The sequence below is a fragment of the Amblyraja radiata genome, chromosome 20 (assembly GCF_010909765.2).
Source record: "Amblyraja radiata isolate CabotCenter1 chromosome 20, sAmbRad1.1.pri, whole genome shotgun sequence".
NCBI classification, from domain to species: domain Eukaryota; kingdom Metazoa; phylum Chordata; class Chondrichthyes; order Rajiformes; family Rajidae; genus Amblyraja; species Amblyraja radiata.
Genome location: NC_045975.1, coordinates 46300772 through 46407716, shown reverse-complemented (window position 1 = coordinate 46407716; position 106945 = coordinate 46300772). Strand labels below are relative to the sequence as shown.

Here is a 106945-nt window from a genome sequence, read left to right as displayed (position 1 = left end):
CGTGCCCCACTCTCCCCCCTCTTTCTCCCCCTCTCTCCTTCCCTCTCTCTCTCCGTCTCTCTCCTTCCCTCTCTCTCCGCGTCTCTCCCCCCCCCCCTCTCTCTCTCCCAGGTAGATGGTTTGTTTCTCATGTTACAGACATCGTTTGGCTGCCTGCGGAACTCCACATGATCCCAGGAATGTCTGAGAGACAGAGAGTTCAAGATTCAAGTGAGTTTATTGTCATGTGTCCCTGTATAGGTCAATGAAATTCTTGCTTTGCTTCAGCACACAGAACATAGGAGGCATTTACTACAAAACAGATAAATGTGTCCATATACCATGATATAAATATATACACGCATGAATAAATAAACTGGTAAAGTGCAAATAGCAGAAAGTGGTTATTAATTGTAAAGACGAGTGGAAACGCACTAAGTCTTCACTACTGTTTTATTACTAATCACACAGATTACTATTCATACACATTCCTGCCCTAGCTGTCCTTGGTCTGTCACCAGAGCTAGAGAGCGATCTGGAGGTGGGGAGGTTACAATTATACTGGTGATATGGGGAGTGGTTAGTAGTGGTGAGGTCACTGTGTTAAAGGAACATGCACCAGTCTACATCCTTCCCCTTGGAAACAAAGCAGTACAGCAGTGACAGGGTGACCACGACTCATACGCTACAAGCAGTTAAACACACACACAGTCAGGCAACAGTTAAACAAATTCCCCGTAACGTACAGGCCACCGCCCCCGTGTCGACCTTTGCTGGGAAGGTCAACCCATTCACAGTAACACGCACTGAAGGATCCGTTATCAGCGCAGGTGCACTCAACAGTGAAAAAATGCTTGAATCATCATGAGAAGAACTGGAATCAGAATCAGGGAGTTCATCCGACTGGTACTGTGAACCGAGCGCGCTATCAGCCTCCCCAAGGTTGTTTAGCATTCTCCTGGGAGCAGGAACAGGTTTCCCACGGGAGCGGCAAGCGGCAGAGAAATGATTTAGCTTTTTGCAGAAATTACAAGTCTTCCCCAGCGCGGGGCAAACATTAAACTGATGTGACGCAAAGTTGCAGTTGGGGCAACGACGCGGGCTGCCACCCGAGGGGGCGGGGGAACCACGCTGGCGCTGCGGGCCATCTACCCGCCGGCGTCCAGAAACAACGGCAACGTTAACGTCCTGAGCTGCAGGCTGCACGGAGGTGACAGCCGCAGCCATGCGAGAGGCGTGCAGAGCCTCGTTCAAAGTCAGATCTGGTTTCCTTAGAAGTTCAGCCCGCAGTTTCTCGTCCTGTAGACCAAACACCAAGACATCCCGGTTCATATGATCGGGGGTCAGCACGTCCAGGCGGCAACGCTGTGCTAGATGCCGCAGCGCGGCAATGTAGGTGTCAATGTGCTCACCGGGTGCCTGACGCCGATTGAAAAATTTAAACCGCTCTAGAATGCAGTTGGTGGGAATGTCGCACAGACCGGTGAACTTAGCCAAAAGACATACCGGGTCCTGAGCATCCTCACCAGCACCGTATTCAAATGACTCCGATCGCTCCAGGGCTTCCGGGCCAGCCAGGTTGAGGAGCAGGTGTGACTGTGTCGCGGGGGTGGCAGCAGGATGGGCAATCGCAATGTAGTGCTCAAAGTCGCGTCGGAAGGCAGCCCACCGATGGGCAATGTCAGTGTCAAAAACTAACATATCAGGCTTGCGACAAGAGTTGGCCACGGTAAAGACACGGTGGAGAAACAATGATGGGTAGGGAACTGGGCGAAAAGTAAATAAAATCCGACAAACAGGAGGCGCAAGGTACTACTATGACACCATGTAAAGACTAGTGGAAACGCACTAAGTCTTCACTACTGTTTTATTACTAATCACACACATTACTATTCATACACATTCCTGCCCTAGCTGTCCGTGGTCTGTCACCGGAGCTAGAGAGCGATCTGGAGGTGGGGAGGTTACATTTATACTGGTGATATGGGGAGTGGTTAGTAGTGGTGAGGTCACTGTGTTAAAGGAACATGCACCAGTCAACATTAATAATCAGAGTTTTGTCCGAGCCAGGTTTAATAGCCTGATGGCTGTGGGGAAGTAGCTATTCCTGAACCTGGTCGTTACAGTCTTCAGGCTCCTGTACCTTCCACCTGAAGGTAGCAGGGAGATGAGTGTGTGGCCAGGATGGTGTGGGTCTTTGATGATACTGCCAGCCTTTTTGAGGCAGCGACTGTGATAAATCCCCTCGATGGAAGGAAGGTCAGAGCCGATGATGGACTGGGCAGTGTTTACTACTTTTTGTAGTCTTTTCCTCTCCAGGGCGCTCAAATTGCCGAACCAAGCCACGATGCAACCGGTCAGTATGCTCTCTACTGTGCACCTGTAGACAGTTGCTCGATCTCTCTTCTATACTCTGACTCATCCCCATCAGTGATACGCCCCACAACAGTAGTGTCGTCAGCGAACTTGATGATGGAGTTCGCACTGTGATTGGCTATGCAGTCATGGGTATAGAGTGAGTACAGCAGGGGGCTGAGCATGCAGCCTTGAGGTGCTCCCGTGCTGATTGTTGTCGAGGCTGACACATTTCCACCAATAGGAACAGACTGTGGTCTGTGAATGAGGAAGTCGAGGATCCAATTGCAGAGGGATGCGCAGAGACCCAGTTCTGCGAGTTTGGTAACCACCTTGGAGGGACAGAGACAGACAGACAGAGTAGGGGAGAGAGACGGGGAGAGAGACGGAGAGAGAGAGAGAGGGAGACAGAGAGAGAGGGAGACAGAGAGAGAGACACAGAGAGAGACAGAGAGAGAGAGAGGGGGAGAGAGAGAGACAGAGAGAGGGAGACAAGATTGTGTTTACACTCAATACACTTGAAAATTTTAAGATTGGTCCAAAATGTATCTCTTGGATCAAACTGATATATCATATACCTCTGGCTTCTGTACTTACCAATAATCAGAGATCCTCTGTCTTTAGGCTCTTCCGAGGTACTAGACAGGGCTGTCCCTTAAGCCCTTTATGGTTTGATATTTGGAACCTTTGGCCACTGCTCTGGGGGAACCCCCCAATATTTTTGTATTGTCTGTGGGAATAAGACATATAAGCTATCACTCTATGCAGATGATCTGTTATTAACCCAGAGAAATCTATTCCTGCAATATTAGCTTTACTTAACCAATTTAGTCGTTTTTCTGGTTATAAATTAAATCTTAGTAAGAGTGAGCTTTTTCCATTAAACAATCAAATTGTGAATTATGGGCAGTTTCCATTTAGATTGACTACCGACTGTTTTACTTATTTAGGTATTAAGATGACCAAGAAACACAAAGACCTATTTAAAGCCAATTTTACGCCCTTAATTGACCATGTCAGACAACAGTTTATTAAATGGTCACCAATGTCCTTATCCCTAATCGGCCGAATCAGTGCATTTAAAATGTTTATTCTACCTAAATGTTTGTATTTATTTCAGATACCTATTTTTATTTCTAAATCTTTTATTGATATTATTGATATTTTTTTAATTGAATTTTTTATTAGAAGTAAAGTACTTCTTTAAAGTACTATTTAGATAAAATACAATACATGAATAACATATTACATTTCAGGTACAACTTCTTATTTTAAATTTAATAGTAAAAAAGAAAGTGAGAAAAGCCAGAAATAGAGAGAGCGAGAATATCATATAAAGTAGTGATATTGTTAATTCGTGAAATAGTGAAAAAAGAAAGAACCATTACTGTATAGCCCGAAAGAGGAAACAAGAAAGCAAGAAGGTGAGATGAAGTAAGAAAAGAAAAGAATAAAGAAAAAAGAAGAGAAGGAAAAAGAAAACAAAAGAAAAGAGATTGAAAGGGACATGCCTGCTTCGTATCTTTACCCACCCTTCACCGGTTCTCAAACAGTTAATTTCTAAGTTTACGTTGCACCATCTGCTTGTAATAAGTCGATAAACGGAGACCAAATCCTCAAGAATTGGTCTGATTTGCCTGTAACATTTCCGACATATTTGAGATCCACATTTTGAGCGTAACATTTCTTCATGTATATGGCAGAATAAAAATGCCAGACTAAGTAAAAAATACTTACAGAAATTTTAAAAAGACGGTGGTTTGGCATTGCCGAACCTTAGATTTTATTATTGGGCAGTTAATGCTCGTTATTTAACGTTTTGGACAAAAGATTTAGAAGATACCCAATGCCCAGGATGGATAAATCTTGAACGTGATTCCTTACAAGGGCTATTATTGTCTTCTATTCTAGGGGCCTCGTTGCCTTTTACAATTACGAGATTGAATAAATATACGACTAACCCAATAATAAGACACACATTGCAAATATGGTTTCAATTTCGTAAGTTTTTTGGATTGAATGATTTTATTTTATCGAATCCTATCATATCTAATTTTTTCTTCCAACCTTCTAGCACTGATCAAACCTTTCTGTTATGGAAGAGGAAGGGATTAGCAGCTTTTCGTGATTTGTTTTTGGACAGTTTTATGTCTTTTGAACAACTCTCCAATAAATATAATCTACCTAACTCAAATTTATTTAGATATTTACAAATTAGACAATTTTTGAAGGTTACTTTACCCTCTTTTCCATTATTACATCAAACTAAAATCTCAGGGAAAAAAATACATTTGAACCTTTATCAGAAAGTTATAATAACGACTATTTATGTTGATTTTGAAATTACATCTGATAAAATTAAGAATGATTGGGAAAGATAACTTCAAATTTCTTTATTTTGAGGCCCAGGAGCGGTTGGAGCGGCGTCTGGGCGGTGAGTTTAAAAACAGAGCGCGGGGCTTTGTTCCACAGAGGCCCAGGAGCCGTTGGAGCGGGTGGAGCGGTGTCAAAAACAGAGCGCGGGGCTTTGTTCCACAGAGGCCCAGGAGCCGTTGGAGCGGGTGGAGCGGTGTCAAAAACAGAGCGCGGGGCTTTGTTCCAGAGGCCCAGGAGCCGTTGGAGCGGGTGGAACCCAACTCTGTAACGTTCCATCACATTTCAAAACAGCACCGACTTAGTCCCCCTACATATCAACGGCGAGTGTGTGGAGAGGGTCAACACCTTCCGGTTTCTCGACGCCCTTATCTCTGCTGACATCTCCTGGACAGACAACACGACAGCGGTCATCAAGAAGGCTCAGCAGCGGCTGCACTTCCTGAGGGTTCTCAGGAAGCACAACCTGGACTCTAACCTGCTGCTGACCTTCTACCACTCGTCCATCGAGAGCCTGCTGACATACTGCATTACAGCATGGTACGGCAGCTGCACCATGGCAGACAGGGAGAGGCTTCAGGGGGTAACTAGGACATCACAGAAGATCATTGGTTGCGCTCTCCCCTCCCTGATGGATATTTACACATCCCGTTGCCTTAGCAGGGCAAAGCATATCATCAAGGACAGCTCCCATCCTGCGTTTGGACTGTTCGACCTGCTGCCCTCTGGAAAGCGCTATAGGTGCATCAAAACTAGGACAAATAGACTCAGGAACAGTTGTTTTACGAAAGTCATAACTACTCTTAACTCACACGTGCACTGACTTCACAGCCCAACACCCGGACTTCCAACTATTCTATCCACGTACTGAAATTTGGAATTGTAATGTGTATTGTAACTGTAATTTTTAATATTTTTAAATAATTTTTAATAATTGAATATAACTTTTAAACATCTGCCTAAGAATACTACCTATTCATCCTTCACCTTTTTGCCTTTATAGATATGTATATAGCGCCGCAGAATTGTGCACCTATCCCCCCCCCCCTTGTTTTGTTTCCTGTTTTCTGTTTTTTGTACTAAATTATATGTATGCACTGAGTACGAGATGCTTTTAATCTCATTGTACATGTATAGTGACAATAAATGGCATATCTATCTATATCTATATCTAAAATAAGTGGGCTTGAAGAAGCCGCTGATTGGTGGAAGCGGACTAGAGGAAGGAGCTGAATGGAAGTCAGATCCCTGCTGATTTCTTCCAGCAGTTTGTTTGTATCCAGGGTAAGGCGGGAGAATGAGGGCCAGGGCAGATTACTGTTCTGGATGTCAGATGTGGGAGGTCATGGAGTCTGATAGCCTTCCAGACGTCCACATCTGCACCAGTTGCGTCGAGATGGGGCTCCTAAGGGACCGTATTAGGGACCTGGAGCAGCAGCTCGATGACCTCCGTCTGGTCAGGGAGAGTGAGGAGGTCATAGAGAGGAGTTATAGAGAGGTGGTCACTCCAAAACCACGGGAGACAGACAAGTGGGTCACGGTTAGGAAGGGCAAGGGGCAGAGGCAGGGACGAGTGAGTGCTCCAGTGTCTGTACTCCTTGAAAATAAGTACTCCTGTTTGAGTACGGTTGGGGGGGGACAGCCTGCCCGGGGGTAGCGACAGCGGCCGGGCCTCCGGCACAGAGACCGGCCCTGTTGCTCAGAATGGTAGGGAAAAGAAGAGGAGGGCAATAGTAATAGGGGACTCTATACTTAGGGGGTCGGATAGGCGATTCTGTGGACGCAGTCGGGAGACCAGGATGGTGGTCTGCCTCCCTAGTGCCAGGGTCTCGGATGTGTCTCAACGCGTCCAAGATATCCTGAAATCAGAGGGAGAGGAGCCTGAGGTCGTGGTACATATAGGTACCAATGACATAGGTAAAAAAAGAGAAGAGGTCCTGAAAGGAGAATTTAGGGAGTTAGGAGGAGAATTAAGGAGAAGGACCGCAAAAGTAACAATCTCAGGATTACTGCCTGTGCCACGCGACAGTGAGAGTAGGAATGGAGCGAGGTGGAGGATAAATGCGTGGCTGAAAGACTGTGTGATAGAATTGGAGGGGCAAGAGGTGGAGGTGTTGCATTGCTTATCAGGGAAGATATTACAGGAGTGCTTTGGCAGGATAGATTAGAGGGCTCGTCTAGGGAGGCTATTTGGGTGGAACTGAGAAATGGGAAAGGGGCAGCAACACTTATAGGGGTGTATTATAGACCGCCAAATGGGGAGCGAGAATTGGAAGAGCAAATATGTAAGGAGATAGCAGATATTAGTAGTAAGCACAAGGTAGTGATTGTGGGAGATTTTCAATTTTCCACACATAGACTGGGAAACACATTCTGTAAAAGGGCTGGATGGTTTGGAGTTTGTAAAATGTGTGCAGGATAGTTTTTTGCAGCAATACATAGAGGTACCTACTAGAGAAGGGGCGGTGCTGGACCTCCTGTTAGGTAATGAGACAGGTCAGATGGCAGAGGTATGTGTTGGGGAGCACTTCGGGTCCAGTGATCACAATACCATTAGTTTCAATATAATTATGGAGAGGGTCAGACTGGACCTAGGGGTGAGATTTTTGATTGGAGAAATCTAACTGAGGAGATGCGAAAGGATTTAAAAGGATGAATTGGGACATTTTGTTTTATGGGAAGGATGTAGAAGAGAAATGGAGGACATTTAAAGGTGAAATTTTAAGAGTTCAGAATCTTTATGTCCCTGCTCGGTTGAAAGGAAAGAGTAACAATTGGAAAGAGCCATGGTTTTCAAGGGAAATTGGACACTTGGTTCGGAAAAAGAGAGATCTACAATAATTATAGGCAGCATGGAGTAAATGATGTGCTTGAGGAGTATAAAGAATGTAAAAAGAATCTTAAGAAAGAAATTAGAAAAGCTAAAAGAAGATATGAGGTTGCTTTGGCAAGTAAGGTGAAAGTAAATCCAAAGGGTTTCTACAGCTATATTAATAGCAAAAGGATAACGAGGGATAAAATAGGTCCATTAGAGAGTCAGTGGACAGCTATCTGCAGAGCCAAAAGAGATGGGGGAGATATTGAACAATTTATTTTCTTCTGTATTCACCAAGGAGAATGATATTGAATTATGTCAGGTAAGGGAAACAAGTAGAGTAGCTATGGAAACTATGAGATTCAAAGAAAAAGAAGTACTGACGCTTTGGAAAAATATAAAAGTGGATAAGTCTCCAGGTCCTGACAGGATATTCCCTAGGACATTGAGGGAAGTTAGTGCAGCATCGGGATAAACAGGGTCTGATTAGGAACAGTCAACATGGATTTGTGCCTGGAAGGTCATGTTTGACTAATCTTCTTGAATTTTTTGAAGAGGTTACTAGGGAAATTGATGAGAGTAAAGCAGTGGATGTTGTCTATATGGACTTCAGTAAGGCCTTTGACAAGGTTCCACATGGAAGGTTGGTTAAGAAGGTTCAATTGTTGGGTATTAATAGTGGAGTAGCAAGATGGATTCAACAGTGGCTGAATGGGAGATACCAGAGAGTAATGGTGGATAACTGTTTGTCAGGTTGGAGGCCAGTGACTGGTGGGGTGCCACAAGGATCTGTGTTGGGTCCACTGTTGTTTGTCATATACATCAATGATTTGGATGATGGTGTGTTAAATTGGATTAGTAAGTATGCAGATGATACTAAGATAGGTGGCGTTGTGGATAATGAAGTAGATTTTCAAAGTCTACAGAGAGATTTAGGCCATTTGGAAGAGTGGGCTGAAAGATGGCAGATGGAGTTTAATGCTGATAAGTGTGAGGTGCTACATCTTGGCAGGACAAATCAAAATAGGACGTACATGGTAAATGGTAGGGAATTGAGGAATGCAGTTGAACAGAGGGATCTAGGAATAACTGTGCATAGTTCCACGAAGGTGGAATCTCATGTAGATAGGGTGGTAAAGAAAGCTTTTGGTGTGCTGGCCTTTATAAATCAGAGCATTGACTATAGAAATTGGGATGTAATGTTAAAATTGTACAAGGCATTGGTGAGGCCAATTCTGGAGTATGGTGTACAATTTTGGTCGCCAAATTATAGGAAAGATGTCAACAAAATAGAGAGAGTACAGAGGAGATTTACTAGAATGTTGCCGGTTTCAGCAACTAAGTTACAGAGAAAGGTTGAACAAGATAGGTCTTTATTCTTTGGAGCACAGAAGGTTAAGGGGGGACTTGATAGAGGTCTTTAAAATGATGAGAGGGATAGACAGAGTTGACGTGGATAAGCTTTTCCCATTGAGAGTAGGGAAGATTCAAACAAGAGGGCATGATTTGAGAATTAAGGAACAAATGTTTAGGGGCAACATGAGGGGGAACTTCTTTACTCAGGGAGTGGTAGCTGTGTGGAATGAGCTTCCAGTGGAAGTGGTGAAGGCAGGTACACAAAATTGCTGGAGGAACTCAGCGGGTGCAGCAGCATCTATGGAGCGAAGGAAATAGGCGACGTTTCGGGCCGAAACCCTTCTTCAGACTGATGGGGGGTGGGGAAAGAAAGAAGGAAAAAGGGAGGAGGAGGAGCCCGAGGGCGGGCGGATGGGAGGGTGGGAGGAGACAGCTAGAGGGTGAAAGAAAGGGGGGGGGACAGCACAGGCTAGCCAAATTGGGGGAATTCAATGTTGATGCCATAAGGGCGCAAGGACCCCAGACGGAATATGAGGTGCTGTTCCTCCAATTTCCGCTGTTGCTCACTCTGGCAATGGAGGAGACCCAGGACAGAGAGGTCGGATTGGGAAAGGGAGGGGGAGTTGAAGTGCTGAGCCACCGGGAGGTCAGGTAGGTTAAGGCGGGTTCGTTTTTATCATTTAAAAATACATTGGATAGGTATATGGACGGGAAAGGAATGGAGGAATGGTCTGAGCGCAGGTAGATGGGACTCGGTGAGAGTAAGTGTTCGGCACGGACTAGAAGGGCCGAGATGGCCTGTTTCCGTGCTGTAATTGTTATATAGTTATATGGTGACGTTTCACAACGTGCTGGAGTAACTCGGCAGGTCAGGCAGCATCTGTGGAGAACATGGACATGTGACAGTTCGGGCTGGGACCCTTCTTCAGACTGATACTATGTTAACAGATGAGGGGGTGATCGGCAGATGAGTGGAGTAAGTGACAGAGGCGAGAGAAAATGAGATAAAAAGGGTGTGAGATGAGGAGAGAGGAATGTATATGTGAAGCTTTAAGGAACATTGGTCAGAAACATAGGAACATAGAAAATAGGTGCAGGAGTAGGCCATTCGGCCCTTCGAGCCTGCACAGCCATTCAATATGATCACGGCTGATCATCCAACTCAGTATCCTGTACCTGCCTTCTCTCCATACCCCCTGATACCTTTAGCCACAAGGGTCACATCTCACTCCCTCTTAAATATAGCCAATGAACTGGCCTCAACTACCTTCCGTGGCAGAGAGTTCCAGAGGTTCACCACTCTCTGTGTGAAAAAAGATTTCCTCATCTCGGTCCTAAAAGATTTCCCCCTTATCCTTAAACTGTGACCCCTTGTTCTGGACTTCCCCAACATCGGGAATAATCTTCCTGCATCTAGCCTGTCCAACCCCTTAAGAATTTTGTAAGTTTCTATAAGATCCGCCCTCAATCTTCTAAATTCTAGCGAGTACAAACCGAGTCTATCCAGTCTTTCTTCATATGAAAGTCCTGACATCCCAGGAATCAGTGTGGTGAACCTTCTCTGTACTCCCTCTATGGCAAGAATGTCTTTCCTCAGATTAGGAGACCAAAACTGTACACAACACTCCAGGTGTGGTCTCACCAAGACCCTGTACAACTGCAGTAGAACCTCCCTGCTCCTATACTCAAATCCAGGATGGAGGAGCGGGCAAATGCCTTGCCACAGAGCGGGCAGGTGAAGGGGCGCTGGCCAGTGTGGACTCGCCGGTGCTCCAGCAGGTGGTCAAGGCGGGTGAAGCCCTTACCACAGGATGGGCAGGGGAAGGGACGCTCACCGTTGTGGGTACGCCGGTGCTGCCACAGGCTGGACATGCGGATGAAACACTTGCCACACTCAGCGCACACAAAGGGTCTCTCTCTGGTGTGTATCCGCTGGTGCACCCGCAGCCCCCGTGCTCTCTTGTCACAGTGGAAGCAGCTGCTCACCGGCGTGGGCCCGCCGGTGTTGCCGCAACCCCCGCGAGCTGTCAAATGCCTCACCACAGTACGGGCAGTCGTAGGGCTGGCCATTGGTGTGCACGTGCTGGTGAGACAGGACGTGGGAGGCCGTGGCAAAGCGCTCTCCACACACTGGGCTGGGGACGGGATGGTCGCCGGCGTGCGCCCGCTGGTGTTCCAGCAGCCTGGAGGAGCAGGTGAAGCCCTTGCCGCACTGGGTACAGGTGAAGGGGTGCTCGACGGTGTGGGTGCGCTGGTGCTTCAGCAGGTTGCTAGATCTGGTGAAGCCCTTACCGCACTGGGCACAGGTGTAGGGGCGCTCGCCGGTGTGGGTGCGCTGGTGCTCCAGGAGGTTGTCGGAGCGGGTGAAGCTCTTGCCACACTGGGCGCAGGTGTAGGGACGCTTGCCATTGTGGGTGCGCTGGTGCTTCAGCAGGCTGTCGCTGCGGGTGAAGCTCTTGCCGCACTGGGTGCAGGTGTAGGGACGCTCGCCGTTGTGGGTGCGCTGGTGCTTCAGCAGGCTGCTGGAGTGGGTGAAGCACTTGCCACAGTCGCTGCAGGTGAAGAGCCGCACCCCGGTGTGGGTGTGCTGGTGCACCAGCAGGTTGCAGGATTGGGTGAAGCCTTTGCCGCAGTCGCTGCAGGTGTAGGGCCGTTCCCCTGTGTGCAGGCACCTGTGCACCTTCAGCTCCTTGGACGATTTGAAGCCTTTGCCGCAGTCGGAGCAGGTGAAGGGCCGCTCATTGCTGTGAACCCGCTGGTGCTCCCTCAGACCCGACAAACTGGTAAAGCTCTTGCCGCATGTGGAGCAGCCATAGGGTTTCTCGCCCGTGTGCACTCGTCGGTGGGCCTCCAGGACATTGGCCGTCTTGAAACACTTGCTGCACTCAGAGCAGTCGAAGGGGCGTTCTCCCGTGTGCACCCGCCGGTGGATCTCCAGCTTGCTTGGGCTCAGGCAGGCCTTGCCACACACATCGCACTCATAATGCTTCTCCTCGTTGTGCCCCACCATGTGGTCCTCCACCGAAGCTCAGCCCTTCGAAGCGCAGCCCGCACACCGAACAGATAGGGAGGCTCACCAGCACCCTAGCCGTCCTCAATGGCCGCTCACGTCCCCATCTCTCCGTCCACATCAACGACTCCTAAACCCTGCAGGAGGGGAACAGAGGGGGTCAACAAGCTGGCAAACAGGACATTACTAACACATATTGGGTGCGTTTATGGTGGGGGAAACCGTTATATAATTCTGTGCGGCACACTGGCACAGCGGTACAGTTGCTGCCTCACCGCCAGAGACCTAGGCTCGATCCTGACTACGGGTGCTGCCTGGGCGGAGTTTGTATGTTCTCCCCTTGACCTGCGTGGGTTCTTCGTCCGGGTGCTCAGGTTTCCTCCAACATTTCAAAGGGTTGTAGATGAATTGGCCTCCGCAAAATTGCTAAATTGGCCCTAATATGCGTAGGTAGTGCTAGTGTACAGGGTGATTGCTGGTCGGCGCAGACTACGTGGGCCGAAAGACCTGTTGTTTCTGCGCTGCATCTCTAAATTAAACTAAACCAAAGAAGGGTGTTGACCCAAAATGTCACCCATTCCTTCTCTCCACAGATGCTGCCTGACCCGCTGAGTTACTTTCGCACTTTTCGTGTCTATCTTTTCCACAGATGCTGCCTGACCCGCTGAGTTACTCCAGCACTTTTTGTGCCCAACTTCTCCACAGATGCTGCCTGACCCGCTGAGTTACTCCAACACTCTGTCATAGTGTCAAAGAATGATGCAGCCTTGGAAAGAGGCCCTTCGGCCCAACACATACCCGCACTCCTAGATCCCCCGGCTCCACACATTCCCCCAGCGCCCGGCCATTCACAGTGAAGATCCTGCCCTGGTTTGACTTCCTAAACTGCAACACCCTCCCCACCCCCAAACAATGTGACATCCTCCCTGTGGCTCCCTGCTCCTTACCCCTGCCGCCTCCTGCTCCCTCCCTCCTCCTCCCCACCCCCAAACAATGTGAACCCCCACCAGGCTCTCTAACACCTTCCTTGACTCACTTGACCCCTCTCTCTCCCCACAGTTCCCTGCCCCCCCCCATTCATCCCCCTCGGCATCAATCCTACTCCCCCTTGAATCCCTCCCCCCTCCCTTTGCTCCATGCTTACCCCCGCAACACACTTCACCCCAGCCTCTAGCCCCCTCCCAACTCTCTCCTCTATCTCTGACCTTCTCCCCTTATTCCTGCCCCTCTCAGCCTCCACCCCCCCTCAGATATCTCTCTCTAGGTATGTTGCAAAGCGTACCTGTGGCGTCGCTGAAAATCTGTCGCTGCAGGTGTGCGCGATTTTGGCGCCGTTTAAAGGAGGGTGGGTTTAAAACGTGATTTTCCCTAGGCTGTTCAAATCGAGAATGTTCAGCCTAGTTAATTATTAACGAAAAATCGCTGGAAGATTCCGTCGCTCGAGCTATTATTATTTTTAAGGGCTTTATCTAATTGTTATAGTAGTTTAAAAATTAACCTCTAAACCCGCGACCACCGGCAACCGACCGGATCTCATACAGGGGACAACAGAAGGTAGGCTGTTTATTTTTACATTAAAAAGGGCTTCTTAAGATCCCTTTATACAAAGTTTAATGTTGCGAGTAGCTAATTTGGGCCCCATTATATCCCGCAGTATTTGTCTGGGCATTTGAGGGCACAAATCTACCGCAATGTGAACGTTCTAAACCAGCGCGTTCACAGGATCCCACTAGAAAGCTGATTTAAATGGACTTTAATTTACAGCAATTGAACACTAAATTCCTTCCATTTGACCTATAAATTAATGTAAATGAGATTTAAAAATCATGTTTTATTGTGAATTATTTGTGAATATTATTTGGACACTTAGGCTATTTAAAAATGTTAATCATTTATTAAGAAATAGATAGATGTTTAGATCTAGTAATTGAAATTTGAAATTAGCTACAATTGGGTAACTAACTAATTATATGCTTTAATTTCAGGTCATCCAAGTAAGATTATTTTATATTTGTTTCAGAATGCTTCAATCTATGATAACTGAAAATTTCATTCAGTTCTCTTAATTTTTAAGAAGATTATGGGCTTTTGACTGTCCACGATCACAGCTTTCTTGTTATAACCATATAACCATATAACAATTACAGCACGGAAACAGGCCATCTCGGCCCTTCTAGTCCGTGCCGAACACGTATTCTCCCCTAGTCCCATATACCTGCGCTCAGACCATAACCCTCCATTCCTTTCCCATCCATATAACTATCCAATTTATTTTTAAATGATAAAAACGATCCTGCCTCCACCACCTTCACTGGAAGCTCATTCCACACAGCCACCACTCTGTGAGTAAAGAAGTTCCCCCTCATGTTACCCCTAAACTTCTGTCCCTTAATTCAATGTGCATAGAAAATCAATAGGGAACAAGATGCTAATTTCCTAGTATGTAAATGGCCATAACTTTTTAAATACTTGAGATATGAAAGTGAATTAGGTGTCAAATTAAACTTCTTTTTATGATTTATCTGATGGGATAAATTGCAGACTTGATTTTTAAAATCTCAAAATGTTGTAACATTGCTACGCTCTCCCTCCCTCTTCCTCTGTCTCTACTCTATCCCTCTTTCTCTCCCCCTCCCCGCAATCTCTCTCTCTCTCTCTCTGTCCCTCTCTCTCTGTGTCTCTCTCTATCTCTCTCCCCCTCCCTCCCTCCCTCTCTCACCGTCCAGTGCGGGTCGGCTCCATCTTTGTCATGGCGTCACTTCCGGGCTGAGGCCCCTGCGCGCGCGGTCTCTCTCTCTCTCTCTCTGTCTCCGGGGCAACGGGCAGCGGCCGGGCCGGGCGGGCCGATGAGTGGGGTGAGTGGGACCGGGCCGGGCCGGGGGGGGGGGGGGAGGGGGGGGGAAGGGCCGGGGGGGAAGGGGGGGAGTGGGGGTGGGGACCCGGGGGGGGGGCGGGGGGACCCCGGGCGGGCCGGGCGGTGGGTGGGGTGAGTGGGGACCCGGGCCGGGCCGGGCGGGCGCGGTGAGAGGCTCCGGTGGATCAGGGCGGGGGGGGGGGGGTTCACACCGCGGCCTCGCACCCGGGAGACAGTGACCGGGCCTGGGGGTTGGCGGAGCGCGGGGAGCCGGGCCGCAACACGACCATCAATCTCCGGTGGGGCTGATGGGTGGGTGAGAGACACAGTCTCTCTGTCTCCCAATCTATCTCTCTCTCCCAGAAAAAAGAAGGAGAAAAGAAGAGAGAGAAAAGAAAGAAAGAGAGAGAAAGAGAGAGAAAGAGGGAGAAAGAAAGAGAGAAAGAGAAAGAGAGAGAAAGAAAGAGAAAGAAAGTGAGAAAGAGAGAAAGAAAGAGAAAGAAAGAAAGAGAGAGAGAAAAAGCCAGAAGAGAGAGCCGCAACAAAGAAGAGAGCGAACATAGAACGAACTACACCGTACAGCACAACACCAGAGTCGAGCCAACCACCTATAGCTCTCAGCATACGCTCTCCCTCTCCTCTTCTTTCTCCCGCTCCCTCAGCTCTCTCTCCATCTCCCTCCCTCCCTCTCTCTCTCTCTCTCTCCCTCTCTATCTCCATCTCCCTCCCTCTCTCTCTCTCTATCTCAATTCAATTTCAATTTTCAATTAAAAAACTTTATTGGAATGATAGAAAAATACATTGTTATATTGCTAAAGTATAAAACATGACATACATATTTAAGATGCATAAGTATAAATACAAGTATACAGTGCATGGATAGATATGTCCCTGTACATAAACTTGCAATAGGCCTATAGGGGGGTTGCACGTAAGGTCACTGGGTCATAGGGCTTGACGCACGGAGCCGCTAAATCCATCTGGAGGACATCCGTCACGTATATGTTATTAATGCAAGAAACGAGTACTTTCCTACCTGTAAAAACGCCAAAATGTTGAATATTTGCGCTGAAAAAAATTGTGGAAGTCGGGGTAAGTGTGAGAGACATGTACCCAACTTTAGAATTCCAAAAGTGAAGCGAAATGAAGGTAAAGAGAAGTGCGAGCTGAAGGGACAACAACAGCTAAAGTGTTTGGTAAACATTGGCCGTGCAGATATCGGAATTGAAAATATTGGGAATTATCGCGTTTGCTCACTGCATTTCATCAACTGAGGCATTATTTATGTTTTTTCTTGATTCCTTTGATATCTAAAAATTCTCAGAAGTGATAAATCTGGCTGTAAATTTTTCTTCAGATGCGTTTTCATTTTGTATGTAAAAACCCACTTTGGAACCATGGGCGATTTAAAAAAAATTACAGCCAGATTTATCACTTCTGAAACTTTTTAGATGCCAAAGGAATCAAGAAAAAACACAAATAATGCCTTACTGTTGATGAAATGCAGTGAGCAAACGGCCAATGTTCGCTAAGCACTCTGTCTGTTGTTGTCCCTTCAGCTCTCGCTTCTATCTACCGTAATTTCTCCTCACTTTTGGAATTCTGAAGTAGGCTAAATGTCTCACACGCTTATCGCAATTTCCATAATTATTTACAACGTAAAAATTGACAATTTTAGCGGGTTTTAACGGGTCCGCTACGCTGGAAACAATGGTAAGTGCTTACCTGCAGTTCATCGCGTGTAATCCATTTGGAGTAGCGTAGCAACAGTACGGGTCATGGGTCGTGACCCGACTGCCGTGAAACCTCCCTATAGCCCTTTATTGCTTGCTACACGTTCTTGCAGCTGTAAGCAGTACAACACAATAGCAAGTTTAGCAATTCAATATTAATTTCTTAGTGTCAGTTAATGTCAATTAATGTGTGCGTACATATGTGCATGTTGGTCATTCACCGTCTCTCAGCTTGCGGCATGCTGTAACGTATTGTGCATCAAGTATTTCCTTCGCCAAGGATTATGCTTAGTTTTGATGTATCATCTAGTTCTTTAAAATCAGGGGTTGCCACACTGAGTTTGTCAAAGTATGCTTTCCTTGTTTTGTCAAAATGCTTGCATTTTAGGAGGAAGTGCACCTCTGTTTGAACCTCATCTGGCAAACAGTGGCCACATATTCTGTTTTCTCTTGGTTGCCAGAATCTCTTTTGTCTTCCTTTTTCAACTGCCAAATAGTGGTCACTTAATCTGTATTTGGCGAGGGTCTATCTCGCTCTCTTTCTCTCATCTCTATCTCTCCCTCTCTCTCCCCGCCGCAACACGACCATCGATCTCGGGTGGGGCTGATGGGTGAGCGCGCCGTGCGGCCGGGGTGGTGGTGAACTTCCGAGTTCTCTGAAGTCACGCTGTAGAATGACTTTCCTCTCTCTCTCTCCATCTCTTTCTCACTATCTCTCTATCTCTCACTATCTCCTCTCTCTATCTCTCTTTCTCTCTCTCTCTCTCGCTCTCTATCTCTCTCTCCCCCCTCTCTCTCTCTCCCTCTCTTTCACTCTTTCTACTGACAAATAGTAAACAACGAATGTGGGATAATGTACACAGACATCTCTATCTCTCTCTCCATCTCTCTATCTCGCTCTCCTTCTCTCATCTCTATCTCTCCCTCTCTCTTCTCGCCGCAACACGACCATCGATCTCGGGTGGGGCTGATGGGTGGGCGCGCCGTGCGGCCGGGGTGGTGGTGAACTTCCAAGTTCTCTGAAGTCACGCTGTAGAATGACTTTCCACTTCTTCCCTTTCTTACACTGTCCCTGACTGCCCTTGTCAGCCACGGTCACCCCTTACTAACCTTAGAATCTTACTTCCTCTTTGGAATGAACTGATCCTGCAACTTCTGTATTAATCCCAGAAATACCTGCCATTGTTGTTCCCCCGCCTGTTAAGCAGCAACCCATCCTTTTTGTACAATTCGCCCTTCCCCCAAAGCAGATCCCAGTGGTCTAAGAATCTAAATCCCTGCTCCCTGCACCAGCTCCTCAGCTACACATTGAGATCCTCTATCTCCCTGTTCCTGCCCTCACCAGCACGAGGAACTGGAAGCAAACCGGAGATAATCACCCTGGAGGTCCTGCTTTTCAGCCGCCTTCCGAGTTCTCTGAAGTCATGCTGTAGAATGTCTTTCCTCTTCTTCTCGACGTCATTTGTGCCGACGTGCTGCTCACCTTCGCCCTTGAGGATGCTCTGCAATCGGTCCATGGCGTCCTGGATCCTGACACCAGGGAGGCACCACACCATCCTTGACTTCCACCTGTTGGCGCAGAAACCCCTGTCTGTCCCCGACTACCACGGCTCTCTCTGCCTGACGTCTGTCTCTTCGGTTATGCCTCAGCGTCACCTTTTGACTCGCAAACCTGTCCCTTCTCTCTTCAGGTATCTTCGGTGTAACGATCTTACTGTAGGTCCTGTCCAGGATTTTCCCGGATGATCCTGAGGTCATCCAGCTGCTTCTCCAGTGCCCCAACATGGCCCTTCAGGAGCTGAACCGGGACACACTTTGCTAGAGGCAGGAAACATGTTCCCGATGTTGGGGGAGTTCAAAACCAGGGGTCATAGTTTATGAATAAGGAGTAAGCCATTAGAACGGAGACGAGGAAACACTTTTTCACACAGGCAGCTGTTTGTCTGAGGAATTCTCTACCTCAGAGGGCGGAGGAGGACGGTTCTCTGGATACTTTCAAGAGAGAGCTAGATAGAGCTCTTAAAGATAGCGGAGTCAGGGGATATGGGGAGAAGGCAGGAATGGGGTACTGATTGTAGATGATCAGCCGTGATCATATTGGATGACGGTGCTGGCTTGAAGGGCTGAAACATAGAAAATAGGTGCAGGAGTAGGCCATGGCTGATCATCCAACTCAGTATCCTGTACCTGCCTTCTCTCCATACTCCCTGATCCCTTTAGCCACAAGGGCCACATCTACCTCCCTCTTAAATATAGCCAATGAACTGGCCTCAACTACCTTCTGTGGCAGAGAATTCCAGAGATTCACCACTCTCTGTGTGAAAAATGTTTTTCTCATCTCGGTCCTAAAAGATTTCTCCCTTATCCTTAAACGGTGACCCCTTGTTCTGGACTTCCCCAACATCGGGACCAATCTTACTGCATCTAGCCTGTCCAACCCCTTAAGAATTTTGAAAGTTTCTATAAGATCCCCCCTCAATCTTCTAAATTCTAGCGAGTACAAGCCGAGTCTCTCCGGTCTTTCTTCATATGAAAGTCTTGACATCCCAAGAATCAGTCTGGTGAACCTTCTCTGTACTCCCTCTACGGCAAGAATGTCTTTCCTCAGATTAGGAGACCAAAACTGTACGCAATACCCCAGGTGTGGTCTCACCAAGACCCTGTACAACTGCAGTAGAACCTCTCTGTTCCTATACTCAAATCTTTTTGCTATGAATGCTAACATACCATTCGCTTTCTTCACTGCCTGCTGCACCTGCATGCCTACTTTCAATCTGAAGAAGAAGGGTTTCGGCCCGAAACGTCGCCTATTTTCTTCGCTCCATAGATGCTGCTGCACCCGCTGAGTTTCTCCAGCAATTTTGTGTACCTGCCTACTTTCAATGACTGGTGTACCATGACATCCAGGTCTCGTTGCATCTCCCCTTTTCCTAATCGGCCACCATTCAGATAATAGTCTACTTTCCTATTTTTACCACCAAAGTGGATAACCTCACATTTATCCACATTATACTGCATCTGCCACGCATTTGCCCACTCACCCAGCCTATCCAAGTCACCTTGCAGCCTTCAAGCATCCTCCTCACAGCTAACACTGCCCCCCAGCTTTGTGTCATCCGCGAACTTGGAGATGTTGCATTCAATTCCCTCGTCCAAATCATTAATATATATTGTAAATTGCTAGGGGTCCCAGCACTGAGCCTTGCAGTACCCCACTGGTCACTGCCTGCCATTGTGAAAAGGACCCGTTTACTCCTACTCTTTGCTTCCTGTCTGCCAGCCAGTTCTCTATCCACATCAATACTGAACCCCCAATACCGTGTGCTTTAAGTTTGCATACTAATCTCTTATGTGGGACCTTGTCGAAAGCCTTCTGAAAGTCCAGATTTAACACATCCACTGATTCTCCCTTATACACTCGACTAGTTACATCCTCGAAAAATTCTTTAAGATTCGTCAGACATGATTTACCTTTCATGAATCCATGCTGACTTTGTCCAATGATTTCACCACTTTCCAAATGTGCTGCTATCCAATCTTTAATAACTGACTCTAACAGTTTCCCCACTACTGATGTTAGACTAACTGGTCTGTAATCCCCCCGTTTTCTCTCTCCCTCCCTTTTTAAAAAGTGGGGTTACATTAGCTACCCTCCAATCCTCAGGAACTACTCCAGAATCTAAAGAGTTTTGAAAAATTATCACTAATGCATCCACTATATCTGGGGCTACTTCCTTAAGTACTCTGGGATGGAGCCTATCTGGCCCTGGGGATTTATCGGCCTTTAATCCATTCAATTTACCTAACACCACTTCCCAGCTAACCTGGATTTCACTCAGTTCCATCTCATTTGACCCCCGGTCCCCTGCTATTTCCAGCAGATTATTTATGTCTTCCTTAGTGAAGACAGAACCAAAGTAGTTATTCAATTAATCTGCCATGTCTTTGATTCCCATGATCAATTCACCTGTTTCTGACTGCAAGGGACCTACATTTGTTTTAACTAATCTTTTTCTCTTCACATATCTATAAAAACATTTGCAGTCAGTTTTTATGTTCCCTGCCAGTTTTCTTTCATAATCTATTTTCCCTTTCCTAATTAAGCCCTTTGTCCTTCTCTACTGTACTCTGAATTTCTCCCAGTCCTCTGGTAGGCTGCTTTTTCTGGCTAATTTGTATGCTTCATCTTTTGTTTTGATACTATCCCTGATTTCCCTTGTTAACCACGGTTGCACTACCTTCCCTGATTTATTCTTTTGCCAAACTGGGATGAACAATTGTTGTAGTTCATCCATGCAGTCTTTAAATGCCTTCCATTGCATATCCACCGTCAACCCTTTAAGAATCAATTGCCATCTATCTTGTCCAATTCACGTCTCATACCCTCACAGTTACCTATCTTTAAGTTCAGAACCCTTGTTTCTGAATGAATTATGTCACTCTCCATCCTAATGAAGAACTCAACTATGTTATGGTCACTCTTGCCCAAGGGCCATGCACAACAAGACTGCTAACTAACCCTTCCTCATTACTCAATACCCAGTCTAGAATCGTTGGTTCCACTACATGTTGGTTTAGAAAACTATCCCACATACATTCCAAGAAATCCTCTTCCTCAGCACCCCTGCCAATTTGATTCACCCAATCTATATGTAGATTGAAGTCATCCGTTATAATTGTTTTACCTTTGTTGCACGCATTTCTAATTTCCTGTTTGATGCCATCCCCAACTTCACTACTACTGTTAGGTGGCCTGTACACAACTCCCACTAGCGTTTTCTGCTCCTTAGTGTTTCACAGCTCTACCCATATCGATTCCACAACCCCCAAGCTAATGTCCTTCCTTTCTATTGCGTTAATCTCCTCTCTAACCAGCAACGCTACCCCACCTCCTTTTCCTTTCTCTCTATCCCTCCTGAATATTGAATATCCCTGGAGCCATGTCTCCGTGATCCCAACTATATCATAGTCATTAATAGCGATCTGCACATTCAACTCATCCACCTTATTACGAATGCTCCTTGCATTGAGACACAAAGCCTTCAGGCTTGTTTTTACAACATCCTCACCCCTTATACAATTATGTTGAAAAGTGGCCCTTTTAGATTTTTGCCCTGGATTTGTCTGCCTGCCACATTTCACCTTGCTACCTGTTGCTTCTACCCTCATTTTACACCCCTCTGCCTCTCTGCTCACACATTTAAGAAACCCTTTCTTTTTAACTCCATCCTCGACTATCCCATTTGACACCCCACCCCCCGTATTCAGTTTAAAACCACCTGTGTAGCAGTGGCAAACCTGCCTGCCAGAATGCTGGTCCCCCACCTGTTAAGATGCAATCCGTCCCTTTTGTACAGTTCCCCCTTACTCCAAAACAGATCCCAGTGATCTAAGAATCTAAATCCCTGCCCCGTGCACCAATTCCTCAGCCACAAATTCAGGTCCCGTATCTCCCTGTACTTGCTCTCGCCAGCACGAGGAACTCGAAGCAAACCGGATAACAACCCTGGAGGTCCTGCTTTTCAGCATTTTTCTGAGCTCTCTAAAGTTACACTGCAGAAAATTCATCCCCTTCTTTCCGACATCGTTTGAGCCGACATGCACTACCACTTCCGGCTGTTCACCTTCACCCTTGAGGATTTTCTGCACTGTCTGTGACATCCTGGATCCTGGCACCAGGAAGGCAGCACACCATCCTCGAATCCCGTCTGTTGCCGCAGAAACCCCTGTCCGTACCTCTCACAATGGAGTCTCCCACTACAATGGCGTTGCCTGACGTTGGCCTCTTTGGTTTTGGCTCAACAACCCTTTTTGCTTCACAAGACAGTCCGCCGCTCAGTATAATAACGTCTTCTGTCCCGACAGCTTCTAAGTGGGTGAACCTGTTCACAAGAGGTACAACACCCGAGGACGTTTGCATTCCATGCCTCCCTCCCTTTCTCACCGTCACCCACCTTCTCTCTTCTAGTGCCTTAGGTGTAACAATCTTACTGTAGGACTTGTCGAGGAACGACTCAACTTCTCGGACGAACCTGAGGTTATCCACTTGCTTCTCCAGTTCCCCAACATGGTCCTTCAGGAGCTCTACCTGGATGCAGTTCTCACATTTGTAGAAGCCAGGCACCAGCAGTGTCCTTGACCTCCCACATACTGCAAGCATCACACTGAATCAGCTTGCCTGACATCTCCTTCTTTCGTCTCTCCCTCTGCAGTGTTTTGCGCAGCCTCCTCTCCGAAGACCCTCGAGCCAAAGACGCACACGTTTCTCACAGGGCACTTCCCTCACAAGGCCGCTCCCTCACTGCCTCTCCCTAAGAGCCGTCTTGCTTATATTGACTGATTATTGACTAATTTACCAATTTACAAACCAAATTCCTCAGCTTTCAATTGTTTTCCCCCTCTGACTCACTTCTAACTCTCCTCCTACTTGGGCTAGAGCCAATCAGTGTTTTCTCCTGCTGCTCTTTGTTGCTGTTGCTGCCAAACCCACAGGACCTCTGAGTAAAGTCAGCCTGTGCTTTACCTATTCCTGCCCTCATTATCTATGTTTCTATGTAAAAGCTTTTCACTCCACATCACTGCGGCCAGCGACCCGAGGATGGCGTCATGGCACAGGGCGGGAATACGTCATGGTGCAGGGTGGGGATACGTCATGGCGCAGGGTGGGGATACGTCACGGGGCAGGGTGGGGATACGTCACGGGGCAGGGTGGGGATACGTCATGGCGCAGGGTGGGGATACGTCATGGCACGGTGGGGATACATCACGGGGCAGGGTGGGGATACGTCACGGGGCAGGGTGGGGATACGTCATGGCACGGTGGGGATACATCACGGGGCAGGGTGGGGATACGTCACGGGGCAGGGTGGGTATACGTCATGGCGCAGGGTGGGGATACGTCACGGGGCACGGTGGGGATACATCACGGGGCAGGGTGGGGATACGTCACGGGGCAGGGTGGGGATACGTCACAGGGTGGGGATACGTCACGGGGCAGGGTGGGGATACGTCACGGGGCAGGGTGGGGATACGTCGGGGCAGGGTGGGGATACGTCAGGGTGGATACGTCACGGGGCAGGGTGGGGATACGCGGGGCAGGGTGGGGATACGTCACAGGGTGGGGATACGTCACGGGGCAGGGTGGGGATACGTCACGGGGCAGGGGGTGGGCAGGGGGGATACGTCACGGGCAGGGGGATACGTCACAGGGTGGGGATACGTCACGGGGCAGGGTGGGGATACGTTATGGCGCAGGGTGGGGATACGTCACGGGGCAGGGTGGGGATACGTCACGGGGCAGGGTGGGGATACGTTATGGCGCAGGGTGGGGATACGTCACGGGGCAGGGTGGGGATACGTCACGGGGCAGGGTGGGGATACGTCACGGGGCAGGGTGGGGATACGTCATGGCGCAGGGTGGGGATACGTCACGGGGCAGGGCCGCTCCCCTTCCTCACCCCAACCCCCCCCTTCACCCTTCTCCCGTTCCCCACTCTCCTCACCACCTCTCCACTTCTTCCCACCTCCCCCTCACCCCCTCCTCTCCATCCCCCTTCAAGCCCCTCCTGCACCCCGCTCCCCTCCCACTCCCCCCCACCACACCGCTCTGACCCTCCCCCTGCAAGCACTAGTAATGTTGACGCGTTAGTAATGTCCTGTTTGCCAGCTTGTTGACCCTCTGTGTTCCCCTCCTGCAGGGTTTAGGATCCGTTGCTGTGGACGGAGAGACGGGGACGTGAGCGGCCATTGAGGGCATCCAGCGTGCTGGTGAGCCCCCCCATCTGCTCGGTGTGCAGGCTGAGCTTCGAGGGGCTGAGCTTCGGTGGAGGACCACATGACGGGGAACAACAAAAAGAAGCGTTATGAGTGCGACGTGTGTGGCAAGGCCTGGCGGAGCCCGAGCCTGCTGGAGACCCACCGGCGGGTGCACACGGGCGAGAAGCCCTATGGCTGTTCCACTTGTGGCAAGAGCTTTACCCGCTTGTCGGGGCTGAGGCAGCACCAGTGGGTGCACAGCAGTGAGCGGCCCTTCACTTGCTCCGACTGCGGAAAAGGCTTCAACCAGTCCCAAAGCCTGCTGGTGCACCAGTACACCCACAGCGGTGAACGCCCCTACACCTGCAGCGACTGCGGCAAGGGCTTCATCCAGTCCCAAAGCCTGTTGGTGCACCAGCGCACCCACAGTGGGGAACGCCCCTACACTTGCAGCGACTGCGACAAGGACTTCACCTGCTCCGCCTATCTGCTGTCCCACCAGCGCACCCACAGTGGAGAGCGGCCCTACACCTGCGCCCAGTGTGGAAAGGGCTTCAACCACTCCAGCAGCCTGCAGACGCACCAGCACAACCACACCGGCGAGCGCCCCTACACCTGCGCCCAGTGCGGCAAGGGCTTCACCCAATCCAGCAACCTGCAGAACCACCAACGCACCCACACCGGCGAGCGTCCCTACACCTGCGCACAGTGCGGCAAGGGCTTCACCCAATCCAGCAGCCTGCAGAACCACCAGCGCACCCACACCGGCGAGCGTCCCTTCACCTGCGCACAGTGCGGCAAGGGCTTCACCCAATCCAGCAGCCTGCAGAACCACCAGCACACACACACTGGCGAGCGCCCCTACACCTGCGCCCAGTGCGGCAAGGGCTTCACCCAATCCAGCAGCCTGCAGAACCACCAGCGCACCCACACCGGCGAGCGCCCCTACATCTGCGCCCAGTGCGGCAAGGCCTTCACCCAATTAAACAGCCTGCTGAAGCACCAGCGCACCCACACTGGCAAGCACATCTACACCTGCGCCCAGTGCAGCAAGGGCTTCACCCGCTCCGACAGCCTGCTGGAGCACCAGCGCACCCACACCGGCGAGCGCCCCTACACCTGCGCCCAGTGCGGCAAGGGCTTCACCCAATCCAGCCATCTGCGGGAGCACCAGCGCACACACACCGGCGAGCGCCCCTACACCTGTGCCCAGTGCAGCAAGGGATTCACCCGCTCTGACAGCCTGCTGGAGCACCAGCGCACCCACACTGGCGAGCGTCCCTACACCTGTGCCCAGTGCGGCAAGGGCTTCATCAGATCTAGCAGCCTGCTGAAGCACCAGCACACCCACACCGGGGAGAGCCCCTACATCTGCGCCCAGTGCGGCAAGGGCTTCACCCGCTCCTCCAGGCTGCTGTCCCACCAGCGAGTACACGCCGGCGACCAACCCGTCCCCAGCCCGGTGTGTGGAGAGCGCTTTGCCAGGTCCTCCCACGCCCTGTCTCACCAGCACGTGCACACCAGTGGCCAGCCCTACAACTGCCCGTACTGTGGTGAGGCGTTTGACAGCTCGCGGGGATTGCGGCTGCACCGGCGGGCACACGCCGGCGAGCAGCTGGTCCCACTGTGACAAGAGAGCACGGGGGCTGCGGGAGCACCAGGGGATACACACTAGAGAGAGACACTTTGTGTGCGCTGAGTGTGGTAAGGATTTCACCCACATGTCCAGCCTGTGTCAACACCGGCGTCCCTTCCCCTGCCTGTCCTGCGGTAAGGGCTTCACCCGCCTGGAGCGCCGGCATGTCCACACTGGCCAGCGCCCCTTCGCCTATCAGCTTTGTGGCAAGGCCTTTGTCCATTCCTCCAGCGTGCTGGTGCACCGCAACGTGGGTAGGCGCTGTTTAGGTAAACAAAATGCTGGAGGAAATGGGTAACGTTTCTGGTCGAGACTCTCCTGTCTCCCAGTCCTTCGCTCCGGAGATGCTGCCTGTCCCGCTGAGTTACTCCAGCATTTTGTGTCCTTTTTTGTAAACAGCATCTGCAGTTCCTTGTTTTTAAACAATTCTGGTTAACCATCTCTGCACCTTCCCCAAGCCACCACATCAGTCCTGTAATGGAGTGACCAGAACTGTATGCAATAGTCCAAATGTTACCTGACCAATGTCCCTTAAAGCTGCACATATACATTCTCTGTCCTTAACTCACATCCTTTTATCTCCTTATTTTCTCTCGCCTGTAACTTACTTCACTCATCTGTCGATCACCCCCTCATCTGTTAGCATAGTGTTAGTCTGAAGAAGGGTCCTGTCCCGAAATGTCATCTATCCATGTTCCCCACAGATGCTGCCTGACCGGCCGAGTTACTCCAGCACTCTGTGAAACGTCACCTATCCATGTTCTCCACAGATGTTTCTGATCCGCTGAGTTACTCCAGAACTCTGTGAGACGTCACCTATCCATGTTCTCCACATGGGGGAAACTTTTTTCAGTCACTTACCTCGACGAAGATGCGATTTTTCTCCTTTGCCGAGGATCACCCGTGAGGAGCTCCAACCTCGGGGCCTGTGGACTTTAACATCGTGAAGCCCGCGGTCTCTGGTAAGAAGATGCCGACTCGGGAGCTCCATGCGGTGGAGTGTTCCAATCCGTCCCGACGCCGGAGTTTCCATCATCCCGACGCCAGGACTTCGGGCATTGGACCGTCAGCAGCGGCGACTGCGGAGGGTTCAACTGCCCCGACCACGGGTGAACAAACGAGGAAGATGATTGGAATTTAATTACCTTCCATCACAGTGAGGAATATGGATTCCGCTGTGGGTGATATTTCTGTTAAATGTTATTTTATGTGGCTGTGTGTCTTGTTGCTTTTTACTTAGTATGGCTGTATGATATTACTGTTCCTTATATCTCTGTCCCACGGTGCGAGTTCATTCAAGTGCTCTCCCAAGTTTAAAAAAAATCAAACTCGTGGTGAGCACGGAGAATGAACGTAGCGGGTACGTCGGGGCTCAGGGACGTCTCTTACTGGCTCGTAACGCGAAGGGCAGGTAAGCACGGGAAGACTCGTGAAGGTTTTTCAACATGATGAAAAATGTCCACGAGAGCCCCGAGTACAGACGAGTGGCCATTACCATAAATCTCCGAGTTCGAATCAGTGCAAACACAGAACTCTTGGAATTAACTCGTACCGTGGGACAGGGGTTTAAATTGGCACATGTGACAATAAATGTGAACTTGATAAACTTTCCTCTATATCTGTATCTATCTATCTCCATAATTATAAAACTCTGATCTTGGATGTGTGTGTGTGTGTTTATTTATTTATTTGTTTGTGTGTCACATCTTCCTGAAAAAACAACGCGCTAAGGACCCCCTCTCTCCGATCTCTTCCCCTCCTCTGTCTCTGCCCCTCTCTTTCTCTGTCTCTGCCCCCCTCGCTCTCCCTGTCTAGACGGGCTCTCTTCCCCCGGCCTCTCTTCTCCCCACAAGCCTACCCACTCCCCTCCACTATCTCCCCCTCTATCTCCCCTACTCTCTCCCCCTTCTCTCTTTCCCCTCATTTCTCTCCATCCTCTATCTTCCCCTTCTCTCTCCCCCCTTTTCTCTCCCCCCCCCCTCCTTGCTCTCCCCCTCCTCTATCTCTCTCTCTTCCTCTCACCCCGGCCTCTCTATTCCTCCCCCTCACTCTCTCCCTTAACCCCCTCACTTCCCCCCTCCCTCTCTCTGCCCATCTCTCTATCTCTCTGCCCTCTCCCTCTACCCCCCTCCCCACCTCTCCCTCTCTAGATGAGGCTGAGAGTTGGGATTATGTACATGGATAGGGCGGGGATGGTGTAAAAGGAGACAATGAATAATATTAATATAATACCAAGGGGGTGGTTAGTATGTGTGTGCTGCCGCAGGCCGACCAGAACCTTCCCACCTTCCCCCCGCAACTGTTGAGGGGATGGGACCCAACGGATTCTACATCCTAGTCTATCTTCTATCTTTATCTTCTATCTATAGTATTACTAAAAGGTCATCTTGACCACTACCGGTCTGCGTTGTAATTGAATTTGTGCAAAAACGCTACACAATAACGCTATTTCTCGCCAGCTTATTCACCATTCTCCGCACCGAGCGCCCCAAGTTTTGTTTCGATAGGTGAAATATTAGAAAAGTTATTAAGATTTAAAAAATAGTGAGATCAGCAGATTGGTCTTCTCGCCTGTCACTCACCATGATCACTGGGGGTCCAGGAGAATAAAGCCCCGGAGGCCGGCCGTGAGTCAGTCACCCCGGAAGACTGTGAGTGAGTCCAGAACTGTGAGTCTACGCCGTGAGTGAACTGAATTGTGTCTGTGCCGTGCTGATTGAACAGATCTGTGCCTGCCCCATGAGTGAATTCAACTGTGCCTGCCCTGTGAGTGAATTCAACTGTGTCTGTCCTGTGAGTGAATTCAGAGGGGAGGAAAGGGGAGTCAATGAAAGTAAGCATGCAGGTACAGCAGGCGGTGGAGAAAGCGAATGGCATGTTGACCTTCATGGAGAGAAGGCAGGTATGGGATACTGAGTTGGATGATCATATTGAATGGTGGTGCATGCTCGTAGAGCCGAATGGCCTATTCCTGCACCTATTTTCTATGTTTCTATAACAAGAAGAGTTGAGTATAGAAGCAAAAAGGTCCTTCTGCAGTTGTATAGGGCCCTAGTGAGACCACACCTGGAGTATTGTGTGCAGTTTTGGTCTCATAATTTGAGGAAGGACATTCTTGCTATTGAGGGAGTGCAGCGTATATTCAGCAGGTTAATTCACGGGATGGCGGGATTGTCATGCTGAGACAATGGAAAGACTGGGCTTGTATCCTCTGGATGAGAGGGAATCTTATTGAAACAAGATTACTAGACTAAGTGGGACCCGTTGGGTCCCATGTTCACACGGGAGGGCTAGTCCCTCAACGCAATATTCCACCTCCACCAATTCCAATATTGGTGGCCAGTGGGGGGGGGGGGCTTTCTGAAGTGCAGGTATGGGTCTTGTGGGCTGAAGGGACTGGTCTCGAGGGCTAGTATGGACATTGTGGGCCAAATGGATTCTTGGGGTGGCAGCTCAGTCCATGAAGCCTGGTGTGCTGGCAGCTCACTCGGCTGGTGGGCTGGCAGTTGACTCACGGTTATTCCTTGAAATTCCATTTCAAGCAGGGTACAAAGCCACCAAATTCAAATCCATTTTCCCACCATTTCAAGCAGGGTGCAAAGCCACCAAATTCAGGTGCAGTTTCCTACCACTTCAAGCAGGGTGCAAAGCCACCAAATTCAAGTGCAGTTTCCTACTACTTCAAGCAGGGTGCAAGGCCACCGAATTCAAGTGCAGTTTCCGACCACTTCAAGCAGGGTGCAAGACGACCGAATTTGTGCAGTTTCATACAACTTCAAGCAGGGTGTAAGTCCACCAAATTCAAGTGCAGTTTCATACCACTTCAAGCAGGATCCAAGTCCACCACACTCAAGTGCAGTTTCATACCACTTCAAGCAGGGTGGAAGGCCACTAAATTTAACTGCAGTTTCATATCACTACAAGCCCACCAAATTCAAGTGCATTTTCATACCATTTCATGCAGGATGCAAGGCCACCACATTCAAATGCAGTTTCATACCATTTCATGCACGGTGCAAGGCCACCACATTCAAATGCAGTTTCATACCATTTAATGCAGGGTGCAAGGCCACCACATTCAAATGCAGTTTCATACCATTTCATGCAGGGTGCTGCAAGGCCACCACATTCAAATGCAGTTTCATACCATTTAATGCAGGGTGCAAGGCCACCACATTCAAATGCAGTTTCATACCATTTCAAACAGGGTGAAACCACCGTAAAACCACACAAAACACCACACTCACAGTTCAGTAGACATTCAGAATGTTCAGTTGATTCACAGTCCAGACAGAGTAGTGACCTCTCCCTCCCCCATCATGCAGAGACTGAGCCACACCCACACTTCCGGGTTTTATAATCCCTTCCACCGGAAAAGGTGTGGCCTTCATGGCGTGATTGGCAGAAGAGAGATTCTCAACATTTTTTAAACACTAATAACACTTTTATTTTTCATTGATGGGGAAAATGCTCTGCACCTGATGAGCGGAGGGGGACTGAGTAAGATACCCAAAAATCACAGCCGTAAGTGGTTGCGTTTTATCTAAAATCAATATCAAGCAGGGTGCAATCAATTCCACGCCTACCTCCTACCATATGTGGTGTGGCGGCGCCTAACAGCCGCGGCTCGACTACAGTCATCTGTTTTTTTTATTTTTTGTCTTGTTAAATGTATGTCTTGAGCTAGTTTTTATTATTTTTTTTAGCTGTGTATATGTTTGGGTTGGGGGGTATTAAACTGGACCATCATTGCCTGTGGCAGATTGTGTTTTCGCAGCTGCCGCAGGAAGTACAACGTCTTTGTTTTGACTGTGGAGTCGATCCACAGGTGGGTGCACACGGGAGAATGTTCCTTCGACTGCTCGGAGTGTGGCAAGAGCTTCACCCGCTACGACAGACTGCTGCGGCACAACCGCGAGCACTCCGGCGAGAGGCCCTTTGGCTGTTCCAACTGTGGCAAGAGCTTCAAGATGTTGCATGAGCTGAAGATGCAGCGGCGAGGGCACACGGGCGAGAAGCCCTATGGTTGCTCCACCTGTGGCAAAAGCTTTGCCCGGCTGTCGGGGCTGCGGCTGCACCAGCGGGTGTACAGCAGTGAGCGCCCCTTCACCTGCTCCGACTGCGACAAAGGCTTCAAGTCGTCGCTGGACCTTTTTGATGCACAGGCAGGGCACAGTGCAGCCGGTCACCACGATGCCCGTGGCCAGGGGTCTGAGTCCACAACCTCCCCCACAAAGGACACCAGCTTCGCACTGGCCATGGCACCCAGATCCGGCCCACTGGATGGCAGCCTTTGTGTGGGAGGTGATGGGCCGGTACTTCTCTCTGGTGAAAGCATGGGTGGAGGTGGCACTTCCGGGCAACACCGCGGCCACTCGGCAAGGACGGCAGCGGACTGGCCAATCTCGCCACTCTCTCTATCATCCTCAACCAACCCAAGGTCGTGCTGGCATCCATACATCTGAATTTCAAAATCCATGCAGAAATCTCATGCCTATCACATCCGAACTGCACATCAGCCATCACCTGCTATAAACCCAGTTACCTTTGTACCACTGTGAGAAGAAAAATGGGATCATGGTTGTCTGTTGCTTGTAGAAGCCGCTGCCACTCCCTGGCTGGACTTACAGTCATCCGATTGATAATCCTGATCTGGTCCTATTTACCGATGGCTCTTCACACCGACCTAGTGATGACAGATTATTGGCAGGATATAACCATATAACAATTACAGCACGGAAACAGGCCATCTTGGCCCTACAAGTCCGTGCCGATCAACTTTTTTCCCTTAGTCCCACCTGCCTGCATTCATACCATAACCCTCCATTCCCTTCTCATCCATATGCCTATCCAATTTATTTTTAAATGATACCAGTGGTCACACCACACCAAGTGCTGGAGGTGTACGCTTTACCATCCAGAACGTCCCCTCAGGCAGCTGAGCTGTATGCCCTGACTCGTGCCTGCATATTGGCAAAAAGATACATGTGTTAATATCTACACCGATTCTTGCTATGCATTTGGGGTTGTACATGACTTTGGGCAGTTATGGAAAAATAGAGGATTCATCACATCAACAGGAAAGACTATTAAGCATGATAAACTGATCTTAACTTTATTTAGATCCTAAAATGTAGACATATTCCTTATAAACTTAATAACATTGTGTGGGATGAGAGAGAATATGAGGGTGAAGTGAGGCATCTAGATAAGCATCTAAAGAGGAGGAAGGTAGAAGTTGGAGTTTGAAATTCAACGAAGAACTTTCACACTGCACAGTGAATTCGCTGCTGGAAGTAAACAAGCTGATGAGAATGTTGGGTTTGTGCCCATATTCCTTCGCATGCACAATGAGGTATCTCTTTGCTTGCTCCAACAAAAATTATAATCCGACCTGTATGGCTCCATTTTTGCAACTGATTAATGAGAGAAAATATTAATATCCTTTATACTCTGTGTTGATCAACAAGGAGGGAACTGTGGAAGAAAAATTAATATCCATCCTTATTTAATTTTGATTGGAATTGAACAAGGTAACGAAAGGGTGTATTGGATGTGACAATTGGCCGCTCTCGCTTGACCAGGTGCAGAAGAGGTTGTGGGAATCGGCAAATTAAGATTAGACATGTTACCTGTTGTCTGGGAATGTGTGAATGGTGGATGGTAAATGTAAACATGAAACAGCAGAGCAGATAACAAAGCTTGTTTACTCTTCTGTGAGGAGTTAGAGGATCTCCCACGCCCCCTACCACTAGTAGCATAGATATGTTGCAGTAAATGGGAGGCTTATGATTACTATATTTAAGAGGGAGTTAGATGTGGCCCTTGTGGCTAAAGGGATCAGGGAGTATGGAGAGAAGGCAGGTACAGGGTACTGAGTTGGACGAGTCATGATCATATTGAATGGCGGTGCAGGCTCGAAGGGCCGAATAGCCTACTCCTGCACCTGTTTTCATGTTTCTATGAATGGGGATGGTGGCGTGGGCCACCAGAAAGTTGAGATAGAATAACGTCAAGATTCCCTTGTATTGTGTTTGACTTGTATTAACCATCGGTTGCTGCATAAGATTAACATAAGTGACTAATGAAATAATTCGTACCCATGTAGTAGATAATATATTTTCGTATAGCTGTACCTAACAAAAAAATGTATTTACTACACAGTATAACTGTCGGCTAATTCTGCTGTGAAGTCAGAGAACTGGTGAGCAGTTTTCTGCTGCCATCTCTCCATGATATCCGACGCCGCGGATGGAGACGCTGGACCGGGTGGGCAAACATCGTACCTCCCCCCCCCCCCCTTGGGCCCGGAGAAATGGGCACTCCCTTTTGTTTCTAAATCATCCCACTATTCACGCAATATTCCACTACTTACCTGGAGTAGACATGAGGCATCGAGCTGAATGTGTGGAGTGTAAATGACAGTATGATCCCGCCCAGGCCCACTGCGCACACGCGGAGAAACGGCGTCATTTTGCGTCGCTTCCCCAACTGCGCAGGCGTGGATGGTCGCATTTTTTTCTCCCAATTCACCCAGCGGACGATTTCCATCAATTTCTTACTCTGGGGAAAAAAGGGGGGGTGCGGTCGCACCCACCAAACGAAATTTGGTTTCTGCAGTCATACACACAAGAAAAAGAACCAAGACACAACACAATTTACACGAACATCCATCACAGTGAATCTCCTGATCACTGTGATGGAAGGCAAAGTCTTATCTCTCCCCTGCACTCCTCATTCTCCTCCCGATGTCAGAGTCAAAGCCCCCGGCCGGCGATGGTAAGTGTCCCGCGGCCATTATAGCGCGCCGGGCGATGCAAGGCTGCGCTCCGGGTCTTGGTGTTGGAGCCCCGAAAAGAGGTCTCCCACCAGGGACCCGCGGGCTCCCAGTGTCATCGTCCACCAGACCTGCGGTTGGAGCCTCCGAAACCCGGGGTCCGGCCGCAGCAGCGCGCCACCACAGCTCCACCCGCTCCGAACTCGGCCAGCTCCGCGACTGGAGCCCCAGGTTGTTCCGGTTGGAGGCCGCTCCACGGTGCTCAGCCCCAACGACAACGGAGACCCGACAGAGAAAAGGTCCGACATACATTACAAACCCACTGACTCACATGGCTATCTGGACTACATGTCTTCCCACCCTGCCCCCTGTAAAGACTCCATCCCCTACTCCCAATTCCTCCGCCTACGCCGCATCTGTTCCCAGGATGAGACATTTCATACCAGGGCATCGGAAATGTCCTCGTTCTTCAGGGAACGGGGATTCCCCTCCACCACCATAGATGAGGCTCACACCAGGGTCTCATCCATACCCCATAACACTGCTCTCTCTCCCCATCCCCGCACACGCAACAAGGGCAGAGTCCCTCTGGTCCTCACCTTTCACCCCACCAGCCGGCAAATACAACACATAATCCTCCGCCATTTCCGCCACCTCCAACGTGACCCCACCACTCGCCACATCTTCCCATCTCCCCCCATGTCTGCCTTCCGCAAAGACGGCTCCCTCCGCAACTCCCTCGTCAATTCTTCCCTTCCCTCCCGCACCACCCCCTCCCCGGGCACTTTCCGTTGCAACCGCAAGAAATGCAACACCTGTCCCTTCACCTCCCCCCTCGACTCCATTCAAGGTCCCAAGCAGTCGTTCCAGGTGCGACAAAGGTTCACCTGTATCTCCTCCAACCTCATCTACTGCATCCGCTGCTCTAGATGTCAGCTGATTTACATCGGTGAGACCAAGCGTAGGTTGGGCGACCGTTTCGCCGAACACCTCCGCTCAGTCCGCAATAACCTACCTGACCTCCCGGTGGCTCAGCACTTCAACTCCCCCTCCCATTCCCAATCCGACCTCTCTGTCCTGGGTCTCCTCCATTGCCAGAGTGAGCAACAGCGGAAATTGGAGGAACAGCACCTCATATTCCGTCTGGGGTCCTTGCGTCCTTATGGCATCAACATTGAATTCTCCCAATTTGGCTAGCCTGTGCTGTCTCCTCCCCTTCCTTCACTCTCTAGCTGTCTCCTCCCACCCTCCCATCTGCCCGCCCTCGGGCTCCTCCTCCTCCCTTTTTCCTTCTTTCTTTCCCCACCCCCCATCAGTCTGAAGAAGGGTTTCGGCCCGAAACGTCGCCTATTTCCTTCGCTCCATAGATGCTGCTGCACCCGCTGAGTTTCCCCAGCAATTTTGTGTACCTTAGAGAAAAGGTCGGGTTCTCCGTACAGGGGAAAGTTTTAAACGTCCCCCCCCCCCCACCCCACCCCCCACATACTCAGTTAAAAAAACAAAAAAACATTATAACTACATTCAAACGAGACAAAAAATTAAAAAAAGGACAGACGGACTGCAGAGGCCGCTGCGACGTGAGTCGCGCCGCCCACCCATTCCAGCAAGTTAGCTTCATTGTTCAACAACAAGGGCACCCAGATCCCCTTGCAGAGTTACATTCCTAAGTTTAAATACTCTTATATTCTATTCTTCCTCCCCGTAAAGAGCTCAAACTCACACGGGTTGAAACACAAGCATCTTTATTGTTCAGGTCATCAACTACACAGCAGGTCATCACACGTTCACGCTGCTACACTAACTAGGTATGTTGCAAAGCCTACCTGAAGCGTCGCTGAAAATCTGTCCCAGCCTGTGTGCGCGATGTTGGCGCCGTTTAGAGGGCGGCGGGTTTAAAACGCGATTTTCCCTAGGCTGTTCAAATCGCGGTTTTTCAGCCTAGTTGATTATTAACGAAAAATCGCTGGAAGATTCCCTCGCTTGAGCTATTATTAGTTTTAAGGGCTTTCCTTACTTGTTATAGTAGTTTAAAAATTAACCTCCAAACCCCCGACCGCCGACAACGGGTCGGATCTCATACAGGGGAAAACGGAAGGTATGCTGTATATTTTTACGTTAAAAAGGGCTTCTTAAGATCCCTTTATACAAAGTTTAAAGTTGCGAGAATCTCATTTTGGGCCCATTATATCCCGCAGTATTTTTCTGGGCATTTGAGGGCACAAATCCACCGCAATGTGAACGTTCTAAACCAGCGCGTTCACAGGAACCCACTAGAAAGCTGATTTAAATGGACTTTAATTTACAGCAATTGAACACTAAATTCCTTCCATTTGGCCTATAAATTAATGTAATGAGATTTAAAAATCATGTTTTATTGTGAATTATTTGTGAATATTATTTGGACACTTAGGCTATTTAAAAATGTTAATCATTTATTAAGAAATAGATAGATGTTTAGATCTAGTAATTGAAGTTTGGAATTAGCTACAATTGGGTAACTAACTAATTATATGCTTTAATTTCAGGTCATCCAAGTAAGATTATTTTATATTTGTTTCAGCATGCTTCAATCTATGTTAACTGAAAATGTCATTCAGTTCCCTTAATTTTTAAGAAAGTTATGGGTTTTTCACTGTCCACGATCACAGCTTTTTTGTTATCTCCATAGAAAATCAATAGGGAACAAGATGCTAATTTCCGAGTATGAAAATGGCCATAACATTTTAAATACTTGAGATATGAAAGTGAATTAGGTGTCAAATTAAACTTATTTTTATGCTTTATCTGATGGGATAAATTGCAGACTTGATTTTTTAAATCTCAAAATTTTGTAACATTGCTACATTAACTGCTAGACAGTGGGTAGGATGTTACACAATGAATGTTACAATTAGGTGGGGTTATAATTACTAAGCATTCTAATTGGCTAACATGCTATAGCCAATGCTACATCTCTTCTATAAATGAAAAGTAGATACAGCGTTATCACTACGATGAGTAAATAAATTGTTAAATGCAAAATGCCACATATAAGAATAATAAGGTTAAACATAGTCGCCGTATCTAACAGGCAGCTTACTAACCCGCCCGGTCCGCGTACGGTAAGGAGCTGCCTCATCAACCTTTTTCTCCGAAAAGTTAAGGGCGCGTCTGGGTGAGCCAACAGGGCTCTAGGGAAACACCGTCGTGGGGACACCGGTGAAGCGGGTACAAGGGGTGGGGACATAGACCTGGTGGTGGTGGGGTGGGGGGGGGGGGGGGGGGTTGACAGCTGCAGGCACTAGAGCGACCGGAACAGCGATCACTTTGAAGTTCAGTGGAGGGGCGTCAGGACCCAGGAGAGCCGGACGTCACTGGAAGGTATGTTGACAGTTACGTCTGTAGATGGTGCCGCCGACATCGACAAGGTAGAATCGTGGCTCTTTCGAGGGGCCGTGGATGAACCCCAGTTTGGTATGTCCTTTGTTTGTCTGTAATCGAACCACTTGGCCTTGGATCAGTGGCTTGCTGGATTTGTCGTAGGCACGTTTCTGCTCGTCTCGATTGGATTGTATGCGCGTTTGAATTACAGCGGGGCAGAGAACTTTAGGCTTTAAGTGACCCTGAGTCACAGGCAGTGGAGGTTTTGTCCGCCGTGTCAGTCGAAGATATCGGCAGCCAACAAATTTGACTATAAAATAGTCTTGCTCCTTTTTTCTAATACAAATTAATAACATGGATGGTCAATAACTGATATGCTAGCACTCTCTTTTGGCACGTGGTAATCTGGAAACTTGAAAACAGTCTCTTTAAAAACAAGGGGTAGGCCATTTAGGACTGAGATATTGGCTTATCCATCTCATCTAACACGTGGCCAGTGTGGTATCCAAGTCTCTTTTTGAACTCAATTCAAAAGATAAGAAATGGGAAGAAAACAAACTTAAAACACCAATAAGACAAAACAAACAACCTGCAGTTTTTCATCTCTCCTCCATTGAAAGTGAAGAGAAAATAAAGAATAAACTCAATGTTCATGGATCGCTAACGTATTTGCAAAGAACAAAGGAAAATAAAATAACCTTGTGTGGCTCCACCTCCACACAACTACTTACTACCTCTCAAAACACATTAGTCTCTACCTGGATTTCTGACGTAGAATAGCAAAAACTCATTCATGACATCCTATTTTATCTGAATTATAGGATTAATTCAACATTCAGCAGACTACATTTAGAAAAAATAAGGCTGACAAACCAGATCAATTTTCCAAAATATTGTCTCCTTTCATTTAATTTCTTCAACAACATAATGGTTGAACACAAATTCAAAACCGACGCTAGGTCGGGTGAGCGGGCGGATGGAAGGGCAGTGGGATATATATCCGCTTCTTTCACTTCGTTAGCTCTGGGGTTTTTATTTTTTATTTTGTGTCTTTCTCGAAATTCTTTATTTTATTTTTCTTTTCTTCTATCTAACCCTTTTTTCCTTTTTCCCGATTTAGTTATTAGTTTATAAAATGTTAAAATTGAAGCAGTACGAAAATTGTATAATTGTTACGTCGATTACTTTCTCTTTGTACAATTGCTTCTAATAAAATAAATATTAAAAATAAAACATTCACCAGAACCGGTTTCACAAACACGTAACAATCTTTAAACTTACTTATTTTATATCTTTTTTTCCCCTGTGACATTCACACAAGTTGCCACACCTCATGCAATATGATAAATCTCACAGATAGTCACACTTTAAAACAATAAAATTCTCACTCAAAAATAAAACACAGTTATACACACCTCAAGGAAATCATTCTAACTCTTAAAACTTTGATACACCCAAATATGTTCATAAGCTTGCCCACCATTTCGCACATTTACTGAATTAACATGGAATTTTCACAACGGAAAATGGGCATCACAATTAGGTTTTTAGAGTGTATCTCTATTATTTTTCCTTCTTACCAGCACGCATAAAGGAGTGTATATAAAATAAAATAACAGGCAGAAAAACATCAATTCATAGTCAGTGCACATAGGGGCGTACCTCTATAATTCCTAAACCTCCCTGATTTGTTTGACAAGACCGTTCTGTCTACTAGAATCTTTGGTTCTAGGGGGACCAATGTACAAAATTCGCAAGCTAGGACATTCCCCTGGGAGTCTTTGTCGTGGCCACTCATATGGGTATTGCACTTAATAATGGCGAGGTGGACTGGGAAGGCTAAGGCTAGTGTCTTTAAGTTGTGAAAGTCTTCTTGTTGGAATGAGAGAGTTAAAATGAAAAATAATTAACCAAGCCCACAAAACCCTCATCTGCTTAGAATGGGCGGGCCGCAATGATTCACAATGGGATGGTCCAATTCCCCGTCAAACAGGATGCTGGGCGCAGTGATCCAGATTGTGATTGGTCAGACTCCCTGTCATTCAGGATCTTGCCATGCCCCACAACCATTGGGTCACTCACAAACTCTCTTCTCTGTCTTTCTCTCTCCAGCAGGGGCGAGCTCTGTGCCAAAAGTGATTCACAGTTCGAAGGCAAGTTTGTTTCAAACTGTACAGGCTGCTGGCTTGTGATTTAATGTTCTTGAGCAGCCCCAATTCTCATGCGTTTTTTCCCCTCTTCCAATCTTCTTTAATTTATCTGCTGTTTCTCTCTCTGCACATCTGCGTTGTTTAACTATCTCACTGCTGAATTCAATTACGGCTCCTTCCTCTTCTGCCTCAGCCATTTTCCTTCTTTCTCATCTGCCTTTTCAGTCTCCAAGTTGCTATCAGTATCATTTTCGTCTAGGGGTGCTGGATCCTCCCCCCTATCTGTGCAATCTTGTATGGGGGAGGTGGTCCACACTATTCCGGACTATATTCCATCATTCCCCCTCTTCTATAAACAGGGTCGCCGTGTCAGACAAGGGGTCTCTAAAGGACTTACTGGTACCGCGTTTATTCTAAACCATTAATTGCTTGTTTTCTGAACTCTTCTTATCAGCGCTTTCTCTCTCTACCTTGGCCATTTTCACCTTGGAGTTGATTGTGGAATTTAGAAGAGCTCCCCTTCCCCTCACCCCACTCACCATCCACAACACAACAGTCACATCTGTGGAGTCTTTCAAATTCCTGGGAACCATGGACCTTAAGTGGGGGTCTACCATCGACTCCACGGACGACTCCGGATTGTCAAAGCTGCCACAGCCAGACATAAAAACAGCTTTTTTTCCACGAGTAGCAGCTCTACTCAATAACCAAATATCTGCGGCCTCCTTTTGCTCTGGTATTTAATTAAATTCACATGTTTAATCAACAATTTTTTATTATTAATGTTTAATGTATCATTCTTTACCGTCACTGTATGTATGTCATGTTGTTACTTGCAGACGGAGAACCAAAGCAAATTCCTTATATGTGAATACTTGGCCAATAAACTTATTCATTCATTTTCACTTGTTCCTCTGCCCACTGGCATTCTAGCTGTAACACTTTCCATCCTTTCATATTGCCATCCTTGTTCCTTAACTCTATCCCTCTCTCCTCATACTTCTTTTCTGTCTCCGCTTTCATTCCTCAATTCTTTTCCCATTTCTTTCCTGCGTCTCTTTCCCTTATCAACATCTCTGCTCTTTTAATCGTCTCTACATTCCCTGTTCTACCTACTAGCCAGGATTCATCTCCTAAACGTTTGGTTAGCTTGTAACTTAATATTCTAGTCTTTGTTACTGGTAGGATTCAAATAACACATGTGTTGCACAGGCGTTCAAATTGTTACCCATTATTGCAGTCTCTTAACACTCACTTAATTGTGAACGACAGGCTTTCTGCCTGTGGAGCTAAACACCGACTACTTTCCTAGTAGCAAAATACGGGCGTTCCCCCGTCATTTTTATCCAGATTATTCCCCATCGTTGCGAGGCTCTCTCAGCCCAGCTACTTTGTGAACAACAAACTTTCTTAGTTTGCGAAGTAGCAAAATACCTGACCAACAACTTCCCAAGTAGCAGATTCTCTTCGCAACTACTTTCCAGTCGCAAAAATCTAGATACAGTTGGTCTTACCTTCGTTGCCTGCATCTAAGGTTTTTGGCAGAGCACCAGATCAAGCTACTATGAAGGACCTAAGTTTTTCCGTGAGCTTCGTCGGGAGTTCAGTTTCAAGAGGTCCGAATAGGGCACTTTTTTCTCCCAATCCGACCCCGGTCAAACTACGGCCTCTTAGTCAGTCGTCTGTTGATGGTCCCAGCGAAATCCTGCTAACTACACCAATGTTAAGGTTCATATCTTAAAACAGACAACCCACAATAAGTTAGATCAACCAACATAAGCTTCACTGATCATTTAGCCGGCGAGAGTGCCAGCGGATACAAAGTCAAGTATGCAACACATACTTAACCAGGCCCGTACGAAGCTTTTCAAAAAGGGGGCTGGCATGACAGGATTACAAAAAACTGAATGTGAAATAATGTGCGCGCTGCGCACATCACGAGTGTGAAGCGTGAAGTCCCTCGATGCCAGGGTCCATGACCCGCTTAAGGGCCCCGGAAGTTCAAGGGTTTTAGATGCTTTCTGAGCCTTATTTTGGAGCATTTTTGCACCAAATTTATGACCAATATTTCAGAAATTAACAGGAATATGAGAGGTAGCTTTTTCACACAAAGGGTGCTGGGTGTATGTAACGAGCTGCCAGAGGAGGTAGTTAAGGCTGGGACTATCCTAATGTTTAAGAGACATTTGGACACGTACATGGATAGGACATATTTAGATGGATATATGGGCCAAACGCGTGTGAGTGGGACTAGTTTAGATGGGACATGTTGGTCGGTGTGGGCAAGTTGGGCTGAAGGGCCTGTTTCCACACTGCATCATTCTATGACTAAAAGACTAGAATAAAAATGCATGTAGATAAGTAGAGCAGATTTGAAAGAGGAGTGAAATGTAAAGGCAGATAGAGGTTTATGGGTGGAAAGGAACATAGGAAAGGAGGGGGGAGAGTGGGCTTGGGTGGATGGGTGAAGGGAAAATAGACACAAAGTGCTGGAGCAACTCAGTGGGTCAGGCAGATCTCTGGAGAACATGGATAGGTGACGTTTCACAGAGTGCTGGAGTAATTCAGCGGGTCAGGCAGCATCTCTGGAGAACATGGATAGGTGACATGTCACAGAGTGCTGGAGTAACTCAATGGGTCAGGCAGCATCTGTATAGATTATATTTCTGTATAGATTATATTTCGGGTCAAGACCCTTCTTCAGTAATATTCATGATGTGACATGCAGACATTCCTGAATGTTACCCAAACCATCGTGAGCTACTTTGTTACAGTGCTTGCCCTCTCCTATAACATCTCTGCTGCCTTGGGTGATGCAGGACAGGACACAAGCTTTGGGACACGGTGTGAAGCTGTTGCCGTCTGTCCCAGCCTGATAAAAACCTGGATGCAGTGGATTTGGAGAGGATGTTTCCACTAGTGGGCGAGTCTAGGACCAGTTGCCACAGCCTCAGAATTAAAGGACATTCCTTTAGGAAGGAGATGAGCAGGAATTTCTTGTCAGAGGATGGCGAACTGTGGAATTCATTGCCACAGACAGCTGTGGAGGTCAAGTCAATGGACATTTTTCAGGAGGAGATTGATGGATTCTTGATTGATACAGGAGTCAGAGGTAACGGGGAGAAGGCAGGAGAATGGGCTTGAGAGGGAAAGATAGATAGTCATAGAGTGATACAGTGTGGAAACAGGCCCTTCGACCCAGCATGTCTCATCTGCACTAGTCCCACCTTCCCACGTTTGATCCATGTCTCTCGTAATCTGTCCTATCCATGTACCTCTCTGTTTCTTAAATGTTGTGATAGTCCCTGCCTCAACTACCTCCTCTGGCAGCTTGTTCCATACACCTACCACCCTTTGTGTGAAAACTATATCCCACAGATTAAATCTTTTGCCCTTCACATTAAACTTATGTCCTCTGCTCCTCTATTCACTTACTCTGGGCAAAAGACTCAACAATATCTATTCAAATCATGATTTTATACACCTCTATTAGATCATCCCTCATCCTCCTGTGCTCCATGAAATAGAGTCCCAGCCTACTCAACCTCTCCCTATAACTCTGGCCCTCTAGTGCTGGCAACATCCTCGTAAATCTTCACTGTACCCTTTCCAGTTTGATGACATCTGTCCTATAACATGGTGCCCAGAACTGAATACAATACTCTGAATGCGGCCTCACCAACTTCTTATGCAACTGCAACATGACCTCCCAACTTCTATACTCAGCCTGACCCGCTGAGTTACTCCAGCACTCTGTGAAACGTCACAGAACAGGGCAAGATTAGCAAGTTTGCTGATGATACCGAAGTGAGTGGTTTTGCAGATAGTGAAGATGGTTGTGAAAGATTGCAGCAGGATCTGGATCAATTGGCCAAGTGGGCAGAGGAATGGTTGATGGTTGCATGGTTCCTTGAAGGTCGTGTCTCAGGTATATCAGGTGGTCAAAAAGTATTTTGGCACTTTGGCCTTCATCAGTCAAAGTATTGAGTATAGAAGTTGGGTGATCTTTCCCTCTCAAACCCATTCTCCTGCCTTCTCCCCATTACCTCCGACACCCGTATCAATCAAGAATCTATCAATCTCCTCCCGGTGGGGGTGGCGGGGGTCCAGCGGTGGCGGCATGGGTCCAGCAGGGGTGGCGTGCGTCCAGTGGGGATCAGCGGGGGTGGCGTGGGTCCAGCGGGGGTGGAATGGGCCCAGTGGGGGTCAAGCTGGGGTGGTGTGGGCCCAGTGGGAGTCAGCAGGGGTGGCATGGTCCCAGCGGGGGTCAGGAAGGGTGGCGTGGGCCCAGCGGGTCAGCAGGGGTGGTGTGGGCCCAGCGGGGGTGACGTGGGCCCAGTGGGGGTGGCGTGGGCCCAGTGGGGTGGCGTGGGTCCAGCGGGGTGGTGTGGGCCCAGTGGGGGCGGCGTGGACCCAGCAGGAGCCCAGCGAGGATGGCGTGAGCGGGAGATACCTTGGGCCCTGGCGGCGGGGGGAGGCGAGGGGAGCGGGCCCGCCACAGCGGCGTCTGGTGTTGGGGTCACAGCCGCTGGGTTCAGATTCAGCTACTCCCGCCCGGCGACGGGAGAATGGAGAACTGGCCGTTTCCAAAGTGGAAACGCTGATTTTTTCCCCCCGAATTTATTTATTTATTGTGATTTTTTCTTACTCTGGGGGAAAAAAGGGGGGTGTGGTCTCACCCCACGCACCCCACCTTCGGACGGCAATGTTAACCCTCATGGGCCATCACTCTAATGAACAAAGACATACAGCATCCTTTTTATAGTATTTTGGAAATGTAGTCGCATGTTTATAGAGAGCTGAAGCAATGACGTCTAACACATCAATCACATAGTATACCCATTTAAAGCATTCTTGTCACTAACACAATACTTCTCATGCTATGGTTATATCAATCACATATTTTAGTTACAAAACCCCTAACGAATAGGAACTTAGTCAAAGGTCTATCATCTGCAGTACCTTCTTAACAATGTAACAATCAATTACCCACAGAAGTTCCTGTTTACAGAGACCCAACTCCAAAGGAAACACATCCTCTCTCAAGGCTTCTGTTGATTGAAGCCAGCACCTTCTCAGGAAACACATCCTCTCCCACCATTGTCAATATATTTTGCTTGAGCACAACGGGAAGCAGCGTGGATGCAGTTTGAATTCTGGCCTTCAATTTCCTGATCACCCAGCTCATCAGCAGCACAGAATTACAAAGCTTCAGAACCCAAAACCCAAAGAAGTCAAATTAATCTTTACTTAATAAAATACCGTACGTTATAATTTATATTATATAACTAGGATATTATCAGAACCAGGGGCCACCGTTTAAGAATAAGGGGTAGGACATTTAGGACTGATATGAGGAAAAGCTTTTTCACCCAGAGAGTTGTGAATCTGTGGAATTCCCTGCCACAGAAGGCAGTGGAGACCAATTCACTAGATGTTTACGAGAGTTCGTTCAGTTCATATTTACTGTCACATGCACCAATTAAGGTACAGTGATATTTGAGTTACCATACAGCATACTAAGTGAAAAGAAACAAGACATACAGCCACTTAAAATAAAAATTAACAGAAATATCCACCACAGCGGCATCCACATTCCTCACTGTGATGGAAGGTAATACATTTCAAACATCTTGGTTTGTTCACCCGTGGTCGGGGCTGTTGAACCCTCCGCAGTCGTCGCTGCCGACGGTCCGATGTCCGAAGCCGTCGCGTTGGGATGATGGAAACTCCGGGGTCGGGAAGGATTGACCCCGCTGGATGGAGCTCCCGAGTCGGCCTCTTCTTACCAGAGACTGCGGGCTTCACTGTGTTAAAGTCCACAGGCCCCGAGGTTGGAGCTCCTCTCGGGCGATCCTCGGCAAAGGAGAAAAATCGCATCTTCGTCGAGGTAAGTGACTGAAAAAAAGTTTCCCTCAATTCCCCCCACCCCCCGCCCATGTAAAACAAACCTTGAAAAACTAAAACATACTTTTAAAACATACTTAAAATACAGGAAGCGGTGACTCTTAATCCTGACGCCTTTCACCAGTGAGAAGAAGACAGAGGAATGATGAAGAGATGGCCCACGAGGGAGGGGGGAATGTCCGTTTAATTTGGAGAATTTAATGTTCATGTCATTGGGCTGTAAGCTATGAGGTGCTGTACCTCCAGTCTGCGTGTCACCTCACTCTGGCAATGGAGGAGGCCCAGGACAGAAATACCAGTGTGGGAGTTAAAATGTTTGGCAACGATGGTTTACAAAGAGACACAATCTCCTGGAATCACTTGCACCTCTGGAGAGCATGGACAGGCAACATTCTAGATCAGGACCCTTCTTCAGGCTGCTTGGGGGGGGGGAGGAGAAAGTTGGAAAGGAGAGGTGGGAGTGGTCGCCTTAGATTCCCTTCCCTCTACAGATGCCGCCTGACCCACTGAGTTCCTCCGCCGCTTTAGAGGGAATGGATAGACAACATTTTGAGTCAGGACCCTTCTTCAGACTGAGTGGAGAGAGTGGGGGAAGAAGCTGGAAAAGAGAGATGGTGGCTGGACAAAGTCTGGCAAGTGATAGGTGGATACAAAATGCTGGAGTAACTCAGCGGGACAGGCAGCATCTCTAGAGAGAAGGAATGGGTGATATTTCAGTTTGAGACCCTTCTTCAGAAATGATAGGTGGATATAGGTGAGGAAGACACAAGTAATTGCAGATGCTGGAATCTTGCATAGAACACAATTTAGTTAGATGCACAGAATCTCTTGCCCAGAGTGGGGGAATCGAGGACCATAGGACATGGGTTCAAGGTGAAGGGGAAAAGATTTAATAGGAATCTGAAGGGTAACTTTTCAACATATGGTGGTGGGTGTATGGAACAAGCTGCCGTGGGAGGTAGTTGAGGCTGGGACTATCCCAACGTGTAAGAAACAGTTATAGACAGTTGCATGGATAGGACACATTTGGAGGGATATGGACCAAACGCAGGCAGGTGGGACTAGTGTAGCCGGGACATGTTGGTTGGTGTGGGCAAGTTGGGCCGAAGGTCCTGGTTCCACACTGTATATCACTATATGACTCCGACACGAAGTGCTGGAGTAACTCAACGGATCAGGCAGCATCTGTGGAAAACATGGATAGGTGACGTTTCACAGAATGCTGGAGTAATTCAGCGGGTCAGACAGCATGTGTGGAGAACATGGATAGGTGACATTTCGGGTCAGGACCCTTCTTCAGACTGAAACTATGTTCACAGATGAGGGGGTGATTGAAGTAAGTGCGTGAAGTGCGTGAAGGCAGTGAGTGAAGTAAGTGACAAAAGCAAGGGAAAATAAGGAGATAAAAGGGTGTGAGATAAGGAATGTATATGTGCATCTTTAAGGGACATTGGTCAGGTAGCATTTGGAGTATTGCATAGTTAACTAGAATCGTTTAAAAACAAAGAACTGCAGATGCTGGTTTACAAAAAAGGACATAAGATGCTGGAGTAACTCAGAGGGACAGGCAGCATCTCTGGAAAGAAGGACTGGGTGACATTTCGGATCTAGACAGAGGAGGGTCTCGACCAGAAACGTTACCCATTCCTTCCAGCACATTGTGTTAACCTAAACAGCGCCTTTCCACTTGGTGGTGTGCCAGCAGGCTGGAGGAGCGAACAAAGGCCTTGCCACAGAGCGGGCAGGTGAAGGGGCGCTGGCCGGTGTGGACTCGCTGGTGCTCCAGCAGGTGGACAAGGCGGGGGAAGCCCTAATCACAGGACGGGCAGGGGAAGGGACGCTCACTGCTGTGGGTACGCCGGTGCTGACACAAGCTGGACATGCGGATGAAACCCTTGCCACACTCAGCGCACACAAAGGGTCTCTCTCTGGTGTGTATCCGTTGGTGCTCCTGCAGTCCCCATGCACTCTTGACACAGTGGGAGCAGCTGCTCGCTGGCGTGGGCCCGCCGGTGCTGCCGCAACTCCCGTGAGCTGTCAAACGCCTCACCACAGTACGGGCAGTCGTAGGGCTGGCCACTGGTGTGCATGTGCTGGTGAGACAGGGCATGCGAGGCCATGGCAAAGCGCTCTCCACACTCCAGGCTGGGGACGGGACGGTCGCCGGCGTGCACCCGCTGGCGGGACAGCAGCCTGGTGGAGCGGGTGAAGCCCTTGCCGCACTGGGTGCAGGTGTAAGGGTGCTCGACGGTGTGGGTGCGTTGGTGCACCAGCAGGCTGCTAGAGCTGTTGAAGCCCTTGCTGCACTGGGCACAGGTGTAGGGGTGCTCGATGGTGTGGGTGCGCTGGTGCTTCAGCAGGCTGCTGGAGAGGGTGAACCCCTTGCCGCACTGGGTGCAGGTGTAGGGGCGCTCGCCGGTGTGGGTGCGCTGGTGCACCAGCAGGCTGCTGTTGCTGATGAAGCCCTTGCCGCACTGGGCACAGGTGTAAGGACGCTCGCTGGTGTGGGTGTGCTGGTGCTTCAGCAGGCTGCTGTTGGTGATGAAGCCCTTGCCGCACTTGGCACAGGTATAGGGACGCTCGCCGGTGTGGGTGCGCTGGTGCTCCTGCAGGCCGTCGGAGCGGGTGAAGCCCATGCCGCACTGGGTGCAGGTGTAGGGACTCTCGCCAGTGTGGGAGCGCTGGTGCACCAGCAGGCTGCTGGAGCTGGTGAAGCCCTTGCCGCACTGGGCACAGGTGTATGGGCGATCGCTGGTGTGAGAGTGCTGGTGGGACAGCAAGTTGCTAGAGCTGGTAAAGCCCTTGCCGCACTGGGTGCAGGTGTAGGGGCGCTCGCCAGTGTGGGTGCGCTGGTGCTTCAACAGGCTACTGGAGTGGCTGAAGCCCTTGCCGCACTGGGCACAGGTGTAGGGGCGCTCGCCAGTGTGGGAGCGCAGGTGCACCAGCAGGCTGCCTTTGCTGATGAAGCCCTTGCCGCACTCGCTGCAGATGTAGGGCAGCTCCCCGGTGTGCAGACGCCTGTGCACCTTCATTCCCTTCGACGACTTGAAGCCTTTGCCACAGTCAGAGCAGGTGAAGGGCCGTTCACTGCTGTGCACCCGCTGATGCTCCTGCAGGCTCGCCACCCGGGCAAAGCTCTTGCCACAGGTGGAGCAGGCATAGGGCTTCTCGCCCGTGTGCACCCGCCGGTGGATGTCCAGCTTGCTCGGGCTCCGGCAGGCCTTGCCACACACGTCACACTCATAACACTTCCCATTGTTGTGCCCTGTCATGTGGTCCTCCATCGAAGCTCAGCCCCTCCAAGCTCAGTCCGCACACGAGCAGATGGGGGCTCACCGACACCCTGGCTGTCCTCTAATGGCCGCTCACGTCCCCGTTTCTCCGTCCACAGCAACGGCTCCTAAACCCTGCAGGAGGGGAACACAGAAGGTCAACAAGATGGCAAACAGGACATTACTAACGCGTGAACAAAACTGGTGCTTGAAGGGGCGGGGGGGGGGGGGGGGGGGGGGAGGGGAAGGGCAGGGGGTGAAGGGGAATGGAGAGGGCGGGGTGGAGGGGAGGAAGGAGTGGAGAGGTGGTGAGAAGGCAAGTGGGGGAGAGGAGAGGGGGGTGGAAGAGGAGGGGGAGAAGTGAGGGAGTTGGGTGAGGAAGAAGGGGGTGGCCCTGCTCCATTACGTACCCCCGCCCTGCCCCGTGACCTTTTCCCCGCCCTGCCCCATGACATATCCCCGCCCTGCCCCGTGACGTACCCCCGCCCTGCCCCGTGACATATCCCCGCCCTGCCCCGTGACATATCCCCGCCCTGCCCCGTGACATATCCCTGCCCTGCCCCGTGACGTACCCCCGCCCAGCCCCGTGACATATCCCCGCCCTGCCCCGTGACATATCCCTGCCCCGTGTCATATCCCTGCCCTGCCCCGTGTCATATCCCTGCCCTGCCCCGTGTCATATCCCTGCCCTGCCCCGTGACTTATCCCCGCCCTGCCCCGTGACATATCCCTGCCCTGCCCCGTGACATACCCCCGCCCTGCCCCATGACATATCCCCGCCCTGCCCCATGACATACCCCCGCCCTGCCCCATGACATATCCCCGCCCTGCCCCGTGACATATCCCTGCCCCGTGACATACCCCCGCCCTGCCCCGTGACCTTTTCCCCGCCCTGCCCCGTGACATATCCCCGCCCTGCACTGTGACATATCCCCGCCCTGCCCCGTGACATATCCCCGCCCTGCCCCGTGACATATCCCCGCCCTGCCCCGTGACATATCCCTGCCCCGTGTCATATCCCTGCCCTGCCCCGTGACATATCCCCGCCCTGCCCCGTGACATATCCCCGCCCTGCCCCGTGACGTACCCCCGCCCTACCCCGTGACTTATCCCCGCCCTGCCCCGTGACGTACCCCCGCCCTGCCCCGTGACGTACCCCCGCCCTCCCCCGTGACGTACCCCCGCCCTCCCCCGTGACGTACCCCCGCCCTACCCCGTGACGTACCCCCGCCCTGCCCCGTGACGTACCCCCGCCCTCCCCCGTGACGTACCCCCGCCCTACCCCGTGACGTACCCCCGCCCGGCTCCTACATCACATGGGGGGGGGGGGGGAAAGGGGAAACAATCACAGCAGCTGCAGAGGCTGCAAACCTGAGATAACACCTTAAAGGGGGGGGCCAGACTACAAAATACTGCTGTAACTCAGCGGGACGGGCAGCATCTCTGGAGAGAAGGAATGGGCGACGTTTCATGGTCAAGACCCTTCCTCAGACTGCGAGTCGCAGGAGAGATGTAGACGGTGATGTGGAGTGAAAAGCTGTTACATAGAAACATAGACAATGGGTGCAGGAGTAGGCCATTCAGCCCTTCGAGCCAACACCGCCATCCAATATGATCATGGCTGATCATCCACAAACAGTACCCCGTTCCTGCCTTCTCCCCTTATACCCTGGCTCTGCTATCTTTAAAAGCTCTATCTAGTTCTCTATTTAAAGTATCCAGAGAACCGGCCTCCTCCGCCCTCTGTGGTTGAGAATGCCACAGACTAACAACTGCCTGTGTGAAAAAGTGTTTCCTCATCCCCGTTCTAAATGGCTTACTCCTTATTCTTAAACTATGGGCCCTGGTTCTGAACTCCACCAACATCGGGAACATGTTTCCTGCCTCTAGCAAAGTGTGTCCCGGTTCAGCTCCTGAAGGGCCGTGTTGGGGCACTGGAGAAGCAGCTGGATGACCTCAGGATCATCCGGGAAAATCCTGGACAGGACCTACAGTAAGATCGTTACACCGAAGATACCTGAAGAGAGAAGGGACAGGTTTGCGAGTCAAAAGGTGACGCTGAGGCATAACCGAAGAGACAGACATCAGGCAGAGAGAGCCGTGGTAGTCGGGGACAGACATGGGTTTCTGCGGCAACAGGTGGAAATCAAGGATGGTGTGTTGCCTCCCTGGTGTCAGGATCCAGGACGCCATGGACCGATTGCAGAGCATCCTCAAGGGCGAAGGTGAGCAGCCGGAAGTGGTAGTGCACGTTGGCACAAATGACGTCGGGAAGAAGTGGAAAGACATTCTACAGCGTGACTTCAGAGAACTCGGAAGGCGGCTGAAAAGCAGGACCTCCAGGATGGTTATCTCCGATTTGCTTCCAGTTCCTCATGCTGGTGAGGGCAGGAACAGGGAGATAGAGGATCTCAATGTGTAGCTGAGGAGCTGGTGCAGGGAGCAGGGATTTAGATTCTTAGACCACTGGGATCTGCTTTGGGGGAAGGGCGAATTGTACAAAAAGGATGGGTTGCTGCTTAACAGGCGGGGGAACAACAATGGCAGGTATTTCTGGGATTAATACAGAAGTTGCAGGATCAGTTCATTCCAAAGAGGAAGTAAGAGTCTAAGGTTAGTAAGGGGTGACCGTGGCTGACAAGGGCAGTCAGGGACAGTGTAAGAAAGGGAAGAAGTGGAAAGTTGTTATCTCAAAAAATTTCAACTATCAAGGGGTAATAGGCAGGGATGTGCACTATCACCCCTGCTATTTGCCCTTATGATAGAACCCCTGGCTGAAAGTATAAGAATTCATCCGAATATTCAGGGCTATAATACCAGGGACTCAAAGAATAAAATCTCATTATATGCAGACGATATACTTTTATATATTACAAAGCCACAAACGAGCATACCAAATTTATTAAACTTAATAGAGGAATTTGGGTCTTTTTCTGGATATAGAATAAACTGGAATAAAAGTGAAATCATGACATTAAAACCTCAAGAACCTACACACTTACTGAAGTTCCCCTTTAAAATCGCAACAGAAAAATTTAAATATTTGGGTATTCAGATTACTAGAAAATATAAAGCATTATTCAACGCTAACTTCATACCTTTATTAAATAAACTTAATACGTTGATTAAATTTTGGAAAACACTTCCCTTATCATTATTAGGTAGAATAAATGCAATAAAAATGATCTTCCTACCACAATTACTATACCTATTTCAATCTATACCAAAATATTTTAAAAAAAAATTAGACTCTAATATTACTAATTATATTTGGGACTATAGATCACATAGAATCACAAAAAAACACTTATGTAAACCAAAAGAGGTCGGGGGACTTTCACTTCCGAATTTTATGTATTATTACTGGGCAGTGCATATTAAGAATATGATTTATTGGTTGGATAGTTCTACCCAACAGACAGAATGGATAAAAATGGAGAAGGAGGATTGCCATCCTTGTAATATAGGAACGATCCTCTTCTCCCCAAAAAAACTGAATAACACAATATATAAGAAGAACCCAATTATATATGGTACAATAAGAATTTGGAAACAAATAAAATTATCTTTAAAATTAAGAAATCTATCACTGTTAATGCCAATAGCGAATAACCCTTTATTTAAACCATCTCTTATTGATAAGACATATAACCAATGGGAAAGTCTTGGAATTAGAAGGATCGGGGATATGTACGAAATGGGAAACCTACTATCATTCCAACAACTACAATTAAAATTTAAATTGAAAAACAACCAATATTTTAAATATCTTCAGATTTGCGATTTCGTGAAAAAATATATACAAGGATATCAAAAAGTAACTCCTGACTTATTGGAAGAAGCAATGAATATTGAAGCTGACTCACAAAAATTAATATCATATTTATATAATAGTATTCTAAATATAGACCTACCATCGACAGAGGTACTTAGAGAAGAGTGGGAACGGGAACTAATGATAAAAATTACGAAGGTTAAATGGGAAAAATACCTGATATATATTCACAAATGTTCAATTAATGTAAGACATAATCTAATTCAATTTTAAATTGTACATAGATTATATTATTCAAAAACAAGATTGAACAAATTTTATCCAAATATATCCGCCACTTGTGATAAATGTCTAGCCCAAAAGGCAACTATAACACACTCCTTAGTTTCCTGCATAAAACTTTATAGATTTTGGAATGATATTTTTGAAATATTTACAAAATTATTCAAGACAAGAATGGAACCTAATACTGAAATGATTATATTTGGCGTAATGGAAGATGGGAATACATTGAACACATCTCAAAATCTATTCCTTAACTATGGTTTAATAATAGCAAAAAAATTAATTCTTAAATTTTGGAAGGGTACATCAATACCAACGCTTAAAATGTGGATTGCAAGTATGTTGGACACCGCTCATCTTGAGGAAATGCGATTCCTCCTAATGGATAAATCAGACCAATTCATAACGAGTTGGTCTCCATTCGTCGTTTTTTTGGAATCATATGGTGCAACACAATTGTAAAAAATAACTGTTTCAGGACTGGACGAGGGTTGGTCAAGATTATAAATAATTATTTCCTTTTCTTTTTTATTTTATTTTATTTTCTCTATTTTCTCTCTCAACTTTCTTCATTTACTCGTTTTCTTTTTTCACACACTATATATTTCACATCTTTCTATCCTTTACTATCTAACTTCTTTTTCTTATTCTAATCTTTTTTCAATGTAACAAAAAAAAAAGAAATTGTACATAAAATGTATTATGAAAATATATATTAGGCACTTTGGTGCCATATGACTGTACTTACTAATAAAATTAAAAATAAAATAAATAAATAAAAAATAAAAAAATAAAAAACAGGCGGGGGAACGACAATGGAGGGTATTTCTGGGATTAATACAGAAGGTGCAGGATTGGTTCATTCCAAAGAGGAAGAAAGATTCCAAGGGGAGTAAGGGGCGACCATAGCTGACAAGGGATGCCAGGGACAGTATAAAAATAAAAGAGAAGTACAACATAGCAAAGATGAGCGGGAAGCAAGAGGATTGGGTAACTTTTAAAGAGCAACAGAAGATAACTGAAAAGGCAATACGGGAAGAAAAGATGAGGTACGAAGGTAAGCTAGCCAAGAATATAAAGGAGGATAGTAAAAGCTTCTTTTGGTATGTGAAGAGGAAAAAATGAGTTCAGCCCAAATTTGGATCCTTGAAGACTGAAAAAGGTGAATTTAATATGGGGAACAAGGAAATGGCAGACGAGTTGAACAGGTACTTTGGATCAGTCTTCACAAACAGTCTCCCACATGTACTAGTGGCCAGAGGATCTAGGGTGACGGAGGAACTAAAGGAAATTCACATTAGGCAAGAAATGGTGCCGGGTAGACTGATTGGACTGAAGGCTGATAAATCCCCAGGGCCTGATGGTCTACATCCCAGGGTACTTAAGGAAGGAGAAATCAAGGGGGAGGGAGAGAGGTGGTGAGAGGGAGGGTGGACGGAGAGTTTATTGATTACCCCCCTTAGATGGGGGTTTATTGATTATGTACATCAAGGGGGAAGAGATGAAGATGGAGAGAGGGGAGAGGAGTAGTTTATTGATTATTTACCTCAGATATCCACTCAGACAGGTTTATAACATTATTTATCCCAGTTTTTCTCACAGACCTGTAGTTTATGTGGAGATTTATTGATTATTTACAGGGGAACAGACACTGAGAGATGTTTATAACATTATTTACCTCAGTTTTACCCCCAGACATGTAGTTTATATGGAGATTTACCTCAGTAAATAAAGAGATGTTTATAATATTATTTACCCGTTTTGCCCCCAGACGTGTGATTTATATGTTTAATACGGAAGGTAGACAAAAATGCAGGAGAAACTCAGCGGGTGAGGCAGCATCTGTGGAACGAAGGCTACATTAAATAGGTATGTTGCAAAGCGTACCTGAAGCGTAGCTGAAAATCTGTCGCTGCGGGTGCGCGATTTTGGCGCCGTTTAGAGGGGGGCGGGTTTAAAACGCGATTTTCCCTAGGCTGTTCAAATCGAGGATGTTCAGCCTAGTTAATTATTCACGAAAAATCGCTGGAAGATTCCGTCGCTTTAGCTATTATTACTTTTAAGGGCTTTATCTAATTGTTATAGTAGTTTAAAAATTAACCTCTAAACCCCCGACCGCCGACAACGGGTCGGATCTCATACAGGGGACAACAGAAGGTAGGCTGCTTATTTTTACATTAAAAAGGGCTTCTTAAGATCCCTTTATACAAAGTTTAATATTGCGAGTAGCTAATTTTGGGCCCATTATATCCCGCAGTATTTTTCTGGGCATTTGGGGCACAAATCTACCGCAATGTGAACGTTCTAAACCAGCGCGTTCACAGGATCCCACTAGAAAGCTGATTTAAATGGACTTTAATTTACAGCAATTGAACACTAAATTCCTTCCATTTGACCTATAAATTAGTGTAAATGAGATTTTAAAATCATGTTTTATTGTGAATTATTTGTGAATATTATTTGGACACTTAGGCTATTTAAAAATGTTAATCATTTATTAAGAAATGGATAGATGTTTAGATCTAGTAATTGAAGTTTGAAATTAGCTACAATTGGGTAACTAACTAATTATATGCTTTAATTTCAGGTCATCCAAGTAAGATTATTTTATATTTGTTTCAGAATGCTTCAATCTATGATAACTTAACATTTCATTCAGTTCTCTTAATTTTTAAGAAAGTTATGGGCTTTTGACTGTTCACGATCACAGCTTTTTTGTTATGTCCATAGAAAATCAATAGGGAACAAGATGCTAATTTCCTAGTATGTAAATGGCCATAACTTTTTAAATACTTGAGATATGAAAGTGAATTAGGTGTCAAATTAAACTTATTTTTATGCTTTATCTGATGGGATAAATTGCAGACTTGATTTTTTAAATCTCAAAATGTTGTAACATTGCTACATTAAACCACTGTTGCTGGTGTCTCTGCCAAGGCACCGCAGCAATTCTCTCTCACTCCAACAAGACTTTCGCAACTTAAAAACAGCGCTGGCTACTGCACGGGAGAGAGACGGAGAGTGAGAGAGGGGGAGAGAGGAGGGGACAGAGTGGGGGAGGGGGACAGGGAGAGACAGGTGGAGAAAGGAGGTGAGTGGGAGAGAGAGAGAGAGAGAGAGAGAGAGATGGGGGAGAAAGGGAGAGGGAGTGGGGAAGGAATGATGCAGCCCCACCGGAGATTGATGGTCGTGTTGCGGCGGCGCAGGCCCGGCCCCAGGCCCGGTCACGGCTCATCCCGGCCCGGCCGCCCGCTGCCCGTTGCCCCGGAGACAGAGAGAGGGGCATCAGCCCGGAAATGATGCCGCTGCCCCGGCCCGGCCGCTGCCCGTTGCCCCGGAGACAGAGGGAGGGGCATCAGCCCGGAAATGACGTCACGGCCCCGGCCCGTTGCTCCGCAGTTTACGGGGCGGCCTCAGCCCGGAAATGACGCCACGGTGGCCAAGATGGCGCCGACCCGCACTGGACGGTGAGAGAGGGGGAGAGGGGAGAGAGAGAAAGGAGACAGCCCGGGGAGGGAGGGGGGAGAGGCTGGGGGTTGGAAAAGGGGTGAAGTGAGTAGCGGGGGGAGCAGGGAGCAAAGATTCAAGGGGGAGTGGGTTTGGTGCCGAGGGGGATGAATGGAGGGGGCAGGGAACAGGGGGAGAGAGAGGGGTCAAGTGAGTCAAGTAAGGGGGTTGGGAGCCTGGTGGGGGGTCACACTGTTTGGGGGTGGGGAGGAGGGGTGAGGGAGCAAAGGGGGGTAAGGGGCAGGAGGCGGCAGCAGGGGTAAGGGGCAGGGAGCCACAGGGAGGAGGTCACATTGTTTGGGGGTGGGGAGGAAGTCAAACCAGGGCAGGATCTTCACTGTGAATGGCGGGGCGCTGGGGGAATGTGTGGAGACAAGGGATCTTGGAGTGTGGGTACGAGTTGGGCCGAAGGGCCTCTTTCCAACGCTGTATCACTCTATGACAAAGTGCTGGAGTAACTCAGCGGGTCAGGCAGCATCTGTGGAGAAGATAGACACAAAGTGCTGGAGTAACTCAGCGGGTCAGGCAGCATCTGTGGAGAGAAGGAATGGGTGACGTTATGGGTCGACACCCTTCTTTAGTTTAGTTTAGTTTAGTTTAGTTTAGTTTAGAGATGCAGCATGGAAACAGGCCTTTCGGCCCGCGGAGTCCGCGCCGACCAGCGATCACCCCGTACACTAGCACTATCCTACGCACATTAGGGACAATTTAGCAATTTTTCGGAGACCAATTAATCTACAACCCTGAACGTCTGAAATGTTGGAGGAAACGGAGCACCCGGAGTGAAATCTCACGCAGGTCAAGGGGAGAACGTACAATCTCCGCACAGACAGCACCCGTAGTCAGGATCGACCCAGGGTCTCTGGCGGTGAGGCAGCAACTGTACCGGCGCAGTGTGCCGCGCAGAATAATATAACGGTTTCCTCCACCATAAACGCACCCAATATGTGTTAGTAATGTCCTGTTTGGCAGCTTGTTGACCCTCTGTGTTCCCCTCCTGCAGGGTTTAGGAGCCGTTGCTGTGGACGGAGAGATGGGGACGTGAGCGGCCATTGAGGGCGGCCAGGGTGCCAGTGAGCCCCCCCCCCCCCCCCCATCTGCTCGGTGTGCGGGCTGAGCTTCGAGGGGCTGTTTTTCGATGGAGGACCACATGCCGGGGCACAACAAGGAGAAGCGTTATCAGTGCGACATGTGTGGCAAGGCCTGTCAGAGCCCGAGCCAGCTGGAGATCCACCGGCGGGTGCACACGGGTGAACGCCCCTTCGACTGCTCGGTGTGCAGCAAGAGTTTCAAGACGGCAAATGTCCTGGAGGCCCACCGGCAAGTGCACATGGGCGAGAAGCCCTATGGCTGCTCCACATGCGGCAAGAACTTTACCCAGTTGTCACGGCTGCGGGAGCACCAGCGGGTGCACAGCAGTGAGCGGCCCTTCACCTGCTCCGACTGCGGCAAAGGCTTCAAATTGTCCAAGGACCTGAAGGTGCACAGGCGGCTGCATACCGGGGAGCGGCCCTACACCTGTGCCCAGTGCGGCAAGAGCTTCTCCCAGTCCAGTCACCTGCTGATGCACCAGCGCACCCACACCGGCGAGCGCCCCTACACCTGTGCCCAGTGCGGCAAGGGCTGCACTAGCTCTAGCAACTTGCTGGAGCACCAGCGCACCCACACCGGTGAGCGCCCCTACAACTGCGCCCAGTGCGGCAAGGGCTTCACCAGGTCCAGCAACCTGCTGGGGCACCAGCGCACCCACACCGGCGAGCGCCCCTACACCTGCGCCCAGTGTGGCAAGAGCTTCACCCACTCCAGCAACCTGCTGCAGCACCAGCGCACCCACACTGGTGAGCGCCCCTACACCTGTACCCAGTGCGGCAAGGGCTTCAACCGCTCCACCAGGCTGCTGTCCCACCAGCGGGTGCACGCCGGCGACCGTCCCGTCCCCAGCCAGGTGTGTGGAGATCGCTTTGCCAGGTCCTCCCACGCCCTGTCTCACCAGCATGTGCACACCAGTGGCCAGCCCTACGACTGCCCGTACTGTGGTGAATCGTTTGACAGCTCGCGGGGGATGCGGCAGCACCGGCGGGCCCACGCCGGTGAGCAGCTGCTCCCACTGTGTCAAGAGAGAATGGGGGCTGCGGGAGCACCAGCGGATACACACCAGAGAGAGACCCTTTGTGTGCTCTGAGTGTGGCAAGGGTTTCACCCGCATGTCCAGCCTGTGGCAGCACAGGCGTACCCACAACGGTGAGCGTCCCTTCTTGTGCCGGTCCTGTGGTAAGGGCTTCACCCGCCCTGACCACCTGCTGGAGCACCGGCGAGTCCACACTGGCCAGCGCCCCTTCACCTGCCCGCTCTGTGGCAAGGCCTTTGCCCGCTCCTCCAGCCTGCTGGCACACCACCACGTGGACAGATAGGCTCTGTTTAGGTAGACACAAAATCCTGGAAGGAATAGGTAATGTTTTTGGTCGAGACCCTCCTCAGTCTCGACCCGAAATGTCACCCAGTCCTTCTCTCCAGAGATGCTGCCTGTCCCGCTGAGTTACTCCAGCAATTTGTGTCCTTTTTTGTAAACCAGCATCTGCAGTTGCTTGTTTTATACCATTCTGGTTAACCATCTCTGCACCTTCCCCAAAGCCTCCACATCAGTCCTGTAATGGAGTGACCAGAACTGTATACAATACTCCAAATGCTACCTGACCAACGTCCCTTAAAGCTGCACATATACATTCCTCTCTCCTTATCTCACATCCTTTTATCTCCTTATTTTCCCTCGCCTCTGTCACTTACTTCACTCACCTGCCAATCACCCCCTCATCTGTTAAAATAGTGTCAGTCTGAAGGAGGGTCCTGACCCGAAAAGTCACCGATCCATGTTCTCCACAGATGCTGCCTGACCCGCTGAGTTACTGCAGCACTCTGTGAAACGTCAACTATCCATGTTCTCCACAGATGCTGCCTGACCCGCCGAGTTACTCCAGCACTTCATGTTAGAGTCATAGACTGATACAGTGTGGAAACAGGACCATCAGCCCAACCTGCCCACACTGACCAACATGTCCCGGCTACACTAGTCCACCTGCCTGCATTTGGTCCATATCCCTCCAAACATGTCATAGAAACATAGAAAATAGGTGCAGGAGGAGGTCATTCGGCCCTTCGAGCCAGCACCGCCATTCATTGTGATCATGGCTGATCGTCCCCAATCAATAACCCGTGCCTGCCTTTTCCCCATATCTCTTGATTCCACCAGCCCCTAGAGCTCTATCTAACTCTCTCTTAAATCCATCCAGTGATTTGGCCTCCACTGTGGCAGGGAATTCCACGGATTCACAACTCTCTTTATTCTAAGACTGGCCCCTGGTTCTGTACTCGCCCAACATTGGGAACATTTTTCCTGCATCTAGTATGTCCAGTTCTTTTATCTATCTATCTATCTATCTATATATTACTAAAAGTCTGATCTTGACCGCTTTTGGCTCGCTGTGCTGTGATTTCCGAGAGAACGCCGCCACCTACGGCCCACATTTTTGGCCACCCCGCTCAGAGCCCCCCTCCACCTTCCGGTACTGGAGGATTTTTCCCATCAATGAAAAATCAGAGAGATATTAATGTTTTTTTTAAAATCGCTATTCTCTCTGCTGCCCCCGGGAGGGGGGAGGGACTATAAGACCCGGAAGTGGTGTGCCTTACTCAGTCGCAGCAAGATGGAGGAAGCCAGAGGGTCACGTCTCTCTGAGCTCAGAATAACACTGAGCACATGTCTACTAAAGTGAGTGCCCTTAATGTGGTTTGAAAATGAAAATATGGTTGGTTTGAAGTAAAAATGCACTGCAAATGGTTGTTTGGTTTGAAGTAAAAATGCACTGTAGATGGTTATTTGGGTTGAAGTAAAAATGCACTGCAAATGGTTGTTTGGGTTGAAGTAAAAGTGCACTGCAAATGGTTGTTTGGCGGGGTTTTGGGTTGAAGTGAAAAGGCACTGCAAAGGGTTGTTGGGGGGGGTTTGGGGTTGAAGTGAAAAGGCACTGCAAAGGGTTGTTTGGGCAGGTTTTGGGTTGAAGTGAAAAGGCACTGCAAAGGGTTGTTTGTCTAAACTTGACAACTTCCTGTTTGTACTATATTGATTTTAGGTAAAACACTACCACTTACGGCTGTGATTTTTGCCCATCTTACTCAGTCCCCCTCCGCTGCTCAGGTGCAGAGGATTCTTCCCATCAATGAAAAATAAAAGTGTTATTAGTGTTTAAAATATCTTGAGAATCTCTCTCCTGTCAATCATGCCATGAAAGTCACACCTTTTCTGGTGGAAGGAGGAGGGATTATAAAACCAGGAAGTGTGTGTGTGGCTCAGTCTCTGCATGATGGGGGAGGGAGAGGTCACAACTCTGTCTAAGCTGTGAATCAATTGAACACACTGAATGTCTAATGAACTGTGTGTGGTGTTTTGTGTGGTTTCATGGTGGTTTCACCTTGCTTGAAATGGTATGAAACTGCACTTGAATTTGGTGGCCTTGCACCCTGCTTGAAGTGGTAGGAAACTGAACCTGAATTTGGTGGCCTTGCACCCTGCTTGAAGTGGTATGAAACTGCACTTAAATTTTGTGGCCTTGCACCCTGCTCCAAGAGGTAAAAAACTGCACTTGAATTTGGTGCCCTCTGTTGAAATGTTACCCCTCAGATTCCTATTAAATCTTTTCCCCTTCACCTTGAACCCGTGTCCTGTGATCGTGGATTCCCCCACTCTGGGCAAGAGATTCTGTGCATCAAACTAAATTGTGTTCTATGCAAGATTCCAGCATCTGCAGTTTCTCGTGTCTCCCTCACCTATATCCACCTATCACTTCTGAAGAAGGGTCTCAACCTGAAACATCACCCATTCCTTCTCTCTAGCCTGTCCCGCTGAGTTACTCCAGCATTTTGTATCCACCTATCACTTGCCAGGCTTTGTCCAGCCCCCATCTCTCTTTCCCAGCTTCCTCCCCCCACCCTCTCCACTCAATCTGAAGAAGGGCCCTGACTCAAAACGTTGTCTATCCATTCCCTCTAAAGCAGTGGAGGAACTCAGTGGGTCAGGTGGCATCTGTAGAGGGAAGGAAATATAAGGCGACCATTCCCACCTCCTTTCCAACTTTCTCCACCCCCACACCAAGCAGTTTAAAGAAGGGTCCTGATCTAGAATGTTCCCTGTCCATGCTCTCCAGAGGTGCAAGTTACTCCAGGAGATTGTGTCTCTTTTTGTAAACCAGCATCTGCTGTTCCTTGTATCTAGACTAGGCGTGCATTTCACCCTACACTTGCACTCGGTCCGCCAAGAACTGCTGAATCTCCCGGTTGCCGACCATTTTAACTCCCCTACACATTCCCACACTGATTTTTCTGTCCTGGGCCTCCTCCATTGCCAGAGTGAGTGATACACAAACTGGAGGAACAGCACCTCATAGCTTACAGCCCAATGACGAACACTGAATTCTCCAATTTGAGGAGACTCTCCCCTCCTCCAAATGAAATCCTGGAGTCTGTCCGGACCCCAAATATTTTTTCCAGCTCCCCCCCCGCCCCGACTCCATCAGTCCAAAGAAGGGTCCAGACCCGACACGTCGCCTGTCCATTCCCCTTCAACGTGCCGGTAGAAGTCAGCAGGTCAGTCATCCGTTGTGGGAAACGGATAGAGAAGTGTTCCTAATATAAGCCCTCAGGCCCTGTCAAGGAGCAGACCATCAACAGTACCAGCATCTTCTCATTCATACTGTACCCAAGTGAAAATGCAAAAGTGAGCCTAGCTGCACACAGTCGACTGCTCACAGTACCAGCTGGCTCCATGCATATCTGTAGCCGTAGGGCAGTCGGACACCTCCCCACTACTTCAAAGATAGTTCCTGCAGCTGGCAATATCGTTTGGCCGCTGTTGTATTTTATTTGTTTAATGGATTTGATTAGATTAGGAAATTTCCTTTCCTACAAGGGTCTTTCCTCAGGAGTTTCTATAGCAACATGCCCGCTCTTGCCTTTAGGAAGAGAGTGACAATTTGTACTGCAAGGTGTGACTGACAAATAATGGATTAGCTGTACAAAATAAAGATCCATTGATTCAATTGTGGTCAAATCCCAGTGAACAGTGTCAGCTTTTTCTAATGCAGCCATCACCAATGTTGCAGAGGAGAATGAGTAATTATTATACACACTGTGCACAACATACTTTTTTGATCGCAAACAGTGTTACATTTAGTTTCAGTCTATTCTTCACCAATCATCACTATTTGAAGCTATTCAATGATGAACATTGCTTATCTCTGTTGATAGAAACTTTTAGCTGGTTACTACACCAAGTGGGACCCGTTGGGTCCCGTCCCCCAACGCGGGGGTTGGGGGGGTACACGGCATCACACAGGAACGCTGGTCCCCGAATGCAATATTCCACCACTCACCCATAGCTCCCAACTGCGCAGACGCGGCTGACTGGTTCCCGCTGTGACATAGGAGGTGGAGGCATCACTGTTCAGGCTAAATGGTGACCCGTTGGGTCTGCTCCCCCAAATGCAAGATTCCACCACTCACCTGTTCCCCCAATGTAAGCCATTCCCCCCAACACAATATTGCACCACTCACACATAGCCCCCAACTGCGCAGGCAGTAGAGAGGTAAGGGAGGCAGAGATGGAAGGGGTGGGGGTAGAGAGAGGGGGATAGAGTGGGGGGGGGGGAGAGGTTAGAGAGGGTGGGAGTGAGCGTAGATGGAGAGGGGGCATCTTCCTCCCCCACCTCTCCCCATCCACCTCCTCCACATGTAGGGTGTGGAGTGAGAGAATTAATTTTTGTATGCAATCATTCCCTCTCCTTCGCTCACTCTTTCACCCCCCCCCCCCCCCCTCCTCACCTCTCTCTCTCTCCCTCCCTCCCTCCCATCTCTCAGGGGGAGAGAGATGGGGAGAGAGAGGGGAGGAGAGAGGGTAGGAGAGAAAGGGGGCAGGAGAGAGTGATGGGGTGGAGAAATCATGGTCTATTTTCCTTTTTTTAATGCATATCATCGTCTAATTGCTGGGTTTTGGTGCAAAAAGCTTCACTCTAAAACATTTAGTTCCAAGCATATATACACAAATATATTTATATCTGTCACTAAGCACCCACAAAAATATCTTGCAATAATGCTCTTTGGTTCAGAGGTTTGGTACGTTGGCCCCAGCCCTGCACTCCGGGCTTTGCCCAAAGTTCTGGGCTTCTGGGCCTGTGTGTCGTAGGCTTCAGGGATGTTTTATAGGCTCCGGGCCTGTGTTGTAGGCTTTCGCCTAAGTTCTGGAACTTCCGACCTATGTTTCGTAAGCCCCAGGCCTGTGTTGTAGGCTCAAGGCCTGTGTTATAGGCTCCAGGCGTGTGTTGTAAGCTCTGAGCATGTGTTGTAAGCTCTGGGCCTGTGGTGTAGGCTCCGGGCCTAAATTCTGGGCCACAAGACTGTATTATAGGCTCTGAGGGCTGTCTTATCACCCCTCCATCAGGCTGTCAGCAGAGAGCAGAAACATCTCCCTGTCTCCCCCTCACTCTCCTCCCCCTCACTCTCTCCCCACCCCCTCTCTCTCCCCCCTCTCATTCCCCCTCCCCTCTCTCCCCCCACTGTCTCTCTCCCCCTCTAGATTTCCCTCCCCCTCTCTCTGTCGCCCCTTTGCTCCACATGGAAAACAACTCCTAGCATCCATCCAGCCAACTGAGACAAAAGCACACTGGATAGCCACCAAGTGGTCACAGGAGTGGAAGGCAACCTCATCTCCATTACACAACTACATCTCTTCACCAGATAAAAGCTGTCCAGGGTCTGACCTCCCCAGAGGAGCATGGGTGAAGCTCAACAGACTTGGTATTGGAGTTGGGCGTTTCAATGCCAGCGTGTGTAGATGGGCGCTCCGCCAGAGCCAATAGACAATAGGTGCAGGAGTAGGCCATTCGGCCCTTCGAGGCAGCACCACCATTCAATGTGATCACGGCTGATCATCCCCAAACAGTACCCCGTTCTTGTCTTCTCCCCATATCCCTTGACACGGCTATCTTTAAGAGCCCTATCTCGCTCTCCCTTGAAAGTATCCAGAGAACCGGCCTCCACTGCCCTCTGAGGCAGAGAATTCCACAGACTCACCACTTTCTGTGAGAAAAAGTGTTTCCTCGTCTCCGTTCTAAATGGCTTACTCCTTATTCTTAAACTGTGGCCCCTGGTTCTGGACTCCCCCAACATCGGGAACATGTTTCCTGCCTCTAGCGAGTCCAAACCCTAAATAATCTTATATGTTTCAATGAGATGCCCTCTCATCCTTCTAAACTCGAGAGTTGACAAGCCCAGCTGCTCCATTCTCTCAGCATATGACAGTCCCGCCATCCCGGGAATTAACCTTGTAAACCTACGCTGCACTCCCTCAATAGCAAGAATGTCCCTCCTCAAATTAGGGGACCAAAACTGCACACAATACTCCAGGTGTGGTCTCACTAGGGCTCTGTACAACTGCAGAAGGACCTCTTTGCTCCTATATTCAACTCCTCTTGTTATGAAGGCCAGCATAAAGTTGTCGATATATTAATCTGATGAACGTTTGTCAACTATCAATATAGGCAGTCTTTGATTGTGTTAATAATCTGTATGTTTATTTTTATTATTTTGAAGTAAAACTATTTGTATAATTTAAAAACAACGTGTGGTGATCCGCTGCACTGCAGGCCCGTTCAGTTTGTGGTCAACACTCCCACCGTGTGGTGATCCGCTGCACTGCAGGCCCGTTCAGTTTGTGGTCAACACTCCCACCGTGTGGTGATCCGCTGCACTGCAGGCCCGTTCAGTTTGTGGTCAACACTCCCACCGTGTGGTGATCCGCTGCACTGCAGGCCCGGCTAATTATATCTACGGGCCTGCAGTGCGGCGGATCACCATATGGTGGGAGTGTTGACCACAAATTGGAGCGACCTATTATATGAATTCAATGCACATTGGAAGTTGCTGTCTAAAAATTAGATTTAATTGTGCTCTTTACTGCAAACTGTTTGTTTATTGCTCTGTGGCCCATTTCCTTTACACCCATTCCCTCGATGCCAACATTTGTAACCAGGGAAACAGAAAAATAGGTGCAGGAGTGGGCCATTCCGCCATTGGTGTGAATATTGAAGACATACACAGATCGGTGATGTTTCAAAGTTAATGTGAACTAGTCATTAACCACTTGTGTGAAATGGTTAATGATAACTACCCTAAGCAAAGCATGAAAGACTTTCAGGTGAAAGGAAGCCGTGTGTGATGTGTAGAGTGGTTATTCTTTGAGCTTCGGACTGGACAGATAGTTGTATATGGATGCTCTTGCTCAATAGACACAAAGTGCTGGAGTAACTCAGCGGGTCAGGCAGCATCTGTGGGGAACATGGATAGGTGACGTTTCAGAGTGCTGGTCGTGACGGAAAAAAACGGCCCCTATCCATATGTTCTCCACAGACAGACACAAAATGCTGGAGTAACTCAGCGGGACGGGCAGCATCTCTGGAGTGAGGGAACCTTCTTCAGACTGAGTCACAGGAGAGGGAGACACAGAGATGAGGACGTGTAAGGTATTACTCCAGCACTCTGTATTATGTCTGGTTAGGAAAATGGGAAGTACAGCGAGACCTGGGTGTCCTTGTACATCAGTCACTGACAGTAAGCATGCAGGTACAGCAGGCAGTGAAGAAAGCGAATGACATGTTGGCCTTCAGAGCGAGAGGAGTTGAGTTTAGGAGCAAGGAGGTCCTACTACAGTTGTACATGGCCCTGGTGACACTACACCTGGAGAAATGTGTGCAGGTTTGGTCTCCTCATTTGAGGAAGGACATTCTTGCCATTGAGGGAGTGCAGCGTAGGTTCACAAGATTAATTCCTGGGATGGTGGGACTGACATATGTTGAAAGAATGGGTCGACTGGGTTTGTATTCACTGGAATTCAGAAGGATGAGCGGGTATCTTATAGAATGATATAAAATGAGTGTAGGATTGGACAGGGTAGATGCAGGAAACATGTTCCCTATGTTGGGGGAGTACCGAACTGTTATGGTTCATTTCTTAAAACAGACACCTCGCAATAAGTTAGATCAACCAACACAAGCTTTACTGATCATTTAGCCGGCAAGAGTGCCAGAGGATACAAAGTCAAGTATGCAACACATACTTAACCCTCATGGGCCATCACTCTAATGAACAAAGACATTCAGCATCTTTTTATAGTATTTTGGAAAAGTAGTCACATGTTTATACAGAGTTGGAGCACTGACGTCTAACACATCAATCACAGAGTATACCCATTCAAAGCATTCTTGTCACTAACACAATACTTCTCATGCTATGGTTATATCAATCACAAATTTTAGTTACAAACCCCCAAACAACAGGAACCTAGGAGGCCCGGGGAGCCGTTGGTGAGAGGATGAGTTACCCAAATCTGCAGCGTTCCAGTGCGGCAAGGGCTTCAACCACTCCACCACGCTGCTGGCCCACCAGCGGGTGCATCCCGGTGACCGTCCCGTCACCAGCCCGGTGTGTGGAGATCGCTTTGCCATGACCTCCCACACCCTGGCTCATCAGCACGTGCACACCAGTGGCCAGCCCTACGACTGCCCGTACTGTGGTGAATCGTTTGACAGCTCGCGGGGGTTGCGGCAACACCGGCGGGCCCACGCTGGTGAGCAGCTGCTTCCACTGTGACAAGAGAGAATGGGGGCTGCGGGAGCACCAGCGGATACACACCAGAGAGAGACCCTTTGTGTGCTCTGAGTGTGGCAAGGGTTTCACCCGCATGTCCAGTCTGTGGCAGCACCGGTGTACTCACAGCGGTGAGCGTCCCTTCTCGTGCCGGTCCGTAAGGGCTTCACCCACCCTGACCACCTGCTGGAGCACCAGTGAGTCCACACTGGCCAGCGCCCCTTCACCTGCCCGCTCTGTGGCAAGGCCTTTGCCCGCTCCTCCAGCCTGCTGGAACACCGCCACGTGGACAAATAGGCGCTGTTTAGGTAGACACAAAATGCTGGAAGGAATAGGTAATGTTTCTGGTCGAGACCCTCCTCAGTCTTGACCCGAAATGTCACCCAGTCCTCCAGAGTTGCTGCCTGTCCCGTTGAGTTACTCCAGCATTTTGTGTCCTTTTTTGTAAACCAGCATCTGCAGTTCCTTGTTTTATACCATTCTGGTTAACCATCTCTGCACCTTCCCCAAAGCCTCCACATCAGTCCTGTAATGGAGTGACCAGAACTGTACACAATACTCCAAATGCTACCTGACCAACGTCCCTTAAAGCTGCACATATACATTCCTCTCTCCTTATCTCACATCCTTTTATCTCCTTATTTTCTCTCGCCTCTGTCACTTACTTCACTCACCTGCCGATCACCCCCTCATCTGTTAACATCATGTCAGTCTGAAGGAGGGTCCTGACCCGAAATGTCAACTATCCATGTTCTCCACAGATGCTGCCTGACCCGCCGAGTTACTCCAGCGCTTAATGTTAGAGTCATAGACTGATACAGTGTGGAAACAGGACCATCAGCCCAACCTGCCCACACTGACCAACATGTCCCGGCTACACTAGTCCCACCTGCCTGCATTTGGTCCATATCCCTCCAAACATGTCATAGAAACATAGAAAATAGGTGCAGGAGGAGGTCATTCGGCCTTTCGAGCCAGCACCGCCATTCATTGTGATCATGGCTGATCGTCATGGCTTCTCCCCATATCCCTTGACTCCACTAGCCCCTAGAGCTCTATCTAACTCTCTCTTAAATCCATCCAGTGATTTGGCCTCCACTGCCCTCTGTGGCAGGGAATTCCACAAATTCACAACTCTCTGGGTGAAAACTTTTTTCTCTCACCTCAGTCTTAAATGGCCTCCCCTTTATTCTAAGACTGTGGCCCCTGGTTCTGGACTCGCCCAACATTGGGAATATTTTAGGTACACAAAAATGCTGGAGAAACTCAGCGGGTGCAGCAGCATCTATGGAGCGAAGAAAATAGGCGACGTTTCGGTCCGAAACCCTTCTTCAGACTGATGGGGGGTGGGGGGGAGAAGGAAGGAAAAAGGGAGGAGGAGGAGCCCGAGGGCGGGGGGATGGGAGGAGACAGTTCGAGGGTTAAGGAAGGGGAGGAGACAGCAAGGGCTAGCAAAATTGGGAGAATTCAATGTTGATGCCATACGGACGCAAGGTCCCCAGGCGGAATATGAGGTGCTGTTCCTCCAGTTTCCGGTGTTGCTCACTCTGGCAATGGAGGAGACCCAGGACAGAGAGGTCGGATTGGGAATGGGAGGGGGAGTTGAAGTGCTGAGCCACCGGGAGTTCAGGTAGGTTATTGCGGACTGAGCGGAGGTGTTCGGCGAAACGATCGCCCAACCTCCGCTTAGTCTCACCGATGTAAATCAGCTGACATCTAGAGCAGCGGATGCAGTAGATGAGGTTGGAGGAGATACAGGTGAACCTTTGTCGCACCTGGAACGACTGCTTGGGTCCTTGAATGGAGTCAAGGGGGGAGGTGAAGGGACAGGTGTTGCATTTCTTGTGGTTGCAACGGAAAGTGCCCGGGGAGGGGGTGGTACGGGAGGGAAGGGAAGAATTGACAAGGGAGTTGCGGAGGGAGCGGTCTTTGCGGAAGGCAGACATGGGGGGAGATGGGAAGATGTGGCGAGTGGTGGGGTCACGTTGGAGGTGGCGGAAATGGCGGAGGATTATTTGTTGTATTTGCCGGCTGGTGGGGTGAAAGGTGAGGACTAGGGGGACTCTGCCCTTGTTGCGAATGCGGGGATGGAGAGAGAGAGCAGTGTTGCGGGGTATGGATGAGACCCTGGTGCGAGCCTCATCTATGGTGGCGGAGGGGAATCCCCGTTCCCTGAAGAGCGAGGACATTTCCGATGCCCTGGTGTGGAACGTCTCATCCTGGGAACAGATGCGGCGTAGGTGGAGGAATTGGGAGTAGGGGATGGAATCTTTACAGGGGGCAGGGTGGGAAGACGTGTAGTCCAGATAGCCATGTGAGTCAGTTGGTTTGTAGTGTATGTCGGTCAGAAGTCTGTCCCCTGCGATGGAGATGGTGAGGTCAAGGAATGGTAGGGAAGTGTCGGAAATGGTCCATGTGTATTGGATGGAAGTTGGTGGTGAAGTGGATGAAGTCAGTCAGTTGTGTGTGGGTGCAGGAGGTGGCCCCAAAGCAGTCGTCTTCCTTGGGAATATTCCTTGGGAATATTTTTCCTGCATCTAGTATGTCCAGTTCTTATATCTATAATATCTGTAATATCTATCTTATATTACTAAAAGTCTGATCTTGACCGCTTTTGGCTCGCTGTGCTGTGATTTCCGAGAGAACGCTGCCACCTACGGCCCTCATTATTGGCCACCTCGCTCAGAGCCTCCCTCCACCTTCCGGAACCAGAGGATTTTTCCCATCGATGAAAAATCAGGGAGATATTAATGGTTTTTTTTTTAATCGCAATTCTCTCTGTTGCCCCCGCTGGCAGGAGGGGGGAGGGACTATAAGACCCGGAAGTGTTGTGCCTTACTCAGTCTCAGCAAGATGGAGGAAGCCAGAGGGTCACGTCTCTCTGAGCTCAGAATAACACTGAGCACATGTCTACTAAACTGAGTGCCCTTAATGTGGTTTGAAAATGAAAATATGGCTGGTTTGAAGTAAAAATGCACTGCAAATGGTTGTTTGGTTTGAAGTAAAAATGCACTGCAAATGGTTATTTGGGTTGAAGTAAAAATGTACTGCAAATGGTTGTTTGGGTTGAAGTAAAAATGCACTGCAAATGGTTGTTTGGCGGGGTTTTGGGTTGAAGTGAAAAGGCACTGCAAAGGGTTGTTTGTCTAAACTTGACAACTTCTTGTTTGCACTATATTGATTTTAGGTAAAACGCTACCACTTACGGCTGCGATTTTTGCCCATCTTACTCAGTCCCCCTCCGCTGCTCAGGTGCAGAGGATTCTTCCCATCAATGAAAAATGAAAGTGTTATTAATGTTTAAAAAATGTTGAGAATCTCTCTCCTGTCAATCATGCCATGAAGGTCACACCTTTTCTGGTGGAAGGGGGAGGGATTATAAAACCCAGAAGTGTGGGTGTGGCTCAGTCTCTGCATGATGGGGGAGGGAGAGGTCACAACTCTGTCTGAGCTGTGAATCAACTGAACACACTGAATGTCTAATGAACTGTGTGTGGTGTTTGTGTGGTTTCATGGTGGTTTCACCTTGCTTGAAATGGTATGAAACTGCATTAGAATAGGGTGGCCTTGCACCCTGCATGAAATGGTATGAAACTGCACGAATTTGGTGGCCTTGCACCCTGCTTGAAGTGGTTGGAAACTGCACTTGAATTTTGTGGCCTTGCACCCTGCTCCAAGAGGTAAGAAACTGCACTTGAATTTGGTGCCCTCTGTTGAAAAGTTACCCCTCAGATTCCTATTAAATCTTTTCCCCTTCACCTTGAACCCGTGCCCTCTGATCCTGGATTCCCCCACTCTGGGCAAGAGATTCTGTGCATCAAACTAAATTGTGTTCTATGCAAGATTCCAGCATCTGCAGTTTCTTGTGTCTCCCTCACCTAGATTCAACAGTGGCTGAATGGGAGATGCCAGAGAGTAATGGTGGATGGTTGTTTGTCAGGTTGGAGGCCAGTGACGAGTGGGGTGCCACAGGGATCTGTGTTGGGTCCACTGTTGTTTGTCATGTACATCAATGATCTGAATGATGGTGTGGTAAATTGGATTAGTAAGTATGCAGATGATACTAAGATAGGTGGTGTTGTGGATAATGAAGTAGATTTTCAAAGTCTACAGAGAGATTTATGCCAGTTGGAAGAGTGGGCTGAAAGATGGCAGATGGAGTTTAATGCTGATAAGTGTGAGGTGCTACATCTTGGCAGGACAAATCAAAATAGGACGTACATGGTAAATGGTAGGGAATTGAAGAATGTAGGTGAACAGAGGGATCTGGGAATAACTGTGCACAGTTCCCTGAAAGTGGAATCTCATGTAGATAGGGTGGTAAAGAAAGCTTTTGGTGTGCTGGCCTTTATAAATCAGAGCATTGAGTATAGAAGTTGGGATGTAATGTTAAAATTGTACAAGGCATTGGTGAGGCCAATTCTGGAGTATGGTGTACAATTTTGGTTGCCTAATTATAGGAAGGATGTCAACAAAATAGAGAGAGTACAGAGGAGATTTACTAGAATGTTGCCTGGGTTTCAGCAACTAAGTTACAGAGAAAGGTTGAACAAGTTAGGGCTTTATTCTTTGGAGCGCAGAAGGTTAAGGGGGGACTTGATAGAGGTTTTTTAAATGATGAGAGGGATAGACAGAGTTGACGTGGATAAGCTTTTCCCACTGAGAGTAGGGAAGATTCAAACAAGGGGACATGACTTGAGAATTAAGGGACTGAAGTTTAGGGGTAACATGAGGGGGAACTTCTTTACTCGGAGAGTGGTAGCTGTGTGGAATGAGCTTCCAGTGAAGGTGGTGGAGGCAGGTTCGTTTTTATCATTTAAAAATAAATTGGATAGTTATATGGATGGGAAAGGAATGGAGGGTTATGGTCTGAGCGCAGGTATATGGGACTAGGGGAGATTATGTGTTCGGCACGGACTAGAAGGGTCGAGATGGCCTGTTTCCGTGCTGAAATTGTTATATGGTTATATGTTATTATATGGTTATATCCACCTATCATTTCTGAAGAAGGGTCTCAACCTGAAAAATCACCCATTCCTTCTCTCTAGCCTGTCCCGCTGAGTTACTCCAGCATTTTGTATCCACCTATCACTTGCCAGGCTTTGTCCAGCCCCCATCTCTCTTTCCCAGCTTCCTCCCCCCACCCTCTCCACTCAGTCTGAAGAAGAGTCCTGACTCAAAATGTTGTCTATCCATTCCCTCTAAAGCAGTGGAGGAACTCAATGGGTCAGGCGGCATCTGTAGAGGGAAGGAAATATAAGGCGACCACTCCCACCTCTCCTTTCCAACTTTTTTGATCGCAAACAATGTTACATTTAGTTTCAGGCTATTCTTCACCAATCCTCACTATTTGAAGCCATTCAATGATGAACCATCTCCAGAAATGAGAAGAAACTATTTTTGCCTCCATGCATATCTGTAGCCGTAGGGCAGTCTGACACCTCCCCACTACTTCAAAGATAGTTCCTGCAACTGGCAATATCGTTTGGCCGCTGTTGTATTTTATTTGTTTAATGGATTTGATTAGATTAGGAAATGTTTCCTTTCCTACAAGGGTCTTTCCTCTGAGGAGTTTCTATAGCAACATGCCCACTCTTGCCTTTAGGAAGAGAGTGACAATTTGTACTGCAAGGTGTGACTGACAAATAATGGATTAGCTGTACAAAATAAAGATCCATTGATTCAATTGTGGTCAAATCCCAGTGAACAGTGTCAGCTTTTTCTAATGCAGCCATCACCAATGTTGCAGAGGAGAATGAGTAATTATTATACACACTGTGCACAACATACTTTTTTGATCGCAAACAGTGTTACATTTAGTTTCAGGCTATTCTTCACCAATCCTCACTATTTGAAGCCATTCAATGATGAACATTGCTTATCTCTGTTGATAGAAACTTTTAGCTGGTTACTACACCAAGTGGGACCCGTTGGGTCCCGTCCCCCAACGCGGGGGTTGGGGGGGGTACACGGCATCACACAGGAACGCTGGTCCCCGAATGCAATATTCCACCACTCACCTGTTCCCCCAATGTAAGCCATTCCCCCCAACACAATATTGCATCACTCACACATAGCCCCCAACTGCGCAGGCAGTAGAGAGGGAAGGGAGGCAGAGATGGAAGAGGTGGGGGTAGAGAGAGGGGGATAGAGTGGGGGGGGGGGGGGGGGGGGGTTAGAGAGGGTGGGAGTGAGCGTAGATGGAGAGGGGGCATCTTCCTCCCCCACCTCTCCCCATCCACCTCCTCCACATGTAGGGTGTGGAGTGAGAGAGAATTAATTTTTGTATGCAATCATTCCCTCTCCTTCGCTCACTCTTTCACCCCCCCCCTCTCCCTCCTCACCTCTCTCTCTCTCCCTCCCTCCCTCCCTCCCTCCCTCCCTCCCTCCCTCCCTCCCTCCCTCCCTCCCTCCCTCCCTCCCATCTCTCAGGGGGAGAGGGATGGGAAGAGAGAGGGGAGGAGAGAGGGGAGGAGAGAAAGGGGGCAGGAGAGAGTGATGGGGTGGAGAAATGATGCTCTATTTTCCTTTTTTTAATGCATATCATCGTCTAATTGCTGGGTTTTGGTGCAAAAAGCTTCACTCTAAAACATTTAGTTCCAAGCATATATACACAAATATATTTATATCTGTCACTAAGCACCCACAAAAATATCTTGCAATAATGCTCTTTTGTTCAGAGGTTTGGTACGTTGGCCCCAGGCCTGCGCTCCGGGCTTTGCCCAAAGTTCTGGGCTTCTGGGCCTGTGTCTCGTAGGCTTCAGGGCTGTTTTATAGACTCTGGGCCTGTGTTGTAGGCTTTCGCCTAAGTTCTGGAACTTCCGACCTATGTTTCGTAGGCCCCAGGCTTGGTTCATAGGTCCCAAGCCTGTGTCATAGGCTCCAGGCCTGTGTCATAGGCACCAGGCCTGTGTCATAGGCACCAGGCCTGTGTCATAGGTTCCAGGCCTGTGTCGATGGCTGCAGGCCTGTGTCGTAGGCTCCAGGCCTGTGTCGTAGGCTCCAGGCCTGTGTCGTAGGCTCAAGGCCTGTGTCATAGGCTCCAGGCGTGTGTTGTAAGCTCTGAGCATGTGTTGTAAGCTCTGGGCCTGTGGTGTAGGCTACAGGCCTAAATTCTGGGCTTTGGCCTAAATTCTGGGCCACAAGACTGTATTATAGGCTCTGAGGGATGTCTGATCACCCCTCCATCAGGCTATCAGCAGAGAGCAGACCCCCCCCCCCTGTCTCCCCCTCACTCTCTCCTTTCCCTCACTCTCCCCACCCCTCTCGCTCTCCCCCCCTCTCTCTCCCCCCTCTCATACCCCGCTCTTTCTCACCCCCTCCTCTCACCCCCCTCTCTCTCCCCCTCTCTCTCCCCCTCTCATTCCCCCTCCCCTCTCTCCCCCCACTGTCTCTCTCCCCCTCTAGATTTCCCTCCCCCTCTCTCTGTCTCCCCTCCCCCTCTCTCTGTCTCCCCTTTGCTCCACATGGAAAACAACTCCTAGCATCCATCCAGCCAACTGAGACAAAAGCACACTGGATAGCCACCAAGTGGACACAGGAGTGGAAGGCAACCTCATCTCCATTACACAACTACATCTCTTCACCAGATAAAAGCTGTCCAGGGTCTGACCTCCCCAGAGGAGCATGGGTGAAGCTCACCAGACTTGGTATTGGAGTTGGGCGTTTCAATGCCAGCGTGTGTAGATGGGCGCTCCGCCAGAGCCAATAGACAATAGGTGCAGGAGTAGGCCATTCGGCCCTTCGAGGCAGCACCACCATTCAATGTGATCACGGCTGATCATCCCCAAACAGTACCCCGTTCTTGCCTTCTCCCCATATCCCTTGACACGGCTATCTTTAAGAGCCCTATCTCGCTCTCCCTTGAAAGTATCCAGAGAACCGGCCTCCACTGCCCTCTGAGGCAGAGAATTCCACAGACTCATCACTTTCTGTGAGAAAAAGTGTTTCCTCGTCTCCGTTCTAAATGGCTTACTCCTTATTCTTAAACTGTGGCCCCTGGTTCTGGACTCCCCCAACATCGGGAACATGTTTCCTGCCTCTAGCGTGTCCAAACCCTAAATAATCTTATATGTTTCAATGAGATGCCCTCTCATCCTTCTAAACTCGAGAGTTGACAAGCCCAGCTGCTCCATTCTCTCAGCATATGACAGTCCCGCCATCCCGGGAATTAACCTTGTAAACCTACGCTGCACTCCCTCAATAGCAAGAATGTCCCTCCTCAAATTAGGGGACCAAAACTGCACACAATACTCCAGGTGTGGTCTCACTAGGGCTCTGTACAACTGCAGAAGGACCTCTTTGCTCCTATATTCAACTCCTTGTTATGAAGGCCAGCATAAAGTTGTCGATATATTAATCTGATGAACGTTTGTCAACTATCAATATAGGCAGTCTTTGATTGTGTTAATAATCTGTATGTTTATTTTTATTATTTTGAAATAAAACTATTTGTATAATTTAAAAACAACGTGTGGTGATCCGCTGCACTGCAGGCCCGTTCAGTTTGTGGTCAACACTCCCACCGTGTGGTGATCCGCTGCACTGCAGGCCCGTTCAGTTTGTGGTCAACACTCCCACCGTGTGGTGGTCCGCTGCACTGCAGGCCCGGCCAATTATATCTACGGGCCTGAAGTGTAGCGGATCACCACATGGTGGGAGTGTTGTCCACATATCAGACGAGCCTGTAGTGCAGCGGATCATCACATGGTGGGAGTGTTGACCACAAATTGGAGCGACATATATGAATTCAATGCACATTGCAAGTTGCTGTCTAAAAATTAGATTTAATTGTGCTCTTTACTGCAAACTGGTTGTTTATTGCTTTGTGGCCCATTTCCTTTTCCCGGAATACACCCATTTGTATACCACCATACTGCGCATGTTGTTCCATTGTTTAAAAAGGGGTCTAAGAGTAAACCTAGCAATTATAGACCTGTTAGTTTGATGTCAGTGGTGGGCAAATTAATGGAAAGATACTTAGAGATAATATATATAAGCATCTGGATAAACAGGGTCTGATTAGGAACAGTCAACATGGGTTTGTGCCTGGAAGGTCATGTTTGACTAATCTTCTTGAATGAGGGTAAAGCAGTGGATGTTGTATATATGGACTTCAGTAAGGCCTTTGACAAGGTTCCTCATGGAAGGTTGGTTAAGAAGGTTCAATGGTTGGGTATTAATGGTGGAGTAGCAAGATGGATTCAACAGTGGCTGAATGGGAGATGCCAGAGAGTAATGGTGGATGGTTGTTTGTCAGGTTGGAGGCCAGTGACTAGTGGAATGCCACAGGGATCTGTGTTGGGTCCACTGTTGTTTGTCATGTACATCAATGATCTGGATGATGGTGTGGTAAATTGGATTAGTAAGTATGCAGATGATACTAAGATAGGTGGGGTTGTGGATAATGAAGTAGATTTTCAAAGTCTACAGAGAGATTTATGCCAGTTGGAAGAGTGGGCTGAAAGATGGCAGATGGAGTTTAATGCTGATAAGTGTGAGGTGCTACATCTTGGCAGGACAAATCAAAATAGGACGTACATGGTAAATGGTAGGGAATTGAAGAATGCAGGTGAACAGAGGGATCTGGGAATAACTGTGCACAGTTCCCTGAAAGTGGAATCTCATGTAGATAGGGTGGTAAAGAAAGCTTTTGGTGTGCTGGCCTTTATAAATCAGAGCATTGAGCATAGAAGTTGGGATGTAATGTTAAAATTGTACAAGGCATTGGTGAGGCAAATTCTGGTGTATGGTGTACAATTTTGGTCGCCTAATTATAGGAAGGATGTCAACAAAATAGAGAGAGTACAGAGGAGATTTACTAGAATGTTGCCTGGGTTTCAGCAACTAAGTTACAGAGAAAGGTTGAACAAGTTAGGGCTTTATTCTTTGGAGCGCAGAAGGTTAAGAGGGGACTTGATAGAGGTCTTTAAAATGATGAGAGGGATAGACAGAGTTGACGTGGATAAGCTTTTCCCACTGAGAGTAGGGAAGATTCAAACAAGGGAACATGACTTGAGAATTAAGGGACTGAAGTTTAGGGGTAACATGAGGGGGAACTTCTTTACTCAGAGAGTGGTGGCTGTGTGGAATGAGCTTCCAGTGAAGGAGGTGGAGGCAGGTTCGTTTTTATCATTTAAAAATAAATTGGATAGTTATATGGACGGGAAAGGAATGGAGGGTTATGGTCTGAGCGCAGGTATATGGGACTAGGGGAGAATACGTGTTCGGCACGGACTAGAAGGGTCGAGATGGCTTGTTTCCGTGCTGTAATTGTTATATGGTTATTTGTAAAAGCCCTGAAACCAGGGAAACAGAAAAAATAGGTACAGGAGTGGGCCATTCCACCATTGGTGTGAATATTGAAGACATACACAGATCGGTGATGTTTCAAAGTTAATGTGAACTAGTCATTAACCACTTGTGTGAAATGGTTAATGATAACTACCCTAAGCAAAGCATGAAAGACTTTCAGGTGAAAGGAAGCCGTGTGTGATGTGTAGAGTGGTTATTCTTTGAGCTTCGGACTGGACAGATAGTTGTATATGGATGCTCTTGCTCAATAGACACAAAGTGCTGGAGTAACTCAGCGGGTCAGGCAGCATCTGTGGGGAACATGGATAGGTGACGTTTCAGAGTGCTGGTCGTGACGGAAAAAAACGGCCCCTATCCATATGTTCTCCACAGACAGACACAAAATGCTGGAGTAACTCAGCGGGACGGGCAGCATCTCTGGAGTGAGGGAACCTTCTTCAGACTGAGTCACAGGAGAGGGAGACACAGAGATGAGGACGTGTAAGGTATTACTCCAGCACTCTGTATTATGTCTGGTTAGGAAAATGGGAAGTACAGCGAGACCTGGGTGTCCTTGTACATCAGTCACTGACAGTAAGCATGCAGGTACAGCAGGCAGTGAAGAAAGCGAATGACATGTTGGCCTTCAGAGCGAGAGGAGTTGAGTTTAGGAGCAAGGAGGTCCTACTACAGTTGTACATGGCCCTGGTGACACTACACCTGGAGAAATGTGTGCAGGTTTGGTCTCCTCATTTGAGGAAGGACATTCTTGCCATTGAGGGAGTGCAGCGTAGGTTCACAAGATTAATTCCTGGGATGGTGGGACTGACATATGTTGAAAGAATGGGTCGACTGGGTTTGTATTCACTGGAATTCAGAAGGATGAGCGGGTATCTTATAGAATGATATAAAATGAGTGTAGGATTGGACAGGGTAGATGCAGGAAACATGTTCCCTATGTTGGGGGAGTACCGAACTGTTATGGTTCATTTCTTAAAACAGACACCTCGCAATAAGTTAGATCAACCAACACAAGCTTTACTGATCATTTAGCCGGCAAGAGTGCCAGAGGATACAAAGTCAAGTATGCAACACATACTTAACCCTCATGGGCCATCACTCTAATGAACAAAGACATTCAGCATCTTTTTATAGTATTTTGGAAAAGTAGTCACATGTTTATACAGAGTTGGAGCACTGACGTCTAACACATCAATCACAGAGTATACCCATTCAAAGCATTCTTGTCACTAACACAATACTTCTCATGCTATGGTTATATCAATCACAAATTTTAGTTACAAACCCCCAAACAACAGGAACCTAGGAGGCCCGGGGAGCCGTTGGTGAGAGGATGAGTTACCCAAATCTGCAGCGTTCCAGTGCGGCAAGGGCTTCAACCACTCCACCACGCTGCTGGCCCACCAGCGGGTGCATCCCGGTGACCGTCCCGTCACCAGCCCGGTGTGTGGAGATCGCTTTGCCATGACCTCCCACACCCTGGCTCATCAGCACGTGCACACCAGTGGCCAGCCCTACGACTGCCCGTACTGTGGTGAATCGTTTGACAGCTCGCGGGGGTTGCGGCAGCACCGGCGGGCCCACGCCGGTGAGCAGCTGCTCCCACTGTGACAAGAGAGCATGGGGGCTGCGGGAGCACCAGCGGATACACACCAGAGAGAGACCCTTTGTGTGCTCTGAGTGTGGCAAGGGTTTCACCCGCATGTCCAGTCTGTGGCAGCACCGGTGTACTCACAGCGGTGAGCGTCCCTTCTCGTGCCGGTCCGTAAGGGCTTCACCCACCCTGACCACCTGCTGGAGCACCAGTGAGTCCACACTGGCCAGCGCCCCTTCACCTGCCCGCTCTGTGGCAAGGCCTTTGCCCGCTCCTCCAGCCTGCTGGAACACCGCCACGTGGACAAATAGGCGCTGTTTAGGTAGACACAAAATGCTGGAAGGAATAGGTAATGTTTCTGGTCGAGACCCTCCTCAGTCTTGACCCGAAATGTCACCCAGTCCTCCAGAGTTGCTGCCTGTCCCGTTGAGTTACTCCAGCATTTTGTGTCCTTTTTTGTAAACCAGCATCTGCAGTTCCTTGTTTTATACCATTCTGGTTAACCATCTCTGCACCTTCCCCAAAGCCTCCACATCAGTCCTGTAATGGAGTGACCAGCACTGTACACAATACTCCAAATACACTTCATATTCACCATGACATCTATAAAGAGAGCCTCCGTGCCTACAATTTACTTAAAAAGTGCTAGAGAAACATTTTTCTCCAATATCATTAACAACAACACTAATAAGGCAAAAACCCTATTTGCAACTGTTGACAGACTGACCAACCCAACACAAATACCACCTGAACTCCATTCCACGCAGAAATGCAATGAGTTTGCATTATTTTATACTGATAAAATTGAAGGCATCAGACGTGCCATCAATATCTCCGCTTCAAACAAAAATGTTGGATCACCACCCTGTTTAGGCAAAGGTAACGTGGCAATGATGACATGCTTTAATGTCATAGACTCTAAAACTCTTGTGGAAACGGTGACACAACTAAGGCCATCCACCTGCTGCCTTGATGCTTTACCTACCAACTTCTTTAAGAATGTTTTTGACTGCCTAGCAATAGACATACTGCAAATAGTTAACAGCTCTCTTCAATCAGGCAATTTCCCAAAAGCCTTGAAAACTGCAGTTATTAAACCTCTTTTAAAAAAGCGGAGCCTAGATGCCTCTATTATTAACAACTATAGACCAATATCAAACCTTTCATAAGTAAAAGTCTTTCATAAGTAAAATCATTGAGAAAGTTGTCCTCCAGCAACTTAATCACTTCCTGGCTTCAACTGGCTGCTACGACAACTTCCAATCAGGATTTCGACCTCTTCATAGCACCGAGACCGCCCTTATTAAAGTTGTAAACTACATCCGTCTTAACACAGACTCTGGCAAAGTTTCAATATTAATGCTATTAGACCTCAGTGCTGCATTCGACACTGTTGATCATTCAATACTTTTGGACAGGTTGGAAAAATGGGTGAGGCTTTCAGGCACAGTCTTAAGTTGGTTCAGGTCATATCTACAAGATAGGAACTATTTTGTTTCCATTGGCGACTTTGTATCAGAACCAACCAAGTCCCGCAAGGTTCGATCTTAGGGCCCTCTTTATTCAACATCTACATGCTCCCACTAGGGCAAATCATGCGAAATAATAATATTGACCACCACTGCTATGCCGATGACACTCAAATCTATGTAGGGCTATCACCAAATGACTATCGCCCCATAGATCTGCTGTGCCAGTGCATTGAGCAAGTCCAAGACTGGATTTGCCAAAATTTCCTGCAACTAAATAAGAACAAAACGGAGATAATTGTTTTTGGTGCTAAAAAAGAAAGGCTTAAAGTAACCCAACACCTTCACTCTCTGTCCCTGAAAACTTCAAACAAAGCCAGAAATCTTGGGGTCATTATGGATTCAGATTTACATTTCGACAGTCACATCAAATCAGTAACAAAATCGGCCTACTATCACCTCAAAAACGTAGCAAGATTAAGAGGACTCATGTCAGCTCAAGACTTAGAAAAACTTGTACATGCCTTTATTACTAGTAGGCTAGATTATTGTAACGGTCTCCTTGCAGGTCTTCCGAAAAAAACTGTCAGGCAGCTAAAGCTTGTTCAGAACGCTGTTGCTAGAGTTCTAACAAAGACCAAAAAATTTGAACACGTTACACCAATTCTTAAATCCTTACATTGGCTCCCTGTATGTCAGAGAATTGATTTCAAAATCCTGCTGCTCACCTATAAATCACTACATGGTTTAGGGCCAAAGTATATCACTGACATGCTTCCACTATATAAACCTTCTAGACCGCTAAGATCTTCTGAGACCAATCTGTTAGTGATTCCCAGAGTAAATACAAAACATGGGAAAGCAGGATTTAGTTACTATGCAACAAATAGCTGGAATAAACTACCTGAAGATTTAAGACTTGCCTCAACTTTGACCACTTTTAAAACAAGACTGAAAACTTTTATGTTTACTTTAGCTTTCAGCTAAATCTTAACTACATTGCACTTTTAACTTTTGCACTTTTTATAATGCATTTTTAATTTTGCTTTTCTTTTCTTTTAATTCTTCTATTTTATTTCATTTTATTATTTCATTTTATTGTATGACATGTTTTTATGTGAAGCACTTTGAGTCTGCCTCGTGTATGAAATGTGCTATATAAATAAAGTTGCCTTGCCTTGCAATGCTACCTGACCAATGTCCCTTAAAGCTGCACATATACATTCCTCTCTCCTTATCTCACATCCTTTTATCTCCTTATCTTCCCTCGCCTCTGTCACTTACTTCACTCACCTGCCGATCACCCCCTCATCTGTTAACATCATGTCAGTCTGAAGGAGGGTCCTGACCCGAAATGTCAACTATCCATGTTCACCACAGATGCTGCCTGACCCGCCGAGTTACTCCAGCACTTCATGTTAGAGTCATAGACTGATACAGTGTGGAAACAGGACCATCAGCCCAACCTGCCCACACTGACCAACATGTCTCGGCTACACTAGTCCCACCTGCCTGCATTTGGTTCATATCCCTCCAAACATATACCCATTCAAAGCATTATTGTCACTAACACAATACCTCTCATGCTATGGTTATATCAATCACACATTTTAGTTATAAACCCCCAAACAACAGGAACCTAGGAGGCCCGGGGAGCCGTTGGTGAGAGGAAGAGTTACCCAAATCTGCAGCCTTCCATCTCACTTCCAGAGAAGGAGTCTGGTGGAAGCCTGATTGGTGGAAGAGGACCAGAGGAAGCAGCTGATTGGGTGCAACCCCAGGTTTACATTTCTGCTTTCAGGTTAAGTGTTCAGTGAGTTAAGGGATCTGTGAGTTAAGGGTACTGTGAGTTAAGGGTACTGTGAGTTAAGGGATCTGTGAGTTAAGGGTACTGTGAGTTAAGGGTACTGTGAGTTAAGGGATCTGTGAGTTAAGGGCACTGTGAGTTAAGGGATCTGTGAGTTAAGGGATCTGTGAGTTAAGGGATCTGTGAGTTAAGGAATCTGTGAGTTAAGGAATCTGTGAGTTAAGGAATCTGTGAGTTAAGGGATCTGTGAGTTAAGGAATCTGTGAGTTAAGGGATCTGTGAGTTAAGGGTACTGTATTTATTAGTAAAGGTACAGTTTAAAGGATAAAGATTTAAAAAGTGTGAGGGAGTTTATTTAATTTGGAAGTAAGCTATGTCAGTGGAGATTAGCCCCGTGATTTGCTCAGCCTGCAACATGTGGGAGATCAGGGATATGGTCGGTGTCCCTGGTGACTACGTTTGCAGGAAGTGTGTCCAGCTGCAGCTCCTGGCAGACCGCATTGAACGATTGGAGCTGCGGTTGGATTCATACTGGAGCATCCACGATGCTGAGAAAGTCGTGGATAGCACGTACAGCGAGTTGGTCACACCGCAGGTAAAAGGTAAGAGGACAGAAAGGGAACGGGTGGCCAATAGCCAGCAAAGCAGTAGGCAGGTAGTGCAGGAGTCCCCAGCGGTCATCTCCCTCCTAAACAGGTATACCATTTTGGATACTGTTGGGGGAGATGGCTCATCAGGGGAAGGCAGCAGCCAAGTTCATGGCACCATGGGTGGCTCTGCGGCACAGGAGGGGGAAAAAAAAGAGTGGAAGGGCAATAGTAATAGATGATTCAATTGTAAGGGGAATAGATAGGCATTTCTGCGGCCGCAAACGAGACTCCAGGATGGTATGTTGCCTCCCTGGTGCAAGGGTCAGGGATGTCACTGAACGGCTGCAGAACATTCTGGAGGGGGAGGGTGAACAGCTAGTTGTCGTGGTGCATATTGGCACCAACGATATAGGTAAAAAAAGAGATGAGGTCCTACAAGATGAATTTAGGGAGCTAGGAGATACTTAAAAGTAGGACATCAAAGGTAATAATCTCTGGATTACTACCAGTGCCACGGGCCAGTCAGAGTAGAAATAGGAGGATATTGCAGATGAATACGTGGCTTGAAAAATGGTGCAAGGGGAAGGGATTCAAATTTTTAGGGCATTGGAACCAGTTCTGGGGGAGGTGGGACCAGTACAAACAGGACGGTCTGCACCTGGGCTGGAATGGAACCAATGTCCTTGAGGGAGTGTTTGCTAGTGCTATCGGGGAGGATTTAAACTAATGTGGCGGGGGGGATGGGTGCAAGAGCAGAGAGGCAGAGGGGTGTAAAATGAGGGTAGAAGCAATAGGTAGCAAGGTGAAAAGTAAAAGTGGCAGGCAGACAAATCCAGGGCAAAAATCAAAAAGGGCCACTTTTCAACATAATTGTATAAGGGGTAAGAGTGTTGTAAAGACAAGCCTGAAGTCTTTGTATCTTAATGCAAGGAGCATTCGTAATAAGGTGGATGAGTTGAATGTGCAGATAGCTATTAATGACTATGATATAGTTGGGATCATGGAGACATGGCTCCAGGGTGACCAAGGCTGGGAACTGAACATCCAGGGATATTCAATATTCAGGAGGGATAGACAGAAAGGAAAAGGAGGTGGGGTAGCGTTGCTGGTTAGAGAGGAGATTAACACAATAGAAAGGAAGGACATTAGCTTGGAGGATGTGGAATCGATATGGGTAGAGCTGCGAAACACTAAGGGGCAGAAAACGCTAGTGGGAGTTGTGTACAGGCCACCGTACAGGTAACAGTAGTAGTGGAGTTGGGGATGGCATCAAACAGGAAATTAGAAATGCGTGCAACAAAGGTAAAACAGTTATAATGGGTGACTTCAATCTACATATAGATTGGGTGAATCAAATTGGCAGGGGTGCTGAGGAAGAGGATTTCTTGGAATGTATGCGGAATAGTTTTCTAAACCAACATGTAGAAGAACCAACGAGAGAGCAGGCTATTCTAGACTGGGTATTGAGTAATGAGGAAGGGTTAGTTAGCAGTCTTGTTGTGCGTGGCCCCTTGGGCAAGAGTGACCATAATATGGTTAAGTTCTTCATTAGGATGGAGAGTAACATTGTTAATTCAGAAACAAGGGTCCTGAACTTAAAGAAAGGTGACTTTGAGGGTATGAGACGTGAATTCGCCAAGATAGACTGGCAAATGATTCTTAAAGGGTTGACGGTGGATATGCAATGGAAGGCATTTAAAAACTGCACGGATGAACTACAACAAGTGTTCATCCCAGTTTGGCAAAAGAATAAATCAGGGAAGGTAGTGCATCCGTGGATAACAAGGGAAATCAGGGATAGTATCAAAACAAAAGATGAAGCGTACAAATTAGCCAGAACAAGCAACCTACCAGAGGATTGAGAGAAATTCAGAGTCCAGCAGAGGAGGACAAAAGGCTTAATTAGGAAAGGGAAAATAGATTATGAAAGAAAACTGGCAGGGAACATAAAAACTGACTGCAAATTTTTTTATAGATATGTGAAGAGGAAAAAATTAGTTAAAACAAATGTAGGTCCCTTGCAGTCAGAAACAGGCGAATTGATCATGGGAAACAAGGACATGGCAGACCAATTGAATAACTACTTTGGTTCTGTCTTCACTAAGGAAGAGATAAATAATCTGCCGGAAATAGCAAGGGACCGGGGGTTAAATGAGATGGAGGAACTGAGTGAAATCCAGGTTAGCCGGGAAGTGGTGTTAGGTAAATTGAATGGATTAAAGGCCGATAAATCCCCAGGGCCGGATAAATTGCATCCCAGAGTACTTAAGGAAGTAGCCGCAGAAATAGTGGATGCATTAGTGATAATTTTTCTAAACTCTTTAGATTCTGGAGTAGTTCCTGAGGATTGGAGGGTAGCTAATGTAACCCCACTTTTTAAAAAGGGAGGGAGAGCGAAAATGGGGAATTACAGACCAGTTAGTCTAACATCGGTAGTGGGGAAACTGCTAGTTATTAAAGATGGGATAGCAGCACATTTGGAAAGTGGTGAATTCATTGGACAAAGTCAGCATGGATTTTTGAAAGGTAAATCATGTCTGACGAATCTTATAGAATTTTTCGAGGATGTAACTAGTAGTGTGGATAAGGGAGAACCAGTGGATGTGTTATATCTGGACTTTCAGAAGGCTTCCGACAAGCTCCCACATAAGAGATTGGTATACAAACTTAAAGCACATGGTATTGGGGGTTCAGTATTGATGTGGATAGAGAACTGGCTGGCAGACAGGAAGCAAAGAGTAGGAGTAAACGGGTCCTTTTCAGAATGGCAGGCAGTGACTAGTGGGGTACCGCAAGGCTCAGTGCTGGGACCCCAGCTATTTACAATATATATTAATGATCTGGATGAGGGAATTGAATGCAACATCTCCAAGTTTGCGGATGACACGAAGCTGGGGGGCAGTGTTAGCTGTGGGGAGGATGCTAGGAGGCTGCAAGGTGACTTGGATAGGTTGGGTGAGTGGGCAAATGCATGGCAGATGCAGTATAATGTGGATAAATGTGAGGTTATCCACTTTGGTGGCAAAAACAGGAAAGTAGACTATTATCTGAATGGTAGCCGATTAGGAAAAGGGGAGATGCAACGAGACCTGGGTGTCATGGTACACCAGTCATTGAAAGTAGGAATGCAGGTGCAGCAGGCAGTGAAGAAAGCAAATGGTATGTTAGCATTCATAGCAAAAGGATTTGAGTATAAGAGCAGGGAGGTTCTACTGCAGTTGTACAGGGTCTTGGTGAGACCACACCTGGAGTATTGCGTACAGTTTTGGTCTCCTAATCTGAGGAAATACATTCTTGCCATAGAGGGAGTACAGAGAAGGTTCACCAGAATGATTCCTGGGATGTCAGGACTTTCATATGAAGAAAGACTGGATAGACTCGGCTTGTACACGCTTGAATTCAGAAGATTGTTTCTTATAGAAACGTACAAAATTCTTAAGGGGTTGGACAGGCTAGATGCAGGAAGATTATTCCCAATGTTGGGGAAGTCCAGAACTAGGGGTCACAGTTTAAGGATAAGGGGGAAGTCTTTTAGGACCGAGATGAGAAAATCATTTTTTACAGAGAGTGATGAATCTGTGGAATTCTCTGCCACAGAAGGTAGTTGAGGCCAGTTCATTGGCTATATTTAAGAGGGAGTTAGATGTGGCCCTTGAGGCTAAAGGGATCAGCGGGTATGGAGAGAAGGCAGGGATGGGATACTGAGTTGGATGATCAGCCATGGCGAATGGCGGTGCAGGCTCGAAGGGCCGAATGGCCTACTCCTGCACCTATTTTCCATGTTTCTATGTTTCTAGTCAAAGGTCCATCATCTGCCGTACCTTCTAAAACTATGTAAGGATCTGTATCAATTGCCCACAGAAGTTCCTGTTTACAGAGACCCAACTCCAAAGGAAACACATCCTCTCTCAAGGCTTCTGTTGACTGAAGCCAGCACCTTCTCAGGAAACACATCCTCTCCCACCATTGTCAATATATTTTGCTTGGGCACAACGGGAAGCAGCTTGGATGCAGTTTGAATTCTGGCCTCCAATTTCCTGATCACCCAGCTCATCTACAGCACAGAATTACAAAGCTTCAGAACCCAAAACCCAAAGAAGTCAAATTAATCTTTACTTAATAAAATACCTTACGTTATAATTTATATTATATAACTAGGATATTATCAGAACCAGGGGCCACCGTTTAAGAATAAGGGGTAGGACATTTAGGACTGAGATGAGGAAAAGCTTTTTCACCCAGAGTTGTGAATCTGTGGAATTCCCTGCCACAGAAGGCAGTGGAGACCAATTCACTGGATGTTTTCAACAGAGAGTTAGTTCAGTTCACATTTACATTCACATGCGCCAATTAAGGAACAGTGATATTTGAGTTACCATACAGCCATACTAAGTAAAAGACACATCAAATAAAATGTAACAGAAACATCCACCACAGCAGCATCCACATTCCTCACTGTGACGGAAGGTAATAAAGTTCAATCATCTTCCTCGTTTGTTCACCCGTGGTCGGGGCTGTTGAACCCTCCGCAGTCGCCGCTGCCGACTGTCCGATGTCCGAAGTCCTGGCGTCGGGATGACCAAAATTCCGACGTCGGGACGGATTGGAACAGTCGAGGAGACCGTGGGCTTCACGGTGTTAAAGTCCACAGGCCCCGAGGTTGGAGCTCCTCACGGGCGATCGTCGGCAAAGGAGAAAAAATGCATCTCCATCGAGGTAAGTGACTGAAAAAAAGTTTCCACCAATTCCCCCCCCCCCACCCCCACCCCCATGTAAAACAAACCTAGAAACATTAAAACATACTTTTAAAACATGCTTAAAATACGGGAAGCGGTGACTCTATTAATCCTGACGCCTTTCGCCAGTGAGAAGACAGAGGAATGACAAAGAGGTGGCCCACGAGGGGGGGGGGGGAATGTCCGTTTAATTTGGAGAATTCAATGTTCATGTCATTGGGCTGTAAGCCATGAGTTGCTGTACCTCCAGTCTGCGTGTCACCTCAGTCTGGCAATGGAGGAGGCCCAGGACAGAAAGACCAGTGTGGGAATGGGAAGAGGAGTTAAAAGGGTTGGCAACCGGGAGATCCAGCACGCCTAGTCTAGATACAAGGAACAGCAGATGCTGGTTTACAAAATGAGCCACAATCTCCTGGTGTAACTTGCACCTCTGGAGAGCATGGACAGGCACCATTCTAGGTCAGGACCCTTCTTCAGACTGCTTGGTGTGGGGGTGGAGACAGTTGGAAAGGAGAGGTGGGAGTGGCCGCCTTAGATTCCCTTCCCTCTACAGATGCGGCCTGACCCACTGAGTTCCTCGTGTTCAAAAGGGAACTGCAGATGCTGGAATATCGAAGGTACACAAAATTGCTGGGGAAACTCAGCGGGTGCAGCAGCATCTATGGAGCGAAGGAAATAGGCGACGTTTTGGGCCGAAACCCTTCTTCAGACTGGTTCCTCCACTGCTTTAAAGGGAATGGACAGATGAGGTTTTGAGTCAGGACCCTTCTTCAGACTGATTAGGGAGGATGGGGGAAGGAAGCTGGAAGAGAGAGATGGGGGCTGGACAAAGCCTGGCAAGTGATAGGTGGATACAAAATGCTGGAGTAACTCAGCGGGACAGGCAGCATCTCTAGAGAGAAGGAATGGGTGATGTTTCAGGTTGAGACCCTTCTTCAGAAGTGATAGGTGGATATAGGTGAGGGAGCCACAATAAACTGCAGATGCTGGAATCTTGTTTGGAACACAATTTAGTTTGATGCACAGAATCTCTTGCCCAGAGCGAGGGAATCGAGGACCAGAGGACATGGGTTCAAGGTGAAGGGGAAAAGATTTAATAGGAATCTAAGGGGTAACTTTTTCACACAAAGGGTGGTGGGTGTATGGAACAAGCTGCTGCTGGAGGAGGTAGTTGAGGCTGGGACTATCCCAACGTTTAAGAAACAGTTATAGACAATTACATGGATAGGACAAGTTTGGAGGGATATGGACCAAACGCAGGCAGGTGGGGCTAGTGTAGGCGGGCATGTTGGTCGGTGTGGGCAAGTTGGGCCGAAGTTCCTGTTTCCACACTGTATCACTCTATGACTCTAACACGAAGTGCTGCAGTAACTCAGCAGGTCAGGCAGCATCTGTGGAGAACATGGATAGGTGACGTTTCACAGAGTGCTGGAGTAACTCAGCGGGTCAGGCAGCATCTGTGGAGAACATGGATAGTTGACGTTTCACAGAGTGCTGCAGTAACTCAGCGGGTCAGGCAGCATCTGTGGAGAACATGGATCGGTGACATTTCGGGTCAGGACCCTTCTTCAGACTGACAATATGTTAAGCGGGGGTGATCGGCAGGTGAGTGAAGTAAGTGACAGAGGCGAGAGAAAATAAGGAGATAAAAGGATGTGAGATAAGGAGAGAGGAATGTATATGTGCAGCTTTAAGGGACATTGGTCAGGTAGCATTTGGAGTATTGTATACAGTTCTGGTCACTCCATTACAGGACTGATGTGGAGGATTTGGGGAAGGTGCAGAGATGGTTAACCAGAATGGTTTAAAAACAAGGAACTGCAGATGCTGATTTACAAAAAAGGACATATGATGCTGGAGTAACTCAGAGGGACAGGCAGCATCTCTGGAGAGAAGGACTGGGTGACATTTCGGGCCGAGACTGAGCGGGGTCACGACCAGAAACGTTACCCATTTTTTCCAGCATTTTGTGTCTACCTAAACAGCGCCAATCCACGTGGCGGTGTGCCAGCAGGCTGGAGGAGCGGGCAAAGGCCTTGCCACAGAGCGGGCAGATGAAGGGGCGCTGGCCGGTGTGGACTCGCCGGTGCTCCAGCAGGTGGTCAAGGCGGGTGAAGCCCTTACCACAGGACGGGCAGGGGAAGGGACGCTCACTGCTGTGGGTACGCCGGTGCTGCCACAGGCTGGACATGCGGGTGAAACTCAGCTGCCAAACTCCACACCGCAGTACGGGCAGTCGTAGGGCTGGCCACTGGTGTGCACGTGCTGGTGAGACAGGGCGTGGGAGGTCATGGCAAAGTGCTCTCCACACACCGGGCTGGGGACGGGACTGTCGCCGGGGTGCACCGGCTGGAGCAGGTGAAGCCCTTGCTGCGCTGGGCGCATGTGTAGGTACGCTCGTCGGTGTGGGTGCACTGGTGCTTCAGCAGGCTGCTGGATTGGGTGAAGCCCTTGCCGCAGTGGGCGCAGGTGTAGGGGCGCTCGTCGGTGTGGGTGCGCTGGTGCACCAGCAGGTTGCTGGATTGGGTGAAGCCCTTGCCGCACTGGGCGCAGGTGTAGGGGCGCTCGCCGGTGTGGGTGCGCTGGTGCTTCAGCAGGGTGCTGGAATGGGTGAAGCCCTTGCCACACTGGGCACAGGTGTAGGGGCGCTCGCCGGTGTGGGTGCGCTGATGCTTCAGCAGGCCGCTGGACTGGGAGAAGCTCTTGCCGCAGTCACTGCAGGTGTAGGGCCGTTCCCCGTAATGCAACCGCCTGTGCACCTTCAGGTCCTTGGACGACTTGAAGCCTTTGCCGCAGTCGGAGCAGATGAAGGGCCGCTCACTGCTGTGCACTGACTGGTGCTCCCACAGCCCCGACAACTGGGTAAAGCTCTTGCCGCATGTGGAGCAGACATAGGGCTTCTCGCCCGTGTGCACTCGCCGGTGGGCCTCCAGGACATTCGCCGTCTTGAAACTCTTGCCGCACTCCGAACAGTCGAAGGGGCGTTCTCCCGTGTGCACCCGCCGGTGGGTGTCCAGCTGGCTCGGGCTCTGCCGTGCCATGCCACATACATCGCACTCATAACGCTTCTCCTTGTAGTGCCCCGTCATGAGGTCCTCACCGAAGCTCAGTCCCTCGAAGCTCAGCCCGCACACCGAGCAGATGGGGAGCTCACCGGCACCCTGGTTGCCCTCAATGGCCGCTCACGTCCCCGTCTCTCCGTCCACAGCAACGGCTCCTAAACCCTGCAGGAGGGGAATACAGCGGGTCAACAACCTGGCAAACAGGACATTACTAGCGCATATTGAGTGTGTTTATGGCGGAGGAAACCGTTACATAATTCTGCGCGGCACACTGGCGCACCGGTACAGTTGCTGCCTCACCGCCAGAGACCGGGGTCGATCCTGACTACTGGTGCTGTCTGTGTCTCCCCTTGCCCTGCATGGATTTTTACTCCGGGTGCTCCGGCTTCCTCCAACATTTCAAAGACGTTCAGGGTTGTAGATTAATCGGCCTCCGCAAAATAGCTAAATTGTCCCTAATGTGCGTGGGATAGTGCTAGTGTACGGGATGGCGGGACTGTCATATGCTGAGAGAATGGAGCGGCTGGGCTTGTACACTCTGGAGTTTAGAAGGATGAGAGGGTATCTTATTGAAACATATAAGATTGTTAAGGGATTGGACACGCTAGAGGCAGGAAACATGTTCCCGATGTTGGGGGAGTCCAGAACCAGGGGCCACAGTTTAAGAAGTAGGAGTAAGCCATTTAGAACGGAGACGAGAGAGTGGTGAGTCTTTAGAATTCTCTGCCTCAGGTGGAGGCCGGTTCTCTGGATACTTTCAAGAGAGAGCTAGATAGTGCTCTCAAAGATCGCGGAGTCAAGCGATATGGGGAGAAGGCAGGAACGGGGTACTGATTCGGGATGATCAGCCATGATCACATTGAATGGCAGTACTGGTTCAAAGGGCCAAATGGCCTACTCCTGCACCTATTGTCTTTTGTCTATTGCCCCAGCGCCCCGCCATTCACAGTGAATATCCTGCCCTGGTTTGACTTCCTAAACTGCAATATCCTCCCCACCCCTAAACAATGTGACCTCCTCCCTGTGGCTCCCTGCCCCTTACCCCTGCTGCCGCCTCCTGCCCCTTACCCCCCTTTGCTCCCTCCCCCCTCCTCCCCACCCCAAAACAGTGTGAACCCCCACCAGGCTCCTACCCCTTCCTTGACTCACTTGACCCCTCTCTCTCCCCCCAGTTCCCTGCCCCTCCCCCCCAAATCATCCCCCTCGGCACCAAACCCACTCCCCCTTTAATCCCTTCCCCCTCTCTTTGCTCCCTGCTCCCCCCGCTACTCACTTCACCCCTTTTCCATCCCCAGACTCTCGCCCCCTCCCTCCCTCCCTCCCTCCCTGGACTGTCTCCTCTCTCTCTCTGAACTTCTCCCCTTATTCCTGCCCCTCTCAGCCTCTCTTCCTCTCTCCTCCGAACTCTCTCTCCTCCCCTCCCCCTGTCTCTCTCACCAACTCCCTTCTCTCACCGCTCCTCTATTTCTCTCACTGCTCCTCTCTCTCTCTACATCTCTCTCTACTCAATTCCTCTCTCTCCCCACTCTCTCTCTCTCTCTCTCTGTCTCTCCCTCTCCCTTCCTCCCTCTCTCCCCGCTCTTTCTCGCCCCCCATGTTGTTCTCTCTCTCCCTCCCTCTCTCACCGTCCAGTACAAAGATCCTCTGGCGCTTTAGGGTCCAGTGCGGGTCGGCTCCATCTTGGCCACCGTGACGTCATTTCCGGGCTGAGGCCCCTGCGCGCGCGGTCTCTCTCTCTCTCTCTCTCTGTCTCCGGGGCAACGGGCAGCGGCCGGGCCGGGCGGGGTGAGCCGTGAGTGAGTGGGGACCCGGGCCGGGCCGGGCGGGGTGAGCCGTGAGTGAGTGAGTGGGTGGGGACCCGGGCCGGGCCGGGCGGGGTGAGAGGCTCCGGTGGATCAGGGCGGGGGCGGGGGATTCAGTGCCGGGGGGTCCAGGTCGCGGCCTCGCACCCGGGAGACAGTGACTGGGCCTGCGCCGGGTCCCGCCGCCGCAACACGACCATCAATCTCTCTCTCTCTCTCTCTCTCTCTGTCTGCCTCTCTCTATCTCTCCCGATCTATCGCTTTCTGTCTCTAAATCTATCTGTCTCTCTATCTATCTCTATCTCTCTCTATTTCTCTCTCTCTATCTTTCTCTCCCTCTATCTCTCCATTATTCTCTATCTATCTCTCCCTCTGTGTATCCCTCCACACCTCCCTCTCCCTCTCCCTCCCTCTCTCTGCTCTCTATCTCTATATCTCTATCTGCCGGATGTACAAGATTTAGCTCTTAGGGTAAAGGAATCGAGGGATATGGGGAGAAAGTAGGAACGGGGTACTGATTGTGGATGATCAGCCGTGATCATATTGAATGGTGGTGCTAGCTTGAATGGCCGACTCCTGCACCTATTGTCTGTGTTACCTTCTCCCAACTAATAATGATCCCATCAGTCTGAAGAGGGTTTCGGCCCGAAACGTTGCCTATTTCCTTCGCTCCATAGATGCTGCTGCACCCGCTGAGTTTCTCCAGCATTTTTGTCCACCTAACAATGATCTATTCCACATTTTCCTTGAACTCCTTACACTTCCTTATCTCTCTACCCCCCCATCACTGAAGAAGGGTCTTGACCAAAAACGTCACGGATTCCTTCTCTCCACAGACGCTGCCCGACCCGCTGAGTGACTCCAGCACTGTGTGACATTCTTCCCATGATGCATGCCACCCCCCACATGACTGCGTAATGGCAGGGGTGGGGCCGACAGTCCTCCTCAGATGGGCAGTGACGCCAGGGCGCCGATTGTACACGCCGTCCGTGCGTGCGTCTGACGTTACGGTGCGGTGCGGGCGGCTCGACACGGTTCAGGAATGTTCGGCACCCCCTTACACCCCCCTTACACCCCCTGGGCGGTGCGGTGCCGCCTGTCCCCCTCGAATTAGGTGGTGCGTGCCGTGTGTGCGGCAGATGTCACGGCGCTGGACGGGGAGATGTGCAGGCGGCTCGACAGTGCCGGATGCTCAGCACCTCCCAGGTCAACGCGCCCCCCCCCTCTCCGACTTGCCTCCTCATCCCCTCCTCTCCCCTCACACTCCCTCACCCCTCACAACAACCCGTCCCTTCTCCCCCTCCCCTCACTTCCACCGTGTTCATCCCCGCCCCCATTTCCGCCCTAGCCTCCTTACCACCTCTCCCCTCCTTCCCCCCCTCACTCCCCCATCCCACCACTCACCTCCCAATCCCCCCACTCCACCCCCCCCCCCCCCCTCTTCAAGCACTAGTAATGTTCACGCGTTAGTAATATCCTGGTTGACAGCTTGTTGATCCTCTGTGTTCTCGTCCTGCAGGGTTTAGGAGCCGTTGCTGTGGACGGGGACGTGAGCGGCCATTGAGGGTGGCCAGGGTGCCGGTGAGCCCCCCATCTGCTTGGTGTGCAGGCTGGGCTTCGAGGGGCTGAGCTTCAGTGGAGGACCTCATGACGCGGCACAACAAGGAGAAGCGTTATGAGTGCGATGTGTGTGGCAAGCCCTGGCGGTGCCCGAGCGAGCTGGAGGTCCACCAGCGGGTTCACACAGGAGAACGCCCCTTCGACTGCACGGAGTGCGGCAAGAGCTTCAAGACGCCAAGTGAACTGAAGGTCCACCAGCGAGTGCACATGGGCGAGAGGCCCTATGGCTGCTCCACCTGTGGCAAGAGCTTTGCCCAGTTGTCGAGGCTGCGGGAGCACCAGTGGATGCACAGCAGTGAGCGGCCCTTCACTTGCTCCGACTGTGGCAAAGGCTTCACGTCGTTGCCGAGACTGAAGGCGCACGGGCACCTGCACACCGGGGAGCGCCCCTACACCTGCAGCAACTGCGGCAAGGGTTTCACCCGCTCCAGCAGCCTGTTGGAGCACCAGCGCACTCACACCGTCAAGGGCCCCTACACCTGTGCCCAGTGCGGCAAGAGCTTCACCCGTTCTTACAGCCTGCTGCAGCACCAGCGCACCCACACTGGCGAGTACCCCTACACCTGTGCCCAGTGTGGCAAGGGCTTCACCCAATCCAGGAACCTGCTGCAGCACCAGCACACCCACACCGGCGAGCGTCCCTACACATGCGCCCAGTGCGGCAAGGGCTTCACCAACTCCACCAGGCTGCGGGTGCACCAGCGCACCCACACCGGCGAGCGTCCCTACATCTGTGCCCAGTGCGGCAAGGGCTTCACCCGCTCCGACAGCCTGCTGGAGCACCAGCGCACCCACACCGGCGAGTGCCTCTACACCTGCGCACAGTGCTGCAAGGGCTTCACCAGCTCCACCAGGCTGCTGGTGCACCAGCGCACCCACACCAGCGAGCGCCCATACACCTGTGTCCAGTGCGGCAAGGGCTTCATCACATCCAGCAACCTGCTGCAGCACCAGGGCATCCACACCGGCGAGCGCCCCTACACCTGCGCCCAGTGCGGCAAGGGCTTCACCCACTCCAGCAGCCTTCTGGGGCACCAGCGCACCCACACCGGCGAGCGTCACTACACCTGCGCTCAGTGCGGGAAAGGCTTCATCAGCTCCACCAGCCTGCTGAAGCACAAGCGCACCCACACCGGGGAGCGCCCCTACACCTGTACCCAGTGCGGCAAGGGCTTCATCTGCTCCACCAGACTGCTGTCCCACCAGCGGGTGCACGCCAGAGACCGTCCCGTCCCCAGCCAGGTGTGTGGTGAGCCCTTTGCCATGGCCTCGCACGTCGTGTCTCACCAGCACGTGCACACCAGTGGCCAGCCCTACGACTGCCCGTACTGTGGTGAGGCGTTTGACAGCTCGCGGGGGTTGCGGCAACACCGGCGGGCCCACGCCGGTGAGCAGCTGCTTCAACTGTGATAAGAGAGAATGGGGGCTGCGGGAGCACCAGCGGATACACACCAGAGAGAGACCCTTTGTGTGCGCTGAATGTAGCAAGGGTTTCACCCGCATGTCCGACCTATGGCAGCACCGGCGTACCCACAGCGGTGAGCGTCCCTTACCCTGCCCGTCCTGTGGTAAGGGCTTCACCCGCCTTGACCACCTGCTGGAGCACCGGCAAATCCACACCGGCCAGCGCCCCTTCACCTGCCCGCTCTGTGGCAAGGCCTTTGTCCGTTCCTCCAGCCTGCTGGCACACCACCACGTGGACAGATAGGCTCTGTTTAGGTAGACACAAAATGCTGGAAGAAATAGGTAACATTTCTGGTCGAGACCCTCCTCAGTCTCGACCCGAAATGTCACCCAGTCCTTCTCTCCAGAGATGCTGCCTGTCCCGCTGAGTTACACTGGCATTTTGTGTCCTTTTTTGTAAACCAGCATCTGCAGTTCCTTGTTTTTAAACCATTTTGGTTAACCATCTCTGCACCTTCCCCAAAGCCTCCACATCAGTCCTGTAATGGAGTGACCAGAACTGTACACAATACTCCAAATGCTACCTGACCAACGTCCCTTAAAGCTGCACATATACATTCCTCTCTCCTTATCTCACATCCTTTTATCTCCTTATTTTCTCTCGCCTCTGTCACTTACTTCACTCACCTGCCGATCACCCCCTCATCTGTTAACATAGTGTCAGTCTGAAGAAGGGTCCCGATCCGAAATGTCACCTATCCATGTTCTCCACAGATGCTGCCTGACCTGCCAAGTACTCCAGCACTGTGTGAAATGTCACCTATCCATGTTCTCCACAGATGCTGCCTAACCCGCTGAGTTACTCCAGCACTCTGTGAAACATCACCTATCCATGTTCTCCAGAGATCCTGTCTGACTGCAGCACTTTGTGTAAGAGTCATAGAGTGATACAGTGTGGAAACAGGACCTTCGGCCCAACTTGCCCACACCGACCAACATGTCCCGGCTACACTAGTCCCACCTGCCTGCGTTTGGTCCATAGCCCCCCAAACTTGTCCTATCCATGTAATTGTCTATAACTGTTTCTTAAACTTTGGGATAGTCCCAGCCTCAACTACCTCCTCCGGCAGCTTGTTCCATACACCCACCACCCTCTGTTGAAAAGTTACCCCTCAGATTCCTATTAAATCTTTTCCCCTTCACCTTGAACCCATGTCCTCTGGTCCTCGATTCCCTCACTCTGGGCAAGAGATTCTGTGCATCTAACTAAATTGTTTTCTATTCAAGATTCCAGCATCTGCAGTTTCTTGTGTCACCCTCACCTATATCCACCTATCACTTCTGAAGATGGGCCTCAACCTGAAACATCACCCATTCATTCTCCCTAGAGATGCTGCCTGCCCCGCTGAGTTACTCCAGCAGTTTGTATCCACCTATCACTTGCCAGGCTTTGTCCAGCCCCCATCTCTCTTTTCCAGCTTCCTTCTCCAACCCTCCCTAATCAGTCTGAAGAAGGGCCCTGACTCAAAACGTCGTCTGTCCATTCCCTCTAAATCGGTGGAGGAAATCAGTGGGTCAGGCCGCATCTGTAGAGGGAAGGAAATCTAAGGCGGCCACTCCAACCTCTCCTTTCCAACTTTCTTCACCCCCACACCAAGCAGTTTGAAGAAGGGTCCAGACCTAGAATGTTACCTGTCCATGCTCTCCACAGGTGCAAGTTACTCCAGGAGATTGTGTCTCTTTTTGTGAAACAGCATCTGCTGTTCTTTGTATCTGGACTAGGCATGCATTTCACCCTACACTTGCACTCGGTCCGCCAAGGCCTGCTGGATCTACCGGTTGCCAACCATTCTAACTCCCCTTCCCATTCCCACACGATCTTTCTGTGCTGGGCCTCCTCCATTGCCAGAGTGAGGTGACAGGAGGGACAGCTTACAGAGAGAGGGCGGGGGGGGGGGGGGGGGGGGGAAGAGCAGAGAGTCTCACGCTCACAGTCCGGCTCTCTCAATCTACCCATCCAACCCCCCCCCTTCGCTCCCCACAGTCCTTCGGCACTCTTCCCCCCCCCCCCCCCTCAACCGCCCCCCTCTCCCCCGATACCGCTCGCTCTCTCCCCCCACTCCGCTGATGACACAACAGTGGTGGGTCTCATCAGTGACAACAATGAGTCGGCGTACAGGATGGAAGTGGAGCTGCTTACAGAGTGGTGCAGATCTCACAATCTCACCCTCAATGTGGAAAAGACTAAGGAAATGGTGATCGATTTCAGGAGGGCTGGAAAACACCATCACACTCCGCTGCATATTGATGGTGCTGCTGTGGAGAGGGTCAGCAGTGTGAAGTTCTTGGGACTTCACCTGGCGGATGACCTGACCTCAACGACCAACACCACAGCATTGATAAAAAGAGCTCAGCAGCGGCTCCACCCTCTCTAGAGACTAAGAAAAGCAGGTCTCCCTACTGTTCACCTAAGGACCTTCTACAGGGGCACCACCGAGAGTATATTGACCTACGGCATCACTTCCTGGTTTGGGAGCTGCAAGGCTTATGAGCAAAAACAACAACAGGATAGTGAAGACAGCCAGTAGGATCATTGGTGCTCCACTCCCTTTCCTGTTGGAGATCTATAAGAAGCGGAGCATCCGCAGAGCCATCTCCATTATCAAGGACCCCCATCATCCATCACACCACATCTTCTCCATTCTGCCATCTGGGAAGAGGTACAGGAGCATCAGCTGCAAAACCAGCTTCTTTCCACAGGCAATAAGACTGGTTAACGGACTGTGTCCCCTCCCTATATATCATACACCAACACATCTAACCTCGCCCATACTTTGACAGCTAGGCACCTGTCAAAGCAAAGCCATTGTTCGGTCTGAATTTTTAGGCCTATTTTAGATATGGTAATTTTAATTTTTAATGCTATATATATTTATTGTTTCTATTAACCGCACTGATGGGAACTGATTGAGAAACCATTTTTTCGTTTCATCTGTGTATGTAATTACAGTTAAAATGACATTAAAGTAAATACTGTATACGGAAATACTGAATACAGAGAGAGAGAGACAGAGTTAGAGGGAGAGGGGCAGAGACGGAGAGGGGGAGAGATTGGGGGCAGGGAACGAGGGAGAGAGGGTGGAGCAGAGGAGGTGGGGAGAGGGAGGGGGGAAGCGGGAGAGGAGGGGGAAGAGAGGTTGGTGAGAGAGGGTGTGGGAAGAGGGGGAGGGGAGAGATAGGGGAGAGGGTGGAGGGGGCAGTAGGGGTGGGAGGGGAAAAGGGGGTGGAGAGGGGGAGGGGAAGGGGGTAGATGAGGGTGCAGAGGAGGGGGAGAGGGGGTGCATGGGTGGGGGAGAGAAGGGGGGTCCATTATAATGTCATCAGCGAAAAACATACTTTTTGATTTCAAAGTTTGATCGGATTTGTGAACATTTTCATAAATAACAAGAAATAAAGCAGAAAATGTTCAGATAAAGCGTGTTTGGTCTCCAGGGGGTAAATCTCTACCAGAATATGTAAATATTGTACCGTTAGCGCGTCGTTTTTTCGAGAAGATGTGACAACACACAAACAAATAAATGCACACACACACACATACAAGATCAGAGTTTTATAGTTATAAGGATAAGAACATACACACACAGATTTAGTTTAAGAGAGAGGACGGATGGAGGGAAGGAGGGTCTTTAGTCTAATTTAGTTTAGTGTAGAGTAGTGTAGTTTCAGTTTAGAGAGAGGGATGGAGGGAGATTTTAATGTAATGAGAAATTTAGTGTAATGTACTGTAGTTAATTTCAGTTTAGAGAGGGAGGGAGGGAGAGATGGAGAGGGAAGCGAGATAGAGGGAAGGATAGAGAGAGGGAGGGAGAGAGAAATGTTAGTCTTTAGTCTAGTTTAGTGTAGAGAGGGGGAGGGCTGGGAGGGTGAGAGTATTTAGTTTAGTGTAATTTAAGTTTAGAGAGCGAGGGAGGGAGGGAGGGTGCGGATGAACGTAAGAGTGAATGAGTGAGTGAATGAATGAATAAATGAGTGAATGAATGAGTGAATGAATGAATAAATGAGTGAATGAGTGAGTGAATGAATGAACGAGTGATTGAATGAGTGAATGAATGAGTGATTGAATGAGTGAACGAGTGAATGAATGAATGGAGTGAATGAATGAATGAACGAGTGAATGAGTGAGTGAATGAATGAGTGAATGAATGAGCGTGAATGAATGAGTGGATGAATGAATGAATGAATGAATGAATGAATGAATGAATGAATGAATGAATGAGAGACACACAGACAGATTGAGTCAATCCTTTATTGATACCCGCTCCACTCCTGCCTCTCATGTTTTGGAGAATCCGGGAGCTTCTCGATGCCAGGTTTCCGGAGAGAAATGAACGCTGATGGAGCGGGATCGCTGTTCCGGACTTGGCGCATCTACCGGCGGTCTGGTCAACTCCCGTTCCCACTGCACTAGCTCCGGGCTGGTCTGTAATGGATCGTTTATCCTTAGTTTAGAGACACTACTCAATGCGAGCATTCAGTCCAAAATGATACGATACGATAGAATTTATTTTATCGCAGTGTGGGTGAGTGAGTGAGTGAGTGACAGAAGTGAGTGAGTAAGTGAGTGAATGACGGAAGTGAGTGAGTGGGTGAGTGACGGAAGTGAGTGAGTGCGCGAGTGAGTGGGTGAGTGAGTGACGGGAGTGAGTGAGTGACGGGAGTGAGTGAGTGGGTGAGTGAGTGACGGGAGTGAGTGAATGTGATTGAGTGAGTGAGTAAGTGCGCGAGTGAGTGCATTTCACTTATAAATGGATCATATATAGGGTGATTTCACTAAAGGTCACTGGAGCGTAGATCCGCACCCACGTGACCGAAAATTTTAACTGGAGTACATGCGTCACTTCCGGTACATGTTAGTGAATGGGAAAACACGCACTTTCACACCCGTTAAAAACATCGAAACCGGACGTTTTTTGAGCTGCAATTTACTGTGCCAGTCGGGGTGACCGTGAGGAACAGCTACCTAAATTTACAGTCCAAAAAAAAGATAGAAACTAAGGTAAATTCAAGAGGGAGCTGAAGGTGTAAAAACGGCGGAAGTTGATAGCGGACATTTGTCGTGGAGATTTAAAGATCGAAAATATCGGGAATTATCGCGTTTGCTCGCTGCATTTCATCAAAAGTAAGGCATTATTGACTTTTTATCTTTATTTATTTGTTATATGAAAAGTATTAAAAGTTAAAAATCCGTCAGTAAAATTGCAAAATCGCCCATGGTTCTCAGGTGGGTTTTAACATGCAAAATGAAAATGCTTCTGAAGCTCCATTTACCATTTAAATAATCGTAAACTATCAATGCGTTTTGAAATACATTTTACTGAGATGCAAGCTGTCAGCTGTTAGTTGGACAAAAGCAGGACATTTAATTATTTGCCAAAATATATTTCTCAATGTTTCTTGTTTAAAGCCTGCACAATCACCCAAACTACTTATTTATTTATTTATCATCTAATAACAGACAAGCCTGCAGCATGGAATGATGTCAACAATCCTGATTGGGCACCCACTGTGAGCAGGATAGACAATGTGGATGGGAAAGGAATGGAGGGTTATGGTCTGAGCGCAGGTATATGGGACTAGGGGAGATTATGTGTTCGGCACGGACTAGAGGGGTCGAGATGGCCTGTTTCCGTGCTGTAATTGTTATATGGTTATATGGTTATAATGTGCACAAGAACGCCATCAACTTGCAGAGCTATAGATGCTTGAGCTGCAACCAAATCTGCTTTAATACTCTCTTCTTGTTGCACGTGCATGGCGTTCTTGTGCACATTGTCTATCCTGCTCACAGTGGGTGCCCAATCAGGATTGTTGACATCATTCCATGCTGCAGGCTTGTCTGTTATTAGATGATAAATAAATAAATAAATAAGTAGTTTGGGTGATTGTGCAGGCTTTAAACAAGAAACATTGAGAAATATATTTTGGCAAATAATAATTATATATATTAATGATCTGGATGAGGGAATTGAAGGCAATATCTCCAAGTTTGCGGATGACACTAAGCTGGGGGGCAGGATTAGCTGTGAGGAGGATGCTAGGAGACTGCAAGGTGACTAGGATAGGCTGGGTGAGTGGGCAAATGTTTGGCTGATGCAGTGTAATGTGGATAAATGTGAGGTTATCCATTTTGGTGGCAAAAACAGGAAAGCAGACTATTATCTAAATGGTGGCCGATTAGGAAAAGGGGAGATGCAGCGAGACCTGGGTGTCATGGTACACCAGTCATTGAAAGTAGGCATGCAGGTGCAGCAGGCAGTGAAGAAAGCGAATGGTATGTTAGCTTTCATAGCAAAAGGATTTGAGTATAGGAGCAGGGAGGTTCTACTGCAGTTGTACAGGGTCTTGGTGAGACCACACCTGGAGTATTGCGTACAGTTTTGGTCTCCAAATCTGAGGAAGGACATTGCCATAGAGGGAGTACGGAGAAGGTTCACCAGACTGATTCCTGGGATGTCAGGACTGTCTTATGAAGAAAGACTGGATAGACTTGGTTTATACTCTCTAGAATTTAGGAGATTGAGAGGGGATCTTATAGAAACTTACAAAATTCTTAAGGGGTTGGCAGGCTAGATGCAGGAAGATTGCTCCCGATGTTGGGGAAGTCCAGGACACGGGGTCACAGCTTAAGGATAAGGGGGAAATCCTTTAAAACCGAGATGAGAAGAAATGTTTTCACACAGAGAGTGGTGAATCTCTGGAACTCTCTGCCACAGAGGGTAGTCGAGGCCAGTTCATTGGCTATATTTAAGAGGGAGTTAGATGTGGCCCTTGTGGCTAAGGGGATCAGAGGGTATGGAGAGAAGGAAGGTACGGGATACTGAGTTGGATGATCAGCCATGATCATATTGAATGGCGGTGCAGGCTCGAAGGGCCGAATGGCCTACTCCTGCACCTAATTTCTATGTTTCTATGAAATGTCCTGCTTTTGTCCAACTAACAGCTGACAGCTTGCATCTCAGTAAAATTTATTTCAAAACGCATTGATAGTTTACGATTATTTAAATGGTAAATGGAGCTTCAGAAGCGTTTTCATTTTGCATGTTAAAACCCACCTGAGAACCATGGGCGATTTTGCAATTTTACTGGCGGATTTTTAACTTTTAATACTTTTCATATAACAAATGAATAAAGATAAAAAGTCAATAATGCCTTACTTTTGATGAAATGCAGCGAGCAAACGCGATAATTCCCGATATTTTCGATCTTTAAATCTCCACGACAAATGTCCGCTAACAACTTCCGCCGTTTTGACACCTTCAGCTCCCTCTTGAATTTACCTTAGTTTCTATCTTTTTTTTGGACTGTAAATTTAGGTAGCTGTTCCTCACGGTCACCCCGACTGGCACAGTAAATTGCAGCTCAAAACCTGGCCGTTTTCGATGTTTTTAACGGGTGTGAAAGTGCGTGTTTTCCCATTCACTGACATGTACCGGAAGTGACGCATGTACTCCAGTTAAAATTTTCGGTCACGTGGGTGCAGATCTACGCTCCAGTGACCTTTAGTGAAATCACCCTATAGGAATATTTTTTTCTATATATATTCTTTCTGTAATAATATATAACTTTCTGTTGTGTGTGTTTCTGTTGTGTATACACACACGCACGCGCACACAAGCACACACGTAAAAACAAAAGAGAAGCTGACCTCGAACTGGAAAACAACAGGTTCTTTGGCCCGAACTCTGATCTCCAAAGCGTCTCTGTCTCTCATTCTCATTCTCTGTATCGACTGAATATCCCCCAACAACAGCACGTGGCTCTGTTAGAGACAGGAGGGGAGAGAGGGGGTGATCGGGGGGGGATAGAGAGAGTGAGAGAGGGAGAGAGAGCGAGGAAGAGAGGGGAAGAGAGAGTGGGAGGGAGAGAGAGTGGGGAGAAAGTTGGGGGAAAGGGAGAGATAGAAGGAGAGGGGGAGAGAGAAGGGGTGAGGGTGAGAGAAGAGGGAAAGGGGGAGACAGAGAGGGGAGAAAGTGAGGGAAGAGAGAGGCGGGAGAAAGGGGGAGAGATTAGTAAAACTGGGACCCACTCTCTCCCCTGCCCCTTCTCCTTCCCTCTCTCCCACTCCCTCCCTCCTCCTCTCTCTCCCTCTCTCCCTACCTCACTCACTTACCTTCTGGCTGCCGAGGTGACCCCACTCTAGGCGGAGGGGGTGAAGGTGGAGGGAGAGGTGACAGGACACGTCTCTCGTCCCCTCGCTTAGAGTAGCGAGACCGTACACGGGACAGGAGAGGGAAGGCAGAGCCGCTGGGGAGAGAGAGAGAGAGGGAGGGGCAGGTTGAGGGTGGGATCACAATGACTGCCTCCTCTCCCTCCCTCTCTCCTTGCATTCATTCATCGCCACTCCTCTCTCTCCCTCCCTCATTCATTCGCTCCCTCTCTCGCTCCATTCATTCATAGCCCCATCTATCCATCCACTCATTCATTCCTTTGGTCTCCTAATCTGAGGAAAGGCATTCTTGCCATAGAGGGAGTACAGAGAAGGTTCACCAGACTGATTCCTGGGATGTCAGGACTTTCATATGAAGAAAGACTGGATAGACTCGGCTTGTACTCGCTAGAATTTAGAAGATTGAGGGGGGATCTTATAGAAACTCACAAAATTCTTAAGGGGTTGGACAGGCTAGATGCAGGAAGATTGTTCCCGATGTTGGGGAAGTCCAGAACAAGGGGTCACAGTTTTAGGATAAGGGGGAAGTCTTTTAGGACCGAGATGAGAAAAACATTTTTTACACAGAGAGTGGTGAATCTCTGGAACTCTCTGCCACAGAAGGTAGTTGAGGCCAGTTCATTGGCTGTATTTAAGAGGGAGTTAGATGTGGCCCTCGTGGCTAAAGGGATCAGGGGCTATGGAGAGAAGGCAGGTACAGGATACTGAGTTGGATGATCAGCCATGATCATATTGAATGGCGTTGCAGGCTCGAAGGGCCGAATGGCCTACTCCTGCACCTATTTTCTATGTTTATATCTGTGTGTCATTCATTCACACACACTCCCTCACGCCCTCATTTATTGGCAACTCCATCCATTCATCCATTCGTCCATCGGCCCACTGACTCATCCATTCACCCACCCTCTCACCCCCCTCCCCATTATCCTCCCCTTATTCGCCCTCCCCTACCGATCACTCCCTCCCTCCTTTCCTCAGTAATTCATTGCACTACCTCTCCCTCCCTCCCTCATTCAGTCACTCGCTCCATCCATTCATAGCCCCATTAATTCATCAATTAGTTCATTGATCCATCCATCCATCCATCCATCCATTCGCCACCTATCTCCCTTCCTCCCTCACACTCATTCATTGTCAAAATCCATCGGCTCTTCGATCCCTTCATCACTCATTCACTCACTCAACGCACTCACTCACTCATTCACTCACTCAACGCACTCACTCACTCATTCACTCACTCAACGCACTCACTCACTCACTCACTCACTCACTCACTCAACGCACACTCACTCACTCACTCACTCACCCACTCACTCACTCACTAACTCATCCATCCATCCATCCTCTCCCTCTGTCACTCACTCTCACTCATTCAGTGTCAACTCCATCCATTGAGTCATCAATTTGTTCATCAATTCACTCACACTCACCCACTATCTCCCTCCCCCCTTTCCATATTCATTCGTGACCACTCTGTCCCACATTCAACCTTTCCCTCGCTCTATCCATCTATCCATCCACCAACTTCCCTCCTCTCTCTCTCTCTCTCTCCCCTCCCTCTCCCCCTTCCTCCTTTCTCTCTACCCCTTCTCACTCCCCACCCTCTCTCTACCCATCCCTCACTCCTTTCCCCTCCACCCCCCTTCCTCTCATTCCCCTTCCATCTCTCCCCGCTTTCTAACTCCCCCTCTCCCACCCCCTCCCCCTCTCACCCTCTCTCTCTGCCCCTCTATTTCAACCCGCCTCTCTTTAACCATATAACCATATAACAATTACAGCACAGAAACAGGCCATCTCGGCCCTACAAGTCCGCGCCGAACAATTTTTTTCCCTTAGTCCCACCTGCCTGCACTCATACCATAACCCTCCATTCCTTTCTCATCCATATGCCTATCCAATTTATTCTTAAATGATACCAACGAACCTGCCGCCACCACTTCCACTGGAAGCTCATTCCACACCGCTACCACTCTCTGAGTAAAGAAGTTCCCCCTCATGTTACCCCTAAACTTGTGTCCCTTAATTCTGAAGTCATGTCCTCTTGTTTGAATCTTCCCTATTCTCAAAGGGAAAAGCTTGTCCACATCAACTCTGTCTATCCCTCTCATCATTTTAAAGACCTCTATCAAGTCCCCCCTTAACCTTCTGCGCTCCAGAGAATAAAGACCTAACTTATTCAACCTATCTCTGTAACTTATTTGTTGAAACCCAGGCAACATTCTAGTAAATCTCCTCTGTACTCTCTCTATTTTGTTGACATCCTTCCTATAATTGGGCGACCAAAATTGTACACCATACTCCAGATTTGGTCTCACCAATGTCTTGTACAATTTTAACATTACATCCCAGCTTCTATACTCAATGCTCTGATTTATAAAGGCTAGCATACCAAAAGCTTTCTTTACCACCCTATCTATATGAGATTCCACCTTCAAGGAACTATGCACGGTTATTCCCAGATCCCTCTGTTCAACTGTATTCTTCAATTCCCTACCATTTATTATGTACGTCCTATTTTGATTTGTCCTGCCAAGGTGTAACACCTCACATTTATCAGCATTAAACTCCATCTGCCATCTTTCAGCCCATTTTTCCAAATGGCCTAAATCACTCTGTAGACTTTGGAAATCCTCTTCATTATCCACAACACCCCCTATCTTGGTATCATCTGCATACTTACTAATCCAATTTACCACCCCTTCATCCAGATCATTTTTCTCACTCCCCCTCTCCCCCCTCTCTCACCCTCTCCCTCTGTCTCTCCTCTCTCTCCCCCTGTCTCTTCCCCCCGTCACTCACTCTCCCCCTATCATCCCCCTCACAGAAAAATAGAAACATAGACAATAGGTGCAGGAGGAGGCCATTCGGCCCTTCGAGCCAGCACCATCATTCATTGTGATCATGGCTGATCGTCCCCAATCAATAACCCGTGCCTGCCTTCTCCCCATATCCCTTGACTCCACTAGCCCCTAGAGCTCTATCTAACTCTCTCTTAAATCCATCCAGTGACTTGGCCTCCACTGCCCTCTGTGGCAGGGAATTCCATAAATTCACAACTCTGGGTGAAAAAGTTTTTTCTCACCTCAGTCTTAAATGACCTCCCCTTTATTCTAAGACTGTGGCCCCTGGTTCTGGACTCGCCCAACATTGGGAAATTTTTTCCTGCATCTAGCTTGTCCAGTCCTTTTATAATTTTATATGTTTCTACAAGAATTACCCCTCATCCTTCTAAACTCCAGTGAATACAAGCCTAGTCTTTTCAATCTTTCCTCATATGACATTCCCGCCATCCCAGGGATCAATCTCGTGAGCCTATGGTGCACTGCCCTCTCCCTCCCTCATCTCTCCATCTCTCCACCTCTCCCCCCCCCCCCTCTTTCTCTCCCCTCTCTCTCTCTCTCTCTCTCTCTCACCCCGTGTAGTGTGGGTACCGGGGGACTTTGACACACTCTCTGCGCTGTCGGCCCGTGCGTTCATCTCATGGAACACGGACTCCACCATCTCATCCGTCCATTGCTCCGTCACAGACAGACCAAAGTCACGGAAAATGTCCGGCTTACTGTCTGATAGCTAGAGATAGGGGGAGAGAGGGAGGGGGGGGGGAGAGGGGGAGAGAGGGAGAGAGGTTGAGAGAGGGGAGAGAGAGGGGGGAGAAAGAGAAGGGAGATCGAGAGGGGAAAGAAAGGGGGAGAGATAGGATGGAGAGAGAAGGGAGAGGGGGAGGGAGGGTTG

General features: G+C 48.8%; 1 protein-coding gene and 1 long non-coding RNA gene across 2 annotated transcripts; one reads left to right on the top strand and one right to left on the bottom strand.

Annotated features, from left to right (window-relative positions):
* Window positions 1–24309: 24309 nt before the first annotated feature.
* Window positions 24310–95423, top strand: LOC116984427 (zinc finger protein 721-like). Its single transcript, XM_033038581.1, has 6 exons — window positions 24310–25854; window positions 30735–30960; window positions 30997–31181; window positions 57056–57745; window positions 86895–87078; window positions 93599–95423. Exons 1-6 carry the CDS (start codon window positions 24310–24312, stop codon window positions 94990–94992), a joined length of 4224 nt encoding a protein of 1407 aa, XP_032894472.1. The 3' UTR covers window positions 94993–95423.
* Window positions 58235–65371, bottom strand: LOC116984376. Its single transcript, XR_004415004.1, has 3 exons — window positions 65355–65371; window positions 64288–64290; window positions 58235–58313 (listed from the first exon to the last, which is right to left on the bottom strand). It is a non-coding gene; the product is annotated as an uncharacterized LOC116984376 (long non-coding RNA).
* Window positions 95424–106945: the final 11522 nt, after the last annotated feature.

Excerpts from the sequence above, each read along its gene's own strand:
- LOC116984427 (XM_033038581.1), top strand. The coding sequence starts at position 24,310 with ATGACGGGGAACAACAAAAAGAAGCGTTATGAGTGCGACGTGTGTGGC. Across the intron at positions 25,855-30,734 it reads CCGGCGAGCAGCTGGTCCCA|TGTGGCAAGAGCTTCACCCG; the intron begins CTGTGACAAGAG and ends GACTGCTCGGAG. Across the intron at positions 87,079-93,598 it reads AAAAATGCATCTCCATCGAG|TGGAGGACCTCATGACGCGG; the intron begins GTAAGTGACTGA and ends GCTGAGCTTCAG.